Source organism: Megascapheus bottae, chromosome 10 (assembly GCF_031878675.1).
Source record: "Megascapheus bottae isolate mThoBot1 chromosome 10, mThoBot2.hap1, whole genome shotgun sequence".
Taxonomy (NCBI): Eukaryota; Metazoa; Chordata; class Mammalia; order Rodentia; family Geomyidae; genus Megascapheus; species Megascapheus bottae.
This window is the reverse complement of record NC_143518.1, coordinates 13,500,481-13,644,659: the sequence shown is the minus strand read 5'-3', so window position 1 is coordinate 13,644,659 and position 144,179 is coordinate 13,500,481. Positions and strand designations below refer to the sequence as shown.

The 144,179-nt window shown below is 33.8% G+C and overlaps 1 pseudogene; it reads left to right on the top strand.

Moving 5' to 3' along the window:
• The first annotated feature begins 34,011 nt into the window (after positions 1 to 34,011).
• On the top strand, positions 34,012 to 128,457 carry LOC150057616 (small ubiquitin-related modifier 2 pseudogene; annotated as a pseudogene).
• The last annotated feature ends 15,722 nt before the right edge of the window (positions 128,458 to 144,179 follow it).

Sequence of the window (144,179 nt, the reverse complement as noted above, 5' to 3'; positions counted from 1 at the left end):
GTTATATGTATAATTACATATATATAAACACATTATATGAACACATATATTAAAGAGTTTCCCAAAACTTTATTTTGGCAATATTATCCAATTAATATTTGTTTAATTTAAATTAATCTGGGTAGTATACCCATATACACCTACAAAATACTTGTTAATTTTCTAATACATTGTCATTGTTTTCCTTTCCTGGATGTTGAGTAGGAAAAGTTGAATTTGTCATAATTCCTACTTAAAATGTGCTATTCTTATTTATTTTGGATAAATGCTTCTGATCACTTTCTGTGCATGAATTTTCCTGCATGTTCCTTATGAAATCTCAATTTTCAATTTTTACTATGCAAATGATAATAAAATATTTCCATGTTACATTTATTTATGTTTTCTTTTGATTACTACAATGACATAGGAGTTGACATTTTGAGTTTTTATATACTAACTTTCTATTCTTGATATTTGCTCATTTCTTGTAAGTGTGGATCATAGCATAGATGATTAGGCCTGTTGGAAAATAACAACAAATTCATTTAGGGCATGTACCTCAAGTTGAGGTTTCGTTTTTTATTTTATATGTTAGAGACATTTTCACATCTTTTGGAAAGTTAAAAAGAATGTCTCACAAGATTGAAGCATTCCCTTGGTTTTTGTTCAGAAAATATTTTAACCTTTAAAAGGCAAAGTTTCACTTGTCAAAATATACACTGAGATGCTGGTGCCCTATTAACCTGGAATGAAAATAATTGCCATTGGCTGAAGAGAAACAGCAGGACATGTGAGCAACCTTCCAGCACCTCTGACTTTCTACAGCAAAGTATCCAGAGACCTCCCACATGGGCCTCAAATGTGAAAATGACTACATTATTGATGTTTCATTGCTGAATGATACAAAAAGAACTTTAAGTTCTTAAAAACATTTACCCAGTGTTGTTTCAATAGTTTTGTATTCTAACTTTTATGCCTAGGTTGCCTCTGAGCTGCTATCCTCAGATCTCAGCCTCCTGTGTAGTTAGAATTACAGGCATGAGTCTATGCCTGATAGTTTGACTTTTTAGTAGTACTAGGCTTGAACTCAGAGCCTCACATTCACAGGACCCTTTTACGCATGGCTAGCATTCTATTATGTGAGCTATACTGGCTCATTGGTGATTAGCTTTGTGGATATTTATGCTGGGGTTACCTTTGAACCCTGATTCTCTGAACTCAGCCAACAGAATAGCTAGGTTTAAAGGCTATATTCTCTAATTTATTTATTTATTTATTTATTTATTTATTTATTTATTTATTTTCAGTCCTAGGGCTGGATGCTGTTCCTGAGTCTCTTTTTACCAAAGCCTAGTGCTCTACCACTTGAGCCACAGTACCTCTTCCAGCATTTTCTGCATCTATTTAGAGGTTCATGTTCTCATGCTCTTTCTTTCAAAGTAAGAATAATTATTTTTTTCATGTCTTAAATTTACATATGAATTTTTATTTTAGAATGTTCAAAATATACTTCCAACATTTGAGAGGCTAAATTATAAGGATCATAAATTAAATTCAGGCTGTGTTACAATGTAAGGCATTATTTCAAAACAATGCAAGGAATAAATCTTAAAATCTTTACAAACCTTTAGCCAAACAGAAGTAAGAGAATGTATAGCAGACAAACTATTAGAGTAGAAAAATGTAACAATAATATGAAATAATTTGTATAATATATGAAGGATTAAAAAACATAAAACTTGTCAGATATTTAGAAAGCAGAACCATATAACAATAGATTTATTTTTTTATTTTGTTTATGGCTGTTTTGGGACTTGAATTCAGGACCTGGGCACTGTCCTTGGGCATTTAGAGGATTGTGTTATATCCAGTGCTCCTAGTGATACGTTGAATTACATTAATTCCCTTGCAAATATTTAACCTGTTTTGCATCCCTGGAAAGACTGACAGAACTCCATTCAAAAGGAAATGGGAAAGACTTGGAAAAAAAAATCATATTAAGTGAAGAAAGCCAGACCCAAAGAAACATAGGCCCTATGGTTTCCACATTTGTAGTAATTAATACATTCCTAGGATAGTCATAGTACAGGCTCACAGTAGCTCAATAAATATGCACCAATGACAGTATAAAATGATGCTAATCAAAATGATGCCCAGGATATGGAAACAAGAGGCTTTGTGTGTGTGTGTGTGTGTGTGTGTGTGTGTGTGTGTGTGTGTTAATAACTGTGTGAAGTTATTTCTATCTTCTTTAGTTTTTTTTTCCTCCCTTTGGTTTATTCCCTGTTGTTACTGAATTTTCTTTTGCTCCTCTGTTCTCTATTATAGGACTGGAAGGGGAATAAGGAAAACGTGAGACAAAGGACAAAGGGTGAACCAATGCAAATGTAATACTCCCAAGATACGACATTGAAAATTAACTTCACACTGGTGGAGGAGAGGTATTGGGGGAGGAAGGGAAAGTGAAAGAAAACTGAAGGAGGGGGGTAACAATATTCTACAAAAATGTACTCATTAACATGCTTATGTAACTCTAGTCCTTTACATTACTTTTACAATGAAATGAAATTTAAAATACATAAATATTCTATATAGCATAAACATAATATATACATTATAAATGTATATATGTGCATAATATAAAATATATGCTTATGTATGAAGATTATCATATGTAGTACATTAAAAGTGAGGTCATTTACTATTGACAATTTTAACAATGAAAATAGTTTTTAGGACACCTTACCTAAGTACTGTAGCTTAAAAATTAAATAAAATACTAAAATGAGACAATTTATATACTTTGTAGTCTTTATATGCATTGACCTTTTGTTATATTACAAAATGTGTCTTATTTCTTTAAATTATATATGAGATCATTAGATAGCAGTTGTGTTTCACTTATAAATGAATAAACATGGGAAAATAATTTGTTCTGATAAAAATGTAACTTGCTTTCACCAAAAAGCCAAGTATGCTCTTCTACAATATCTAAAGTTTAAAAACAGAGAAAAGCTAATAGTTGGGGAAAGTGTAGGAGTGCATTTTGTGCATATAAAAGGGAAATGTGATGAGTTCTGACTTCTTCAAAACTTTAATTATCAGCAGCTCAACTTCTTGTTCCAGATAGATAGATAGATAGATAGATAGATAGATAGATAGATAGATAGGTTGATAGATACTTTTTTTCTGTTCCTGGGGCTTGAATTCTAGTCACTGGTCCCTAAGCTTCCTTTTGCTCAAGGACAGTACTTGAACACTTGAACCACATCTCCATATCTGGCTGCTTGCTAATTTATTGGAAATAAGTGTCCTAAAAAGTTCCTTCCAGGAATGGGGCTGGGGCTGGCTTTGAATTGTGATCCTCCTCTATCAGCCTCCTGAGTATCTAGGATTACAGCCACTAACCACAAATGACCAGCTAAAAAGTAATATTTTTGATATAAATGATTAATACCTCTGCACAGCTCCTATTAAATGTGAAGGACTAAAAACTAAATGTTTTTAGTTAGGTTTTTTTTTATTTTTAAGTCTAGTTCAAAGTTATAGCATGGCAATGTATTATTTGACATGGAGTCTTGATATGAGATTGTGATAGACAACGTTAGCACAGATCAGTATTTTTTAAATAATTAGTGTACTATAGTATTAGCACCTCAAGAACACATATTCATTGGATGAAACATTTTCAAAATTCTGAGCTCCTTGTAAGAGAACACCCATATGAAAGGTTCCTGGCTGCAATCCATCCAAGAGCCACTAGGGGGCTGGTTGCTGAGTGGAGTCTTGCATGGAGAAGGCTAAAATGCAGTGAATAAATGCTTCAACACTTGCAGATCAGCTTGAATCTCCACCTGGAAATCTTATATATATTATACCCCAGACCAACTGGAGAAGAACTGCTGGAGCCACATATATGGGACTGAGTGATCACAGCAGTTTTGCTTGTCAGCTAATATCTATGCTAGAAACACACAGACACTAAACATCTTTATATTTCCTTATTGTTAATTTCACATTTTTATTTTGAAATGTACACAAAGACAAGGTGTAGCTGAATTCCAAATCTATTTTTCTGTCTAAAAATTATTATTTCATTTTTCCAATAAAGTAAAATAAGATGATTACATATTTAAATGTAAATTCAACTAGTGTGTGTGTGTGTGTGTGTGTGTGTGTGTGTGTGTGTGTGTGTACATGTGCCCATGCATACACAAGCTTGCATTATACCATTGTAATTGCAATCATCTGCTTTTAGGAAGAAGAATATTTGTTAAAATGATGAATGAAATGAATACTAAGTGCTTGACCCAAATCCTTGCTGGTTGAAGGCTTACAGCTGTGTTTCTTACTAGTGTATTATCCTCTGGAGTGTCAATCTTCAAAGTTCCTGTAAAATTAGCAACATCTTCTTTTACTACCACATTGGCAATCAGATTTCTTTTCTATCTAATTCCATTTTCTCATTTCCTTTGAGGTATTAATCTGGAAATCACTCCCCAATAAACCTTATTATAAAATTTCCCATGTCACTGATTTATTTTGCCAGGAAAATGCCTATCCAATGGTGACTGTCAAAAACATTGAGTTCATTATTAGTAAAAGTGTGAATACCATACTCTGACAAATAAATATTTTCAAGACTCTCTACACATGCCAAACTAAGGACTATTATCACATTATTATTACTATGAATTTCTACCTTCCTATATTCTTGTTTTATTTGAAGGGATTTCTAGTATTTTGGGCTCTGCATTTCATAAATGGATAGATAAGGTATTGCTCTATCATTTTGATAGCCAAGTCACAGGCTAGATACCAAAATTTGCTAAATTCCCTTACCTTTGACAACACTCAAGTTCACATTAAACTTCATGATAGAAAGAACAACTACTATTGGAATGTCTTCCCTTGACTGAGGTAGTAGTGGAGGCATCTAGCTGTGAATGAGTGGGAACCACAGAGGGCCACCAGTGAGGCTGGAAATCGTTCCTCCATGTCAAAAGTGTTTTCCTTTTTCCTTCCTTTCTCCTCTCTCCTTATATCCTTCCCCCTCCTTCTATTACTTTCATTCACTTATCTTCTATCTTCTCATCTGCTTCCCTGACACAGAGTTGATATGTAACTCTATTGATTGATCTATCAATCGATTACATTATCTACCTCTGTACCTTCTATTCATGTGAATCTTTTGGTAACTATAAACTTATGAAACCATCACCACCACCATGGCCATAAATATAATCATCAACTGTATCTTATTGTTACACCATATCTTCAGCATGATTTGTGGCATAGTAGCTGAGGCTTAATCCTTAACTATTTCTTCTCTTATTCCTCAAATTTGCAGATACTCTATATTTCATTAATAGGGTCACTGCCATTTTAACAACAAAGGATTTTCTAATCCTTAACTAAGAATTTATTCAGTAATATTTATTCTACAAATGTCATCTTCATGATAGGAAGGATATAGGAAGAATATTAGAATGTCCATTGTGCACACATGTTTGAAATGATTAAATTACCTTTCAAATTTTAGAAGTAGTTTACTGTGTAATAAAAACAAAATTAATCCATAATTTATACTTTACAATTCAGAAGAGAATTATTTGATTAATCATATAGCTACAACCATGTATATCATCTGTAATTTAATCTTCTTCAAATGAACAATAGCATATAAGTTCCCCCAAATTCCAAAAGGTGGAAGAGTTTATCTCTGCACTGAAGACAATTGTAAAGAATAGTTAAGGGGCTTAGTAGGACTGTATTCACATTCATGGTTATTTTACATAACAAATGATCCAGATGCTACCTCATAATAATTTACTTGGACCATATTGTAGATTACATAGAGAGACAAATCTGTTTATAAATCAAAGGTGTGAAATAATAACAAACAAAGCAGTTATCAATGACGGCCCAAATTTAACCATATATCTTGGAAGAAAAACAATACCAACCATCAGATTCTAAATCATCACTCATCTCTTTATTCAAAAATTGCATAATGAGTGACTAATGTTTACCAAGCAGCCTCTCATCATTGGTAATGCAAGAGAACCCAAGAGCTTCGAGAGTCCATAACCGAATGAGTTGAAGAAAGTGACACAACAAATATTGCTTATTAGACAATGATGAAAACATTCATGGAGGCCATATATTCCGTCTAATGACAAAAAGTACATTTTACTACAGGAATATAGAACCATGAAAGCTGCTGAAATTAAGACAGCAGAGTAGACTGAAGAAAAGTAATGGAAAGAATGGGGCTGATTAGTATGCAAGGCGTGTATGTGTAAATGCAAAAGTAAAACACCTTTTGTGTAAAATTTGCTACTAGAAAATGTATGAAAAAATGGATTCCAGAAATGTACCAGTTCTAAAGGTGAAATTGAAGGAGCTATAGAAAGATCTCAGAAATCCAGTCTTTTGAGAGCAGGCCAAAGAATTAAATCAACAGAAAATCTTTGATATTCAAAAGAGTTGAAATCAGAAAACTTGTGTGTGTCAGGAACTAGAGAACTTAACTAAAGTTGGATACTTTACCACTTGAGCCACAGCTCTACTTCAGCTTTTTGGTGGTTAATTGAAGATAAGAGTATCAGAAATCTCTTGCTTGAGCTGGTTTTCAACCTTGATCCTCACATGTACTAGAACTCCTGGGTAGCTAGGTTCACTGGAGTCAACCACTTGTATCTGGGTCATTGATTTTTAAATTGACACACTCTTGCACTGTGAGTGACATTCCTTGTAATATTTCCATCATTTTATACACAATATCATTTGATCAAGCCCATTTCCTCCACCATAGTCTCTGTGTCTTCTTCATTAAAACATACTAAGTTCAGCTTATTCCACATATTTTATGTAGAAAATATGTTTATGGCATATGTGTGTATATCTATTATTAATATTTTCCATGACGTAAGATAGAAGTTGCAGGGCATTTTTTTTGTGTGTTTATCTTCTTATGTTAAATACTTTAGTACAAACGCCTTTCTACTGTGTTGAATTGCTTCTGTACTGTTGTAAAAAATAAAGACAGTAATAATTTCACCATGAATACATTGACATTTGGGGGGGGCTACTTTTGTTTTTTTTTTGTTGTTGTTGTTACTGTTTTTGTTTTTCTTTTCTTTTCTTTTTCCAATATCTGAATTTTTATGTTTTATTTGATTTTTATTTTATTCTTGAACTCTTAACATTAATTAATATTTTTGTTCATCTCTAGCCAGTATATTATTTTGTTTACTGAAGCTTGCTGCAAAACTTGAGAAGGTAATTTCTTTTTTAAAAGAGTGTGTGTTCTGGTGTTTGTTTTATTTCGTGTCATATAAATACAAGCACCACCTTGCTAATATCTCTAAGGTAGAAGGTTTTGGGGATTTATGAGGTTTCCATTGAGTTTACCAGTAAACTTTGGCAGGAATGCCATGCTAACAGTTTTATCCTTCCAAACCATTAACTGGAAAAACCTCTCCATTTAATTAGATGTAATTGAATTTCTCTCAACGATGCTTTCTTCTATTCAGTAAAGAGGCCTTGCATGCCTTTTAAGTTTAATACCAAAGAATTGTTGTTGTTTTTTTTAACAGAAAATCAATTGCTTTCTGAAGCATTCCTGTGCATGTCCTTTTCTGCCTCACTAGAGAGATGCTACTTCAAGTTGCCACTGCAGAAACAGGACATTTTTGTTTTCCATGAATATGCCTGATGTGATCCTAAATATAATTTCTTTTCATATATAAGATTTGGGGCCGGGAGTTTGGCCTAGTGGTAGAGTGCTTACCTAGCATGCACAAAGACCCAGGTTCGATTGTTGTGGCTCATGTGGTAGAGTTCTTGCCTTGAGAAAGTCCAGGGACAGTGCTCTGGCCCTAAGTTCAAGCCCAGAACTGGCAAAAAAAAAAAGGTAAGATTCATACTCTTATATCAGTGTAATTGCTTATTTGGTCTTTTTTACTTTTTATTTTTTTATTTATTTTGTGCCATAACTGAAGGTATTGATGTGATTTTTCAAATATACCTGCAATAGTCACTTATCAAATCCAACTCTTCCCTACCTTCCCCAGAAAATCCTATACCCTTCTCTGCCCCCACCATTTCAGTTTTAAAGCAAACTCTGGGAACATGTTCAGCTTACATATGGGACAACATTTGCCAGACCTGAATTTATGTGTCTGAACTCTTGCATTTAAGATGATGTGCTCCACTCACAGCCATTTTACTGCTGATAAGATTCTACTCTCTATAGGACTAAACTTAGGTAAATATATATCACATTTTCTTTATCCATTCATCTTTGACATGGGCAATCCTATGTCTTTTTATTGTGAATAGTGCTTTCTCTTGTAAATAGACACTGGGGTGTAGACATGTCTTTAGTATGATTTAACTTCTTTTGGATGCATACACAGCAATGAAATCATTACATTGTATTCTCCTCCTTCTTCTGCATGCTTTGCTTTTTCAGGAGCCTAGGTACTCTTCCATAATGGCTGTACTAATTTTTATTCCCAACAGCACAAAATTCTTTGGCGTGTTACAAAAATTCTTTCCTTTTCTTTCTGATTTTTCTTTCCCCTCATACTTATTACTGAGTTTGTAGTAATTCAAGACTAACTCAGTTCTGCAGGGGCTTCTGATCTGGTTAGTCTTTGTTTTTACAATTCACTTGTCTGTATTTATGAGCATGTGCTTTAGTGATATTCTCTTGTAAATCTAATGTTTTTAACTATTTCCCTTCATATTATTTTACTTTTCAAGTTCAAAGATAAAACTATACATATTCAGTATGGTACAATGGTGTTGCTTTCAAACACAAATAAATTCTGAGATGACAACATTTATAATTTTGTTTATAACATAAATTTTAGAAATTAATATTGATTAAGTCATATACTATTGACCATAGCAATTACTCATAAAATAAACTAATACATGAATTGACATAAATGTTTTTGAGGAAGAGTCAAATCTGCCCATAGTTGTATATATAAAGCTGTAATAAAAATCTAAGTGAGCCTGGTAATAGCTCAGTGGAAGTCTACATGGATATAGTATATATGAATGTAGGAGCTCAATCATTAGCACTAAAACAATAACAGTAGCTCTAACAGTGAAATCAATAAAGTAAATTACAAGAAACTAAGCTAAGCTCCAAATAAAATAATCTATATTTATATTGAGTATTTATACATACTCAAAAAACATAATTTGAAAAAAATAAGAGAAAGCAAAATCGAATGCTATTCTGGTTGCTCTATCAGAATTTGCTTTCATCTTATCAAAACAGGATTGTGGGGATTTTAATTGACCTCTTGGGAATATATTTGAGAATTTGAAATTAAGTGTATAACTTTATTTGAAACCACTGAAGAAGTAGCCAATAATTTTTAAACTAGCATAATTCCATCATCTGATTCAGCATAGATAAATAATTATTGAACAATTCAGTAAATACCATCATTAGCCAGTTTTTCATGTCAATTAATTTAAAAAGGACTGCAACATATGAATAAACTCTGTTATATCTCCTTGAAATATGGGGACTCTATTGTACAGTGATGTTAGATCTTCTAAGGATAACATAAACTGCTGCACTAAAGATTTAAACTGTACAGTTTACATATCTTGATCCTTTCCTTGCTTGGATTATCAGGTCAGTATTAATATAAAGTATGAAGAAATCTTCAAATACACATTTATATAGTTTGTTTAAATATTGTCAAATAATAAATAGTTCATTGCTATTCTTGGATAATATGCCTTAAAGTTACTGGACAAAGTATATAGTGATCATGAAACATCTTAGTTTATGTTTTAAGATGGAATTTTTATTTTCCCTTCATATTCAATGGAATAGTGATTTGTATTTGCTTTAGGTCTTAAATTTATCAGCCCATATCTGTTGCTCTTTAGACTTTCTACTCAAGGAAGTATCTGCTTCGTAGGTAATTTTAAGGTAGAAGATAAAATAACAGCACCTGATGCATAAGATAATACTGATTATATATAAGTATATATATACATATATATGCACATATATAATATGTATATATACATGTATTATATATATATTAAATGCAGTAGTTCTAACACAAAGATTTGAATCCTTTGCAGAAAGGTAATTATATTAAAACTGTTCCACATACATGTAGAAATTTAATTAATTTCCAAGGCAACATTAAGAATTTCTGGGTAATTTTTGACTATTCATGAAGCATTTAATCATGCTGTTATAATCACGTATTCACTTAAAAATGTGAAGTGAATCCTCCACTATTACAAAGTCATGCTATAAATTATGTTAAAACCAGAAATTATTTTTAAAACAGGACATATAGGGGCCGGGAGTTTGGCCTACTGGTAGAGTGCTTGCCTCGTATGCACGAAGACCCGGGTTCGATTCCTCGGTGCCACATACATAGCAAAAAGCCGGAAGAGGTGCTGAGGCTCAAGTGGTAGAGATCTAGCCTTGAGAAAGTCCAAGGACAGTGCTCAGGCCCTGAGCTCAACCCCATGACTGGCAAAAAATAAATAAATAAATAAATAAATAAAAAACAGGACACACAACTTAAAGGAGAATAAAATTCCTGAGACTATCTGTTTCTGAGCTAAACCAAAGTTTCTTGAGCCTATCATAAACATTCATAGCTATTTACAAGTTAGGAGCAAGTTTGTTAATTATTTTTCTTTATAATAAGTTCTACTATAAATGAAATTAAAAATCAAAATGCCACCTCATCTGAGCTATTCTCAATTGATAACTGATTAGGAAAGATTACATAAAATGTTATAATTAATAAAAAGAATAAAATGTTTAAACCTCTAGTTGACTCAGTGGAAATGTAACATTAAACACAAACATAACTTTTTCTTTTCCTATAATTAAATAAATGGAAATAAAGTTAAAAAATTGCTATTGAAAGTATGACAATATACCATTTATTGGAATCCTGGTGCAGGAAATTCATAGGTCAAGAATAGGCTCAGCAAAATAATAAACAAATAATAGATAATTTGACAATAACAAGTAGAATAAAAAGTACACAAGTACTATTAACTACAAAAAGCACTTCTAAAACTCTAAAAATAAAAAAAAATACTGAAAACTGTGAGCTGCAGGTAAAAAACCTGATCTTTATTCTTGTGTGGTATTTCAGTGACAATAAAAAGAATACAAAGCTGGGAGCAGTGGATCACACCTGGAATCCTAGCTATTCAGGAGATTGAGATCTGAGGATCATGGTTCAAAGCCAGCCCAGGCACTAAAGACCATGAGACTCATTTCAAATTAACCACTAGAGAATGGGAAGTGGGGCTTTGACTCAAGGAGTAGGGCTGTAGCCTTGAGCTGAAGAGCTCAGGGACAGTGTCCAGGCCCAGAGTTCAAGCCCCATAACCACAAAAAAGAAATACAAGACTGATAACATAGCTATTGAACTATGTATTAAGTTTAAGGTAACATAAATTTAATATTGGATGTTACCAGTGAAAAGAAATAGAATACTGTATTAGAGAGGAGAAATGGTAGAGTTATCCAACTGACTTCAACGCCATCTAGAGGATATGATCTATTGGTTTAATAAAAGGGATGGTGGTAAGAGTTTATCAACTTGAGTTTTATAGGTGGGTTCATGTTAAAATATTGGTTAAACATGAACCAAGGGGAATAAAAAAACAACCACAGTGTTTTTATTCAACAAACAATATTGAATCTTCATTTTGTCCTACTTACATTTTAGGATATGTCCCAGTTACATTTTTAGGATTTATGAGTAACAAAACATTCAATATGACTCAGAAGGCCGGAAGTAGTGGGTGAAAGTACAGAGAAGACAGGACAAAGATGCATTGTACACACACTTGATATAAATAATTTGTAAAACTACCAATTAAGATAATTCATATAAATTTATAGTTGTAGATGCTTATATAATTGAGTTTTATATTTACATAACTGATTACTAACCATACATGTGCAATTTTATTATATATTTTATATATAGCATATTTCACATATAGCATCTTCACAATCTCTCTCACTCACATCTGAATATATGATTAAATAATCAATGATAAGAAAATATAAAACTGGAATAAGACAAAAGAATAGCTGACAAGAAATTCAGAGAAGGCATGACCTTTACATAAGAAGGTGAAAAATGAAGAAAAGACTTAGAGAAGACAAGTGTGATATAGTCAATCATAACTGCAGTGTTCTGGTAAGAGTATATCAGTATTGTTCCTGAAGCAGTGGCTCAAAGCGTGCCTATTGGCTTTAATATTACTTCACATTTCAGAACTTAAAAAAACACACAAATATATTATTAATAATCCTCACCTTTTAATTTTGGTAAAACTAAGCATTAGAAGTGGTGTTGTGTCTCAAGGATAGGGTGGTAGCCTTGAGCTGAAAAGCTCAGGGACAGTGCCAAAGCCCAGAGTCCAAGCCCCATGACCTACAAGAAACCAGAGACTTTTATTTTTGTGAAATAATTTGGTGTTTTTTCACATCTAGTAAGAATTATTTTAATATTTCACTATATTTTTATGCAATATGTAATTTTGCAATAATTAAACAAAAGTTTCCCTTTTAAACATCCATCCAAATTTTTCTATAAAATATAATTATTATGTGATGGAAACTAATGAGACTTCATCAGAAATCAGTTTCTGTGCATGTATTTTAATGAAAGAAGTGCTACTGAATTTTTATTCTGTTTTCCATGTAAATATATTCTAATTTGTACTTGTGCAGCAGAATATGAAGTGTGCTCAAAGCACTTGCAAGAGGCATTGAGAATGGGAAGGCTGATATTGAGATGTAAACAAACAGTGCTTTCTTTTGATCTTTTAAGGATACAGAGAGCTGGAAATTTGAGGCAAATCAGAGCTATAATTTAAGCATTACAAAACAAAGATGGCACACAATGAAATGGAAAATTGAAATGCTAATGGAAAGTGAAATAACAACAGAATAACATTAGACATCTCATAGATGAAACAAAATTAGTGTACCTCTAATACAGATATTATTGACTATAAATATATCCTCACTCCAAATGATTCAGAATAAGATGCCATTGAAAAGAAACAAGAGAACTGATGAAAAAAATAATTGGCATCAGTCCATCTATATTTAGTTATATAGAAAAATGGGAAGAAAGGAGAATATATATATGTCTATACATATTTCTCTATAGGTATACACATGGTGACATTTTTAAAAAAATTATTTGCACCATTCATGCATATTCTAAATTTTTGACAGATAGCTTGTGAAAATAAATATATTAGTTCAATTTAGAAATATTTAGTTGTGTGGTTATCATAGTATTATAATAGCTAGAAAGACAAATATAAACTTATGCTAAAACATCATAAATATAAATATATTTTCTTATGAAATGAGGATTTTCTTTTGAAATAAGAATCATTTTCATCCGGAATCTATTTATTCCCTCTGAAAGCTATATTGAATGATACAATATTTTTCTATCCAGATTCCATTCCCTTCTTCCTGTCTTTTACTTTTAAATGCACACTTTAAATTGTTTTCTCCAAATTATTTTTGTCTGTTGTACAATCATCTTCTTTTCATAAAATACACTTATGACTTCATAATATCTAACATTGATAATTAAGTTTATATGTAAATCTCAGGATCTTAAAAATATTTTCCCTTTATTTAGGTATATTTAAAGGTATCAAAATTAGGACAGGAAATACTTGAAGGGCTATTATTCTGTGTTCCAGAAAACCAGAAATAACTTTATAAAGTTACTTTATAAAACTACTGATAGGAATAAGACATAGGGTGAATCAATGTTTTGTGAATCCTACTCACAAAACAACACGTTGAAAATGAACTTTACAACTTGGGAAGGTGTGGGAAGATGGAAAGTGGAGAAAAAACACAGGAAGGGGTAACAATGTTCTAAAAGTAATGTACTCAGTACCTTACAAATGTAACTGCAACGCCTCTATACATCACCCCAACAACACAATCAAATAAATAAGGGCCGGGAGTTTGGCCTAGTGGTTAAAGTGCTTGCCTAGCATGCATGAAGACCCGGGTTCGATTCCTCGATACCACATACATAGAAAAAAGCCAGAAGTGGTGCTGAGGCTCAAGTGGTAGAGCTCTAGCCTTGAGAAAGTCCAAGGACAGTGCTCAGGCCCTGAGCTCAAGACCAGGACAGGCAACAACAACAACAACAACAAAAAAAATCAAATAAATAAGACAGAGTGTGCTGCAAGTTTGGCCCAGTGGTAGAGTGCTTGCCTAGCATGGAGAAATCCCTGGGTTGAATTCCTTGGTACCACATACACAGAAAAAGACAGAAGTCTTGCTGTGGATCACCTAGTAGAGATCTAGCCTTGAGAAAGTGTTAGAAGAGTGCCCAAGCCCTGAGTTCAGGGGCCAAGACTAAGGAAAATGTGTGTGTGTGTGTGTGTGTGTGTGTGTGTGTGTGTGTGTCTGTGTGTGTGTGTGTCTGTGTGTGATAGCTTTAAAAACCAAACAGGATATTTGGGAAAGGTACTTTTAAATCATGTTATGATTGTATGTTATGATTATATCTCCTATACAGGAGATGTTCCTCAGACACAGAGGCAAATGGTGTCATCACAATAATACCTACACATACACATAAGAGTGATTCTTTGAACTCTACTTTTCAGTTTGAAAAAAAAATATAGTCTACTCAGGTTCATCATCTCTTGCATCAAAAGCCATCAAACAGAAATTCAAATATTTAACGATAATTCCCAATCATCCAACAGGCATCACAATCTCCTTGGGTTACATTGGAACACAAAATCAATAAGTCAATGTAATCAGTTGTGATTAACTTAAGCATTTAGGCTTCTCTGATTAAAGGTAGGTTAATCAAACTTAAGTAACACAGCAAAGAATGAGAAAGTTTAATTTGCATCATGTCAACTGCAGTTGCTATCCTTGGGGGAAGGATATCCATAGATGCTGTTCTAACAAATCCCAAAGGAAGTGGCAGCTTTGTACCTAGGTAATTTTCAGAAGCTTTAAAAGTCATAAACTGCTTAGTTAAGCCAAAAAACCTCTGTAGAACTACAATCCTAGGGCTTGAACTCAGGGCCTGGGCACTATACTTGGGCTTTCTCAAGGCCAGTGGTCTACCACTGGAGCCATAGCACCACTTCAGGCTTTTTCTGTGTATGAGGGACCAAGGAATTGAACCCTGGCCTTCATGCATGCTAATCAAGCACTCTACCACTAGAACATGTTTCAAGCCCCAAAAGATAGCATTAAAAGAAAAAAGAACAGAGTTTGAAGACCATGATTCAGAAAGTCAATACTGCACCTTTGGGACATGTCTACCTTTACTGAGGAAGAAAGGAATTTCCTCTTGAAGAAACTGGAGCTAACCTGAGTGCAGTTTAGAAGTGCCATGACTCAGAGAATTTGATGCAGAACTGGTGATGAGAGGCAGAAGACTTGTAGGGGCAGATTGTTCCATCATCATTAGACAGCAGACCCATAACAGTATGCAAATTAAACTAAGGTCTGGGGTATCCAATGTAAACCTTCAAAACACAACAAATCTTAATATTATTTTTACTGCTTAAATCTAGCCATATACCTATCAGTAAGCTAGATCTTAGCACAACATATAATGAAAACTGTTATTTGAAAGAGAATTCAAAGAAGAAAAAGAGGAGGAGGAGGAGGAAAGGAGGAAGAGGAGTAGGAGCAGGAGGAGGAGACCACAATGATTCTAGTACAAAAATCCAAATCTACTAATCTAAATTGTAGTAAATAAAATACATGGTGAATACACGAGATATAATGAAATTATCTAAAGCATATAGTGCCCCCCAAAATATTTCTCTGACTGTACCAATCTTAGAATCAGCTTATGTATTAGCTGTAAATTTGTAGCCAGATGCACAAATTAAGACATCAAATATATACAAGTAATTATTCTTAATGAAGACTGATTATTTGCTTCACATACATTGTAGTTGAGACATAAACAGACATGTTAAATATAATTGGTGAATGTTGTAGAGGCATAATATATGTATGCATTCACTACACAATTCTCATTTACAGGAAACTTACCAAACAAACCAAATATCTGGTGATATATTAGAAGAAAAGAAAACCTGTCTTTGTTCTTCTACAGAAGCTTCTAATGTAACACATCTAAGACTTCTGTGTTCTTACAAAAAAGATTTTTAAGAAGCTCAAGTTTGTAATCCTAGATTCTTGGAAAGGGGACACCAGTGAATCATAGTTCAAAACCAGTCAGGGCCTAAGAGATTGTACAAATACTTCTCAACCTGGAATGACACTGCTGCATTTTATTCCTCTTAGAAAGAGAAAAGCAAATTGCAGGATTATTATCTATAATAGATACAATGTCAGTCTGGTCATAAAATGAAACCCTATGTGAAAAATAACCAACATGAAATGGTGATAGAATGGCCCAATTAGTAAAAGTGCTTGCCAACTAAGCTCAAGATCCTGAGATCAAATGCCAGTATCTTCAGACAAACAAACAACAACAACAACAACAAAACAATGAAACACTCTTTAAGAGTTTGCTACTGTTGTGCTAGCAGCATACCCTAGTAGTAGAGTGCTCACCTAGCATGCATGAAGCCCTTGGGTCAAGTCCATGGTATTATACACACAGGAAAAAGCCAGAAGTGGTACTGTGGCTTACATGGTAGAGTGCTACTTTTAAGTAAAAATTGTCCCAGCCCTGAGTTCAAGCCCCAGGACTGACAAAAAAAAATCTGTTACAGTAAACTACAGTGTTCCATACAATTGATAGTGAATACATTCAACCAGGAATATTTGAAATTTTGCATTTTTGTGGTCTTTTCCAATCACTTTGCAATAGATGTCAGTGTTCTGTTGAAAGGAGAACCATGTAACTAGGATGAGGATATGCCTGGTTTTGCCCTGTGGTGACAGTTCTCTGATCATTTGATGAATCTTGGCCCAGGGAGTTACAATTTAAGAAGAGAAGTAGTAAATACAGAGCATTCCTTTGAAAAGAGAAATCCCTATAGAGCAGGATTTGTAAGAATCTGAAGGAAATTTACATTTCAACACATTGTTCATTTTTCCTTCCCAGAGGGAATCTCCCAGAACAATTGTACTTTTCAGAGTTCTTTGCTGCAGTTAGAGTCAGTAGCATAAGCCCTGCTGCTAAGCCACTTTACCAGAAGGCTTTGAAAGGACAGTCACACAGAAAAGTCACTTTGTTAAATAACACTCTTTACACATTAGTGTGGGGAAAAAAATGAAAGCTTGGAGTTTAGTAAATCTAAAGTCAGCACTCTCAGAGATTTCACTTTTATTTCCATAGCTCATAGGATCATGTTGGAACATTACTTTTTGTTTGTTTGTTTTGTTTTGTTTTAATTTGTTGTGCTTGTTCTGGGGCTTGAACTCATGGCTTAGGTGTAGTCCCTGAGCTTTCTTGCTCAAGTTTTGTAGTCTATCATTTGATCCACAGCTGTATTTCTGGCGTTTTGCTGGTTAATTGAAGACAAATGTCTCACTGACTTACTTGCTGGGTTGTCTTTCAAACCTGATCCTAAGATTTCAGCCTCCTGAATTGCTAGGTTACAGATGTGAGCCACTGGCATCAGGCAAGGAATCTTTTTATTCTTTTTCCACTATTAAGTTTAAGATGTGTGTGTGTGTGTGTGTGTGTGTGTGTGTGTGTGTGTGTGTGTGTGTGTTTTAGGTCCACCAACCAAGGAGTACAGTCCCTCTCCTTTTCCTTTTTACCTGCCTGAAACCAGTAATCACCTATCAGTCACCTGTCTGTGAGTCAGCAATGGATTTCAGGCTCTGAGGTCACTTCCTCATCCTTTGAGGTCATTTCCTAAAGTGCCCTGGACGCACGTCCTGTGGACAATAAGAAGTTCCCCAAGCAAGGAAATCACTTCGGCATCTGCTGTGGTCTCCCCTCTCCCCTTTCCGGTTATAGTCTATTTCCTTACTCTCTGTCACCGAAGGCCTCCATCTTGAGAGGGCTAGCAATTTGCTCTCTTTTCTTCTTGAACCATGCGGTGGTATTCTATCGGGAGAAACATATATATGTGTACACACATATGCTGAAAATTATTTGGGAAAAAAGAAAGGTCAGGAGGAATTGAATTGCATATATATATATATATATATATATATATATATATATATATAATGTGAACCTCAATATATTTTTCAGGTTACATTTATAAAATAAAGTGACACTGTAATCTATAAAAATTATAGCACCAAACGGGTACCAAGGCATGTGAAAGGGTATCAATGTATGTGAATTAATGCACCTTCTATCTGGCAAATATCATGTAACCCTTTTAATAATTACAATAAAAAAATATATAAAAAATAAATAAAAATTATAGCACCATCTTTACTGATGTAGAGTATTTCTCATATGCAAAACCAGCAATATTTCAGCAGGTCATTCTTAATGTACTATGTGAAGTTATTTCTCTTCTTTTTTTTTCACTTAGGATCAATCTCATATGGTTACTGTTTCTATTGTATAGACAATTATATGTTTATTTAAAATATGGAAGGGAAGGAGGAAACATGATGATTGGGAGGGATGGGAGGAAGGAAAGAAGGACAAAAACACGAAAAGTGGTATCAAGGTTTGAGAAGTAGTGCACTCTTTACCTAAGGAATGTAACTGTAATCCCTCTATACATTATCCTGACAATAAAATAAAATAAGAATAAAAATAAAATGTTATTTGAGTATTGGTAAATGTATATTCTGTGAAAATTATTGTATAAATTAAATCATATATATAAAACAATAATTATTTTTCCACAAATTCAAAAATAGGAGTGTTGAGTTCTTAGGAAAGTTAACATTTTTCTTACACTCTTTACTTATATGACTCTCAGATACCTATAAAACATATGATCTGAAATTTAGAGAAGTTTTCTGAATGCAAAAAAGAAACTTGCCTAATCTTTACAAATGCAAAAATGTCTTATCTGTCTTCGGATACATTTTTAATTTCCACTTGAACATTTTAAGGGATGTAGAAATAATGGAACAGAAGATTTGAGTCAAAGTATATTTATAACATGAGGCTTTTTTATGTTTCCTTACATGCATATAGTTATACTTAGAACAAATTCACCCTCCTACAATATACCCCTTGATAATCCCCTTCTTTAATCTAAGAGTTTTATTCATACATTAACTTATATAGCTGTGCATGAGATATAAAAGTATTTTGACTTTCTTCCTATATTTGGGAGGAACTTTTCTCCCTACTACTCATTGCAACTAGATTGCAGCACTATCCAATGTCAAGGGCACCTGGGTCCACAAAATGATTTATCTTTCATAGATACATTTTCTCAGTGAAAGTCCTAAATGTCTATAAACAATAGATCCATAAATAATGTATGCAATAGGCAGTTAGATTGCTATTTAATAATTAAAGTGAAGGTACACTTCAAAGAAAAACAAAAAGAATGCATCTCAAAAAACTTTATGCTTGATAAATATAAAAAAAAGTACATTTAGTTGGCATCAGTGTACTTACATAAAGTTTGAACAGAAGTTGTGCTCCAATAAATAAGACAATGCTTTTGTCAGTACAAGGGATACTGGTAGATGAAAAATGAAAGGTCTTTCTAGGTGGTGGATGTATTATAAACTTTGACTTGAAATTTGAGTATGTGGTTTATCTTTCAAAATGCATCGAAGCAAGTATTTTATATTATTTTACTTTGTTTCATGTACATGGAAATAAATGATACTATATTAACATCATGTTATTTTTCTCTTCTCTTTTTCTAATATCAAACATTTCTGACAACCAAATAACACCATCAATAGTGTAATGTGACACCGTAAGAGTTTAAATAATACCATAAAATTAGGACAATGTACAGATGTTGGCTCTTATTACCATTGCTGGCAAACTTTGCTCCCCTTCCTAAAAACAAACATGTACACTAACTGTAATCTATTGTCTTGGAAAGTTAGCAATAGAAGCATGCCAAGTAAAACTGACCCTTGAATTTGTGGGAAATAATTAGAATGAACAATTGAGTTTATAGGCATTGATGGACTGTAATGTGAATATATCTTTTAATAGGAACTTCACTATCTACTGAAAATAGGGAAAAATAAAAATATTTCACAGAAAAAAAACAAGAGGAAAGAAAGAGTATGCAAAATATGTACAGACATACAGAGGAGGGATAAGGGCAAGAGAAAATCTCTGGGTAGGTTTCCAGTCATTCACTTTGAGTCTATATGAGAAACTCATAATCCTGACTTGGAAAAATCAATTGTTACTGCTTATATATTTTTCTTAATTGATCAAGTCTAATTTTCTTCCTATTGAGAAACTGTTCCATTACTGAATTTTGGATAGTTCTATTTGAGATAAATGTCTCATGGCTTTCTCGCTTGTTCTGGCTTCAAACAGTAATCCTCAGAGTTCAATCTCCTGAATAATTTAAGATTACAAGTGTGAGCCATAGACATCTAGTTCTATATAAACATATACATAGATATGCACATATATGTACATATCTATGTATACATATATATTGATGCATTTCAACAGAATCCATCTATATAATGCCTCTCTAAATTAAAATAGATTTTCTGTAAAATAAGTATTAAAATATTAACTAAGAATAGCTTCCCAGGGTTTTAAAGGATTAAGGTAAATCCAAAGCAATTCCCTGAAGTCATTTGTGTAGTTATTACTAAGTCATAAATGTATAAGTGATCAATTTTACTATTGTCATTATGAGTATTCTTCAGGGCAATTTCACATCCTCCAGTAAGAATACATATATAGTTTAGGAGATTTCTATAAAGTTTTAAAATGTGAATCACATTTTAGTTTATATTAATCATCAATGGAGACAAAATACACTTTATTTAATTCATCATTAATATATGCACACAAGAGAGAGATTGATGAATGTCTTAATGAAATATTAATATTCAGTAGCAATCTCTAAGAAAATCTAATGAAGAATAAACATTGAAGAAGTTCTCCTAAGTCATGGATCCTTAAGCATGCACTTATAACCGCAGTATACTTGATGACTTCGTTTATTATCACAAATCGATTTAAAAGTTAGACAAAAGATTAACATTCCAAAACCAAACTTGAGACAATCACATCTATCACTTTTAGTGTTTCTCATCACTTTAACCTACAAAGAGATTTTCATTAATATTAAAATCAAAATCTGTTTAATGGAAATTCATGTTCCTCCAAAATAACTACATTGGCCTTCACCATGTAGCTATTTATAAAATGGCTTTTGCTACTATTTTATAATTCATAAATTGATCTGAATTGGATGGGTGTAATCAAAGTGCAGCATTTTATTTTGGTGAAATCTTTCAGCTAAGTACCAGGAAAACATTGAACAACTTGGAAATATTTGTAAAGTGCTTTATTTTATATGTTTAGTATAACATTCAACATAAGCAGAGAAAGATCTTTATATGAAACTGCTTTCCCCAGCCTAATTCTGAAACAATTGTCAAACCAAACTTTATGATTCTTCAAGAAGGAATAATTTAAAATTTATGAAAACAAACTAAAGAAAATGATAGACAGTGAGCTATGTCTCCTTTTAACTGCACTGTCAGCTTCGAAAAATACAGTCTTGCAATCCCTTCTGCAGGTTTGGAGATGTTCCCTCATGGATTTGTTATCAGGATTAATGTCTTCCTGCAGATTATTAACAAGTGGTGAGTGTGCATGCATGCATGTGTGTGTGTGTTTGTGTGTGTATGTGTGTGTTTAGTTGTTTTAGCATTCAACAAACATTTCTACTACAGTGTGCTATCACTTTGTATGGGACACATGACTTTCACATATTTTTTTTCTATCCCATAGGTAGACAGTTTTCTCTTTTTTTGCTATTTATTTATTTATTCGTTTATTTATTTATTTTATCTTTTGCTGGTTCTGGGGCTTGAATCCAGAGCCTGGGTGCTGTCCCTGAGCTTCTTTGTGCTCAAGTGCTTTACCACTTGAGCCACAGAGCTAATTCTGATTTTTTGAGTAGTGTATTGCAGATAAGAGTCTTACAAGGACTTTTCTGTCTGGGTTGATTTTGAACTAGGATCCTTAGATATCAACTTTCTTAGTAGCCTAGGATTATATGGTATGAGTCACCAGAGTCCAGCATTGGGTTTTCATCCAGAAATTTCAAAGCATTATTTTATTTTACGTTAAATTTGGGATCTATTTTAGCATAAGGGTCCAATTTCATTCTTCTAAGTCTGGGTATTCATTTTTTATTGGAATGAGAGGCCAATGCTACATCAGCAGTATTGCTTCTGGTTAAAATGAGGACCTAGGCTGGGTATCAACATCATCATATTTATTATAATACTTATCACAATAGACAAGATTTAGAAACAAGGTAAGTAACAATCAAATAATAGAGAATGAAATTTGGTACAGTCTAGTTTGTTTCCTGAATGCAGAGATACAGTATGAGACCTATAAGCTATGTACCTATGTAACAAAAGCACGTTTGAGAAAAGATTTTTTAGTGTTGTACTTAGCATATCCAGATACATCAAGGCCACTTTTCTAGGTTCCTTGCTACTTTTGCTAGAATTTTCTGTCACTTACTAAAGACATTTCATAGCTAATTAGTCATAACATCAAGACACATATATTCTATGAGAGAGAAAGTTACCCACATTGTACTGACATCTAAAAACTTACCAGATGAATTGCACTTACTTGAAGTATGTTTGATTTAATTAACTAAAGAAAAATTAAATAGCAGAATATAAGTTGGTCAGATCTGGATGGTTAGAGAAATTTACATTTGCAAAGCAAGAACAGATGAAGTCAGAGAATGCATTGATTGGCTATTGATGGCCTTTTGGTATTTATAACTGCATTTTGAAGAACCAACTCAGGCTGGATAAGTTTAAAAAATTCAATATTCAAGGCTTTTAATGATCCCACACTCATCAATCTATCTTCTGCTTATTATTTGACTTCCTGGAGTTTCTCTCTTCCAAAGAATATGCTAATCATACTGTTTAGCTAGCTGGTCTGCTGAAATAATTATATTTCTCATGACAAAAAATAGAATGGTTTTATACATTAGTATTCCAAGCTTGCCTAAAAGGCAAACTCATTTACTTCTTTGGTGGTAAATTATACTTGGCATTAGGCACGTTGTAATGAAGGCAGCATAAAGTTAACACCCATGTCTGCACTTAAGCAATGGCCAGTTTGACCCTGACACAGGGTCTTTTTGTGTATTCTTGTTGTGTATTCTGCACATCAGTTAGTTAATGAAATATAAAAAATAAATCTAATTTCCTCCTTTTGTTGTCATTATAATAAACTGAAATGATATTAGCAATAATTCATTCAATAAAAAGATGTTTATTCAAGGTGCATTGTGTATGGATTGTGTGGTTCATGAAAGTGCAGTGACAAGCCAGACAACTCCTTTACTGGTAAGAATATCGAAGCATCTTTTATTACAAATCCAAATTATCCAAAGGCATTATAATTTAGGTAGTATATAAAAGAAGCTGAAAAACTGAAAAGGATTTTTATAGATTTTCTTGGGAGAGTCAGGGAGCTGAGGTACAGCTAAGGAAATATGATGATCAAGAAGACTTTTAACACCACATAATTTTTCAGGAATTGAATATTGTTTATTTCATCAACTTTGAAAATAATAAAAGGAATTTGAAAATACACCCAGGGTACAGGTAAGAAATACCCAAACTGCAAAATACAGATACGATATCATCCATTTAGGAAATTTTAATCTGCGTCATCGGTTACTGAGTGTAATGGAGAAGAGGTTCTATTTCTAGAAATGATGATAAAATCATCCCCATCACTTTTCAAGATATCCTAGCCAGCAAAATATACCTCAGTGTGAACAATTTCCTGAGCACACATTGATACTGTGGTAGTTTTCACTCAATAATAGTTTGAAATAATTGAAACAGTTCTCTCTGGTTTAAGGTATACTATTCTTGTGCAATAACCTACATTGAGAGTTAACGTATGGACTGAATACTAACTTCTCAAACAATCCAAAGCACCATTTCTGAAGTGTGCTGTGTGAATAAATAAGCTGGAAGAGAATCCATTTCAATCAGAATGGCTTTTTTTGTTGAAGTAACATTTTCCATTCTGCTGAGGTTCAATGGATGTTGACTTCATTGAATGGGCTGTTGGGAAATTGCCCTGGGAGCTTGAGGGAACTGTTACCATCTTATAATGAAATGTTGTATTGTGAAAGTCACGATCAAAGTGTTGATTCTGCTCCTAAGTGACATTGTTGGAGCATAATATACATTTAGTTACCTACCTGACAAGTTATCTATTTAACAGAGAAGAAATGAGCTGACTATGATTGATAGCACAGCTGGCCCTTCTCAGTGATGGGGAAAATAAGCTGAGTCAAAACCGATCTGGCTACAGAAGGGTGAGTTGTTCTGCAGTGTTGTTCCTCATTTCTCTTCATTTGGATAAGAAGGCTTTCCTTTAAACTTCTATACCCACAGTCTCCAATCTACCAACCACTGTGCATATTGCTTTCTTCTTTTCACTTTGAAATTGCTTTCGAAGCATCATTTAGTTCTGGTCAGCATTAGAGAAAAGCTTTGATATTTTTTATTTATTTTTAATACATTTCGTTCTACATGCTCGCTAGGTCAAAGACAACAATTAGAGTGCTAACTGAATTATTTACTTTATGGGTACAACTTTTCTTCTGGCCTCTGATCTTCCTTCCTTCCTTCCTTCCTTCCTTCCTTCCTTCCTTCCTTCCTTCCTTCCTTCCTTCCTTCCTTCCTTCTTCCCTCCCTGTTTCCCTCCTTCTCTTTCTCCTTCCCTTTCTCCCTCCCTGTCTCCCCTCTTCCTTTCCTCCCTCCTCCCTCCATCCCTCTCTTTCCTTCTTTTTCTCTTTTTAATTTCTTTCTTTATCCTTCCTTCTTTCTCCTTTGCCAATTTCTTTCTTATTGCTATACATTAGCATAAAATAGATCTATCTGTATTCATTTTGTATCAGAAACTAAAAATTAAAAAAAGCTTAGAGATCAAAACCAGTTAGATGGCAAACATGCTCTCACTTTTCATTAAAACATGTTCAAGAGATAGACATTATGGTTGTCTAGCATAGACATTTCTTATTTGTCCAGATCATCTTATTCCACAGAGGCGTGTTATTATAATTAGTAAACATTTCTCAATCGTTCTTATCACCAGGTCTATCATTGACATTTTCTTCACTTTTGATTCTATTTTTTATCTCCTGAGAATTTGAGAAAATCTATGAGACTTATTTATCATTTAAGTCAGAGGATACTTTTACTATGCTACAAATCTAAGAAAAATCATTGAAAATCTTTTGCCAATATAAAAACTCACTAAGAAGATTGAATTGTTTGAATTGGAGGTTTGCATAATATATTTCGTCTCTCTATTGCCACATTAACAGGACTCCAGGAAAATAAGACAGGATTACACTAATGTAAGACTTAATGTTTTCCAAAGAGGCATACTTAGCAAAGTATAGAGTCCTTTATCACATCATCTTATTTTTCCCTATCCCTCCCCAAATTCATATAAGCAAATATATATGCTAGGTATCAAAGTCAGATACAGGAACAACAGGAGAAGATTTTCACATAGTACATGGAAAAGCATACCGACAAGGAAATGGGTGAACCAGTATAACATTGATGCTCACAGAACAATATCTTGGAAATGAACTTTAAAACAAGAGTGGGGACGGGTGGAAGAAAAGTGGGAGAAAATCATGGGAAGGGGAAATAATGTGCAAGAAGTAATGTAAAGATAAGTTCAAAGTCAAAAGCTTAAAAGAAAATGAATCATCATCTACAGGTCATATAACACATTTTATATATTATTTTTTCATATACATGTAATCTTATAAAATGAATTTTAATGACACCTAATTAATACCAATAAATATGTCATAACTACATAAAATTTGAACAAAATCAGAATAAGAGAAAATATCTGTTAGAATTAAATATATATTTTGAAATTGCTATAGTTAACAAATTAACATAAGAAAGTATGTAACACATAAAAACAGATTTTTAATTTACAGTCATAAATTCTCTAAAAATTTAAGGAAAAATGAAACTCTAATAGCAAAAGTCCAAATTACTAGAATCCAAAATGCGCCATAATGAAAAAGTTACTATTTGGATTATTTACAGTTATGCAGAAAGTGTTAAACATCACTAGTCATTTGATAATAATCTAAGAAAACTATGATTGGGAATGTATGCATACTAAGTATTTTTTCCACTTTAAATTTGTATATTGTATGTTGTCTTGACATATACAAAATTTATAGAAATACAGGTAAACAATATACCAAGAACAGATGTGACAGTGTAAAGCTCTTCCTGTGTGAGATCCTGGATTTGGTTCCCAGAATCAGGAAACAAAATAATTCATATATGCATTTATTTGTGTATGTATCTACATACATGTATGTATAAAATGGCAGAATTATATGCAGTGAAGTACATGTGTTTGTCAAACAACATTTTTGTAATAAAAAAACAGACTTTTCAAGGTAATATGTCACAAGTAAATAATAATGTACTTTCAAATTAATTTCCACATTTCAGTGATTTGAACTCTGCTAAAGATCAAATTACTCACTTTGTTAGCTATACCACTCTTCATTTCATTGACTGAATTGCAAATGGCTTAGAAATTAAAATTATTTTTCTAAAGGTACCTACATGACAATTACCTCGTAGTATAATAGAAGCAGCAATATAAAGTGAAATTATTGAATGCCAAGGACCTGGATTTTCTTTGATACTGCTTCAGAAGATTTTCATCCTCATGCCTTGATGACATTAAAAATTATGTCATCATGGGAATGAAAATATAACTGACAGGTCTAATATATTAGCAATATTCTCTTTGCCATTCTTTTTCTCAATTTTGGCTTTGGAATTTGAATCATTCTCAAAAAACATTTTCACAGTTGAATGTAAGAAAATATGTCTAAATTTTATCTTGTTATAGAATACTTATTTAACAAATACTACTACTCATTTTTAATTCAGTCACATATTCATGAATATAAGAAAATTGAGTGGAGGGATTAGACTGGAAAGAATGGGGCAGAAATATGTAAGGGACACATGTACATATAAACTGATTTGCTGAATGGTAGCCTTTTGTACAGCTACATAAAGATAATAAAAATGTAAATTTTCTTATGGACAAACCTAAAGTATGACAACTTTTTAGTGAGACTGCTTTAAAATCTCTTCCTCTTTCTCTCTCTTTAAAATTTAATTGCAAAGGTGATGTACAAGGGGTTACAATCACATACGGTAATTAGTATATTTCTTTTTGAACAGTGTTATCCCTCCCTCATTTTGTCCTGTTTTCACCCCACACTCACCTCCACCCCAAGTTGTAAAGTTCATTTCTAACATATTGTCTAGTGAGTATCAATGTTGCTTTGGTTCAATCTTAGTCTCACCTTTTCTGTGATTCCCCTTCTCTTCCCCAAATCAGATAAACTTATATACAAGACAAAGGGTACAGGAAAAAAAAAAGACAACAGGAAAAACTAAAGTCGGGTGGGGTCGGGGGAGACAAAATGAAGCAGTAATTCAAGCACACACACACACACACACACACACACACACACACGCATTGTTTCCATTTCTTGGAGCTCATTTTGATATAGGGATATGTACATAGCTAATACTATTGGTTAAGTAAATTGCCTTTCAGATATTCAGAACTATTTGATGGTTGGAAATAGTTTCTATTAGTATTTATGTATTTCTTTCCTTCTAAAAAATGTGCAGTAAATACACTTATAAGATCCATGCTAATGGTGGAGTTGTCACATTACCTATTACTTCACATAAACAATTTCATACCAGTATTCAAATTATGACTTTTAATATCTACTTAATAAGAATGAACCAAATTTAAAAAAATTCAGGTAGAACATTCCTGTACAAAGCTGAATGAAATTCAAATCAGAATGTTTAACATGTTTATTAGAATGTCTTCTAAAATTTTATTTTTACATATAAATATATATCTACAATTAATTAATAGTTTTAGCCATAATGTTCAATATATTTCTTATTATAAGTTCATGATCCAAAGTCTGAAAAATTCTTCCTTATAAATTGTACAGTAGCTTTAGCCTGTACTTTAAATTAAATCTTAAGATCAAATATGTACCACAAATATATATTTACATATACTTATTATGCAAAATGTGCATTACCTTTTGTGAATTACCTTAAAATTCTTTACCTAATTTTGTATTTTAGGGATATCCTTTATTGTGATATTGCCAGAAAATAAGATTTTAAAATTATTACTGGATGTATGATTCCAGTATTCATATATGAGGCATTTCAAATCCCATCCTTATATTCAACATTTCAATAAACAATTTTCTTAATTCAAGAATGTAAAACAGTATCTGGAACTATCATTACTACTCCCTGAGTAATAATCCAATAATATTTAAAGTAATATTGAGTGATGCTAAACACTTTCAAAATGAATATTTTATTGTGTGAAAACATAGATTCAAAAATTTTAAAGTAAGTTACCTCAATTTAATTTACTTATATTTTCATTGATATTATTAAAAATTTACTATAGATGTATTATCTATAAGGTAGCTGATAGTTGACTAAATTTATTTTTCTAGTACTGATGTTTCAAATTCTAAACTACTGCTGTCCTGAAGTATATTAGGAGAGATATTTAAGCCAGTGGAATGAAATTAAGAATGGTCATTCAATCCTTTAATTGAATAAAACCACTTAACCAAGTGTAAATTTTAGAAAAATATACAATTTTTTTTAATTACTGAGAAAATGTGCTCAGATTCATGAAAGCATCAATATAAAAATATATAAACTTTAAAATTATAGCTCTGAAATTTAAATTTTAATTGTTCTGAGCTTCAAACAAACAGTTGTAAGAATAATTGCAGGCAAATACAACCAGTATTAGAAAGTAGAATGAAGATTAACCCAGAGACTTCAATATCTCTCTCTTCCTCTCTGTTTCAGTCTCTGTCTCTCTTTCTGTGTATATGTATATATATATATATGCATATATGTGTACATATGTATAGATTTGATATGTAACTATTTATATAGAGAGATATATGTACATATATCTATATACATGTATATATATCTACATATATCTATGTACATGTATATATCTATATTATAGATAGATACAGTCACCTATCAAATCTGTATAATTTCTAGAGGAAAGCGTTTCATAAGCACTTTTAGTATTTTTTGAGTAGAAAAATATGGATAGTATGACATTATTGGAGTTTTATGACATTATTGGAGTAATATTTGAGGTGAGATAATTGATTTCAAATATGTATAATTTTGATGAAATCAAATAATCTTCAGTGCAGGTGTACCATGTTTTTTTTTTTTTTTGCATTTTTAAGGAAAGTGTTGGAAAATAACACTTAAAAATATTTAGAGACATAAATAGCTTCTAATACCAACCATATGACATTAAAAACATCTGGACATAAAAATAGCTTCTAATACCAACCATATGACTCATTGTTAATACAGACAGAAACTAACAAAAAGTAAATTAAATCCACAAACAAGTAAACAAACAAAAATGATTAAATGTACTCCAACATGGAAAATATCAATTTGTGTTTATTTCCTTACCATTACAATCAAAATAATCACAGAAAAGGAAAAAATATATTCCTCAGATACTAATATGAGAAAAAATAAATATAAATGATAAATATATCAATATAGTATTTCTTTTTTTTTTTTTGCCAGTCCTGGGCTTGAGATCACGGAGTGAGCACTGTCCTTGGACTTTCTCAAGGCTAGAGTTCTACCACTTGAGGCTCAGCACCACTTCTGGCTTTTTTCTATATATGTGGTATGGAGGAATTGAACCTGGGTCTTTGTGCATGCTAGGCAAACACTCTACCACTAGGCCAAACTCCCAGCCCAATATCTATTTCTAATTAAATGAATGTAAAGTATTCAGCATCTTTTTGGTCCTGAGTTCAATACCTAGCCCCAATAACCCCCAAAGATTATAGTTCATTGATGTCACATTATGAAAATTTCAAATCTATTTGGCCATATAGCCTATTAGGACTACTTTGTCAATGTAAATCTGTTGAATTTGAGATCACTGAATTTTAAATGAAGTTTAGTTCAACAGGACAATTCTGAGGTCTAGGGCAATTATATGTGCCAAGTACACAAATGTTAACAGCAATTTAGAAAAAGAGTATGTTGTGAGAATGTTTCCAGTTCAATATTTTACTCTGAGATCAAATAACCAACATGAGACTATTTAAACAGAAAGCTGACAGAAAATACACTGAGGAGAAAAATAATAAACAGAGTTAATGGAGAGCTTTAGAATAATGACATTTCATTGGTGATTTGAGTAAAGAAACAATTTCTATAGACTTCTATGAATATTCTGTTTTCCTGAGGTCACATATTTGATGAGACTTTATGAGAGGAGGTCAGAATAAGGTCTTGATGATTGTTTTGTTACTCTCATAGATAATTTTGTTTGTTCTATTTTGAAACAATTTGTTTCCACTCTGTGATTGACCATTATTTGCTGGTAAGGGATTTGCCTGATAAGTGCTTTCTAGTAAAGTTACAATGTGAGAGAAGATATTTGATTTGTTTCACCCATTGATTATTTTGTCTTTTCTTTCCCTTCCCTTTCCCTTCCCTTTCCCTTCCTTTTGCCTTCCCTTCCCTTCCCTTTCCTTTCTTTTTGCCAGTCCTGGGGCTTCAACTCATGGCCTAAGCCACAGTATCACTTCTGGCTTTTCTTATGTATTTGGTACCTGGGAATTGAACCCAGGGATTCGTGATTCCTGGTCTGTACTGCTTGACCATGCTCCATGCCCTATTTCTTTTCTTTTTTCTCCTTTCTTTCTTTCTTTCTTTCTTTCTTTCTTTCTTTCTTTCTTTCTTTCTTTCTTTCTTTCTTTCTTTCTTTCTTTCTCTCTCTCTCTCTCTCTCTCTCTCTCTCTCTCTCTCTCTCTCTCTCTCTCTCTCTCTCTCTCTCTCTCTCTCTCTCCTTCCTTCCTCCCTTCCTTCTTTCTTTTTTTATTTATCAGTTGTGGGGCTTGAACTCTGGGCTTGGTTGTTGTCCCTGAGCTCTCAGCTCAAGGCTTCACCCCTACAGGTTGAGTCAAAGTGCCACTTTGCGTTTTCTTGTAGTTAATTAGAGATGAGTCTCACAGACCTTAATGCCCAGACTGGCTTTGAACCTCGGATCTCAGCCTCTTTAGTAGCTAGGATTACAGGCATGACTCAACTCACCTAGTTATATTGCATTTCTTAACATTTTGCATATATTTTTTTACTTTAAGCCTATATTTGTTAGTACATTGTATAGGTTACTTTTATGCTTTAGATTTTTACCATATTGTTTTGCAATGAGTACTCTTACACGAACACTATAGCTTCTCTCATTTATTTTTCTTCCAGTTTCCATTATGTTGATAATAGTTTTGGTTTGATTGTTCCAGATATATGTCCATCTTCCCAGCTTTGACTTATCTAGTGGAGTTTTTGGTGGGATGTGTGTGTAAGTATTAATATCATAAAGTCAACCTCATATAAAACAAAAGCAGACTCAAATAACTTGATAAAATTATGAAAATAATATATGATATAAAGCAATATAAACAAAAATGAATGCTTACTGTAGGTAAATTATTGACAGTAGTTTATCAATACATTATTTTTATTTATCAATTAACTTAGTCCTTTTTTTTCCTTTAATATTCTCAAGGTCTCATGCTTGGCTGGCAAGTGCCATTTAAGCCATATCCATTTAAGCCATGGTCCAAGCCCATTATGTTTTAGTTATTGCTGAAATAGCATTTATAATTTTTGCCTGGACTATAACCTATCTATTCATTCTTTGCATGTATCCAGGCTGATATATTAATGGTAGAGATGGGTTCCTGTTAATCTATATTCCAGACTAGCCTCAAACTTCAATTCAATCAATTTCTGTTTCTAAAGTAGTTAGGATTATTGGGCATAAGTCATTGTGCCAGGCTTCAGGATCAGTTTAAATGCAACTCAATCAATACAGTGGTTAATACCAAGTTTTTATTTCTTGGCCTAGTATGCTTAATTAATTTTAGGCAACTATAATTTAATATAATTTAAATACTATTGAATAAAATTTTAAATACCTTTTAAATTTGAATCATAGTTTGAACTTAGAGAATGCTACATAATTATTATGGTTTGATTGTAGTTATGAGTTTTCATTGGAAGAATTCTACCACTTCCCTTTATACTTCCTTTTCTGTATTCTTTCCATGTGATGTACTGAAATCATTCATAATTACTTTTCCTGTATCAATAATCCTTTTTGTGATTCCAATTTATGGCAAAATTTTCAACTGTCTGACCCAAATGAAAACCACGTCATGGACATTATCTGTTTAAGTTAAACCGATACTTCCTCAAATTCCCTGTTCATTGTTAATATAAGCTACAACTTTTCTTATGAACAAGGCTAAGAATTTAAATCAATAAAGTCAAAGGTTTTCCTAAATGTAAGAACAAATTGAATATTATACAGAATAGCAAAATGGAATTTGTTTGTGCTATAGAGAAAGATCTACTTTTTAATATTGTTAGAAATATGAATGCTAATAAATATTTTGCAGGCTACAATTAGGGAGATCAAATACAATCATAGATGCATTTTATAAAAAATGTTTCACTCTCTTCTTCTAGGAAAGCTAACAGATTATTTTATTATTCTCTTATAGGGAGTTACAACACAAATACCTTTCTACATGGATGGGGTTGAGAGAAAGTATTCTAATGTGAGAGTGCTCTGATGGAAAATAAGATTTTGATACCAATTATCTGACCTTGAATAAATCACATTATTGTTTTAAATCTTGGTTCATCACATATAAAATGTGAGTTAAATCTCAATTTTTACATAGATATGAAACAGGTTAAAATGTGGTGTTATTTTTAAAATTAATTAATTACTTACTTAATTGATTTTTTTTTTTGCCATTCCTGGGCTTGAGCTCAGGCTTTGAACACTGTCCTTGGGTTTTCTCAAGGCCAGATAGAGCCCTACCACTTGAACCACAGCACCATTTTCAGCCTTTTTTTCTATGTAGGTGTTACTGAGGAATCAAACCCCAGTCTTTGTTCATGCTAAGAATGCACTCTACAAATGGGCCAAACACCCAGCCCCAAAGTATTATTTTTGTTATTCTCAACATCCTTTTCAAGTGAAGTAAACAGTGACAAGTGTTCTAATACTAATATCTTCAAAAATGAAGCCTATGCTTTTTAGTGAATAAAGATGATTAAATATTAACTTGCTCAACATCTCCCTTGCAAGTCCATTACTTATTTAATATCATTTGGTATTTTACACACAGATATGAATATTTGTTTTTATTTGATTATATTAAACTGGGTAAGAATAAAACTCAATTCGTAAATCAATGTTTGATTTCTGTATAAACACAAGAAATAAGACTTTACCCAAAAGACTTACACCTGTAATCATTGTTATTCTAGTGGTGGAGATCTGAGATCTGAAGATAGATTTCATAGCCAAAAAATATTTTAAAAAAGCCAGACAAACATACTAAAAAAAGAAAATAGAGAAGGAAAAAAGGCAGAAACAAGCTAATAAATAGTGAAAAGATTTATTTATTTATGCTAGCTGCCACAAAATAATCCAAATATCAGTAATTAAATAATAAAAATGTTAAAATTGTGTGTACAAAAGATGCAGAAAAAGTTATGCAAATTTCAAGTACTCTACCTGAGCAATACTTATTATATGAACATATTAATGAACATGTTATAGGAATATTTAAAAATGTTATAAATTATAAGAAAATCGAATCAGGGGAAAAGCTGAGAAGATGGCGGTGGTTCAGTGTGAGTCTTTCTGAGCTCTCACCAAGATACCAGTTCTAGCACTGTAGGTGAAAGAGCAATCCTAAGTAAGCTTTAGCACCACAGAGATCTCAGTCAGAGAGGAAAAAGACAGATAACTGGTGCAAGAACACAGCGTGGAGTGGCACCAGTTGTTAGGAGCCTCTGTGGAGACAAAGCCTGCTCCTGAACCTGAGCAATAGTAAACTAATTAGGAAGCCTACAGAGTGGGAGAAGATCTTCACCAATCATACAACAGACAAAGGCCTTATATCTAAAATATATCAACAGCTCAAAAAATTGAATCATTCCAAAATTAATCTCCAAAGTAACAACCATCCCATTAAAAGATGGGCCAAAGACTTGAAGAGAGTCTTCTCTGAAGAAGAAACAAAAATGGCCTATAGACACATGAAGAAATGCTCAACCTCTCTGGTCATAAAAGAATGGCAAATCAAAACAACTCTAAAATTCCACCTCACTCCAGTTAGAATGGCCAGGATCAAGAAAAATAATAACAACAGATGCTGTAGGGGATGTGGCCAGGAGGGATCCCTACTACACCGTTGGTGGGAGTGCAAACTCATTCAACCACTGGAAAGCAGTATGGCAGTCCTCAAAAGACTAAACCTAGAGCTCCCCTATGACCCAGCAATTCCACTACTTGGCATTTACCCAATCATCCAGAAACAAAGACATACTAAATCCACCAGCACAACAATGTTCATTGCAGCACTATTTACCATAGCAAAGATATGGAACCAACCTAGATGTCCCTCAGTTGATGAGTGGATCAACAAGATGTGGTATTTGTGCACAATGCAATTCTATGCTGCTGTCAGAAAGAATGGCATTGCCTCATTTGTTAGGAAATGGAAAGACTTAGAAAAAATCATATTAAGTGAAGTAAGCCAGACTCAAAGGATCTTAGGCTCAATAGTTTCCCTCATTTGTCATAATCAGTAGAAACCTTGGGCTCTACTAGCAGAGATTTGCAATAGAGCAAAACCTTGATACAAAAGGCCATAGAGTAGGACGCTAAATGAAAGGATCTCTAGGATATAGAAACATAAGCCATATAATGAACGATTGTTGTTCTTAGGGTACTATGTTATCTCTCACTTCTTTTGCTGTCCCGTGGTTATCTCATATTGTTACAGTATCTCACTTTGTTACCTGATATATTGGATATATTTGTATTTGGTTATTTGAAATTGGATAGGGAAGGGGGGAAAACAAGATGAGGGGTGGGGTGGGGGGGAGGGAAATTGGGACCAAGACATGTGAAAGGGTATCAATGTATGGGAATTAATGTACCATCTATCTGGTAAATATCATGTAACCCTTCTATTAATTACAATAAAAAATAAATGAAAAAAAGAAAAGAAAAGCCCAGGGCCAGATGGATTCACAGCAGAATTCTATAAGGTCTTGAAAGCAGAGCTCACACAAATACTCCTCAAGCTTTTCAATGAAATTGAAAATGAAGACTCTTTGGCAAACTCATTCTACCAATCCACTCTAACCCTCATTCCAAAATCAGACAGAGATTCATCAGAGAAAGAGACCCATTTGTTTGATAAATATTAATGTATACTTCTCAACAAAATACTGGCCAACTGTTTTCACAACTCATTAAAAAATTATACACTATGGTGAAACAGAATTCATCATAGGTATGCAAAGCTGGTTCAACATATACAAATCAATTAATATAATACAACACATCGACAGGATGAAGGACAAGAATCACATGATTGTCTCAATAGATGGAGAATAGGCATTTGACAAGATACAATACCACTTTATGCTACAAGCTCTGGAGAAACTAGGAATCCATGGAGCTTTCCTCAGTATATTAAAGGCTGTGTATGACAAACCCACAGCTAGCATTATACTTACTGGCAAAAAGCTAGAACCATGTCCTCTAAAATCAGGAATGAGACAAGGATGCCCACTCTCTCCACTCCTCTTTAACACAGTATTAGAATTCCTAGCCAGAGCAATGAGGCAAGAAGCAAGCATAAAGGGGATCCAAATAGGGAAAGAGGAAGTGAAACATTCCAAGAACCCTATAGACTCCACTCCCAAGGTTCTTGAGCTTATTTAAAACTTTGGCAACATAACAGGGTATAAAATTAACCCTCAAAAATCAACTGCATTCCTATATGCCAAGTATGAGAAAAATGAGGCAACAATCAGGAAAGCAACTCCTTTTGCAATAGCCTCAAACAAGATAAAGCACCCAGGAATTAACTTAACTAAGGATGTAAAGGACCTTTTTGATGAAAACCTAAAACCCTGAAAAAGGAAATTAAAGCAGAACTGAGGAAATGAAAAAAAACCTCCTATGCTCCTGGTTTGGAGGACTTAACATTGTGAAAATGGGAATCTTGATAAGGGCTATCTACAAATTCAGCACAATACCCATCAATATCCCAATGTAATTCTTTAAAGAAATAGAAGAGGCAATCCAAAATTTCATACAGAATAATGAAAGACCTCATATAGCAAAAACAATTCTTAGGAGAAAGAACAGTGGGACAGCATTAAATTGCAGAGCTTCTGTAATGCAAAGGACATAGCTATCAAACTAAGTAGAAAGCCTACAGAGTGGGAGAAGGTGTTTACTAACCATACAACAGACAAAGGCCTCATATCTAAAGTATATCAACAGCTCAAACAATTGAATCACTCCTAAACTAATTTCTAAAGAAACAACCTTCCCATTAAAAGATGGGTCAAAGACTTAAAGAGAGTCTTCTCTGAAGAAGAAATAAGAATGGCCTATAGACACATGAAGAAATGCTCAACATCTCTGGCCATAAAGGAAATGCAAATCAAAACAACTCTGAGATTCCACCTCACTCCAGTTAGAATGGGCAGGATCAAGAAATCTAACAACAGATGCTGGGGGAAATGTGGCCAGTAGGGATCCCTACTATACTGTTGGTGGCAGTGCAAACACATTTCACCACTATGAAAAGCAGTATGGCAGTTCTTCAAAAACAAACATAGAGCTCCCCTATGACCCAGCATTCCACTTCTTGGCATTTACCCAATTGTCCACAAACAAGGACATACTAAATCCACTAGCACAATGATGTTCATTGTAGCACTAATAACCATAGCAAAGATATGGAACCAACCCTGATGCCCTTCAGTTGATGAGTAGATCAACAAGATGTGGTATTTATACACAATGGAATTCTATGCTGCTGTCAGAGTGAATGACATTGCCCCATATGTAAGGAAATGGAAAGACTATGAAAAATCATATTTAGTGAAGTAAGCCAGACTCAAAGGAACATAGGCTTAATGATTTCGCTCATTTGTCACAACCATTAGAAACCTTGGGATCTCCTAGCAGAGATTTACAATAGAACAAAACCTAGATACATAAGGCCATATAGTATGACACTAAATGAAAGGACCTCCAGGATATAGAAACAAAAGTCATATAATGAGTGATTGTTTTCCTTAATGTACTATGTTATCTCTCATCTCTGTTGCTGTCCTTTGGTTATCTCATATTGCTACAGTATTTCACCTTGGTAATTGATACATTGTATAAATGTGTATTTGGTTATTTGTAATCAGATAGGAAGGGAAGATAACAAGATGACCGGGGGAGGTGAGGGTAAGGAAATGACGACCAAGACATGAGACAGGGTATCAATGTTTGTGAAGTAATGCAACTTGTATCTTGTGAATATAATGTAACACTTCTTATGACAATAAAAAATATATGGAAAAGAAACAAAATCAAATCATACTTTATTTTTTATTATTTTAATAAATAAAATTAAATAAATACAAGTGTTTATTACTAGTGAGATCAGTTGTGTGTAAAATTAAGAGGCAATGTGTATAAAATTTGTTTAATGGTATATTTATTCATTGTTCATCAAGTTTTTTTTTTTTTCTGTTTCTGGGGATGGAACTCAGGGTCTGAGCTTTGTCCTTGTGTTTCTCAAGTCTAGATCTCTGCCAATTGAGCCACAGCACCACTCCTGGCTCTTTGTATGTATGTGAATGAGGATAATAACCAATGAGATACCACTAATGATTTTTTTCTTTTCTTGTAGATCATGGGGCTTGAACTCAGCCCGGGCTTGTCCCTGAACTGTTCAGCTTAAGGCTATCATCCTACCCTTGAGCCAAGCCCCACTTCATATTTTCTTTCAATTGTCAGGTCCATTTGTGCCTGGACTGGCTTTTAACCTTGATCCTCAGGTCTCAGCCTCCTGAGTAGCTAGGATTCCAGGCCTGAGCCACCATGCCCGGCTAAGATTTTTCTTTAAATATAGCATTAATGATACTTTTAAAACATCTAACACAAAGAATTTTGAAAGATTTTTAACTCAAACTCAAAATTTTAGGTGAGGTGCTTTGCTTATCCTGATTTCAAAATTACTCATTACAAAAATATCAAATATTATACCATATTCCATTAATGTACACAAAATTCATACATCAGCAGCTAATTATAAAATAAAACTTAGCAAACAAGATTTATCCTTTGTTTATAATAATAATGAAATCATTACATATGCCTTATATAATTATTGTAGCCACACTAATATATAAGTTACACTATTGTCTATAATAATTTGAATTTTATTTAGAACATGAATCCACAATAATCTAACAGGAATGTAGTTTATATCCACTTATATAATTCCGACTAAATATTAAACAATAGTACAATGCAGTAAACTATTTTGAAAAGTCTACTGATTATTGTTTTTATGTTGCTGGAAAAACAACTCGTATCAGCTCAAATACGTGAAAAAGAAAAAGACATTTAGAAATATATCCATATGATCAATTTGTCCTTGGACTTTCTCAAGGCTAGGGCTCTACCACTCCACTTCTGGCTTTTTGCTACGTATGTGGTACCGGGGAATCGAACCTGGGTCTTCGTGCATGCTAGGCAAGCACTCTACCACTACGCCAAACTCCCGGCCCCTAAATAGAATTTTTTAAATATGTTTCAGTCACAATATTTAAAGTGGGGAAAGCATATTAAATTGACTCAAGTCAATTCCTTTGGTCAGTATGCATGATAGATTATATTGATGTAGGTTTATCAAGATTAAACAGGAGCTCAGAGATTTTATCCACATTAACACTATGGAAGGCAGATTGCAAATAGAATAGCACATTTGATGGACATTTAGGTGAGTCACATTTCATTGCACGGCAGTTATAAGAGAATTTATGTAAAATTAAATTCTTTTTGTATGACTAATTTTATGTTATTAAGCAGAATTTTGCAAAAGCTCACTGTCTAACTAGAACATCTTCAGAATAACCTACTTTGGATCATTTGGTTCATTTCTTTTCATTCTCATACTTCTACATACATACATACATACATACATACACACACTGCAATTTGAAAATATTTTAAAAATCCATCTTGGTTACTGGCTACCACTTATATATTTTCTCTTTCGGTGCATTTCCTATATAAAGGTCAAAAAGGTATACTCTAGCTGAGTGTTAGTAGTTCACTTTTGTAATTGTAGCTACGCAGAAACCTGAGATCTGAGAGTCCAGGATTGAATAAAAGTTCCTCTGATAATCCGTGAGATTATCACCAGCAATTAATCATCAAGCCCAGAAATTGTATTGTTTCTTAGGTGGTAGAGTGCTAGCTTTGAGGGGGAAAAAAGCTAAGTGACTATGCCTAGGACCTAAGTCCAAGAACCAAACATAGCAAGGAAAAATGTACTTCTATATTTTCTTTGATGTGATCATAATTTTATCTCTTGCTTTGACATCACATGATATATTTGGAGCTAAGTTTTGAATACTCTGTAATTGGGGTCTAAATCCTTTTTTTCAAGTGACTCGTTATATTTTATCAGTAGTTGCAGATAAAGTCTTTTTTGTTATAAAATCTTGCACTCTTGTCAAAAATCTACCAATTTAATAAAATCGTAATAGAATAATATAAAAGTATCTTAATATATCTATTTCTTCATATAAAATGCAACATTGTATTGATCATTGTAGTTTTTAAAGTTGCTTTGCTATTCTTTTTCTTCTGTTTTTTTTCTTACCCATTTGGATTAGATGATAAATTTAATTTCTCCACAAATAGGTAAGAAATATTTCAAGGTACTTCATTTTATTAATGAATAACCCATTTTCTATAATTTTTGGCTCTCTTCAATTTACCTTTCTCAACAGCTTTATCAAGATGTTATTCACAAATTGTTTATTAAAGCCAATTGGCAACTCCACGTTAAGAAAGAGACCAAACTATCTATTCTTTGTTAGTTATGAAAAAAATGACCTAGAAATATAGACCCAAGGTATCTTGAATGCCATAGTTCAACACAAAAGTAATTACCTGTTCTTGCAGTTGCATCATTTACAGCCATGCAAGGAAGTCTCTTCCAGTAGCCTTTAATATAACTTTCTTAGCTTTAGTATTAGAGGTCATTAAGCTTAAGCATATATTCCCAGAAGTTTACATAATGATCATAGGATTAAATAAAATTAAGATAAATGGCTATTAAAAGACCCATGAGACTCCAGGACAACTTTGCCTCTTGACCTATGACAGTTCCTTCTTCCAAAAGCGTGGTATTCTAGTGAACACAGGGCAAAGAGTCTGTAAGACATTTAATAATGATGGAAATTGGGCTGGGAGTTTGGCCTAGTGGTTAAAGTGTTTGCCTAGCATGCACAAAGATCCGGGTTCGATTCCTCGATACCATATACATAGGGAAAAAAAAAGCCGGAAGTGGTGCTGAGGCTCAAGGGGTAGAGCTTCTAGCCTTGTGAAAGTCCAAGGACAGTGTTCAGGCCCTGAGCTCATGCCCAGGAATGGCAAAAAAAAAAAAAATAATAATAATGATGGAACTTCCTCAGAGAACTTCAATTCACACATATGTCATTCTTTTAAAGTATTCGAGTTGTTCAATAACCACCAAAATATTCTCAAAGTTTAATTACTTTTAGTAATATGTAATCATTTTAATATAAAATTCTATTTCCCTTAATTAATGTTTTAAATGTTTTGACTGTTTGTTCTAACTATAAATGCCAATATTTAGTTGTCTTATATTTTTTGTAGTAGTTTATAAAATATAAAAATAAAATTAGTTTTATACATTGATCATGACATATTACTGAATTACTGCTGTCTTTACAATATTAGCTCTGAGATGATCCTGAAAATCCTCTGGAGTTTGAAGATAGAGTGAAATTTTGTAGAAGTTACTTTACAAGGACAAGTGGTAGAACTGTCAGATAGCACTGAGTAGCCTCTTGAATTTCATGGCCATAAGTTTCTAGTGGAACTTACAGCATTGATTTTCTTTTTTCTTTCTCAGAAGCCAAGGATATTATCAGTAAGTAGCTTGTAGCTCATACTTACTCAGGGTTAGGCTTTTGTTAAGAAAAGATAAATAAGTTTGGGTTATGTAAGTCTAACCATGAACTTTGTTAAACACCTGAGAACAGGAGAGGAGAGGACCACTATATGAAGACATAAAAAATGCTACTAAGTTTGTAGCTAGGCAAAGTTCTGTTGGAGAATTCTGAAGGGCAGATTTCAAGTACAAAAAGAAAGAAGGTGATGATCAGGGCTGGCATGTGTTTGTAATGACTGGATGTAAAGCAAAACCTTGAGAAGAGGTCATGGAAGCAGAATAGACATAAGTGGTTTTGATCTTCAGCAAGCAAAGGCATTGTTAGGGAATTTTAGTGTTTTTAATTCAGATAGTGAGTAACACACACTAATAGGAAGTGCTCCCAGTGACTGCAGATGAAGGAGAAAAAAACAACAAAAATTCTAGTGCTTCAGAATAGAACAAACAAAGCAAATATGAAATGTTCTTGGTTTTGAAAGAAATAAATGACATATAAATTTTATAGATCCAGATCAATAAACCAGTTGGACAACATTCAACTATAAATTAATGGGAAAGATATTCATTTTAGATATGTCACCAAAAAAGGAAGTGTGAAGTAAGTAACTTGTGTACCTCCTTTTGAAGGTGTTTAGAATCATTGCATTGGAACACGGTAAAGTCCAATTCTAAGAAAAAAACTGCAGTAAAAGAAATAATTATTACCATTTATTTGTTTGTCATAAAGGTACATACATACACCAAGTTGGAAGCCAGTGACATCTTGTAATCCTAGCTGCTCAGGAAGCTCAGATATGAGGATCACAGCTTGAAGTTAGCCCAGACAGGAAAATCCTTGAGACTTGATTAAAAAGCTACAAGGGGACTGTGGCTCAAATGGTAGAGAGCTCCAGACTTAAGCAAAAAAGTACAAATAAAACAACAATGACAACAAAAACTTAAGGAAAATTTTCACCCCTTAGTTCAGTACTTAGGATCTACATAGAAACATAAAAATAAATAGATATCTACATTAGTGTATTCATGTCTATATTTGCTTTGAGAGTACGATCCATAAGTCTCTTAATTCAGTTATAAACTATAACAAGTAATACACACTAGCTTGAGAAGTTTTCTTTGTATTATGAAAAATAAAGTTCACAAAGAAGATGTATAATGATCAGGATATATACTCAATATTGAACCTTCTCTTCAGTCTTTAGAATAAACAGCTACACTGGACAGTCAAGCATTTTAGCTTTGGCTATGTCTAATATAGTAAAAAGAGATCTCTTAGAATTCTTAGTTAACTACATAGAATTCTAGGAATAAACTCAAAGTTTTGAAAATTGATTATTTTCATCAAAAATTCATAAAAAAACAAAGCTAGCATAGTTGCAAATGTCTGCATTTCCAGTACCAAGGAGCTGAGTCAAAAAGATTGCAAGTGTAAACCATCAAGGACTATTTAGTGACAAAGTATAGCAGAAAAATCATAGACACAGGAAAGAATATCATACTTATGTTGTGCCATATTTTCATTATGATTCTGAATTTCTTTCAGTTTTAACATACAGCAATAAATAATAAGATATGTGCTCTTAGAGTTTTACATGAAAGCATCCTATGGACTCTGGGAAGAACACACTTAGAGACCATTAGCCAAAGCCCAAGAGAATATGCTAAGTATGACAGTAAATGGGAAGTAAAGAAATAAGTCAAAGGTACTCTGATAAAGTAGTTGGAAGGAGAAAAAAAATACTATTAACACAAAAATGGTTCTGCCTCTCAGAATAAATTATGTTCAAACTTGAAAAGTGACAAGATGAGAATAATTTTTACTTTTGGCAGTATATATGGCCAAAGGAAGAGAAATTTAACATCAAAGAATCTGAGAGTCTATTCATTTATTAACTGGGTTCAAGGTTCATACATGAAGACTTGAAATAAAGCTAAAATGTTCTCATCCACGCCTGATTCTGGGAGCTCAATCCTGTAAACCTACCTACTCAGGAAGATGAGATGTGAGGATTAAAGCACATCCTCTAGGAGATGATTTCATGAAAATCTTAAGACAAAAAAATAACCAAAACGAGAAGTAGTCAAGTGCTTGAACACTAGTCTTGAGCTTATAAACTCAGGGATAGGCCCCAACTTTAAGCCCAGGAGGGAAACACACACACACACACACACACACACACACACACACACACACACACACACACACACTATGAAGGATCAGAGAAAGTTATTTGTAAATGCTAATGATGTATGTAAAATTAAGAATGGACAAAAAAGGGTCGATTTTGTCCCTCAGTTCCTTAGGCTTTTCATGTACAACAATGCTACCTGACACAAATTTTGGAATACTAGTGAAAGTACAGTAACAAAGAGTATTAATAGGATGATTCATTGGGGAAAATATTGTTCTGTATTGTATTAACTTATTTATCTAAAGAATTCTGATATTTCCTCTATATCTAAAGAATTTTGTAAATCAATAGGAAAAAAGATCCTTTTGAAACAGATTGATATGTCAGGATATTTGGATGAATTTGAAAATGCAAAATGTGATATTAAATAGAGTGAACACACTTGTGTATCCTGAAAGCTGAGGCACTGACTGCAACCACTCTTGTGTGTCCGGTGGTGTATAATACATATGTATTTTGAAGAGCCAGAAGTCCAGGGCTATTTTGTTAGAGCTCTAACCCAATTCTAGATGACAACTCCTGATGATGCTCGGCAGATTATACCCACACCACTGAGATAAACCTGTATTCCCAGATTGTGGCAGCAGCTCAAGCACCATCCTGTGCTCCATCTTCTGTAGACGCTAAGGTGATGGTGTCCATAACATCTCAGATAGAGATGAGAAAAGCCACTTCATCTACCTACCGATGCAGATTACCCTGTGAATCTGTCCAAATCAGCTGAGAAAGACCTACCCCATCCGAGGCAGCAACTGAAAGCCACCATATAGAGGAGACAATCTGATTCTTGAGGATTCCTTGTCCTTGGTGTCTACGACAGACTCCCCTGCACTTGGATCAGAGGTCCAAGAGCCAATACATGGTTTTTAACAAATCTGGATCTATCCATGGAATCTGATACACATTCCACACCACCAGAGAAGAAGCTGAAGAGCCACCAAGGGAAAATAATATGGCATCTTGATGTGTCTCTGACTTCAGCATGTAAAGAAAACTTACTTTCACCTGTGGTTATCTGAAGAGGCACAAAATATTTCAGCTGACTTTGACCTCGAATTTGCCCCTGTCACTTATAACAATTGGACAACCAATCTGTGACTGTCCTTGCTGCTCCAGAGATCTAACAGGCTCTATATCCTTGTCTGATAGTGGGCCAACTTTTCCTGCAAGGGGAACCTTAACTCCAGCAGATGTATCCAACTGGTTCTAATACAAGACAGGAAGGACAAGGTTGGGTGTGGAGAGAAAGACTCTTCACATCTTAGTCAGTCTGCTGCTTAATGCCTCTGCTTTTGCTTGAATTGTGGACATTGAGCTGATCATGTCTGCGGAGAGGGTTTTGAACTTTTCTTCCACTTCTCTTTTGAATTTGAAAAGTTCCTTGAAAATTTCTTGCTTTTGTTTTTGGAACTCCACCGTTATTTCATTGGCCATGTCCAAAATCATCTCCTTGATTAGAGTCATATTTCGTGTCTCTTCAAGTGCCATTTCTTGGGGTGGTGACATCTCTCTCCTCCCTTCGCACTTGTTTCCTTTTGGGCTTTGCATGGGACTTTGATTGTTTATGTATGTCATAATTCGTCTTTGCGCTCTTCTAGGCATTGAGAACTGTTGTAGTTCGCTCTGTTGTTGGTAGGTGATGGTCTGTACTTGGATTGGGACCGGTGGTTCTGGGAATCTGTGTATACCTGTGGTTTTCCGCCAAATTGATTCTGCTGCTGACTAGGTCAGAGTTTGCAGTTTTTGCAGGTGTTCGGCTTGTTCCCAGAGGCTGTGTGGTGCTGCACAACTAGCTCTCAGCCCAACCAGTGGCCTCACAGTGGGCCATGGGATGGATCTGTGTGCTTCAGTCTCAGCATGCTGGGTGGATGGTTGATTTTTCAACCTTGCTTCCAGGGGCGGGCCCCCAGCCAAGGGTCTGGGATTTGGGGGTTTCCAGGAGCTCTCAGCTAGACCAGCTGGTTTCCGCTCTGATCCCAGGGGCAGGGCCCAGCCGAGGCCATGGGCTCCAAGGGCAGAGCCGCGCCTTTCTGACTCTCAGAAGGTGAGTTTGGCTACTGGTCTGCCCTTCAGTTCCCTGCTGTGTTTCTGCTGCTTTGACTGAGGGTTTGTCTGTGACTGTGTGGGCCCCTTGGTGCTATCTTGCTGGGAATTCCCAGCAGGAGGGTGCCCGGCTCAAGATTTGAGTGGGACAGATGCTGGCTCCTAGACTCCCGCACACCCCATCTGCTGTTGGAAGGCAGGGTCTCAGCGCCCCCCAGTCTCCAGATCCAGTGGCCTGGGAGAGGAACCTGTTGGGTGGGTTGGAGCAGGGACACCTCTGCCCCCTTTGGTGGGGTGCTGGGTCAGTCTCCAGTCAATGCCCTTGGGGAGGGGGCTGTTGAGGGAAGGGACAGGATTCTAAATTCCTTGCCCCCCTGCACTTGCCAGTCTTTCTCCGGCGGGGTGGTGGGGTCTGAGTTAAGTTCTATAGCTTGCCACCAGCTCTGCTTTCCCGTTGGGTTTGGGGACCCCCTGGGTTACCTGCTGGGCTACTCACTCCTCTGCATTTGGCTATGAGCTGCTCTGTGGTGTTAGAGAATCATTCACTCCCCTCAGGTCTCAGCCACCGCCTGTGCTCCATGTCTGGGTTCCGCTGTTGCTGGTCTGGTCTGTGGTGGTTCCTGTGTCTGGTTTCTGCCACTTGCTGGCCCAGTCTATGCTGGTTCCTGAGGTGGTCAGGGCTTCCCCGCCCCACACCCTCCGCTGGGGCTTTCCTGGCTTGGAGCCGGCGGCGAGGGGTGAGGGAGGGGTCCTCACGTTTCGAATTCTTGGAGAAAGTTGGATATAAGCTTTATCTGGATTTATTTTCAGGTTTGAGTCCTCCGTTGCTTCTTGAGTTTGTTGGTGTGGATTTTTTAAGGTAGTTGGCTCGTGGTATTCCCTGGTTCTTTTTGTGGAAGAGTGCTAGCCTGGGTCCCTATTGTCTCGGCGCCATCTTCCAACCTCCTGATCCATGATTTTTAACTAATCTGAGTATTTAATACTACTCCAGAGATATTGTATCTTAAGCTGTGTTTGATCTATTCATTCACTTCTAAAATTAATTTAAAAAATTATCAATTAGTTCATAATTATTTCTATGATTGTTTCTGCTTAATTTATTCATACTTTTCTACAGCTCTCCTATCTAAATATATATTTTCCTCAGAGTCCTTCCAGAAAATTATTTTTAAAAATCATCATTGTTGGCAAAAGTGATTATTTATATTTCCCAATTCAAGTAACTGTATACAGAACATATTTCATAAGCTTGACATTTTTGTTTTAATTTTTCAAAATGTAAAAATTACTGTTTCAGTAAGAGAAAGTTTTAGCACTGACATGAGAAAGTGTAAATTCACAAGAATGAAGTCTTCCAGCATTTGGAATGTTGCTGAAATTTTAAGACAGTAAAGGTCAGCTTTGCTCTCCTGAGTGAAAGAAAGCACCTACACTTTAAGGTTAATTACTGACCACAAGTACTATACTCTTCACAAGATAAGAGCCATAAGATTGAAAAATAAGCCAGAAAGTCTTCGAGTTCATCAGAGTGAAAAGGCTACAGTCTTTTGTATATGCCATCTATTATTGACTTGGCTAACACTTTTATGTTAGACCTTCCAAGAGTAATAATCACATCATTGAATGGATTAAACTCTAAGTCTCTTTCTCTTAAATATATTGCTTTAAAAACTGCAAATCTCCATCTTTCTTCTCACTGGAACTATCCTTCAAATGTTTATTGTACTTCTCACACACTCACAGTAGCAAATTTTGCACAGAAATGGAGAATGCTACTATTATGGGGAAAATAAGAGTATAGATTTGAAATCAATACCGCAAACAACTTACTTTTTTTTCTTAATTTATTGTATATTTAATAAAAAATAAGTAACTATATATGAATCAGGTATGCAACCAGAAAATCTATTGACTACATTTCACTATTTTATCAGTAACTAAAATCTGTGTAGGGTACTCTGAGGCCAGGTTGTATGTAAGACTAGGAAAGGGTTAAGAGAATGGAATGTACCTCTTCAGTACTCAGACAAAGCAAACAGACAAAGCAAAAGCAAATGTGTAAATTTCTCTTAAAGGTACCTTCTCATTATTTAAGTTACAGTTCTGTGGACCCTATATAGCTTAAGATTTGGGGGATAAGATGGATGTTTGTGTTACAGTTAAACATTTATAGTTTCCCTTTGCTCCCTAACAATAATGGGGTCAATTATCACTATGCATAAAAACTATACCTCAGGTTAATAGTCCTAACCACAACATTGATTGATATCTTGTTTTGTGCACTTATAGTGACCTGCTCTGTAATGAAATAACTAAGCCACTTAAGCAACTGGAAACTTTCAGAAGCCAGTGAGTATCCCCTGGTAGGTGCACGTGCTCTCTCTCTCTTTCTCTCTCTCTCTCTGTCTTCTCTGATTTCTTCTAACACATGAGAAATAAGGGAATATAACCTATATTCAAGGCCAGACAAGGCTTCCCAGCAAGATCTTCTATCAAATAAGTAAATAATAAAAACATTGAAATTATACTAGTTTCTTAAGCTATAAAGAACACTATAGATGATATGATCCAAATATTCATTCATTGTCATTGTCATTTCTTAGTTAAATTAATAATAGTTTTATAATATACACCTGTCAGTCTTTAGGCATTTTCTATATTAGATAAAAACATAGATTTTCTCCTTGTGGATAGTACAGAACAATGGAAAATTTAGACCATGTAGCAACATTCAAAATAGAATATATATCTGCTTGTCTACAAATACTGTTTCCCCTTGTAATCAACTAATTGTAGGATGTATATAAACACGCAATTTGCACCACAATGTAATTTTTAATTTTCTAAGATAGATTCTAATGAAATATAACAGAAACATAAAAGTTTCATTTTGTTTCCATTTCTACTCTAAAGTAGGAAATAAATTTCCTACATTATTAGATTGTTTTATTATCTGAATTTTATTTTGTGAATATAGATTATTGTATGATGTGAAATTTAAGAATGAAATATTAAGTCTGTGACTTAACAGTTTCTATTGTAATTATTTATATATGTGTGTATTGACTTACTCATTTGTTTATATGAAACAATGTCTCTTTATATACTTCATGCTGACCTCAAAATCTTGATTTTCCTGTCTCAACTTCCAGAGATTTGAGATTGCAGGCTTGAACTATCACTCTAGTTTCAAAAATTATTTCATTTTACTTTTCAGTAATATGTATCAATATATTGGAGAGGAGTAAAGAAGTGATAGAGGAAATGTAACTTGTGAAAAATAATTTTATGAGAAAGGAGCAGTGTGAAAAGAAGCTATTTCTTTACTAGGTTTGTATGTTTTTTTTGAGACAGTTTCTTTATATATCCCAGGCCCGCGTGGAGCACTCTACTCAGCTGCCTAAGTGCTTGAATTAGAAATGGACTTAACTAGACCCAGGCTTGCTTGCTTGCTTGCTTGCTTTGTTTCTTTGCCTGTTTGCTTGTTTCTCTTTTTCTTTATTATTTTCTTTCTCTCTCTCTTTCTTTCTTTTTATAGAACACATGACTCTGAAAATACATATGATGCAAAATTATGTCCATGTTTATATTATCTATAGTCTTTTAATTTTAGTATAGGTGCTGTTAAAATGAGCACTGGACTTTTTAATTTGTTTCTTTTTTTGTTGTTGTTTTTGTGTCTGTGCTGTTCTTAGGGCTTGAACTCAAGAACTGAGTGATATCCCTGAACCTTTCTTCGGAGGCTAATGTTTTATTATGTGAGTCACAGGTTCACTTTCAACTATTTGGTGGTTAATCAGAGATAAGAGTCCCATACAGTTTTCTGTCCAGTCTAGCTTAAAACAGTGATCCTTACATCTCAGCAACCTGAGTACATGAGATTACAAATTTGACAAACCAATGCCTTCCTGGGATTTGCTTTTATATTAAAACACTATAATAGATGATACCTGTAAAGCTAGCTACTCAAGAGGCTGACATCTAAGGATCAAGCTTTGAAGCTAGACCTGGTAGGCAAGTTAGTGACACTATTGTCTCTGATTGAACACCAAAAAGTCTAAAGTGGATATGTGGTTCAGGTGGTTGTGTTCCAGTTTTCAGCAAAGGAGCTCAGGAATAGCAGCTAGGCCCTGAGTTCAAGTACCAAGACAGCAAGAAAAGAAATTAAAATACAACATGAGGAGATATGTTAATAAATATGTCTACATTTAAAAAGACTATTTTCAAGTTATAGAAAAATATAAAAATTAAATGAATCAAAAGTAATTAACTGTGCCCTGATGTCCTATGCCTTGTAATCCTGGATATTCAAGAGGCTGAGATCTGAGGATCCAATTTCAAAGCCAGCCAGGGCAGGAAAGTCTGTGACACTCCTATCACCAGTTAATCACCAGAAAACCATCCTTCCTATGCATATCATCTTTTATTTATGTACTCATTTATTATATAATTTAGATAAATGTCATTGGATTTTTAAAATTCAAACATGGTTTTTGTGTGGTTATGTATTTTAAAATATTCTTATTATTATCATTATTTTAGGTTATGGTGGTTGAACTCCGCATGGGCATGAACTCTTCAGCTCAAGGCTACCACACTAACTCTGGGCCTGCGTGTTGTCCCTGAGCTCTTCAGCTCAAGGCTACCATACTATCCTTGAGCCAATCTCCACTTCCCATTTTTAGAGGTTAATTGGAGATAAGAGTCTCAGGTCCTTTTGGGACCAGGCTGGCTTTGAACTTTGATCAACAGATCTCAGTAGCTAGGATTACAGGTGTGAGCCACCACACTGGGATTAAAATATTATCATCATCATTATTATTATAGTTAAGTAATCAAACTAAGGATTGTCAATTCAAAAAGTCAGAATATAACTACAACGTATTTTGATCTATACAATCTTTTTCATCATTGTAACCCATATTCCCAACCAAGTAATTTTTGTTGATCTCATTTACAAAGATAGTCTTCTGTGTTGCTCTCTAATACATTTATTGTTTGGCATACATATGCTCATTTATGTTTTATTACAAAAACATCTGCAGAGGTGTGCAGTCAGAATATGTGTCTATTTTGTTGTATAATTCTCTAGGCTTTTTGTTGAAGCCGTTCTCCTTTTCTGTTTAAAATGATCTGATAACTTAGTAAATTTTGCTGAAAATATCAGGTGAACCAATCCCTGGGCCATCTGAGTTATTTCATTGATCTACTTTTTTTTTGTGCCAGTCCTGGGCTTGAGCTCAGGGTCTGAGCACTGTCCTTGGACTTTCTCAAGGCTAGCACTCTACCACTTGAGCCTCAGCACCACTTCTGGCTTTTTTCTATGTATGTGGTACTGAGGAATTGAACCTGGGTCTTTGTCCATGATAGGCAAGCACTCTAACACTAGGCCAAACTCCCGGGCCATTGATCTACTTTTTGTCATGATGTTTTGTTATAATTTTTACTTGCACAAATTAGCATTATATGTGCTTAAAATGCAAAAGTTAATGAGATTTGCAGAGGAAGTTATAAAGGAATATGGATAGAAAACAAAGTAAGCATATTTTAGATAGTGCTAAATAAAAAGAAAAATCTCCCAACTGCAATACAACAGTATATAGTAGATTTTAATAAAACAAAATTATCCCCATTGGCCAAGAATGAGTTATGAGAGCACATTAAATATATTAAATATTAGGAAACTTAGAGCCCACTATTTACTTTTTATATGATCTCATTTACCTAAAGGGAATGTAAGCTTACTTGTGGTGAATAAACAGTTTTAAATGGGAAGAACAATACACTTCAACTTCCCCAGGGCTATAGGTTGTGCTTAAGCCATGGGAATTAATTTATAGTTGAAACTTGGGTCCTTAGGGATGAGATTTTACATTGAGAGAAAAATGTTTAATTCATGCTTACTCAGGTATTCCAAATGTATGTTCTTAAGATCACCCTTACATGCATTGTCTTAGTTAATTTTTGTTGTTCAACTTAGAACTTTGTTCATTAAAGTGAAAACTAACCATATTTATCCTTATAAAACATTTAATTACATGATTGTTATCAAAAGGAGAATAGGGAAATTGCAGTGGGTAAAAATATGTTCTTAGGAAAAGGAAATATCAGGAATAATGGATTGACATGCTGCAATAGGAAATATACTAGAAACAGTACCATTCACATCAGTATCTGTAGCCAAGGAAAGAAATAATTTCTACTAAGAAATGTTCTATAATGAAACTTTCCTGGTTGTGCATACATAAAAAAAAATCCAAACTGTAGAAATAGAAGCAGGAGAATCACTAGTTCAAGGCCAGACTGTGCTTTATATTGAAAATCTGTTTTAACAAATGGTCAAGGGCTGTGATAAGGTGGAATCATTCAGTAGTAGAAACTTTTTTTAATATCTAAAAGGTATTGAGTGTGATCCTTAGCAGTGAATGAAAAAGGAAGGATAATTAAAAGAAGAAGAGAAGAGAAGGATGGAGGTAACAATGATGCTACAATGAAGAAAAAAAAAAACTATTTGTCTTATAGAGTTGCTTCCGTATTTCATTATATACAATTGTTTCCTGAACAGTGCTAGCTAATTTGCACAAACAAGGGAATTATTTTTTTTCATGAAAATGTATGTCTTAAACATCTCTTTTGCTGATACTTTGCATTGGATAACATCTACCAAATCATAACATATACAATTTCCATGAAATAATAGACTAGCCTTTATAAAAGCAAACAAAAAAATCATGTTCTGAAAACACCTGTAAGTTATTTTGCCCACAATTCAACATATAAAATTGTTTGATTTTTAAAGGAAACAGAGACTAGAAGAAAAAGGTTCTGGTTTGGAAAAACCAAATGCAGAGAACTAAATTGAATTATTCTGGAAGGAAACCTAGTTCTAGTTTGGAGCCCGAGAGAATAATGTAGCAGATATGCCACGTTAAATACTAATTTATTTCCACCATTTGCCTATTGAATGAATCAGACCTATTTAAATTTTCTATTATAAATGTGTGTGTGTGGTGGGGTGGGTGGGTGTGTGTTTAATTGTAGATAAGAGTCTCACTAGCCCAGAGGCTGGTAGCTCACCCCTGTAATATTAGCTACTCAGGAGGCTGAGGATTTGGGGATCACAGATCAAAGCCAACCTGATCACAAAGTCCCTGAGGCTCTCATCTCCAATTAAACACCAGGAAACAGTAAGTGGAACAGCATCTCAGAGTGATAGGACTCAAGGTTTAAGTTGAAGAGCTCAGGGACCCAGAATTCAAGCCTCACAACACACACACACACACACACACACACATACACACACACACACACACACACACACACACACACACACACACACACACACAGAGGTTTCACTGACATTTTTGCCTAAGCTTACTTAGAACTACCATCCTCAGATCTCAGACCCCTTAGTGACTATGATTATCAACATGAGATGCTGGTGTCTAGCTCAAAATGAATTGTAAAAGTTTTATATCCACTACATTCAAATATTTCAACAGTTAAAAAAGTAATATTCTTTGATGATAGTGCTCACAAGTTTCTGAAGTCAAGGTACTCATTAAATGATGTATTAAAGAGCTCAGCACAAGTTAATGCATTGTTTTAGAAACCAGAAGTGAAAATATAAGAGATGTAACATTTTATACCTTGAGATTGTTGAAATGTCCACTGAAATCTTTTCTCTCCATAAGATATAGTGGATTGGACCTAATATCATGGTACTAGGACCATTAGCCAATTATCGAACCTCACTCCCTTTTTCACATCCACTTAGAGGACCATTAGTCGACATAGTGAATACTGACCATGTAACTAATGTTTGACATGTGTTCAATTTTTAATAAATTGCTCTTTATGACTTGCTTTTAGTCACATAAAAGTGCTGAATATCAAAATCCTTTTGCAGTTTTTATTCTACTTTATCAATTCACCCAAAATGTTTATAATGATGTTTTACTTAAATACTAATTGTATATTTTGAGTTTATAAGGTAAGACCATTTTCATTCATTTTATTTCCTTCTCTTAGCACTGTGGCTCTTTTTCTAACATGCCAATAAAGAAAAAGTGGAGTCGGTTTCTTTTTAGTGACAGTACCTACATAAGTAGGTAGACCTGATTTCAGCACTATTGGTGCTTTCCTCTGAAGAAGGGGAGAAGCCAGTAACTACACAGAATTTTTTCCCAATAAAATTCTGCACGAATACAAAAGCTGTTTGACATAACAATTTGAATATGTATTAAGGGGATCCTTGGAAATTATCATGCTCCTATTCTTTTTATTTTTTCTTAGCCATTTACATTCTTAATGAAAACAAGAGTATCCACATACATTTTTTTTTTTAAAAAAAGCTACAGTGATTCCATTACCTAATCAATGGCATATATATTTTGTCATGCCCACAACATTTGTACTTAATGAATTAAACTGTGATTAAGTTTACAGCATATAGCAGGAAAATATTAATGATTCTTTAATATTTCTTAGAATCATTATCAACATTAATAGTAGGCTTTCTATTGCAGTGTAAGAAAAAAGAATATGTGAACTTGAAAACCATTCCATATTATGTTAAATAATAGAGAAGTTTAACTTAATACATCCCTCTGTATTAAATGCTAACATTTTCATAAGTTTTATAAATTGACATATGTTGACTTAATTGTTAAATATATTTGCATTTTAAAATCACTATTTCTAGAAATACAATTCATTATTGATAAACCTTAAACTGAAGAAGTTATTTTATTAAACATAACACTTAACCAGATATTACAAATATTTGTTTTCATGATTTAATGTTCAAACAGTTTCTCTGAAAGAAATGTTCAAATAATGTAGAAACATTTTATTATGACAACTTTGTAGCTGAGAACGCTTTTTTCTATTTTCCTAATACCCTTACGTTGCAATCAAATAGGTGAATTTGTATTTGTTTTGATTGCTGCAAGGATATTTTCTATAGTTCCAGAAGCAATAGTTATTCTGCTTATCGGATTTGAAAGCCATTTTCATTAATACCAGTCAGAGCTTATCAAAATATGATCAAAGTTAGATGCAGGACTAGAAACATACAGAATATAATTGTAGAATATTCTGACATCCAAAATTTCTAATAAAAGGTATCATCTTGAGAAAAGGAGAGGCCAGTTTGGAAAAACTCTCAGTAGCCAGAGGTGTTAACTAATTTGAACATATAAAGGGATTTTTTTCATATATCACATTCATACATATAATTGTTTTCATGATAGTATCTCATTGGTTATGTTGGGGAATGAAGACTACGAAACTAAACCACTATTGGAAAAATGTTATCTGAATGGACACTTTAACTGGAGTGAGGTGGAATCTCAAAGTTGTTTTGATTTACATTTATTTCATGGCCAGAGATGTTGAACATTTCTTCATGTGTCTATAGACCATTCTTATTTCCTCTTCAGAGAAGTCTCTAAGGCTTTGGCCTGTCTTTCATTGGGATGTTTGTTTCTTTGAAGATTTGTATTGGAGAGACTAAATTTTATTCCATGTATTTTTATTGTAGTTAATAGAAGTGTTACAGATAGAAGGTGCATTATTTCACTAAAATTGATACCCTTTCTCATGTCATTTTCCCCATTTCCCTCCCCCTCCCCACTCATCTTGATTTCCCCTCTTCCTTATCCAATATCAAATAACCAATTAAGCATATATGAAAGATATCAGATAACAAGGTGAAATATTGTAACAATATGAGATAACCAAGGGACAGCAAAAGAGATGAGAGATAACAGTATACTAAGGATTATATGGCTTTTGTTTCATTATCCTAGAGGTCTTTACATTTAGCATCATACTATATGGCCTTATGTATCTAGATTTTGTTCTATTGTAAATCTTTGCTAGGAGAGCCCAAGGTTTCTACTGATTATGACAAATGAGGGAAACCATTTAGCCTATATTCTTTGGAGTCTGGCTTACTTCACTTAATATGATTTTTTTTCTAAGTCTTTCTATTTCCTTACAAATGGGGTGATGTGGTTCTTTCTGACAGCAGCATAGAATTCCATTCTATATAAATAACACATCTTGTTGATCCACTCATCAACTGAGGGACAACTGTGTGAGATTAATTTTTTTAGCTGTACATATATTTTAGATATGAAGCCTTTGTCTGTTGCATGGTTAGTGAAAAGATTCTTAATATACTATGTTATTTCTCTTCTCCTTTGTTTCCTTTTGGTTAATCTCATATTGTTACTGTATCTTGACTTTTCCACCTGGTATTTTGTATATACATTTATTTCTTTATTTGAAACAGGAAAGGAGAGGGGGAAAAACAAGGTGATTGGAAGGGGGTGGGGGGAGGCAAATGGGGACAAAAACATAAGAAGGGGTTTCAATGTGAGAAGTAATGCACGTACTAGCTGGTGAATTTAACTGTAAGCCCTCTATATATTACCTTGATAATAAAAAAAATTCTTCTCTGCAAATGATGTACTCCTAAGCATAACAGATATTTTAAAACAAATGGAATTTTGTCATTGTATAACAATTTGTAAAATAGTAGAATTTTTTATCTTTATTTTTCAAAACAATTATCACTAATGTCTAGTAATATCAAAACAAAAGCAAATATCCATTTGCACCACTGTAAAATGTGTAATACCATTGAGAAATAAAGTTTGCTCAATACAGAAAATCAATGTGAAGCAGGAAAGGTTTCTAATTAAATCTGGCCAAGAAAAAATTATCCATGATGGTAAATATTTCATAGTTACACTAGTCTGCATGACAGCTATCATGCATATTTTGTCTAGTGCACTCCTAATTATAGAGTTACTCGATGGTTAATGTTACCACCAAGTACATAGCCTAATTTCAGATTCTAATGGTCACATGTAGTTACTAGCAAATACATTTGACAAATTAGTTTAAAATGATAGTCTAATTTGCAATAAATACAAGTATCAAACTATATCTTAAACAAATGAGTTATGTTACCTAAAACAGCTATCCTCTGAGTCACTATACTGCATGTGACCAAAGTTACTCATTGAAAACAATTGCAAAAAAAAAAGAAAGAAATAAAACACTAAAAGGAATTTAGTGATATAGAAGATCAACACATGATGAAAAATTTCAAAGTATTTCAAAGATGATTTGTTTGTAAATAAATTTGAATTGCAGCTCCATACTGAAATACATTGGCTGAGAAATAATAACTGAGAGCAATTAATTGCATACTTTTTTTTTAAAGGATTGGCTCTTAGGAAACATTTTAAACTTTCCAAATATTTGTAACCTATGAAAGATCTACTTGAAATGAGCTAACTTGAGAGAGTTAAATAGTGAAAGTGAAGGCATTTGAATAGCAAAAATATTAATCTTTTTCGGATACAGAAACTTACGTGTACACACATACATGCACACATGCACACATACACACAACCTAGAGTGCCAATACTAAATTTGAATGAAATAGAAGGGAAGTCTTTTATAAGGAATGTTTGAAAATGCAATAGTAATATAAAATTATATTTGAATAATATATATTAATCAGTTTATACAAAGCCAAGCATATATAATTTTATAGAGCACTTAAAAAGCTGCAGTTATATCTTCTATAAATAAGAAAATATGCATATCTCCCATATCTAATTTTAACTGGGTAATCTGGTAAAACTATTTGCTTTCTGATTAAATGACTAAGTTTGATTAAAGTAAAATGTGAGACATAATTGAAATTTGAAAATAAACATTTATTTGTTATTCACAAAGTATAAATTTAATTTTTTTGCCAGTCCTGGGCTTGGGCTCAGGACCTGATCACTGTCCATGGGTTTTCTCAAGGCTAAAGCTCTACCACTTGAGCCATAGGACCACTTCTGGCTTTTATTTTTCTATGTATGTGGTATCAAGGAATCGAACCTGAGTCTTCGTGCATGCAAGGCAAGCACTCTACCACTAGGCCAAACTCCTGGCCCCAAATTTAAATTTTATATTGCCTATATATGAATAAAATATGTTAGGGTTATTTTTATATATAACTTTAAAAAAAATCTTTAGTTCTCCTATATTTGGAACACAAAGCCTGACTAGCAAACCACATTACAGCTGAGGCACTCACACTTCCATCACTTTCAGTGCATGAATAAGGAGCCTTTTTAGTATAAAAAATAATTGATCTGACAGCTAGTTGATCACTTTTATTCAGTAAAACATTTCAAACAGGTTTAGGAGAATAATGTTTGCAAAGGGCAAATTTTCTAAGAGCCTCATTTTATAGTGAGACTAAAACCTATGCATATAGTATGAAATGCTAACCTCTTATTTCTTCAAATAATTGTACATTATTTTTGTTTAGTCACTCTGTATTTTGTCCTTTCTTCTTTTTATTTATTATCTTTAAGTAGTTGTACAAAAGAGTTGTCTTTTAACAAATCAGCTTACTAATACATTTTTTCTTGTCAATATATTTATATTATTTCCATTAGGTAGCTGTAAAAAAGATTTGCTTTTTAATATACATGTTTATTGATGTATACCAGTTTTTTTAATGTATGCTTATTTTCTTGAGTTAGTTGTACAAAAGAGTTGCCCTTCAACAAAACAGTTGATGAATATAGTGCCTCGATCTTTTCATTGTCATCCCTTTTGACATTCTCATCCACTGCTCTCAACCTACCCCTTCCCTGGCATTTCTTAATTTTATTTTTCTTCTTTTCTTTGTTGTTTATCATGGGCCCTGATCTCAACACCTTGGCACTGTATTTTTGGCTCAAATCTAACACTCTACTACAATTTCAACTCCAGTTCTGGTTTTAAAATGGATAATTGGAGTAGAGTCTCACAGAATTTCCTGTCTGGCCTGACTGTGAACACTGATTTTCAGATCTCAGCCTTCTGAGTAGCTAAGAACACAAGTGTGAGCCACCAATACTCACCTATTTTCTTAATTTTTATTGAAGCATTATTTGCTGTAACCAAGATATGGAATCAGCTCAGCTGCTCCTCAATGAATAATGGATGAAGAACAGAATTCTACTCACCCATCAGAAAGAATGACATTGAACTCTACATAAGGAAATGGAAATACTGGAAGAGGATTACGTTGTCAAGTAAGCCAGACCCAGGTTGTGGGGCACATCACATCAAGGGTAACTCATGGCCCAGAGCTCACTTCCTGGTTTTGGAAATCCAACTATGCTGTCTCCTGGTTGGGAGGTTTGGCTGTGGCTACCTCGAATCCCTGGATTGGCTTCACCTCCCTCTCTGACCGCACCTACCTCCCCCTGTCCTGCCTACTTTTATGCTAATAGATTCCTGCTTCTTACTTTAGCCCCTTGTATTTTCCCAATAAACTGAGTCTGCCTTGACATTCTCCCTGGTGTGTCTGTGTCTTCCCTCTGAAGAGGGAAGGCTGGGTGAAGGCGGCCAGCCAGCCCTATCCTTTCTGGGTCTTATCTTAGTCGAGGCGTGTTCTCTTTGCCCTTCCTGCTGGTCAGGAGGCAAAGAGTACTAAAAACTCCAACACCAGGTTGCATGATTTCTTTCATTATCGGGAACTAGAATGTGACTATAAATCTAGATTTAAGTATACTGGGTGGCACTCCAATGATTATAAATTAATTAACTGATGTGTAATAGAACTATAGAGAATGCAAATAGTATAATTCTTTAGAAAGCAAAGGCAAAGCCTAACAAAATGCCTAGGTGATGGGTAATTGTAAGGAGTGGTGGTCAAGAAGAAAGGCATACAAGAATGAATGGGAGAAATGAGTAGAATGCAAGCAAGGCAAGAATACATAGCACATGCCACAGAACTGAGAAAAATAAGGAAAAGTGTGGTAAGAAGGGTGAGATGATGCTGAAGAGATGTCACAGAACAAGATGTATGTATGAATTCCTTTGCTAATTGGCAAAAAATATAATACATAATCTTTAGTTTTTTCCAGAATTAAATGAAGTTACATAATCTTTTCAGAGAGTTACTTTACATATTAAAATTAATGATGAATTTTGTGATTGGACCAAATTGGGAGGTATTATATACTTTTTTTTTTTTTCCAGTCCTGGGCTTGGGCTCAGGGCTTGAGCACTATCCTTGGACTTTCTCAAGGCTAGAGCTCTACCACTTGAGCCTCAGCACCACTTCCAGCTTCTTGCTATGTATGTGGGGTACTGAGGAATTGAACCCGGGTCTTCGTGCATGCTAGGCAAGCACTCTACCACTAGGCCAAACTCCCGGCCCCATTATATACTTATATATTAGTACAAAATCTGCAAAAACAAATTTGGATTTTAATATGTTAGTCTAAATATCTAGTAGATTGTCAAAGAGATCATCCTATATTGCCGAAATTAGTAATTATCCAATAGTAATATTTTATAAAAATGTTATATTCTTTTGACTCCTTAAGAAAATTAGTTGCTAGTGAATTGCTAAATATCGTCAGTGATCATAGGCAATGAAAGTTTTCAATTTTAAATAACTCTAAAAATATATGATTCAATAATTTTGAAAGCATGATTCTTATATATAAATTCAATCATAATTTATGGCTTTAAGAAATTCTATTACATTTAGTTCAAAAGTGATTAAAATAATTAAATTGTTAAAATTTAATTAATTAGCTAATTAAAAAGGAATTAAACTGACAAAATTATCAAGTATAGAACACTATTTGTGTGCTAATTAAGCAAAACAGAAATTAAATTAGATTTCATAGTGTGTAGAAACTTAGAAAAATATAAAGCAATTCTCAGCATTACTTGAAAGTACTAACATACATTTTGAGCCCTAGTTAAATGAGCCTACCTAAAAATAGGCACAAGTCCTATTTTCACTCCTATCTCAGAAATTCTAATAATGGAATGCCAATGTTGCCTTCTATTTAATGCATTTAATTGTATGATTGTTATTCTTTTAAAGATTCTGAAATTTCCTGAAGCAAATGAACCAATTTAAATGTTAAACTTGTTGCACAGAACTTCATAGAGCAACATATGTGCCTTTATATTACTAATTACTTTTAGTAGTTGTACCAATGGATTTCACTTCAGCATGCCAATTTATGAGTATAATACATTTTGATCAAACTTTCCCAATTATTTTATTATTTACACATTGACATTATTGATTGCCTTGATGGTGTTTCAAATTCTGATCAAGTCACATGCATTTATCCTCATTAAGGTCTGTATTATCATATAATCTTACAAAATAGAAACAAAATAGAGGAAACACAATTCAGTGTCTTCATGATTTTTTTATTGTATAAAAAATTGTATAATTTTTTTATTGTAATTAGTAAAAGGGTTACATGATATTTGCCAGATAGAAGGTGCATTAATTCACATACATTGATACCCTTTCACATGTCTTGGTACCCATTACCCTCCCCCCCACAACCCGCATCCGTCTTGGTTTTCCCCCCTTCCCTATCAAATTTCAAATAACCAAATGCAAATAAATTCAATATATCAGATAACAAAGTGAGATACTATAACAATATGAGATAACCAAGGGACAGCAAAGGAGATGAGAGACAACATAGTACATTAAGGGCAACAATCATTCATTATATGGCTTTTGTTTCAATATCCTGGAGGTCTTTTCAATTAGCTTCATACTATATGGCCTTATGTATCAAGATTTTGCTCTATTGCAGATCTCTGCTAGTAGAGTCCAAGGTTTCTACTGATTATGACGAATGAGGGAAACTTCATGATTTTTATTACAATTTTTAAATTAATTCCACAGATCCATTGCAACTACTGTCTTCCAAGCAATATTAGAAATGGACAAATATCTCAATGAAAATATTGCACTATTTTAATGTTTAAAATTTATTTATTTATTTATTTATTTATTTATTTATTGCCAGTCCTGGGCCTTGAACTCATGCCCTGAGCACTGTCCTTGGATTTTCTGGAGGCTAGAGCTCTACCACTTGAGCCACAGCACCATTTCCGGCCTTTTATTTTTCTATGTATACGTTACTGAGGAATCGAACCCTGGTCTTCATGCAGGCTAGGCAAGTACTCTACCACTGGCCAAACTCCCTGTCCTATTTATTTATTTTTTCTTGTCAGGATAATGTGTAGAGGGGTTACAGTTATGTTCAACAGGTAGTAGTTGCCTTACTTCTCACATACTGATACTCCATCTCATATTTTTTGTTGTTGTTGTTTTTTTTTTACAGTAATAACATAGGATTAACTATTAGGGGAAAAGAAAAAAAAAGAAAAGCACAGAACAGAAATAACTTCACATAATACATGAACAACAATCACAAAGAGTATTTTGTTTGGGGATAATGTGTAGAAGGGTTATAGTTACATTTGTCAGGTAATGGGCACATTATCCATCTCATGTTTTTGTTCCCATTTCCTCCCCTTATCCCTCCCAATCATCTTGTTTCCTGCACTTCACTTTCCTATTTCAAATAAACAAATAAACATATTTCTTTCATTTACTCTCATCCTATATGACCTTAATTTAAAAAAAGTTATTATCTTTATTATTAATTAGTTGCATAAAGGAGGTACCATTTAACAAAGTAGTTTATATAGAATACATCTCCATCAATGTCATCCCATTCTACATTCTCACTCTCCTTCAACCCATTATTTTATTTATTATTTTGCTTAATTTTGGATATATAAAAATATATATAGTGAATTCTTGACTGCTTTTTTTCTCAATCCCCTCATTTAGGTACCCTTCTCCCCTTATTACCATGTCCCTGTTCCAGATATCCATTTACTGGTGCTGATTTTGGTTGGCAATGACCTACTGAAATATCTACACTATTTGAGTTCTCCATAAAGTTATTATACATAAGTTAATTCACTTTTACCCACTTGCATACCACCTAGTGAATTTACTTCTAGATATATTGGTGTGTTCAGTCTACTAAAAATGAGGGTAACTATGCAACTCGTGCTTCTTTGGGTCTGTTTTACTTACTTAATATCATTTTTCCCCCAAGTCTTTCCATTTCCTTAAAACAGCACAGCATGATTTTTCTGTATGTATAGGACATGTTCTTGATCCATTTGTCCATCAAGGGACATCTGGGCTAGTTCCTTATCTTGCCCATAATGAGTAGTGCTACATTAAACATGGTTGTATGGGCACCTTTACTGTTACTTTGTTTATATTCAGTTGGATATATGTCCAGTAGTGTAGTTGTTGGATAATCAGGTATTTCTACGTCTAGTTTTATAAGGAATCTCCACATTGCTTTCCAAAATGATTAACCAAGCTTACAGTGACAGCAACAATGTATTGGAGTACCCTATTGGCTGCATTTTTGTGTATTTTCTTGGGGGTGGCCATTCCCACTGAAGTGAGGTGGAATCTCAGTGTTTGTATGATCTGAATTTTTTGTTGGTAAGAGATATTGAGACACAGCAACCTTTTATGATAAAAACTCTGGGAAAGCTAAGATCACATTGAACATTACTCAGTATAATCTAGTTAATTATATTCAATGATGAAAAGTGAAATCATCTCCCCTGTAATCAGGAACAAGATAAAGATGCCCATATTTTCCACTCTTCTTCAAAAAAGAATTGAAATTCCTAGAAGATACAGGGCAAGAGAAAAACAGAAAGTGGTTTAAAACAGGGAAGAAATAAGTAAGAAATATGCAGATCACATTATCCTGTACTTTAGGACTCAATAGACTCTTTCCCCAGACTACCAGTGGTGACTCAAAACTGTAACAAAGTAGCAATGTATAAAAATCAGCCCACAACAATGAGTAGATTTTCTGTATGCTATCAATGAGAAAATTGAGACAGTAAACAGAAAAGCAATCCCATTTATAGTAGCATAGATAGATGGATAAGGAGAGAGAGAGACAGACAGACAGAGAGACAGAGAGATAGATGAATGATAGACATCCATCCAGATATACATACATACATACATACATACATACATACATACATACATACATACATACATACATACATAAATGAATTGCCTAGGAAGTAGCGAAAGAAGTGAAGGACCTCTTTAGTAAAAACATTAAAATCTAAGATGAGGAAATAAAGAGTTAAGGAAATGGAAACGCCTTCCATACTCCTGTATTGGAAGAATTAATACTGTGGAAATGGCAACATCACCCAAAGAATTTACAAATGAATGAAATACTCATAAAAATCCTCACTGAAATTCTCCAAGGAGATAGCAATAGCAACCAAAAATTCATATGGAATAAAAAAAGACCCTGAGTTACAAAAACAATAATTACCTGCAGAACAGTGTTGAAAAAATAACAATACTAAACTTCAAACACTATTGCATAGGCATAGTAATTAAAAAAATAGCTTGATAAACTGGCAAAGGAATAGGCCTGAGCACGACTGGAATAGGACAGAAGACCCGGTATTGAACACACTGACCTATAGTGCGTCATGGACTAGCCATGGAAGTTTGAGACAGATAACTTTGGAGGAGGGTTACAAGACTGGGTCCTTGCCCTGCATGACTGGACTTCCCCGGGACTGCAGTCTCCAGTTTAAAAAGAAAAAGAGAACCAGTTATCTCTTACAAACTCCAGTTTGATTATGATTGAAATATTAATATAGATACTTTATATTTACATGTATCCATAGAAACTTTGCCTGTGTAAACTCAAATAGATATGTTCGCTTATGGGAACTCTGGATCCAAGTGCTGGCCCCTCGAGACCCCCGGTCTCCCCCCATATCTCTATCTGTCTATGCTTCTGCGTTTTATTTTTTTCTAATTTTCTTCAGTTTTCATATCCTGTTGTGCCTCATTAGGATACTGTAACAACAAACAAGCCAGTGAGAAACTCCCAGAATGAGAACATTTCTAGCAGCTATCCACCATCAGACAAGGTGCTCATATCCAGAATATATTTAGAGTTGAAAAAATTAAACTTTCAAAAATGAAACCCTTAAAGAAGCAACCTAATTAATAAATGGCCTAAATGACTTAAAGAAAGACTTCTCAGAAGATATAAAAATGGCCAATAGACACACGAGGAAATGCGATCTATTTTTAGTTACAGAAACCAAGAGAAAAAGTTTCTGGCTATTGTTCAGATAATTAAGGGCAGAAAAAAAGGGAACTTCAAAAAAGTATGTACAAAAGAACCAAAGTCCTGGGTAGAACTTATTACATACATGGAGTTTTTTTTATATTAAAACAAATGGAGTTCCACATTCTGGGATGGTTTTTAGAGCTCACTACTATCATTAGTGACATAAGGATGAAGAACTAAAGCTTTTTCAATGCATCTGTCTCCATTTCACTTCCAAGGCTTCAATAAAAATTGAATATAACTGTCATAGTCAACAAGAAAATACAGAATGAAAACTTATATAATATTGTATTGTGGTTGGCATTCTGAAACAGAAAGAGAACAGTAAATAAAAATTGCTGCAAACATATTTTATGAAGACATCCATTCATTGTAGAAATTCACAGAATAATCTAGCAGCAATAACAGTCTCTTTCCAAGATAGAGACACCAGTATTCATTAATTGTCTGGTTTTATTTTAGTATTGACACTTGAAATCATATTTGATTATTTAAAAATGAATTTGCAGTACAATTTTGTATTGTAAAAAGCTACAGCATTTGAAATAAGATTAAATTTATATCATTACTTGAAAGATCAAAGAATTAACTTCTTCAAATTTCCTCCTATATCTTCACCCATTTTCTTTACATAATTCTCTCTAGATAATTCATTAATCAAATTTTTGTTACTCATTTAAATTCCACAGTTATTTAAAATAATTGAAAATTAAAAACAGGTTTATAGCCTTTCACCATATAAGGCCAAATAACATTATTTGAAGTTCCTCATTACTTCATCCTATGTAACTTTTAATGCATAACAATCTTCATAAGAAGATTAAAATATACCAAATGGCCTTTTTCATAATAGCAATCAAAGATCTCTAAGTTTCCACATGTGTCTGTGTTCTTCAGTAGGTCTGTCCTGTCTCTACTCCCTCAGGCCGGGTTATCTGGTCATAATCATAGAATTTAATTGCACAGTTTGTTTATTTCATCTTTACTGTTGTTGTTGCTGTGGCTTTAAGTATATGTTCTATTTTAATAATTGAATAGCATCTTGTCTTGGTGAAATTCACGTATTTTTTTCAGCTGCAATGCCATCAGGTAGTTCTTCTGGTTCTAGTTAGTTCTCACAAAATATCTGGGCCCACATTGAATATTCTCCCATAAAACTAACATATTCCATTCTTCTCTTGCTGACTGTTTAATTTTCTTTATTGCCAGTCCTGGACTTGAGCTCAGGGCCTGAGCACTGTCCTTGGACTTTATCAAGGCTAGAGCTCTACCACTTGAGGCTCAGCACCACTTTCAGCCTTTTTTATGCATGTGGTACTGAGGAACCGAACCTGGGACTTCGTGCATGCTAGGCAAGCATTCTACTACTAGGCCAAACTCCTACCCTGACTACTTAATTTTTTACCTTAAAATTCTGCAATTTAAATTGAACATGTCTAAATTTCTTCTGCATTTCTGATGATTTCTCATTCATGTCATCTTTTGCTACATTTCACTATAAATTATTTCCTAAATTTATTTTCAGAAAATGCATATGTTAATGAAGAATTGTTTTGTCATTGGTAAAGTCTGTAGAAATACTAAGTATTTTTAAGTGGGATGATACTTTAATCATTATCTTTTATCTTCTTGTCATTTATATTAATGCGGTAAAAATAATCACTGGAAAATGAATGATGTAAGGCATTGGTAATCCCATATTTCTTAGGGTCAGAAGTTCAACTTTGCATAATCAAATTAACTTCTGCAGTTATAAGAAGACATATCAAAGTTTCACTTTGCTATTTTCACTAGAGGTTTTAATCAGAGAATATCCTAATTTTTGACATATTGAACTTACATATATAGGATTGAGATATCTATCTATTCATTCATCTATCAACTAGTTATTTATATGTCAACTGTTTCTCTTCTAAGTATCTTCTGTACCTGTTTATATGTATGCATCTGCCTGTCTAAGAATTAGAATCTTGGTCCATGTATCTATGTGTCTACCAGTCATCTATTGGTTTATCTTCTATTATCTTCTATGTGCATCTTTGCCTGATTTTTAGTGATTGAGGCCATACTTGGTTCATGGTGCACGTTGTTGCTGTTTTTCCTTTTAGGGAAATTGTTATATTTTATATTCAACATTGTAAAGAAAATATCCAATGACATTATCAATGCTAATTTTAACTAATTAGGAATTTTTTTTCTAGAATGCGACACTCCACATATTTAGATGTTTCTTCAGTCGATTTAAGACTATGAGGTAAATAAATGTTGAGAAAAAAAGAAGACTAGTTTAATGATTTTTTTCTGGGTCATGAGGCTTGAACTCTGGACTTGAGCACTGTTCATGAACTCTTCAGCTCAAGAGTAGTGCCCTACCAATTTCAGCTCTACATGACACTTCTGCCACTTCCTGTTTTCTGGTAGTTAATTATAGATAAGAGTCTGAAGGTCTTTTATACCCAGGCTAGATATGAAGCATGATCCTCAGACCTCAGCCTCCTGATTAGCAAGGATTATAGGCATGAGCCACCAGCACCAAGCATAGTTTATTGATTTTTTTTACACTTTGAAACTCTCTGTTTATAATTGTGCTTTCAAAATTTCTTGCGTGACTTATCATCAGACAAAGGTTATTAAATTATGAGTTCTTTAACTTCAGTTCATATGGAACATTTGCCACCTTTAGCTGCATTTTAAAATCTTTTAGCCATTGCTCCTCATTGAAAAATCACAAAAGAATATATTTTATACGCCTAGTATACTTTATTCTCAAAGTATGTATCTCAGTCAGTTAGTGTGACCTATATAATACCAATATTTAATGAAGGAGAGTAGAAAATTAAACTATCTTTCAATGAGCTTAACTATAAAAATATAAGAAAGTGAAAATTCTAAAAATTTATTCACATAAGCAATGGATCTATTGTGTATAAAAAATCATTACATATAGAAGAGAAAAACAAACCTTTTGTTTTATAATATTTTACTACTCAAATATTTGTTAGGAAAGAAAATCATAGAACTTGACAGATGGAGATGGTGGAGCACATATCATGGATGAGGTGACACAGATCAAGACATATTTCATATTGAATTGAAACACATTGTTACCACTACTTAAAGTTAATATACATAATTAAAAAGCAATACAATTATAATTAATAATATAAGTAATTTTATCTATACAAAAATACATGTTTGGAAGACAAAATTTAAAACTCATGAAAATCAGATAATCATAAGAGCATTAATTTTATTTAAAACATTGAGTCAATAACAATTTTCTAAAACAAGAATTGGCAGACCAATATGAGCTTATTCTAAAAATTTAATTCTAATGGAAAAAATTTTAAATGTGGAATTACTACAATCTCAGGCAGTAGCAGCATTTCCTTTTATTCTCTGATTTCATTACCAAATAAACCACGATGTCAGATAATATAAAGAGAAGCCAATGTCTCAGGACATGTAAAATCTTGGTTCATATAAAATCTTTCCAAAATATTTGTAAATAAATTCCAATAACTGGTACAAAAGAACCACAACCTTGATTACATATTTATTCCAGGCATGCTAGTGTGATTTAATATTTTAAATTCAACATAATACATAACATGAAGAGGTTAAGAAAGACATATATTTTTAAATTGATCATATCAATAGGTAAAGCATTGACAAATCAAAAATAATTTATTATAAAATAAAATATCAAAAAGTAAACATGCATTTTTCCTCTGTTTGATAATATCTGCAGAATTTCTGCAGCTCATTTCTTTCAGATGGAAAATAGCTACACTTTCAAGTATAGGAAAGAATCAAAAACCTCTACTCCTACCATGCCTTATCAACAGGATTGTGAATGTCGTCAAATTTAAAAATTAGAGAGATAGAGAAAAGGAGAAAGATGTGGGGGAGGAAGTGGAACAGAGGAAAGAGAGGGGGGTGATGAAGAAACGAAAGGAAGAAAGAGAAGGTAGATAGGAAAAGAGGAAGGAAGATAGGAAGGAAGATGGAAGGAAGATAGGAAAGAAGGAAAGGAGAAAGGAAGGAAGGTAGCATGAGCCGGGCACGGTGACTCATGTCAGTAAATCCTAGCTACTCAGGAGGCTGAGATCTGAGGATCGAGGTTCAAAGTCAGAGAGGGCACTAAAGACCATGAGACTCTTATCTCCAACAAATCACTAGAAAACCAGAAGTGGTGCTTTGGCTCAAGTGGTAGGGACATAGCCTTTAGCTGAAGAGTTCAGGAACATCAATTAGCTAGGCCCAGAGTCCTAGCCTCACAATCGACAAAAAAAAAAAAAAACAAAAAACCCAAACAAACAAAAAAAGAAAGGAAGATGCATTATCTCTCTCGAAAAAAGCACAGTTTAAAAAATAAAAACCAGAAATACCGTCACTGGTATTTACCTACGCAGTGTGTTCAAATATCTATAAACACAGACTTTGAGTTTAGAACTGTATTAACAGTTTTATTCAAAGTTTGTGTTCCGATTTTGATGAAATGAAATGTTAGTAAATAAGGTGTCATATCACTTAGACCTGTGAAAATATTTATTGTTTAAAAGATAGATGATATGAGAATACAAAAACCATGTAGAAAACGTGTGTGTGGGGGAGGGGAGTGTGAGGCTAGGGTGCCTATAAGAAAGGAGTTGAGGAAAGGGATCTCAGGGTTTCAGCATACATCAAGTTTCTTTTGTAGGGAGAGGGGGGCCTAAATCAAACACTCACACACATTCGCTTGGTGTTTTGATAATTATCCCTCGTTATTATTTTTAACTGGTTGCATGTTTTTAACATCAGGCTTATAGAATTTCAATCAAGGTAAATATCCTTTGAAGTCCATAAGCTGTCATGTTTGAAACCTGTTCATTCATTTGTTCTTATTTTTTGTATTGACTGACAAATGACATATTAGTATTGTGTACCAATTCTTATTTTACACTTGACTATTATCCAGTTTGCATTAAACAAAAGAAAAATTTCAACTATTAGAATTGCATGACCATTTAGTTTTGACTTTTCCTTGCACTGACAATGTCAAGATAAATGAAATATTACACACTTGTGCAAAAATGATATTTAAGAGATATAAGTTTAGTTATAAACTACACAATAGGAGATATATAGGAAAGGTTTATGTAAATAACATCTTACTTATTTCAGAGTTGCTTTTCTCTACACTTCTACTTGAAATCTAGTATATTAATAAAGTATATGGTTTATTTGAATAATAGCTGTCTTTTTTAAATTGGAATTTTTGAAGCGCTAGCTATTATTAAGTTGCTATCACTGAATTTTTTTTGCTTTTTTTCTTTTTTATTGTTGAGGTAATATATAGAGGGGTTACATTTACATTTGCCAGGTAGTAGGTGCCTTTCTTCTCACACCCCTTCTTATGTTTTTGTGCCCATTTCCCTCCCCCAACCTCCTAACAATCATCTTGTTTTCTCCCCTTCCCTTTCCTATTTCAAATAAACATATATGCAATATACCAGGTAACAAAGTCAGATACAGTAAAAATATGAGTAACCAAAGGGCAACAAAAGAGAAGAGAAATAATAGTACATTTATCCTAGAGACCCTTTCATTTAGTCTTATGTGCGTAGATTTTGAGCTATTGTAATCCTATGCTAGAAGAGTCCTAGATGTGTACTAATTATTACAAATGAGGGAAACCATTGTTTAGAGTGTAGTCTACTGAAATTCCAGTCTCTTTTTAGGTCTCCCTAACTTTCTCCCTACCATTTCCCTGTTTTCTCCATTCTCTTTCCCTTTTATCTGATTATATAAAGACTCTCTGGCACATCCTACTGCATTCCTATTTCCTATTTATTATCCTGGGCCTGATGGTATTTTTGAACAATTTGCTTTCAATCACCTCATCTTCAGATCCATGTAATAATGGTAAAGTCAGATTTTTCCCTCAATGTAGTCTGCTATACTATTCATTTATTCAATTAATATGTTAGAGAAGCAGTCATAAGCTCAAGATTTATGACAAAAATATCAACACCAGACCCCAGTTCCAAGAACCTTACAATAAAATGGTAAAGACAGAAAAGTTGTGCTGTCAATTATTATTTGAAATAGTAAACATATGAACTAAGCATAGGAAGAAATTGAAAGTTGTACTTGCTTATTATCCAAGAAAACTTGCAATGTTTCTGTGCAGAGCATTTTGCTTAGAAAGTTGCCTGTCACTTCTCTCAGTGTTTTATCTTAGCATGACAGCTCTCAGAGCAGTTCTGTATTTGTAGAAATATTATTTATTGATTTTTCACTGTTATAACTAAAGAGTGGCTTTCTTAAATAATGCAATGAGAAGCTAATTTAATTACTCAAATTAATGAATCTATAATTCTTCATTAACTTCATCAATTGAAACTGACCAGAGAAGCAGGATTAATACATATGGTATGTCTTAGGAAATATATTGTAGGAACAATTTTTTTAGAGCTGTGAGATATACTATTTTGTATTGGATACTTGAATGAAAAGCAAGAACTAGAGGAGGAAAAGGACAAATCAGAACCCAATAATAATTAGATAAAAACCCATAATTGAACATTAGATCCTATGTTTTTGTGTCATATTTGATCGTTTTGATGGTTGCAGGAACCTTTAGAAAGAAATTGGTGGTCATATTAGGAAACAGCTAATTTTTTACTTGGTCTGTCACTTAGTTGGAAAAGGAAATTATTTATTAGTAGGAAGAATGAGACAAGCATCTTTACACATCAATATGTAACCTAGACTCCAGTAATAATGCAGAAACAATCCAAAAATCTAAATTTCCTGTAAAGGCCTTCAGATTGTTAAAATGACTGCTAATTATATATAGCAAACCACACAAAGTAGTAATTCTTTGAAGTACAATACATGTTTGGGCAAGATGTCATAATGTAGAACCACGAAATAACTATTTGTAAAGGTCAGAAAAACAAGTAATGCAGGCATTGATTTTTAATTTTAATTTTATTTGTGTTGTACAGTTTAAAGAACATTTTGAATAAAATGGCATGCTATTTCATTGTACTGTAGATTAAAAGTTAAAATGCCTCTCAGTAGAAACTTAACTGAAATGAATGTAGAAAATTCATAGACTTGTCAGTTGAGGATAATAGGGATTTTATGGAATGTATAGCTGGCCGTTATTAAAAATATTATCTCAGGAGTTCTATTGAAAGAATTTGCCAATGAGGAACAATAGCCAATCTTAAAATTTTAATTTGAAACTGGGCACTGGGGGCTCAGCCTCACGCCTATGATCTTAGCAGCTTGAAAGAAACAGATCTGAGGATTTTGGTAGGAAGCCAGCTGGAGCAAAAGAAAATGTCTTCAAGACTCCTATTACAGTAAACCAAAGAAAGCTGGAACTTTAGATGTGACTCAAGTTGTAGAGAGCCAGGCTGGCCTGGTAAAGTTGAGAAAGAATAGGAGATCCTGAATTCGGACCCCAATAGTGTCATACAAAAAATGTGATGTGAGTTATTTACACATAAACCATGGTATCCATTTCTCTGTTCAACTATTTAACTGGAGAATAATTATTTCTTTCACATTGTTTATTATTTAGGAGTTGTGTATAATGCGTGTGTATATGTATATATGTCTAAAGTTGTCTTCAATTTTGGGGCCTTTACTTTAATGCATAACTAAGTCATTTGAACATACCAAAAAAAATAAAAAACAAGCAATTAAAATAGGTCACTGAAAGGTCTTAATACATGTGCATATGTCATATCTTATTATGTAAAAAGAGTAATTATGATGCATTTATGATAGTCAGTTTTGTATGTGTTTGTATGTGTGTGTGTGTGTGTGTGTGTGTGTGTGTGTGTGTGTAAGCATGTGATAAATGAAATGAGCAAGTGGAGGAAAGGGGCCCATGGAATATTAGCTTCATTTTCTCTTTATCTTTTTTTTTTTTTTTTTTCCAGTCCTGGGCTTGAGCTCAGGGCCTGAGCACTGTCCTTGGACTTTCTCAAGGCTAGAGCTCTGGTCCCCACTTGAGCCTCAGCACCATTTCTGGCTTTTTTCTATGCATGTGGTGCCGAGGAATCGAACCCGGGTCTTCATGCATGCTAGGTAAGCACTCTAACCACTAGGCCAAACTCCCCGCCCCATTTTCTCTTTATCTTTTATCAGCTTAAGTGGGCTGAGGCCCTTTGAACTCTAATTTCAAATGGAAATTTAGAGCTAAAGACAGGAATTTCAATCATGAATCTCAGATCAGGGAAACATAGTATTATATCCATCTAAATTTAGTTGTATATCTTTATTTGTTATTTTGCATAATTAAAGTTTTCTGATATGAACAGTGATTCCTTCATATTAAAATATTCTATATTGCTGTAGTAGTCAAAGTATTTACATCAATCATGTCAACCACTTCTGTCTAATGACATGTTAGGGAGGTTAAATGTGGGGTTTTGGAAGGAATAGCTATTCCCCCTTTCTTTCTTGCCTTTCTATGAACCCTTACCTAAAAGAACTCAACCTTGAAGGTTTTGAGCATTGTGCTCATTCAATGGTCTTGAGGGAACACTAAAGATTCTCATGGCTCTCCAGCTTGGACTTTGGTGTCCCTAAGTGATTTCATTTAACACCAAAAAGTCTAACTACAGTGTTTTTATTTACTTTTTTTAAGTTACAGACTTCTTGAAGTTCTAAGTCACTATTAATCTAATACTATTTTTTTTGTTGTGGTTTTGTGTCTTTTTGTTTGCAAAGAGGTTTGAGCTCAAGATTTATGAGAAAGATAAGCATTCTAGCATTTAAGTCACACCTCTAATCCTTTTGTATTTTAGCTTATTTGTTCAGAGAGGGTCTTATACTACTGCTCCAACTGGCTACAGAATAAGCTCCACACATGTGTAGCTGAGATTATAGAGGTAAACTGCCACATCTGTTTTTGTTTTTGTTTTGTTTTTGGTTGTTTGTTTATTTTTTTTATTGTCTTTTTGGCTTTTCACTGGATTGCTCCATGTCTGAATCACAAGTAGATGGGATACTAGCCATGTGATACCACATTCTACTGGTACTATATTATTTCACAAGAAACATCTTAAGACGATCTTATGAGATAAGCAATATTTACTTTATTTTATTTATTTTATTTTACGGGGTGAAAGTACACTAATTAAAAGATCAATGAGACATAATTAAAGCTTATATCTTATCTCTCTAATTATTTGAAATTATTTACTTTGTAATACTTGTATTTTAATCAGAATCACCACTTCGATTAAACAATAGTGAGTTACACTACCTTGCTTATATAACTGGGCTTAAGTAACTGGAACCCCTCTGTACATCACCTTGACAAGAAAATTAAATTAAAAAATAGTAAATTAAAAACAATAGAGTCAAATGACCTCTAATAAATTTGTGATTCATGATAGTTAGAATACACAATAATGGTCCCATAAACTTAAGAGAAAGGGCCAGGAGTGTACCCTAGTGATGAAGTGCTTGCCTAGGATGCATGAAGCCCTGGGTTCTATTTCTCAGTACCACATACATAGAAAGTGCCAGAAGTGGTGCTGTGGCTGAAGTGGTAGAACTCTAGCCTTGAGAAAGACCAAGGACAGTGCCCAGGCCCTGAGTTCAAGCCACAGAACTAACAAAAAAATGTCACGAGACAGTTAAAAACTCCCTAAAATTTTGTAGAACTATAGCGTATAGAATCATCACCACTTAACAGTGTATTTCATAATACACTGTAATATTATATCTCATGAAAGAGCACTGACAAAGTAGGTATTTCAGTGAATAGAATTATATGTAATAGGTACAATTGTATGAATCATAACAGCTGATGATAATAAACAAGCATGACACTTATTGATGTGATTGCTGTTTCTATAGATTTATCATTAGATTTGAACATATTCCTTCTGTTTATAACAAAAGTATACTGTCAAATATGTTATTACCCTCACAACAGATTCATTCATTTTAAGTATACTGTATCTCTTTATTATGTCAAGAGGCCATGTCCAGTATTAGACCAACAACATGGAGGGTTTTCTGTATATGCTGTATAATATTTCCTAAAGGCAAAATTACAAAATGGCTCATTTCTCAGAATATATCCCTGTTATAAAGAAATACCTGATTAAGTTAAAGAGTTAGGTAAAAAAGCTCAGTTGTTGATAAATAAACAAGCTCTTGAGATGTGCTTTAAAATATAGAATAAGATAGCAATAAAAAAAATATAATCTGGATGATGGTGGTTTATACCTATAAGCCTAGCTACTCAGGAGACGGAAATCTCAAGATCCCAGTTCTAAGACTGGGAAAGTAAGTCTCTGAGATTATTTCTAAAGAAACTGGATGTGGAATGTGGCTCAAGAGTTAGCATGTTGGATTTGAGCAAAGAAGCTCAGAGACAGTGCCCAGGCCCTGAGTTCAAATCACAGGACCAACACACACACACACACACACACACACACACACACACACACACACACACACACACACAAGAAAAGAAAAGAACAATCCAACAAAAACATGATATCTTAGCAGGGCACGGTGGCTCACATCTGTAATCCTAACTACTAAGGAGGCTAAGATCTAAGGATCATGGTTCAAAGTTAGACTGGGCACTAAAACATCCGGGAGACTCTTATCTCCAATTAATCACCAGAAAACGAGAAGTGGCTCTATGGCTCAAGGGGCAGGGCAGTAGGCTTGAGCTGAAGAGCATAGGGACAGCACCCAGCCCCTGAGTTCAAGTCCCATGACCTCAAAAAATAAAATAAAAAACATGGTATTGTGCACCCCTAAGTTAATGGAGCCATAGACACTATGGGAAGCATTCTTAAAAACCAGGATGCAAAAACTAAAACCAGATTAAAACAATTCTTACAAAACAAAAATTAAAAAGTAAAGCCAGATTAAAACACAAAAAAGGTGACACAGGAAATCTATGAAGGTATGATACCATTCTTGTGAGAGTGGTGATAACTTTTACAAATATTTGCAGATGTCAAAATTCACCATATCGCTCATATTAAAATGTGTCATTTCCTGTGTACAAATTGTTCCTCAATAAAATAGATACAAAGAAAAGGAAGAGGGGACAATGAGATAATGGATATCCTTTCAGAAGGGTGACAGAAAGGAAAGCCGATGCCCCCAGTAACCTTTTTCATAAGGATTTGAACTTTAAAACGATGGTGTTTTCATTTCAATTTAAAGTCATAATTGTGGTCAAGGAGAGTTTTGTGGTGATTAATCTTTAGTTGAAATTCATGGGTGAAGATAAAATTTGGGTAATATACCATAAATAAATAGTGGATATGAACACAATATTGTGTTAGTACTTCAATGTATTAATATATTGCTAGAATTGTATCTACAGGACAACAAGTAATATCATCTAATCCTTAATCTTATTAAAGGAACCTATAATGTTGAATTTATGCACCATCTCATTGTTAAAGTGAGTTTACCAAATGTTCTAACATCCTCTATAAATTGTGATGAAAATATTATTTTGCAATTCAAGAAAGAATACTAACAAGTAAAAGAAAAAATACAATGACATGATAAATCATACAGGTATATACTTGTTCATACAGTTAGACAGAGGAGGATATTCTTAGGAGAGGATCACAAATGCACAATAAGGATGTGCATCTGAAAATAAAAATAATATTTATCAAAATGAACTCCAGGGGCCAGGAGTGTAGCCTAATGATAGAGTGCTCACCTAACATGCACAAAGCCCTGGATTTGATTCCTTGGTACCACAAATATGAGAAAAGTCAGAAATGGTGCTGTGGCTCAAGTGGCAGAGCATTAGCCTTAAACAAAAAGTGTCCAAGGACAGTGCTCAGGCCCAGAGTACAAGCCACAAGACTAGTAAAAACAAACAAACAAACAAAATGCACTCCAGGAAATGGAAATAAAATGTCCTCAATATCTGACTTATGTAATTTTAATCCCTCTAAACATCAAGCTTTGCAATAACAATAAAATTAAAAAGAAAAATTTTACCATGATTTCTTTAAAATTTGCCTTCATATTTTAGATATTTGATTGTGAATGCCTGTGTATCTATCTATATAACTACATACATATGAATTCATGTATATATGTATGCATTTCCTAATATTGGATAAGGATTTTCTTTTCTTAATTTGATTTTATTAAAAATCTGTGATTTTGTATGAATATGGATCTGTTATTGCAGAAATTTTTGGGAAAGTAAATTTAAACCAATCGAAAATATTGTGGACAATTATTATTCAAATTCTCTGGATTTGTGTTGGATATGGGGCTCAAGTAAAACAACTACTTGTTCTGAGAATTACAGTATTGATATTACAATGCACATTTTATTTAAGTTTTACATATAGTAATTAACAGAGTGAGTGAAGAGATTTTTGCCTCTCCTTCCCAAGAACATCAACAGAAGATAACTTAATCCCACAATTTTGAAATAAGTTCTCTCAAACAAGTAAAGGACATAAAAAAATGACTGTGTTGAGGGCAAACATTTCTTGTTCTTTTTCCTTTTAAAGCCAGTACTCTAAGACCATATTTCTAGTTCATTTTGAAGCTGGTTATATTTGAGAAAGGATTTGGCTTCAGATGCAGGTGTGTTCCTTGGCTACAATATGCTTGCTTTAGAATTCTTGACATAAGTGTGATGACAGGTAGGCATCACTCCACAAAGCCTCTATTGAGATGGTGCCCTGTATCTATGGTGTTCAGCTTCCTGAGAAAGTAAGATTACAGTCAGGAATGAGTGGCACCCACACATAGATTTTTTTTTAAACTACATTCTTCAGAACATGTATAAAAGAGATACTGAGGGTTTTTTTTTGAAATTGTAATGTGTCAAAACATATTGTTTTAGTTTGTTTTTCATCTGTTATTATAAGAAATGAAAAATAGAATGCTACTCATTTGTAAGTGAAGATGTAAAAATGTTTTAACACAGAAAAAAATGTGCAGGCTAGGATGTAGCTCAACGGCAAAGCACTTGTCTAGCAATGTGGCATTCTGGTTTGATAACCTGTATTAAAAAATCAGAAAGGATTCTGTGTGTGTGTGTGTGTGTGTGTGTGGTGTGTAAATATATATGTGTGCATATGTATAAATATGTGTTTATAAAATGGTGAATAACTTTTAGAGTTAATTTTAGCCTGGTGCTGGTGGATCATGCCTGTAATAGTTAATAGGAGGCAGACACCTGAAAATGGAAGTTTGAGGCCAACCAGGCAAGAATGTCCACAAAACTAGTATCTCCAATTAATCACCAGAAAACCTAGAAATGGAACTGTGGTCAAAGTGGTAGAGGAAAAAAGCTCAGAGCTCAGACTCTGAGTTCAAGCCCAACAATACAAAGATCCACACAAATAAAAACACACAATGTATCATTCTATTTATCCATCTATTATCTGTCTTATGTACACACACACACACACACATATATATATATGTATACAAGGCATAGGCAAAATTTCAAGACAAAATTTTCTTTAAGCCAATAATATAGACATTTACAATCAGACTGAAACAGTTGGAATGTTTCTCACACATCATTTTAATGCATGATTATTACTATTTTTTATTGTAATTAATAGAAGGGCTACAGTTATATTCACCAGATAGAAGGTGCATTACTTCACACACATTGATAACCCTTCTCATAATTTTGTCCGCATTTCCCTCCCCCCACCACCTCCCCTTATCTTGTTTCCCCCTTCCCTTTCCTATTTCAAATAAACAAATAATCATATATACAATATACCAGCTAACAAGGTAAGATACTGTAATATGAGAATAACCAAGGAAAAACAGAAGAGATGAGAAATAACATACTGCATTAAGAACAACAATCACACATTATATGGCTCTTGTTCCATATCCTAGAGGTCCTTTCATTTAGCCTCATCCTATATGGCCTTGTGTATCTAGGTTTTGAGCTATTGTAATCCTCTGCTACGAGAGTCCAAGTTTTGTACTAATTATTACAAATGAGGGAAACCATTAAGCCTATGTTCCTTTGTGTCCGGCTTACTTCACTTAATATGACTTTTCCCAAGTCTTTCTATTTCCTTACAAATGGGGCGATGTCGTTCAAAGCCATACTTTTCAAGCAATGAGCCCAAAGCAGGAGATTAAAAGCTAAACTCAATTTAAAATCTAAATATTTCTCCAGAGAGAGAAAGTAGAGTCTAGGAGTTTGGCCTAGTCATAGAGTGCTTGCCTAGCATGCACGAAGACCAGGAGACCCGGGTTTGATTCCTTGGTACCACATTCATATAAAAAAGCCAGAAGTGGTACTGTGGCTCAAGTGGTAGAGCTCTAGCCTTGAGAAAGCCCAAGGACAGTGCTCAGGCCCTGAGTATAAGCCCCAGGACTGACAGAGAGAGAGAGAGAGAGAGAGAGAGAGAGAGAGAGAGAGAGAGAGAGAGAGGGAGGGAGGGAGGGAGGGGAGGGAGAGGGAGAGGGAGAGGGAGAGGGAGAGGGAGAGGGAGAGAGAGAGAGAGAGAGAGAGAGGGGGGGGGGAGGGGGAGAGGGGGAGGGGGAGGGGAGGGGGAGGGGGAGAGGGAGGGGGAGGGGGAGAGGGAGGGGGGGGAGAGGGAGAGGGAGGGAGGGAGAGAGAGAGAGAGAGCACTATTACAGGCGAAAAATCAGACAGTGAAAATATAATAATTGAAGCAAAAAGATAGAAATACACAGAAAAAAAGATATAAATAGAGCAAACTAAACACCCATATTTGAAAACCATTTAATAACTAACTATAATGAAACAGTTGAAAAAAGTGCAGGAGAAAATGAAGAATCAGTGGAGTAAAAATTTTGTCTACCTGAAGATTTGAATATGTAAAAGGCAGTATTTTTCTAACTTTTTAGTTTATTTTCTATGAAAATAGTCATAACTTACATAAATCAGAAGAGATTAAAAATTATTCCCAGATGCCAAACACACACACATATATATAGTATATATAAACACGTATTGATACATTCACATATGCATATATGTATTGATATACATATGAATGTATGTATGCATATGTGTACATATATGTGTGGATATATATATATATATATATATATATATATATATATATGTATCCAGGATTGGCTAGAAAAGTAATAGAGTATATACAATGAGGTCATTATTTGCTGCTACCAGACTAAAACTCAGAGGGCAAGGATTCTAGTAAAGAAAGGACATAAATGAATCATCCCTCCAAAAATTAACATTTCCAACAAAATTTCAGTATCTTATTATTCTAAACCATGTTAAGTGACCAAACTTTTATCTCAGCAGTATTCATCTGAAAGACAAACAAATAAATACTAACAGCAGGAGACTATTAGCTTGTGCTTTACTCTTGTAATTTTAGCTACTAAGGAGGCTGAGATTGGAGGATCACCTTTCTAAGCCAGCTTAGGCAGGAAAATCTAAGTCTTTTACTTCCATTGAACTACCAAAATGCCTGAAGTAATAAGGCTCAAGTGCAAAAATGCCACCTTTGAGTAAAAAAGCTAAAGGAGCGTGCCCAGGTCCTGAGTTCCATCCAGAGAACTGGCAAGAGCTCTCTCACCTATCTCTCATGCTTTCCTCCCCCCCCACACAAACACACTTGCACATGCACACACAAGTACAATGTTGAACACAGGGCCAATACGATTATTTGAAATTATAACATGGTCTCAATTCACTCCCCTAGCCCAAATTTTGTGGTATTTCTCTAGGAGCCTTGTCAGCTCAGAAGCTGTAGCACTTAGGAGTGCTGGAGTCAAGTTCTCACTTATTCTAAGGGCCTTGTCTCTAGAGAAATGTTTGGTACACTTTGCAGCTCTCTAGTAAAATAACATTTTAACAGAGTTTTTGTTCTTGGATTTATGGAGCCGTTCAAACTATAATGAAAGAGAAAGATGCAAGTTGGAGGAAAGAAAATGATAAAATATTTATATGGATTAGTGGAAGGTTTAAGGAAATTAATAAGATTGGTCTTCATCTTTACTGATTCACTTCATATTAGAAAACTTAAAGTAATTACTTAAAACTAGTTAATGTGATTACAAATCATATTTTAAAGCCATGTCCAGCTGCAGGGAGACAAGCCTACAGAAAATGGAGGAATTAACCTAAATTGTGATTTAACTGAGTTTACATTATTACATTTAAAAGGAAAGAGAAGTTAAAGTTAGTAAGTATTAATATGATGAATGTGGCTTTTAAATTATTTTTAAATTGATATTCAATATTTATGACCATGTAGATAGATCTTTGGCAAAATAGCTCTTCTGTTTTTCTATCTTCCTCTTTTTTTGGCTGAATACATTTAATTATTTTAAGGTTATAATTAAATCTGGCACAGGTAGTTCAACTTACAATTCTAACAATTCATGAAGCTGAAATCTGAATGATGGGAAGTTGAAGCCAGCCTGGGCAGAAATAAAAGCTAAATGTCTTGCAAAATACTGAACTGTAGACAAGTTTCCAGTGGTAGAACACCAGCCAACCAGCCAAGTAAGTGATCCAAATAAATACGGAGTCCTTGACTTTGAACCCTACACTAGTGAAAAATAAACAAAGAAGATTAAAAACAGGCACAACTCTATATAATTATAATTAGTCAACAGAGATTTAAAATAAAATAAGGAGCTAGAAAAATACAGGGGACAGATTCTCTCCATAGTTCTAATTACATTCTTTCAAAGTTTTCTTTGAACTAATGTCCAGAAATCTGAACATCTCTTAGTATTCTTTTTTTATTTAAACTTAACATTTTTCTAAATATAGTAGTCATGGGTTTTAAATTTATGACCACCTACACTTACTCTCTTTCTTATTTATGTGACTTTTTTGAGGGTATATATTTTCTCCACTAAATATTTTTAAATTTTGAGGGTAAATATTATGGGGAGATGAACAAGGATCTTATTTCTAAGATATTGGATATTACCAATGAAATAAAATGAGTTAAATGTCTGTAATATGACTTTGGTACAGAACTCTGCCAGAGATTATACATCCAGAATGCTGACTAGTGAAAAGGATGGCCAATATAATAACTTCATGTGGAAGGATTCCAAAAGACTCAAAAATGTACACTTAGGAAAGTTGGATAATGGTGACTATAAAAATAAATTAAAATAATAAAAAAACTTTGTCCCTCCTGCTAGACTTCTACTAACATGTGAGGTGTTAATTTCAAATAAGAAAAACAGATCTTCACAGAGCTGTGACAAACATTCTACAAAAATATAAATGTAGAAGGAGCTCATTAAATGTAACATCACCATAAGAATCTCAGTATTGGATTTGTAAGGAGTCAGTCACTTTAGGGTAGGTCAAATATAAACCATTAGAATGTTTCCCTCATGTGAAAAGGTGTTTCATGCTTAAACAATCACAAACTCTATACTGCTTCAGGCCTCAGAAAATATCAATTTTGCTACCACATAAAGATTTAATGAACACCAGATGGGAAAAGGAATCAACGCTAGATTATTCTTAACACTGCTACACTTAAGACTAGTATTATTGTTATGATTTTACCTATAATGAGGAAATATGTGAACATGTATGAATGCTATTTTACAGCTTAGTGGTGGTAGAATTGATGGCTACAGCTCTTGAATTTGGATAGTTTCATTCCAAAATACTTGCTTAAACTTTTATGTTTGCTTTTCAGCTTGCTAAGTATATTTCCATCTAAAAGGAGGAACATTAACAACCACACATTATATAGCTCTTGTTTTCATACCCTGGAGGTCCTTTCATTTAGCCTCATCCTATATGGTCTTATGTATCAAGGTTTTTATTTTTTTTCATATATTTTTATTGTAATTAATAGAAAGGTTACATGATATTTGCCAGATAGATGGTGCAATAATTCCCATACATTGATACCCTTTCACAGGCCTTGGTCCCCATTTCCCTCCCCCCACCCCCCCATCTTGTTTTTCCCCCGTTCCCTATCCAATTTCAAATAACCAAATACAAATATATCCAATATATCAGGTAACAAAGTGAGATATTGTAACAATATGAGATAACCAAGGGACAGCAAAAGAGATGAGAGGTAACATAGTACCTTAAGAACAACAATCATTCATTATATGGCTTATGTTTCTATATCCTAGAGATCCTTTCATTTAGAGTCCTCCTATATGGCCTTTTGTATCAAGGTTTTGTTCTATTGCAAATCTCTGCTAGGAGAGCCCAAGGTTTCTACTGGTTATGACAGATGTTGGAAACCACTGAGCCTAAGTTCCTTTGAGTCTGGCTTACTTCACTCAATATGATCTTTTCTAAGATTTTCCATTTCCTAACAAGAATCAATCCAAAACTAATCTCAAAAGTAACAACCATTCCATTAAAAGATGGGCCAAAGACTTAAGAGTCTTCTCTGAAGAAGAAACAAAAATGGCCTATAGTCACATGAAGAAATGCTCAACATCTCTGGTCATAAAAGAAATGCAAATCAAAACAACGCTAAGATTCCACCTCACTCCAGTTAGAATGGCCAGGATCAAGAAAAATAATAACAGATGCCGGAGGGGATGTGGCCAGGCGAGATCACTACTACACTTTTGGTGGGAGTGCAAACTCATTCAACCACTGGAAAGCAGTATGGCAGTTCCTCAAAAGACTAAACATAGAGCTCCCCTATGACCCAGCAATTCCACTACTTGGCATTTACCCAATCATCCAGAAACAAAGACATACTAAATCCACCAGTACAACAATGTTCATTGCAGCACTATTTACCATAACAAAGATATGGAACCAACCTAGATGTCTCTCAGTTGATGAGTGGATCAACAAAATGTGGTATTTGTACACAGTGGAATTCTATGCTGCTGTCAGAAAGAATGACATTTTATCAAGGTTTTGAGCTAATGGAATCCTCTGCTAGGAGAGCCCAAGGTGTACTAATTATTACAAATGAAGGAAACCATTGAGTTTATGTCCCTTTAAAGGAGGAATATGTAAAAGAAAAGTTAAAAGTCTCCATTTCCTTTTGAATGATGTATGTGCTTCATTTGTTACTTGTGAGCAAATAAAATAATCTCATATATAAATATTTCTTTTTCTGATTCAAGTATATAAATCATATCTTCTAATCTAATTTCAAATGAGCTTTAGATATATCAGTTTGTCAAACATAGGAATTTTTAAATCCTCTTAAAAATTTGGAAGGAAATAAGAGCATTTGTTAAAATTTGTTAGACAATCTATCATCAATCTATTTACCTCTTACATTTTAATATATATTAAACTAAAATAAAAAGTAAACAATTAAAATAAATTAAAATTTAAAACAGAGTAATTTATCACTCATAGCCACCAATCTGTATAGAATTTACAGGGTGAACTTATATTGCATCATTGTATATTAACACAATTATAGAGACTAATTACGAATGTTTTTGGAATAATTACCTTTTGTCATGTCTTCTGGTGGATCATTAGTGGTTGCTTTGTGTTACACGTTTGTGTGAATATATATAATACACATTTTGTACAGGTACATGTATGTATATTTGGCTGTATACATCAACACATATGTCTCTTTTTATGTAATAGTTGGTATAGTTTTTGTCTTGAATGGCCTCCAAAGGCCTCCATGTGAAGTTTGTTCTCGAGGATGAGACAAAGGGTGGTGGAAGTTCTACCAGTAGAGCTTACAAGGCGGTAGGCTCACTGGACACATACTAGGAAGAATATTATAGGGCCTCAGCCTCTTCCTCATTCCCTTCTTAGCAAGGACAGGGATAGCTTTTGTTCTCCCACACATTCCTCACAATGGAGGAACCATTTTTTTTTTTCATATACTCCTGCCCAAGTGTGCTCTTTCCCAAAAGTACCTAACAACCATGGAGGAAAACCTTCTAAAACTTCCTAAAATATTTCTCTTTAAAAGTTGCTCATTTTATTAATTCTGTTTCAATACAGACAGACAGACAGACATAAGCAGAGTACACATATGTAAACTGGCTTACATTAGCTTCTTATTCAGAACAGTTATTGTTCAATCAAACATAGCTTCTAGTTGTTTAAATGTCTACTCAATATGAATCTGCCTTAAGATCTTCAGGAATACATTCATCTTAAATTGAAGATTATTGTTTCTCAAGCTCAGTTTTGATTTGGGATGAATGATGAGAAATGATTTTTATGCTATTAGTTGAAAAATGAAGAGGAACAAATATCACACATTATGTAATATCCTTTACAATATACATTTGCAGTTGAATGAACAAATGTAAGTGCTGTATTTCACATTAAAATTGTTCAAAGCGCTAAATAGAAAAGTATTATTCAATGACCCATTTATTTATGAAAATTTAAAAGTGAATCTACATTTTATCATTAGTTCCTAAACATTACAAGTATATATAAATTTTTGAAATATTTTACTTTTATTAGGCCTTGTGATCAATTATTGTCAATTCAAAGAATACATAGACAGCAAAAAAACCAATAAATTATATTTTCCAAGATTATTGCTATTTATTTATTAATATATTTATTTTTGTCAGCTGTGGGAATTGACCTTAAGGCTTGGTTGCTGTCCTGGAGGTTTTTAGCTCAAAACTAGCTAATTCTCTATCATTTTGAGCCACAGTGCCACTTCTGGTTTTCTGCTGGTTAATTGGAGACAAGAGTCCTGCACACATTCCTCCTAAGGCTGGCTTTGAACCAGGTACCACAGACCTCAATCTCCTGCACAGATAGGATTACAGGACTGAGCCACCAATAACCAGCCAAGATTATTAATATGCACTAGGTTTAGCTGTTTGTTTTTCTAGGAAAATTTAAAGATTTGTAAATACATGTCAATGTTAACATTTTTCTTTTTTTTGCCAGTCCCTGGCCTTGAACTCAGGGCCTGAGAACTGTCTCAAGGCTAGAGCTCTACCACTTGAGCCTCAGCACCACTTCCAACTTTTTTCTATGTATGTGGTACTAAGGAATCAAACCCGGGTCTTCATGCATGCTAGGCGAGCACTTTACCACTAGGCCAAACTCCCAGTCTCAATGTTAATGTTTCTTTTCGCATATTCTGCATTATGAGTGATGGGATCTTATTTGTGGCTACTTCAATGAGAAGAGGTTAACAATGATTATGTAAAACTAGTTTTGCTTTATCATAAAGTTTTTAAACAATCTTTTTAAAAGCTTTTAAATATTCTTTAATAACATTCTTAAAGAATATTTAAAGTTGCTTGCAAAAAATCACTCATTAGCTAGATAGCAAAGATATGATTGGAATATATTCAAGTATCTACTCAAGATCCAATCAAGCTACCAGACAGAGAAAGTAATAGAGATAAGTACCATCTGTGATCATGAGGGAGTAGGTGATCTTTTAATTAAAACTAACTCTTCAGTCTTCATTATCTTGAAAGCTCTTTTGTTGAACGGTCTTAAAATAACTTGTTATTTTCCATATAAAGGAGTTTTCAAAAACATTGATCCCTTTAGAATAGTGTGGACAAACATTCAGTAGTACATCAAAAATAAAAGTGAAAATATTACTTCTTAAGTAATCAAATTTTATATTTTTATTTGTTTGAAAATCATTACCTTCTTAAAAGTATTTGTTCATTTTTCTAACTTATTTTTGTTTCTATTTTCATTATGATGGTCTTCAAGTCTACTCTGGATACTTGAAGTGTTTCTGAAAAAGGTTTTAGTTGTACATTTAGTTCTCTCACATATTACTGCCAACTCTTGGTTTCCTAATGGAAAACTGGTACTCTGATATGATAGTAGTTTTATTGACCATCAGTGAGACTATATATGTAAATATAGTGCTCTGGAAAAATCAGTGGAGTTTTTCACCTGTTAATGTCAATGATAGTCAGGGGCAATATTAGCTTAATTCATATAATTCTCTCCCTACAGCTTTATGCATTAATGAATAGTAATCCATATTTTGGTAGCAGTGTTTGGTGAATAGACATTAAATACATAAATTAGGAGTATTTTAATGTATTATGATTCATATAAGTAATAATTTCTACTTCTCAAATGTGACTTCAATATTATATACTATAAGGAATATTACTAGGGACACTGGGAGATCTCATTTCTTTCAGTGTGTTTTCTACTAGTGTTTTTATGTCTTAAGCACAGGTGTTTAAGCCTATTGACAGAAGTCCTGGTCTGGTCCTGTACTGATGACTCACAGCTATATAGCTAGCACCTCATCAAGGTAAGTTTGGAGAAGAGGATTTTGAAGCTAGCTTGGGCAGAAAATCCCTGAGACTATTCTCTCAAAAAGATTTGTTTTTGAAAATGTGCAGTGGCTCAAGTGGTAAATGATACAGAATGAATGATAACTTTGAACAGAAAATATCAAGAACAGAGCTTAGACCCTAAATTCCAGCTCTGGGACAGAGAGGAAATTAATTATTAGATAATTAATTTTAAAAAGTGTACATCAATATTCTTGAAATAGTCTAGCTGTTTTAAAAATCATATTATTTTTGAAGATTTAACACAACTACTTTCATGTCTTGTTCAATTAGCTATTGATATGTATGTTATAATATTATTTAATTATATTTAATTCAGATAAGTTTTTCTTTTTTTATTGTCAAAATAATGTATGGAGGGGTTACAGTGATATTTGTCAGGTAGTAGGTTCATTACTTCTCACACATTGATACTCCTCATGTTTTTGTCCCCATTTCCCTTTGCCTATCCCCTCCCACTCATCTTATTTTCCTCACTTCCCTTATAGGATATTTTTTTCTTTAAGCTCAAGAGGAATGAAGACCAGCCAATATTCCCAAATATTAACTTGCTTAGTGGTCAGTACAGCCCTGGGAAATTCATTTAACATCTGTTAACAAATTTTCTTTTTTTCATATATTTTTTATTGTAATTAATAGAAGGATTACATGATATTTGCCAGATAGATGGTGCATTAATTCCCATACATTGATACCCTTTCACATGTCTTGGTCCCCATTTCCCTCCTCCCTACCCCCACCCCTCATCTTGTTTTCCCTCCTCCCCTATCCAATTTCAGATAGCCAAATACAAATATATCCGATATATCTGGTAACAAAGTGAGATACTGTAACAATATGAGATAACCAAGGGACAGCAAAAGAGATGAGAGATAACATAGTACCTTAAGAACAACAATCATTCATTATATGGCTTATGTTTCTATATCCTAGAGATCCTTTCATTTAGTGTCCTACTATATGGCCTTTTGTATCAAGGTTATGCTCTATTGCAAATCTCTGCTAGGAAAGCCCAAGATTTCTACTGATTATGACAAATGAGGGAAACCATTGGGCCTAAGTTCCTTTGAGTCTGGCTTACTTCACTTAATATGATCTTTTCTAAGTCTTTCCATTTCCAAACAAATGGGGCAATGTCATTCTTTCTGACAGCAGCATAGAATTCCATTGTGGACAAGTACCACATCTTGTTGATCCACTCATCAACTGAGGGACATTTAGGTTGGTTCCATTTTCTATATAGGAGATGGAATATAGATATGATAGATTAAGAATGAGGAAACTATGGACAAAACTCTTCTTGACTATTTCTGTTGTAATAAATCACAAGTATAATGGTCTATAACAAGTTGTTTATTATCTTAAAGTATGGTAGGCTGCAGTTCTATGTAATTCTTCCTGGGCTAAAAACAAGCTGTAGCTGGATGGATACCAATGACTCATGCCTGTAATCCTAGCTACTGTCTGGGTAGAACGTTCTGACATAACAGCATTTTCAACCTTATTTTCATCATTATTTTAGTTCCAAAGTACTATTTGTATTTTTTTTTGCCAGTCCTGGGCTTGAGCTCAGGGCCTGAGCACTGTCAAGGCTAGAGCTCTACCACTTGAGCTTCAACACCACTTCCAGCTTTTTTCTATGTATGTGGTACCGAAGAATCGAACCCGGGTCTTCATGCATGCTAGGCAAGCACTCAACCACTAGGCCAAACTCCCAGCCCAGTAGTATTTGTATTTTAAAGTTAGATGATGATCAACCTCATTTCTCTCTACAAACATATTCTCCCTTTTCTTTCTTTCTTTTTTTCTTTCAATGTACTTTATTGTTGTTTTAGGGGTGATATACATCAGGAAATAATTTCCTTTCCCATAGTGTCATCTGTTCCCCCTTTTTCTCCCATTCTCTCCCTCCCATCTCCACACTTGAGTTGCATAGTTCACTTTCATTAATGTCCAGAGCAGCCAGTGAGCTCCCCTGAGGATTTCCTATCCCTTTTTTCTCTGATTCTGTGCCGGCCCCCACCCTCCCACAGAAGTGGATGTGAATCCATATATATATATATATATATATATATATATATATATATACACACATATATATATACATATATATATATATATATATGGTAAAGAATACATAGCTAACCAAAAAGAAAAAAAATGAAGAAAAAGTCCTTTGGTTCCATATTTTGGAGTATATTTCAGTATGTATATTGTTTTATTCACATATGAGGAGACACTTAGGCATTTTCCTTTTTCCGAGCACTATTATGTGCAACAATTTGTCATGTTTACTAAAACCCCATTAGTAAAAGTTATTTGTACAAATATTGTCTTTAACCAAGAGAAATATTTTATTTTGGGACAAAAGGTTTATCTTTTTGGCTAGATGTCCCACTTCCTTTTATTCTTATTTTGCTCTTAGGTATCATCTTATTAATTTACCCTGTGCCCGCATTGCATTTTTGCCATTCTGCTGTGTAAGCCTTCCAAAAATCAGGGTTTACAGATGTATACTGCTGTTAGTACTAGGAAACATCATTCCTTGAGCATCGTATCCTGACAGATTGTTATCATTAATTCCTTTTACTAACACATTCTTTCTTTCATATGTAAGCATAATGAGAAGACATTACCTTCCCTGGGAAATTTATCATGACAAAATTATAAATTGTGTTTCTCTTTTGCTTAACTCTTGAGATTTTCACCATTAAGATTTAGTCATTCACAACTTGACAGCAGATTTAGGAGGGAAGCAATGTTTAGCCTTTCTACTGAAGAAATTCTACAAAGTGACCTCATTGATGGGAACTTTGGGTAGTTTGGACTTTAGGCATGTATGTTCTACATTTCCTCTTTAATTCTGATGTTTGTTTTCATTTTTTGTTTTCTTCCTTTTTTTTTCTTTTCTTTTTCTTTTTTCTCCACCATGGGGCTTGAGGTCTGGGCCTGGCATTGTCCCTGAGGTCTTTAGCTCAATGATGCCACTGTACCCCTGAGCCACAGCACCACTTCCAGTTTTCTGGTGGTTAATTGGAGATAAGAGTTTCATGGACTTTAGTGCCGGGCTGGCTTTGAACCATGATCCTCACATCTCAGCCTCTTGAGTAGCTAGGATTAAACATGTGAGCCACTGGTGCTCAGCTGGTTTGTTTTCTGTATTCTTTGTATTAATAGTTACTGTTTTAATTATTTTTTCAGATACTAGGGTTTTGAGGTAAGTCTTTATGTACTGTCAGCTTGTTTGGTTGACACTATACCACTTGAGGCATGCATCTAGACCAACCTTTTATTGTTACGTTAGGATGGACTCATATGGATTTCTCTTTTCTGGTTGATGGCTAACCACCATCCTCTATATCTTAGTATTGCAGTTGTGAGCCATTGCTGCTGGTCTTCAATAATTTTCTTAGTAAGGCCCTCATTAAATAGTCCCAAGTCATTTTGAGTACTTGAATGTCTCTGTTTCTACATGTATAAAAATTTTCTTTTAGGTTCATAATTGAACATTCTTAATCAAAAAATTTCAAGTACTTAATTTATTTAGTGCAAAATATTATAAACATAAGATCTATAATATTTTATTTTGATGATTTAAGCTTAAACCTATTCCTAAATAATTTATTTTTCTTTTACTGTTTATAAAAAATACACTCATTAAGTCTGGTTAACTGAGATTCTGTGCATTTTATTACAGAAAATAGTCAGTGGGATACAAGTAACAATAACCAATATTTATTTTGTAAATATTAGGAATTATGATACATTTTTCACATCAGTTATCTCATTAAGTGAATTAATGCACCATGTAAAGTCTGTCTTTTTATATATGTGTACTTAGGATAGAGGAAATTAATTTAACTCAGGCTATAAGGCCATTAACTTATGGCTTAATGTAAGAAATATTTTCTAAACCAGGAAAACTGAATATATGACTTCTAGAGTAAGCTCTGGTGATTTCTGTATACATTTCTCTGGGCACAGAATTATCATTACTCTAAATAAATTGTGATATATATATATATTCAGAGAGAGAGAGAGAGAGGAGAGAGAGAGAGGAGAGAGAGAGAGAGAGAGAGAGAGAGAGAGAGAGAGAGAGAGAGAGAGAGAGAGAGAGAGAGAGAGAGAGAGAGAGAGAGAGAGAGAGAGAGAGAGAGGAGAGAGAGAGAGAGAGAGAGGAGAGGGAGAGAGAATCATGGGGCTTGTACTCGGCTTGGGTGTTGTCCCTGAGCTCTTCAGCTCTAGGCTACAACCCTTTCCTTGAGCCAAGCCCCACTTCCTGTTTTCTAGAGGTTAATTGGAGATAAGGGTTTCATGTCCTTTTGTGCCCAGGATGGTTTTGAACCTTGATCCTCAGATCTCAGCCTCCTGAGTAGCTAGGATTACAGGCATGAGGCACCGCATCTGGCTATAAATTGTGATATTTTTCTAAGTGATTTCTAGGAGTATATTCTATTATCAATAAAAACAGTGACTTCTATGCAGAGATTTTATTGATATGACAATTTTTCTTTTATATTTTATGGTCCACTGGCAAACTATAATAATATAACTAATTTAAAAATCACAACAGTTCTTTCAACAATTTTCATTTTGTATCAGTATAATGACCTACAACTTATTATTTATATGCATTCTTGTACAATAAAAATAAATTGCTTTGTCTTTTCTAGCACTTAATATTATAATTTGATTTTTTTTCTCTTGTGATGCCTTGAGGTGTTTACACTTTAGGATAGCTAGATTCAATTCTTTTAAAAGTACAATCAATTTCTTAAGCATGGAAGCTAATCTATGTCCATATCTCTATGAATACTGATGAATATCCAGTGTATATGCATACATGTAATGTTACATGTAATTATTAAGTTACTGACTCATTAACTTATGTTAACTTTTTAAATGGCTGTGTATTTTGGTGCTGAAACTAATATTTATTTAAGGGTTTATGGAATGTCAAATTTATAGTGCTTGCGATGTACGTCTTCTTTGAGTTAATGTTTTTATTTTTCAGATTATCTTAAATTGCACAAAAGAATTTGAATTAAAATTTGTACTCAGTTTGTGAGTAAATGCACTTAATCAGGGTCGCTCCTTTCATCGTTCTCCCCATCTCCTGCGTTTTAGAGACTCTTTTGTACTCTAAATGGGATGCAGTGAGAGCCAGATTTTGAGGAGAGGGTAGGTCATGAGAAGGAAGACCATAACAAAAAGTTGTTGGATAACATCAGAAGAGGGCATTCCAATAACAAGGAACAAGAATGTGTCATGCTACAGATAGTGAAAAAAATGTAAATGACAGGGAATGAAGAGAAATAATATGAAACAGGAGAAACAAACAATAGACAGATTTGATGGTTGTAAAATTGGGGTGTGATCAGATCAAAACTGCAGTGTAAATAATGATTTTAAGACGTGATTGGAAGAGGGACAGAGATTAATGCAAGAGAAAAGCTAGAAAGTCTGCCTACTCAGGCTATCTAGAGGAAAGGCATTGCTAACTGTCCCCCCAAACCCTCCTAGTTAGATTAATTTGGGTTATGTAATGTGTGTGTGTGTGTGTGTGTGTGTGTATTTGTGTGTATGTATGTTTGTAATTGTGTGATACTAAAATGTATTTTTCACTTTATAGATCCTAAGTCTACTTGAGTTGAAATTATACTGTATTTTATGCTTTAATGCGTATGTCCTCTCCCTAATGCAGATTCATATATTTCAGAAATTGAATATGTTCTGAGAGGCAGTTAAAGCACTAATCAGGAATGCTCAAGAGACATATTCTAGCTTTATCGACATACTGTGATAGCAGAAGTTTATTGACCCAGCAAAGTGTAAATAGAGAAAAATGTTCTCTATACAATAATTAAATGATAGAATATAATGTAAAATAGGAATGTCAAAAAAATCCCTATCTGTTAGGTTAAAGGGTATCGAAAAGGCATAATGAATCATGGTTATCACGTGTTTTAATGGATAAGACAGATGTGAAGTGAACAGAACTCACTGAAAAATCTGATATTAGGGAATAAGTCCCTAACAGGAGCAATGCCCTTTGCTGAACAATGACCACTTCTAAATCTGTGCCATGAAGGAGGGACCCGGGAAATGAACAAGCAATGTTTTCTCCTTCCTTCTATCCTCCTGCCAGTTCCCATATCAGAAGAAAGTAAAGAGAATGAGCGAGGTCAATATTTTTGACAAGAGTTTAAAGAGCATGTAATGAATGAATAAAACACTATGATGCTCAGTTAGTGGAAATGTATTACTTCTTACTGCTCTAAACATCACAAAACCACCAGGCAGTGCCCCATAGACATTGGGCTTAGGGCAGGATAACCACAAATTAGGCAAGGGATGATCTTGACTATTTTCCCAGGTTGCATAGAAGCTGGCTAATCTTTGATATCAAAGCAATTAGAGCAAGTGCTTAGAAGCCTAGAGAGTGAGACTTCAGAAGAGAAGTGGCAGGTCTCAAGATAGGGCCTAAAATCTGGGTAAAGAAAACAAACAAAATCCCTGTCTTACACAAATATTTTCTTTAAACAATCTTTAAAGATCAGTTTTGAAGGGTAAAGAACAATGTTAAAAAATAAAAACTAGTGAGTGAAGTAGGAACTGTGAAATAAAAATAGCAAAATTTGAGGCTGGCTGTATTGGAAACTATTTGTTGGTATGCTGAATGTGAAATATAAAAGGAATTAAATGATGACCTCAGTATTTTTGATCTATAGAAAGGGCAGCATTGCCATTAAACTAGGGTGCTGTATATGTACATTTGTGAGTGTGTGAGTGTGTTTGTGTGTATGTGTGTGTTCTGGCAATAGTTGGTTTAGCGTATTATTTCTAGGATAGATGTAAACATTACCTTTGAAATATTAATCTATGGTATTACTAAATATATACTGTCAACCAGACATTGAATATATTTCCCTGCCAGCACTGTAAATTACATATAGACATTGCCTCAAGTTATAGACTTACATGAAATTCCCAGAGCTGTGAGTATAGCTAGGGAGGAAAGAGATGCTAGAGCGAGGCTTGCATTTGTTATCTGGCTGAATGGAGCATTGGGAAGTTTTCACATTAGGGGGGTCCAGAAAACTAATGAAAAATTTGGAAGATTGAGATGTTATAGGAGAAAAAGAAAGCATGAACATCATATCTAAAAAAAACAAACAGAAGAAAAAGCACTTTGAAGTTATGATTACATATAAGCTAAATTAATTTAATTTTAATTATCAGCCATTGGAATAAATTACATGGAAGGAAACACTGAGGGTTATGGAAACAATTATATAAAAGCTTATCCAGCCTTACTTAGAATAAAATCAAGAGGATGGAAGAGATGGAGTGGGGGGAGGGTGTTGACACATTTTTCTTGTTCTCTTTTGATAATTGAAATAAAGGCTAGCTGATTAGTATCGGCATGTGTATACATTTATGAAAGTGATCCATCAAAGTGAAAACTTGACACAAGAAATAAGAAATGGTAGAAACCTTGTCTTTGATTGGTGAAATGAGTAGTAAATAAATAGAATGAGCCTTTAGAAAGCATCTGACAAAGATACCTGTACTCACAGCCTTGAATGCTGTGTGCACAGAATCTGGTAGGAAAATTTAAACGTTATTTGGAATAAGACTAATGTTTTAGACATTATAGGAATTGTCCCAATGACAATGGATTACAAAACATATGAAGAATGAAGCAAATGGCAAAGAGATTGGCACATAATTGATCACCAATGTTATATACCTCAATGAAATAGGAACAAACTAAACCCAAGAGCTTATGAAGAAGCAACTCCGCAAGAATAATGTAGGTTCACCTCAGAAAGGCACAGATGTTTTCACATATGCAAAACACCAAGTGTGATATATCACTAAAATCCTTAACAACCAAGTAAAAGGATCATTTCAGGAGATCCACAAAGGATATTTGATAAAATTCCAGAGCAATTATGTATCTCTCAACTAATTGGATATTGAAGGAGCATATCAATGTAAAAAAGTCCACATGCCAAACCTTTAACATTACATTAAATACATGAAAATTTAACTTTTCCTCTAAACTAGGGACCAAGATCACAATGGATCCTTTCCCCTCATTTCTTCCACAGAGTGTCAGAATTCTTAGCTGAGTGATTAAATAAGAGGAAAAAAGAAGTGTATCTAAACAGAAAAAAATGATAGCAAATATCCACTATTTCAAGCTTCATTTTCTCATATAGAGAAAACCCTAAAATCTTACACAAAAATTATTGGAACCTATTTAAAAATTTAGCAAATTTCCATAATATAAAATCAGCAAGCAACCATCAAGCCATGCAAAGGGTGGTTTATCTGGTGTGTGAAACTGACAATACACTTATCTAGGAAAAGAGGAAACAAAGCCGGTAACATGAATGTAAGAGAGCAAAACATTCTCCCTAAGTGCATGCTACATTGGGACTCAGACAGCTTATAAAGCAATTATTCAAAAGGCTTTCCATTCAGTAAAACCATTACTTTGAAGAAGATGTTTTTTCAAAAGGGCACAGTGTGCTCTATGTAAGCCCTCTCACTGATTAGTGTACTAATGAGGAAGACATAGAAGTCACAAGAACAATTAAAATTTCCATGAAGTTTGCAATTGCCTTGCAAAGACCATTAGCTGCTTGTTCTTTAATAATTCATATCAATTTATAAATGTGCACATCCTGAGGCATCTAATTCATTTAAATAGTCAAAAAGCACAAGTAGAAAGTTGAGTATCCAAATATGAAGCATGCTAGCTAAAAGCTACTCTATTTTTTTGTTTTTTGTTGTTTTTTTGCAGTCCCTGGGGCTTTAAGTCAGGGCCTGAGCAATGTCCTTGGGCTTTCTCAAGGCTAGAGCTTTACCACTTGGGTCACAGAACCATTTCTGGATTCGTTTTTCTATCTATGTGGTACCTAGGAATCAAACCTGGATCTTTGTGCATGCTAGGCAAGCATTTTACCACTATGCCTAATTCCCAGCCCTAAACTTAATATTTTTTCAGAATATTTTTTGCCAGTCCTGGATCTTGAATTCAGGGCCTTAGCACTGTCCTTGGACTTTCTCAAGGCTAGCACTCTACCACTTGAGCCACAGCACTATTTCTGTTTTTTTCTATGTATGTAGTACCGAGGACTTAAACCAGGATATTTGTGCATGCTAGGCAAACACTCTGCCACTAAGTCAAACTCCCAGCTGAATTTTCTTTAAAAAAACAAAAAACAAAAAACAAACAACTCAAGACAATGTCTTGATTGTGCCTAGCTTCAAGATTGAGGAATTCTTTAAAATATTATAAAATGAAACTGTTGTTTATGATTGATTTTGATTGAATATATATGATTGAACATATATTCTCATCTCATAAATGAGATGAGAAATGAGAGACATATTGTTTATCTGAAAGACTTCAGTTTTATACAAAGGGTTTAGTCATTACTTTTGTTCCTACAAGGCAAGGCAGCCATCTCTGTAATGGTAAACTGGTAAATACTGTGTATCTGACATGTCAAACTGAAAAGCTTGTCAACAGAAACAAACACTCCCCAACTCTCAAGCTGTTCCAGTTCACTGATGGAATCTATGGACTAAGCAATCTGAGCATAGGTCAAAGTACTGCTGTCATTTTTTTTATAGCAAGTTCTACCACTGTGCTTACTCAATAGTAATGCCTAAAAGAGATGGCAAGAGCTGACTGGATAGAAAGTGCATGCTGAAGAAAATGAGAAGTTTTATGTAACTGAGAGTTGAATAGTATGTGTCAATCTCTCTGTTGCTACAAATAAAATAATTTCTATGTAGTGGATGATCTACTAAGTATTTCAGAAAATGTGTGCCCTCGGAATAGCAGCAGGGGCACTCACAGGTATCAAGAAGAGAAATTGAAAAATAAATTTTAGAGTACATCCTAACCTTCTATAAGTAACTCCACAGGAAAGTGGAATATATCAAATCATATAGATGCACATACATCACAACCCTTGTGAAAGAGATTTTTTGCTTTTTCTTATGTTTTACTATCATTTATAAATATAAGTATGACTTTAAATTATTACATGGATATTTATTATTTTATCCTTTAAAAGAATGAAAAAATATAATAAATATAGCACCGGTTACAGTTTTGTGTAGCCTATAAGATATCTGAGATCAGATGCTATAAACATTAACTTATGTTAGGTAGCTATGGAGTTTAGAATTCTGTGCTTTGCAGTAGCATTAATGAATGCGAGAATACTAGCTATAATAAAACTGTACTGAGTAAATGTTACTTACTTCTTACGTTTTTTGTTTTTGTATGGTCTTGAGTTTGTAAGACATGGAAGAAAACATGTATTTATCCTTTATGGGCTACTAACTGATACATTTTTCTACCTCATATTGTGTTAGAACATTGTTTTGGTACATCTAAGTACTGGACAGGAACATGGAACTTTCTCTCGAATCAGAACTCCTGTAGATCCATCATTTGACAACATAAAGCTTTCCTAATGAGGTTTTCTGTCCTATTTTATGACAGAAGATTATGACATATCCAATGTGTTTCTAAGCAATTTTTTGCACTGTGTTTTTGGTAACTAAGATGGACATGATCTAATTTTCCTCATTGTTTTCTCCCATGTAAAAGTACAGTAACAGGACCTATAAAAATACTGATAGATATTTGCATAATAATTCAATGACTGATTGAAAAAACAAGTAAATAAGCAACCTTAATATAAACTACTAAGGGAATCTTTCAACAACAACAAAACCAAGCAAGTTCTTCAGAAGTTAAAATAGAGGAAAGTTCAACTCAATTTCCAAAAGAAAAACAAAAACTGGTGTTCTATATTTAAGAAGTAACCCTGATTGCACAATTTAGGAGACAGCTTGATGGGGAGTTCAGTGGCTTGTTATTTAGAGTAAAAATCACCAATGCTTTTGAAAAATAGAAGTTCAATCAATAGCATGTCAACACTAGTGTTACTGTATTTTCCATGTGAAAGTTAATGAAATATTTACCTCATTTAGGCTATTTTCATTCTTTCTCTGGCATTTTAGAAAGGAGGGCTGTACTTTAAGTAGGTATTAAGTTAAATATCGTACTAATTCTCTAAATAATAATTTGTTTCCATTGACAGTTCTTTTTCTGATTAAAGAATGATCATATTTTCTTGATTTGTCGATCACCTCAAGAAGATTATGTTGATATATTTTTAACATTGACAAAGGTGAACTTTGCTGTAGGGCTCAATTTTGAGTCCTTTCTTCCCCAAACTGCCCACATTGAAGCCCCCTAAATGTCAGAGGGAAATGTGAAAGATAATCACTTGCAAAGACAGAATACATCTGTAACTTTTCTTTTTCTGCTTGGAGGTATTATTCTGACTGTGTTCTGACTTATGCCAAGTAATTGGAATCATTCATGCTGACAACACGCTAATTTCCATTTCCTTTCTCTTCTCAACTAACAACATCCATATTCTTCTAAGGGAAGTGGAACAATGTGTGTGTCACTAAAAATGAATCACCAGATGGATTTACAAAAATAGCGAAAGAGAAATAAGAAATAAACATCAGGATAATACAGGTTAATATATCTATCCAACTCTGTGTTTTCGCCAGATAATCCTTTAGTTTCAGTTAATTCGTTTCATAGAAAAAATGATAAATAGCACATTGGTATCAAACATAAACCATTATTGTCAAATATTGATTTGAATAACTAGACATAGACCTTAAACCAATTTTAAAAAACCAAAAACAAGTATCTTTAAAATGAATATGTGGTTCCTGTTGGCTCCATTTATAACAGTCTAAAATAACTTCCCGTATTGGTTAATACATGAAGTTATAAAATTTATAACTGATGCAATAATATTTAAATCATCAAAAAGTATTTGCCATCAAAAATGAAGTGAAAAGGAATGTACATCTATGGATATCACTGGCATGCAGTAGGTCCCACTTTCTAATCCCACAACTGGAAGCAAACCAAAGCAAAACATAAAAACGTCTCAGTAGAAGAGAGGAGGCCAGACTAACTAATGTACACAGCAAGGAGGGTGAATCTGCAGAATGCAACTGTGAAATATGGAAACCAGAGCAATATTGTGCTGTGTATGTGGTAGAAAACCTCATAGCAAATGGCAAAAAGGTAACCTTAGACTTGGCATGCCTGTACTCCCTATTCAAACATCTGAAAACTAAGGGTCATGTTTGGAAACCACAGAGGCAGGAAAAGTCTGTGTCCCTCATCTCTAATCAAGCACTAAAAACAAAGAAAAACAACAATTGTGCTTCACGTGGTAAAGCACTAGCCTTGAACAAAAAATGCTCTGAGAAAGGCATCCAGACCCAGGGCTTAAGTAGCAGGACTGGTGCACTGGCTCTCACACAAAGACACACACACACACACACACACACACACACACACACAACTGGGACATATTCAGTTTAAAAGAATATTTTTAGATGAGGAACACAAAAGTGCAAAACCAATGTGTATCTGATCATATAAACTAATATTTATCATTATGTACTCCAGGGAATGAAAACAACAGGCTTTTCTTTGTTACTGTTGTGTTTTCTTTTCCTTTTCTTTTGTTTATTCATTTATACTTTGAAGGGCAAGGGGGACACAAAGAAGGGGAAAAGAATGAACAAATGCATCACGGTTATTCACTGGATATTATTTTGAAAATGAACTACATAACTTGTGGGTGGGATGGAAGGGAAAAACTGGGAGAGAGTGAGGAAAGAGGTGACATTGTTCCAAAAAGAATGCATTCCTTATCTGACTTATCTGACTATAACCCCTCTGTATATAAACTTTATAATAATAAAATGCATGAAGATAAATAAAGATAAAAGCACAGAGAGCAAATCAAAATAAAATGAATTAAATTTGACATTTATCCATGTAATGAGATATATGCTTTATACCACGCATTAGAGAAGTCTCAATAAAGACATGATTTTATGTTAATAATGTCAAGAATTTTCATTTGACTTTGGGTTGTTTACCAAAATTTTATTGAAGCACATTATTTAGTTTCACTCAAAGTGAAAAATCTTTTCATCTGCATGAAACAATTTGAACTACCTATTGAGCAAACTGAATACATTTCTACATTTAACATTGCTTTGGACAAATTGAGAATTCTTTTGAACTATATGTGCAAGTGTGATTTTACATGTCATTTTCTTATTGGATATAAAACTTACATAAATTACTTTTTCTCTCTTGCTCTTTCCTTTTTTTTTCTTTCTTTTTTTTTTTTTTGCCAGTCCTGGGCTTGAGCTCAGGGCCTGAGCACTCACCTTGGACTTTCTCAAGGCTAGAGCTCTACCACTTGAGCCTCAGCACCACTTCCAGCTTTTTTCTATGTATGTGGTACGGAGGAATCGAACCCGGGTCTTCATGTATGCTAGGCAATCACCTTAACCAGTAGGCCAAACTCCCGGCCCCAAGTAGGCCAAACTCCCGCCCCACTCTTTCCTTTTAATGTGGAAAATTTTTCTTTTACAGGTTTATCTTTATGATTGTTGTTCTTTGTGGGGACTCCTAGCTAGTGGTGTAGGAGCCTGGCTGCTTGCCACCTGTGCTTCAGCATGTACACACTCATTGACCCAAGCAGTCCAGAGCCAGAGGGTGCCTGGCCCCTCCCTGGAGTAGGAGTTCCCAGATACTCCAGGGAGGGAGGTGTGTCTCAGGACACCATTGGCTGACGGTTGCATGCAGGGAGGTCCCTATTTGCTGACCTTCGGCCACTGCTCAATCTGTATTTAGCAAGCGCCTTTTCTAAAATAAAGATAAATATGCACTGAGAGTCTGGTCTCCAGAGTCTGTGTTCCTGGGATTATTCGTGGGCTCCGTGGCCATCTTTTCCCCCTTCCTAGACGTCCGAGAAGGGCCCCAACAGTTCTTAATGTACTACGTGAAACTATTTTCTCTCTTTTTCCACTTATGGTTAATCTCATGTGGTTATTGTATCTGACTTTTTAATCTGGTATACTGTATATATACTTACTTATTTGAGATAGGGAAGAGAAGGGGGAAAACAAGATGATTTAGAAAGGATGGGGGGAGGGAAAGAGAGACAAAATCATGAGAAGGTATATCAAGGTTCAAGATGTAATGTACCCATTACCTAACAAATGTAACTGTAACCACTCTACACATTATTTCATCAATAAAATTCAGTAAAAATGAATATTTTAAAAAAAGAGAAAAAGAAAACAGTGATTGAAAGGACACACTAGCAATAAATCAACTTGATTCAGGGTAACACACTTATAAACCCTCTTTTTAAGTGGTGGAGGCATAAAGATAAAAGGCTGAAGCAGATCTAATGTATATAATACTATGATATTTCAGAGAAAAAGAATTTTAAAAACTTCAACCCAACAAAAGAAAAAAGAGAAAAATGATGATATGTAATATTTTCTCTTTTTAAGCTTATTTGCAAGTATACTTTTTCTTTTTTCCTTGAATTAGAGATTAGAGAAATATTTTCATTACAAGTCAATATATAACAAGGTGCTTTATAACTATTTAAATATATGGGAGGTGGAGAAGGGAGGATCAGAATTTGAGTCTTGTCCAAGTGAAAAAGTTATTAAGATTGCATCACTTGACATGTTACATACAAGCAGACTTAAGCAAAAGACACGGACATCTACCAAAAAAAAAAAAAAAAAACATGAATCTAACTAAAAAGAACAAGGGTTATGGCTCAAGTCATGGTTCACATGCCTTGCAAGCACAGGCACTGAGTTTAAGCCTCAGGAAAAAAAATATTAAATAAAAATATCACCACAGAGGATGAAATATAGCATAGGACTTTTTTCCCCCCACAACATACAAAGGACAATTTTCCTTTATGTTATGCAATGTTCAAGTGTTAGAACTTTGTTCTCCATGTTCCTTAATTCTCCTATCAAGAAAGTTCTATTTGTATAACTACTCAAGTTAAAACCAGTGCATGGTACATTGAACAATACTTTAATTCAAATGATAGAGTGCATTAATAAATTAAAACAAAAGTATCTTCACACTTGCCAAAGGATTGTGGTTTAAGCCTTGTAATCATAGCTACTTGAAGGTTTAAGAATAAAAGAGTTGTGGGTTCGCAAACAACTCCAAAAGAAAATATTCAAAGTTTAGTGTGTCTCTTAAATGTAATCCTGGTGTTTGAGAAAGGCTTAGAGGGAAAGAATCAAGTTAAGACAAGCACAGGTAGAATAGTCCACAAGACTTCATCTCCATGAGGGAATTTGAACATACTGGGTATGCTTGTGGTTACCAGAAATTTAAAATGGATGAATCAAGGCTCAAATAAACTCAGAGCAGGAAGTAAGAATGCTTCTAAAAAATAGCCAGCCTAAAATAGAGCTGGTGGCATGGCTCAGATATGTTGTGCTAGTCTAGTGAAAAAATCTGGATGTAGCATAAATGATAATGCATTGAAATATGATACTTTTGTTTTGGCTAGTTCTGGGGCTTGAACTCTAGGCATTTTACTTGGGCTTTCTCAAGGCTAGTGCTCTACCAGTTGAGACACAGCACAACTCCCAGCTTTTTCTGTGTGTGGTACCAAGGAATCAAATCCTTGCTAGGCAAGCACCTGCTACTAAGCCACAATCCCAGCCCAATATTCTACTTTTATTAAGAAGAAAATTGACATTAAATTGCCATTTTATCATACATTTGCAGATATTTTCCTAAATGAAAATACTCATTTCTGGAAGTAGATATGTGTATTTCTGGAGTGGAGCATAAGCCTTGAGTAAACAAGCCAAGACAATGAGAAATCCTGAGTTACAAATATTCTACACACACACACACACACACACACACACACACACACACACTTACCCATACATGCACAAAGGTAGAAATTTATAGCATTGAAGTTAGTTTTATATTAGAGTCCATTATGTTCATTATTTACTAATGAACATGCAGTTACCTATTACTTCTAACATTCTATCTTCCAGAATACCAGCTTTTGCTTTTCAACAAGTCAAGATTTCATTGGGGAAAAAAAGCATGAATTTCAGATATGCAGTGTCTCTCTAATCATCTACCTTTGATTATCAACTTTCAGGCTTTATAACTGAGTGTGTTTGGGCAATTTATTTTACTTCTCTAAATTCCTTGATTCTGTCATATATCAGTTAATACATTATATACACTTTCCCTGAAACCTTTACTTATTTTTATTTTGTATCTCACAAATGAGAGTTCTTTTGGCTATTATATACAGAGTTGGAATCATTGAATCATATGGGAATTGTATTTTTAGATTTTTTTTAGGAACTTCCATACTGTTTTCTATAGCAGTGTTATCATTTTACATTCCCTCCAGTCATTTACGAGAATTCCAGTTTTTCTAGATCCTCACCAACTTGTTTTCTGTTTCTTCATGGTTGCCATCCTAAAAGTTGTGAGGAAATAATTTGCCATCATTTTGAATTGTAGTTTCCTAATGACCACTGACATAATACATCTTTCCATGTGCTTTTTTATTACTATTATTTTTATTAAAGAATTTATTAACATTGATTTTACATCATATTTCAAATGACATGTTTAACAAAACAAGTGTTCAAGAAGAGAATCTCTATATAAAATCATTGGCACTTAGTTTTTAGAATATAATCAAAATTAGGCTAAGGGTTTGTATATCATATATACATATTAATTTATGTAATAAAACATTATGTCTATAGAGTCATAAAAAAGAAGCATGTCCAGGGATTTGGCATATGTTCTTAAAACATAAGCAGTAAATTTCTTAGAATTATATTAGTACTTAGTAAACAATTATCAGTACATACTGATTATAGTTGTTAGCATTGTGTAATGCATACCATGGTCTGAACAACAGCTTTTCAAGAGAAGCTGAAAGGTAATATTTTAGATATGAAATCTCATGATTTTTAGAGATAATTATTTACAAAACTCCTCAAAGAGGAAAGTTGCACATATTTCTAGACAAGGCTTACTCACATTTGCGTAATTTGAACTCTTTACAAACCTGACTACTCCTTTTAAAATTATGTGGACTGAAATTAGTCCCAATTTCAAAGATCTGTTATATGCATATATTTTTATGTTCCTAATTTGTTTCTTTAAAAAATAATATGATCACTGCAGTAACTATTTTGGATTTATTTTGGGTATGCAAGCCTGGCTAGAAATTTGACAATCAAATAATATCATCACATTGAGCAGGTAAAGCACAGAAATATTTAACTATCAACTAATGCTGAAGAGCACTTAACAAATCTACCATTTTCTATGAATAAAGGGAATCTCAGATAAATAGCAGAGGAGAACTTTCTCAAGTGGATGAAAGCTAAAATTTTCCTACTAATTTTATTCTTGGACTTAAAGAATTGTGAATGAAATCAGAAGGAAGTTGCTATGGAGTACTTTACAGGGGCTCTCAAAATGCATAGCAATGTTCCCACAACTGTTAAGGTTGCATTGGGAAGTGAAGTGAAATTTAGTTGAACTTCAACGTAATGGAGTCATCATGGTGGATATTGAACACTATGAAATAAGTGAGAGAAAAGTGAGAACAGTGAAGGAGGAATATCAACATCAAACTTTAGACTCTATTACAAAGCTATAGTCAACAAAATAGCATGGTAGTGGCATAAGAATAGGCCTGAGGACCAATGGTCTAGAACTGAAGACAAAGAAATCAACCCACAGATCTATGGCCACCTAATCTTTGATAAGGGAGCCAAAAAAAATTGGATGGAAGAAAGAGAGCCTCTTCAACAAGTGGTGCTGGCAGAACTGATTAAGTACCTGCAGAAAGCTAAAATTTGATCCTTCACTGTCACCCTGCACAAGGATTAACTCTAAATGGTTAAAAGACCTGAAGGCAAAAGAAGATGCACTGAAAACTGTACAAGAAGGGATAAGATATACTAGGTCTCTTTGGCACAGGTTGAAACTTTCTTAATGAAGACCCAGAAACACAACAAATTAAAGAAAGTTTGGATAAATGGGACTGCATTAAACTGTGGAGCTTTTGAATGGCAAAGGACATAGCTGGTAAGTTAAATAGAAAGCCCACAGACTGGGTGAAGATCTTCACTAAACACACACAGATAAAGGCCTCATATCTAAAATATATCCAGCCAAAATATTGAATCACTCCAAAACTAATCTCCAAAGAAACAACCATCCCATTAAAAGATGGGCCAAAAGACTTAAAAAGAGTCTTCTCTGAAGAAGAAATAAGAATGACCTACAGACAAATAAAGAAATGCTCAATATCTCTGGCCATAAAAGAAATGCAAATCAGGAAGGGGGGAAAACCAAGATGGGTGGGGGGTGGGGTGGGGGAGGGAAATGGGTACTAAGACATGTGAAAGGGTATCAATGTATGTGAATTAATGCACCTTCTATCTGGCAAATATCATGTAACCCTTTTACTAATTACAATAAAAAATGCAAAAAAAAAGAAATGCAAATCAAAACAACTCTGAGATTCCACCTCACTCCAGTTAGAATGGCCATTGTCAAGAAAACCAATAACAGATGCTGGCGGGGATGTGGCCAGGAGGGATCACTGTTACACTGTTTGTGGGAGTGTAAACTCTTTCAACCACTCTGGAAAGCAGTATGTCAGTTCCTCAAATGTCTCTCGTGTGACTCAGCAATCCCACTCCTTGGCATTTACCCAACCATCCAGAAACAAGGACATACTAAAGCCACTAGCATAATGATGTTCATTGCAGCACTATTTACCACAGCAAAGAGATGGAACCAACCCAGATACCCCTCAATAGCTGATTGAATCAAGAAAATGAGTACTTATACACCATGGAATTCAATGCTGCCACCCGAAAGAATGACATCACCCCATTGGTAAAGAAATGGAAAGACTTGGAAAAAATTATTTTAAGTGAAGTTAGCCAGACCCAAAGGAACATAGACTCATTGGTTTCCCTCATTTGTAGTAATTAGTACACACCTAGGACTCTCCTAGCGGAGGATTACAATAGTGCAAAACCTTATGTATCTACATAAGATCACACAGGATGAGACTAAATGAAAGGATCTCTAGGATATGGTAACAAGCTTTATCTTGAATGATTGTTGTTCTCAATGTACTGTGTTATTTGTCTTCTCTTCATTGCCCTTTGGTCAATCTCATATTGTTACAATATCTGACTTTGTTACCTGGTGTATTGTATATATATATACAAGGAAAGGGGGTAAACAAGATGATCGGGAGGGGGAAGGGGGAAGGAAATGGGGACAAAAACATGAGAAGCCATGCACCTACTCTTTGGTGAATGTAACTGTAAACCCTCTACATATTACTTGGATAATAAAAAATAAAATGAATAAAAGAATAGAACAGATGCAAAGTGTATAAATTCTATTATGCTTGCAAGTTTTATGTAGGTTTAAAATATTTTCTAGAAAAAAAGTCTGTGACAGGAAGAGCAGCCATCACTGGGGAATCAAGTCCAGTGGACGTCTGCTGGGATAGCATCTGTCAGGTTCTCTTAGCGTTGTCTTTATTTTCTCATTTCAGATCAGTTACATAGTCCAAGCGAGATACTTCACTCGCCTGCCATGACTTTCTAAAGTCATTTGCTTAAAATACTGTACCTCTGCTCAATGAAATTTGCCTGGACTATGCTTTTGTGTATTTATAAATGGTGGACTCAGTTTCTGAAGTTAAACTTTTTATTTGCAGTTTTCCCAAAAAAAGGTCACTTTTTTACCCTGTAACAATTTATTTTCTTCACAGATTTATATCTTTATCTCCCTTGTTAGGACATTTTACTTTCAAATCACTTAGTATGGGCCAGGGGTGTAGCCTACTGGTAGCCTGCACACCTAGCATGAATGAAGTCCTTGGTTCCATTTCCCAAAACCACATATACAGAAAAGTCAGAAGTGGCACTCTGGTTCAAGTTGCAGAGTGCTAGCCTTGAGCAAAATGTGTCCAAGAACAGTGCCCAGGCCCTGAATTCAAGCCCCAAGACTGGGAGAAAAAAAAGAAAAGAAAAGAAAAGCACTATTAGTATAATTCATTATATATATGCAAAAAGGCAAAAAGAGAAGAAAGGTCAAGTCATAGTGACATATATTGCAATAAAATGAATTGCCTTAAGAATCATCATAGCAAGTATCTTTTTTCTACACTATAACAACCATGCAAATCATGTGACACTCATATTTGAATTTATTTCTTTGAAATATTTGATATTTAGATGTCAATACATGTATATATACAATCGTATATATTCCTAAAGGTCTTATTCTAAAAACTTAAAATAGCATCTAGATAAATATTTATTAAAATATGTGTATGTGTGTATGTATGCATATGTTAGATACAGAAAGAGACAAACTAGTGACAAATACAGGCAAAGAGACAGTGAATGTACAAATTCTAGATATTTGTTTTATAAATATGAATGCTTAAAATAATCATAATTTTCTTCATCACAATTGATTCACAATTCAGTAATTATCTCAATAAGAACCAATATGTGCACAAAATATTCAAAGCACTTAAGATTCTTCTAGCAAAACACTTGCTAAGGACGTCATCAATATGAAAAGACATACTTTCCAATCTGTTACCAGATATTCTATCAAGATTCCAAGGTTATTTTCTCAAGAGGAGGCAAATGCTTTTATCTTTCTAGTGACTACTTGATATTTTCACAGAGAGTTATTATAACGATCATAGGTAATGTATCACCAGGCTCTTGTATGTTGTAAAATTTATGACAGAGATGTATTTGTCAAACTCTGTGAAGACACTCTGTGGTTGCTTTTGTGGGATTAGTTTTGCTTGAAGCCCAGCAGACAGAGGCCATTTAATAAACTCTTTCCTGCAAGTCAAAATGATATCCTACTGATACCATCTGTATAGCTGTTGGAATCAACATTAGCGTGACTGGGTAGGAGCCAGAATTGAGCCAGTGAATAAGCTTCCCAAACAGAAGTGTATATTTTAGCAAAAGTGTTTAATCAGCCTGCTGGTTGGCTGGTTGTATTTTTGTCCCAGCATTTGATGAGATTGAGGACATTAATAATAGAGAAGAATTTTTTTTTGATCCTAATTCATTTTTAAAACTCCTGGAAAGTAAAGTAAGCATTTTAAACTTTTCCATTTTTACCCAATAGCCATACTAACAATTACCTTTCTTGGCCTGCATAGATTGTAGTCCCATATAATTTCATGAATCTAAATCTGCAGCCATAGGGTCATTGTTATAATCATCCAGTCTTTGTTTCCTAGGAAACAGACTAGCTCCAAGGATGAAAAAGGGCTACTTTCACTTGCTCTACTACTTCATCCTGCACTAATCTATGCAATTCAGAGGATTTCCCCCATGTCTTTTCTCATTGCTCACGTTCAGTTGTGGTTTCAGACTGTTTTAGAATCTGATTTTCATGTAACATATAACATTAAGTACTAAAAAATAGAATTGGTGACATTCAAGTAGTAAAATTCTTCATTGATGTAATTCACATTGAAATCCTAAATTATATTGTAGCAGAAAAGCCCAGTAATATCAGTTATTTGGTGATAGTTTGTGATTTTTTTAATAAACGATTATTTGAAGAGATATAATTCAGAGTATACTGTTGGGCCTAAAAGCACAAATACTCTTATCTAATATTAAATTTTATTTATTTGGATGCATACCTTTATAATTATGATAACTGAGATATTTTAGTTTTAAATTCTTGATTTCAATATTTGAAATAAGATTTACTAGAATTCCATAGAACACTAATTCATGCACAAATAAACCATTGGTAAGTATGCATGAATTGATGGTACCAGAAAATGTATTTTTGAAAAACACCTTCAGATTGCACTAGCATATTTAGCCTATACATGTGGACACTATTCACCAGTTTCAAAATTCTGCAAAGAAAAATGTGGTCTCATGTGATTAGTCATCTGAAGGCTAGTCAATAATCACATGGAAAGATATATTGATTTCTGAATATGTCTGCACTCATTTTTGTTGTCTGTCTTAGGATAAACTCCTATTAGTATTCCATTAGCAAAAAGACAATCAGATGAAGACACAAAAGAAAACAACCTTAATAAATGTGTCTCATTTTCAGAGACTCCAAAAATAATTGTAAAGTTCAACTACCTCAGTACACCGTGTTTTTGTATCAGCTTCTTAATACATAGTTCAGGCCACATTTAGCTAAAAGCTTCCTGCTTCCTCTAGCTTTGACTATAGTTATATACCACTGTATCTTATATACAGTTCATTGTGCTTAACTTCAGAGGCTATTTATTAGTTACATACTCTAGATCATTTGTAAACTGACTTACATTACATGATTTTCATTAAATGACAAATAATGTCATAAATTAAGTCTTTATTTGCTTTTGTAGCAACTCATCAATGTTTGAACTATGTGAATTGTGAGCTTTGCTTTATGGGGTAAATATATGTCATGATGTAGGGTATAATGTAGTTTCCCTGCAGAGATACTGAAAAAAATAAGAAATGTAAAATAAAGGGTTGTTGATTTCTTAGGGTATACTCTCTGAGGAGTAAGTGTTCATTACTTATTTCCTGTTCTAACTTGGAAGTTGTACTTAATCTCTCTATTTCAAGTTATATGTGCTGATATGTGAGGTGCTGTGTATTATAATCAAAGAAAGATTGTTAGAATTATAGGAGCTGCTGCTCCTATCCAGTTTTGAAAATCTGTTTGGTATAATGTGTTAGTTATTATATCACTATTATAAACATTACCAAGTATTGATTAAAATAAAACCAGTGATGCTTTCCTATAGGACAATCTATCATCCATGATTACATATCAGAATGTAGCATAAATATAAGCATACAGTATGGTCTAGTAGTAGAGTGTTTATCTAGTATGCAGCAAGCCCTGGGCTCGATTCTGTGGTACCACATACACAGGAAAAACAAAAGCCAGAAATGGTGCTTACATTAGCCTGGAGAATACTCAAGGAGAATGCCCAGGCTCTGATTTCAAGCCCCAGGACTGGCAAAATTTAAATAAATGAAGGTACATGTAACATAAAAGTTAAAAAAATGAAGGTAAATTTTAAAAGATGAATTTAACATTTGAAGTTAGTTTGTTATGGACTCATTGGTAAGGCATTATAGTCCTTTTGCTAAGAGAACCATTCAAAAACCAAATTTGAAGGAAATGTGTTCAAAGGGGATATAAGGTTTACGAATAATCCTTTCCATCAGTAAAAAATAAAGGAATTAATGTGTCTTCGCCATTCGACACATCTCATTACTTCTTTAAACTCTGAGATTACATGCCTTCCATTTAGTTAAAACTCTCAAAGAAAATCTCACACAGATGCTTAGGAAATCAAACATTCCTAAAATAGCCAAAAGTTTTACTCATTTTGCCTGTCAATGACAGAAATAAGAAATAACAATGATTCAAAAGAGGGAGAACTTTTAGCTCTTTCTTTTGCAACAAGAAATTAGTTTCATGAAAAGCAGCCTGGGGCCAGCTGCTAGATTCATTCCATGTTACTCTCCTTTCATAGCAACTGATTCACACTTAAAAATAATTTCATTACTTCAGAAATCTGCTAAACTTCTTTTCAACAAGCCAAAAGTGTATATGGATAGCACAGAGAATTAGAGGGAAAGGAGTCTGTCACAATGTGTAGATTTTAATATGAAGCTGTTCACAAACTCCCAGATGAAGTGGCTTATGAATTTTATAGGCCTCTGCCAATGAAAGAGGAGTTTGAAGGAGTCACCAATTGAATATGTCTATTTCCATTCATACAAAGATCATTGCAAGTCTTGCAGGGGCTGGGTCTCCTGCTTGCTGGGTTTCTTTGCTTGGCTGATATTCTACCCCTTATGACACACTTCCAACCCAACATTGATGGATATTTTGGAAATGGACATTCTTAAGGACTTGGACTTTGCTTGGGTTGGCTTTGCATTATCATTCTCTGTATCTCAGACTCCTGAATAATACAGATGAATGGCCATAGTCCACCCATGTAAAAACTTAACCTTCTCCCTTCTAATTGTAGTCACACACATCTGGCTGCATGCCTTTTACTTGTCTTAACAAATGCTGATTTGAAAGAAACACTGCAAAAGGAAAAGAAAATGAGAAAGAAAGGAAAGAAGAAAAAAAGAAGGGAGGAAAGAAAGGAGAAGAAAGGAAAACTTATCTTTTATTTTTTGGGAGCATATCTCAAGAATAGCTCCTGAAACTATGAACACTAGTAAAAATAACTTTAACTTGCTGAGGGCAATTGGATGGTGTTATCTTTCTTTCCCATCTTTGCTTTCATTCTGTTTAAATATTTTAGTTAATACAATAGAGAAAGAAGATCTTCACCAGCAAAACATAATTAGTAATCATTCAAGATGTTAGTCTTTACCAGCAAAACATAATTAGTAATCATTCAAGATGTTAGACATGTGTTGTGTTATATATATTGGATTTAAATTAGTAGTTTGGTATTACTGCTTTTCATCAAAAACAATGATTTTTATTTTTTTTTAAGAATGTGATTCTTAACATTAGGTTAACAGCTCCTTTGATGGGGGTCTGAGAGAGGATTCTGAGCTGTGATTAAGGTGACACTTTTTTAGTTCCTATTTTGGGTACCAATTTGGTGATTCTAATGGTTTGCAAAAATTCAGTAAACTGCCCATGCCCGTGGGCCTTTTTCTTTTATTCTAATGTACAGGGGGTTATAATTACATTCAAATAGTAAATAGCTACATTACTTCTCACACATTGTTACCCCTTCTCATATTTTTGTCCACATTTCCCTTCCCCCAACCCACTCAATCATCTTGCTTTTCTTTCTTCCCTTTCCTATTTTAAATAAGCAAATAAATGTATATAAAATATGCCAGGTAACAAAATCAGATACTGTAACAATATGAGACTGATCAAAGGGCAATGAAGAGAAGAAAAATAACATAGTACATTGAGACCAATCACTCAAGATAAAGCTCTTGTTTCCATATCTTAGAGATCCTTTCATTTAGTCTCATCCTGTGTGATCTTGTGTAGATACATAAGGTTTTGCACTATTGTAATCCTCTGCTAGGAGAGTCCTAGGTGTGTACTAATTATTACAAATGAGGGAAACCATTGAGTTTATGTTCCTTTGGGTCTGGCTAACTTCACTGAAAAAAATTTTTTCCAAGTCTTTCCATTTCTTTACCAATGGGGTGATGTCATTCTTTCAGGTGGCAGCATTGAATTCCATTGTGTATAAGTACCTCATCTTCTTGATTCAATCAGCTACTGAGGGGCATCTAGGTTGGTTCCATCTCTTTGCTATGGTAAATAGTGCTGCAATGAACATCATTGTGCTAGTGGATTTAGTATATCCTTGTTTTGGGAAGGTTGGGTAAATGCCAACGAGTGGGATTTCTGGGTCACAGTGGAGCTAGCTCCATGTTTAGTCTTTTGAAGCACTATCATACTGCTTTCCAGAGTAGTTGAATAAGTTTACACTCCCACAAACAGTGTAATAGTGATCCCTCCTGGCCACATCCCCTCCAGCATCTGTTATTAGATTCTTTGATAATGGCCATTCTAACTGGAGTGAGGTAGAATCTCAGAGTTGTTTTGATTTGCATTTCTTGTATGGCCAGGGATGGTGAGCAGTTCTTCATTTGTCTGTAGGCCATTCTTATTTCTTCTTCAGAGAAGTCTCTCTGGGCCTTGGCCCATCTTTTAATGTGATGGTTAGTAATTTTTCATCAGAAAGCTTTGGAAATTCTCTCTCTCTCTCTCTTCCTTCCCACTCTTCCTCCTCCATATCCTTCTCCTCCTCAGCCTCCTCTTCTTCCTCTCTCTGTTCTTTCTTCTCCTCTCTCTGCCCCTCCTCCTCCACCTATTCCAATTTGGGCCTCTTCCTTGCCTTTAGGGCATATGTGATGAGCTCTCCTCTCTCCCGGTAACTTTGTGATTTGCAGTCATCTATCTACCTGAAAATAAGGAGTGAGCACATTCCAGAAACTGAGTTGATCATTTTAATGTCAGTTTTCACCTGGATCTGAAAACTTCTAGATGAAAAGCAAGGAGAATGGTTTTGATTTACACATAAATGTTGGATGCTGGGTTTTTTTTTTCCTATGGGGAAAGCTCCTACTGGCTATTTCACTTTTAAATTCATGGCACAAAACCACTTGCTCATTGTTCTCCCCACTCATACTATGGCTGCCTGGACATAGTTTGTTTTCTGCTGTGTGCTCATAGAACCTGCAATTAATCTGCAGGTTCTGAATAAAGAAGTGTGCTCATCTAGAACATAGAAAAAAAAAACAGAAACTGCTTTGATGGCTCAAGATAACTTCAAACAGGTAGATAGCGTTATGGGATTGAAGAAAGAATGCTAGAGTTGCCTGATATCAGTAATGGAAGGTGGGAGCTCTATTATCAAAGCCAATGAGATCTTGAGCCTCCAGCATCAATGAGACATGGAAAACTGTCCAACTGAAAAGAAACTGTGGTTATCCATGGTGGTAATCCTTCCAGGAAAGTGGATAAAACAATGGAAAGACTGTAGATTATTAAATCAATTCCTGTTACAATTCTCCAAAATTTTCTCATTAAACTGAAATGGAATTCAGCTGGCAGAATACTAGATGAATTTAGGGGAAAAATTCCAATATCTAAGCAAGAAAAAGAAGGGCAAAGATAGGTCTGGGTGTGACACACTAGTTTTCTCAAAATTTGTCATTATTAGAATCATTTCAGATTTTGAATTTTCAGGTTAGGAATCGAAATCAAACAAAATCAATGCAAATATTCCAAAATCTTAAAATCTTCTACATGTGAAACACTTTTGGTCTGAAGCCTTTTAGAAAATGGATATCCAATACAAACTAGGCAATCACTTCTGCCCAGAAAAATGGAAAGGAATGAAAAAGGATCATGAGTAAATTAGTAGATCTTTTCTTCAAAAATGTTGTTGGGAGCCAGAGTGGAATCAAACTGTACCTTGATTTGCATCAGACAATGGCTTTATTGTTTTATTGTTTTCTGGCCTTATTCTGTTTAAATGACCTGAGATTTACCATATGAATGTAACACCTGGAAGTTCCCTGGGTCTCAAGGAGGGAAGAGGCTGGAGTGGAAAATAAACGGAGCAGTCTCGGCAGTCTTTTCCTGGACTGCAGACATCCCGGACCTGGTGTGTCTGTCTCTCTTCTATTTCTTCCTAGTCCTTGCCCCCTATTTCAGGAACTCCAATCTGCAAACCCTGGTTTGCTGCCGGCTGGCCCCAGCAAAATGTAATTGAGGAAGTGGCACTGTGGCTTCAGGGGTAGAGAGTAGCCTTGAGCTGAAGAGCTCAGGGACAGTGCCCAGGTGCAGAGTTCAAGCCCTACAACTGACCGGGAAAAAAAAAAATAGCCATGTGTTGATGGCTCACACTTGTAATCCTCGCTACTCAGGAGACTGGCGTCTAAGCCAGTCCAGTCAAGAATCTGCTTCTAAATTGGTAATAAATATATGGATCAGTGTACCATCTTGACAGACTTCCAAGTATATATTAACTAATTAAGAATTATTATTACTCTAATCTCTTTATGATTGAGTTTGTTTTAATAGAGTTTTGAACTTCCTCTGGATGTGATTGAAGTAAGAAATTTAAATCTCAGTATAGAGCTTTCTTGAAAACAAGGACACATTTAGTATGTCCTTTATACTGATGAATACCTTTTATGAAACATTTGTCATAAGTGGGCTAAATTATTGTATTCCATCTCAGAGAAATGTCATGCTGAGGTGATGTTTTAAAAATGAAATCATTCTTTAACTATCTGTGCTGAACTTATTTCAATGACTAAAACTTTAAAAGTATTCATTCCAGGAATGAGCAAAATCCCTTCAAATAAAATTACTGAACTCTCACTAGATGGGGACATGCATTTATTTCAAAATTGATCATAAATGTGTGAGATATTATTTTTTTACCTGACAAGACATGGAAATGGAATAGTGAGCAGGAAACAAATTGTGTAGGGCATTGCAAGAAATACTGGGCATTTATTTTTATTTCACCCAAGAGAGATACAGAACTTTTTGAAGACCTTAATAAAGGGAAATGACATAATTAGATATTCATTTTATAATTAAAATTCAGGCTAAATTTTTATGTTTTTACTTTTTATTTTTCCATAGCCAGAGTTTTTGGAAGCCATTGTTTCCAATAAATAAAGAAAGTATTTTTTTTATCTTCTTTTTTCTAAGTGTTCTGCTTCAGAGTATTATAATAGCAAATTCCAGTCTGTATCACAATTGTGTAATAAACAAGTTAATAGAGTAACATGAATAGTAACCAAATGGATAATACAATGTAGATTGTTGTCTTAGAGAAATAACATAGAGAAAAGTCAGCAAAGGAAAAACAAATCACTTAAAAATTCCATTATATAAGCTTCAAGATGTAGAATACTAGCCAATGGTAGCTTAAGTTTGTCATCCTAGGTACTCAGTAGCAGAAGATCTAAGCAACACGTTCAAAGTCAGACTGGGCAAAATGTTCACGGGATTCATCTCTTGTTATATGACCCAAATCATAAGCTGAATTAGAAGAATTAGAAGTATGGTCCAATGCTAGAGAGCCAGCACTCAACCCACCCCCCCCCCCAAAAAAAAGACAAATAAATGTGAAAGCCCATGATTTCAAGCACCAGGACTGTTAAAAGAGAAAAAAGAAACAATGTGAACTAATGTGAATTTCCTCAGATTTAAGACAGATCCCACCACTACAAATCCAGAGACTCAGAAACAAATGATGCAGAGTAAAATCTAGAATTATCCTTTATAAAGCCAGAAAAATCAAAGACAAAACACTCTTGGAAGAAGCTAGATTAAAAAAAAAAAAAAAAAAAAAACTTATGAAGTAACAGAAATAAGAATTACATTCATCCGGGCAGGGTGGCTCATGCCTGTAATCCTAGCTACTCAGGAGGCTGAGACCCAAGGATCAAGGTTCAAAACCAGCCTGGGAATAAAAGAACCTAGAACTCTTATCTACAATCTACAATTAACCACCAGAAAACAGGAAGTGGGGCTTGGCTAGAGGGTAGGGTGGTAACCTCAAGTTGTAGAGCTCAGGGACAGCGCTGAGGCTGAGTTCAAGCTCCATGACTCACACACACACACACACACACACACACACACACACACACACACACAAAATGCATTCAGAAAACTCTGAGAAATTATGCCTGCAAGAGATACTTGAAAGAAAAATTGTACCATTGTATCTCATATTGTTACAGTATCTCACTTTGTTATCTGATATATTGAATATATTTGTATTTGGTTACTTGAAATTGGACAGGGAAGGGGGAAAACCAAGCTGGGGGGTGGGGTGAAGGGTAATGGGGACCAAGACATGTGAAAGGGTATCAATGTATGTGAATTAATGCACCTTCTATCTGGCAAATATCATGTAACTCTTTTATTAATTACAATAAAAATATAAAAAAAAGAAAAATTTGTACCACTGAGAAAGAAAATCTACCAATCTAGACTGGTAGGAAATGATTCTTCAAAACTGAAAAATTCCTTCTCAAAGAAACAAGCAATGAGGATGTTTGGGAACCAAAAAAAAAGTCATATAAGAAATATAAAGCTCAATAAATTAAGTCTTACAAAAACAAACGCTCAACCATCCCAATAAAAGGTGGGCTAAAGATTTAAAGAGAGACTTCTCCAAAGAAATGCAAATGGCCTATAGACACATGAAGAAATCCTCAACATCTCTGTCCATAAAAGAAATGCAAATTAAAACAACTTTGAGATTTTTACCTCACTCCAATTGGAATGGCCATGATCAAGAAATCTTAAAACAACAGATGCTGGCAAGCATGTGGCCAGTAGGGATGGCTACTGCACTGTTGGTGGGCATGTAAACTTGTCCAACCACTTTGGAAAACAGTAGAGGTTCCTCAATAAACTAAACATACAGCAATCCCACTTCTGTGCATCTACCCAAATATCCAAAGCCATACTAAATCTACCATCACAACTATGTTTATTGCAACATTATTCACCATAGCTAAGATATGGAGCCAAACCTGATGCTCCTCAGTAGATCGTGAAGATGTGGTATATTTACATGATGGAATTTTGTGCTGCCATCGGAAAGAATGACATTGTCTCCATTGTAAGGAAATGGAAAGACCTGGAAAAACATCATATTAAGTAAGCCAGACCCAAAGGACCATAGGCTCTGTGGTTTCTCTTACTTGTAACCATTAGTACACATTTAGGATCATAATATTTAAAAGGTATGTACATATGTCCATATAGGATGAAGCTAAGAAAAATGAACTCCAGGATATGAAAAAAAAGAGGTATATCTGCGTGATTGTTGTTCTTAATGTACTATGTGAAGCTATTTCTTTTTTCTTCTTTTCCCCTTATGGTTTATCTCATGTTACTGTTGCAGATGTTGGTACTTGGTACATTGTATATACATTTATTTGTGTATTCAAAAAACGGTAAGATAGGAAAAAAACAAGATGAGTGGGGGGGAGGGAGAGCTGCAAGTAGGAGAAAACATGGAAGAGTAACAATGTTCAAGTCATGTATCCACTACCTGATGAATGTAACTACAACCCCCTATACATCATCCCAACAATAAAATGAAATTACAAAGAAAAAGAAGATATATAAATGTTATTTTTAAGGACAAGGAAAATAACACACAGTAGAAAATTGAATATCCATGGAGAAAATAACATCAAAGGTAAAATAAATTTTTTGTTTGTTTCTTTGTTTACTTACTTATTGCCAGTCCTGGGCTTGAGCTCAGGATCTGAGCACTGTCCTTGGATTTTCTCAAGGCTAGAGCTCTACTACTTGAGCCTCAACATCACTTTCAGCTTTTTTGTATGTATGTGGTACCAAGGAATCGAACCCAGGTCATCATGCATGCTAGGCAAGCACTCTACAACTAGGCTAATCTGCTGGCCCTCTTTTATTTATTTTTAATTTAAACGTCAGAAAATAAAACTCTACTCAAGTAAGTATTCTTGTTCATTTATCATATATGTCATATATGATATATATGGTATATTTTATATGATGTCATAGATGTGTACATTTATCTATGCAATATTTGGTTAACAATAATGCTTATAGTGCTGAGGGCAAAGTTTCCATTTTTCTCTGTTATCAATGGGCATACATCAAGATATATATAATGCCTAGAAAACAGTTGTCGCCCAAAGTAGCCTTGATGATATATTAACATATGGGGCACATTAAGCTTTTATGTGAAACAACTCTTCTCACACATGCTTCGGGAGCCCTCTATTGTTTTCACAAAGTGTGGACACACCTGAGAACCTTATCTTTTATAAGGTAGGAACACCAAAACATTTTTGTAGGGGACATAGTTCAAGTAACATATGTACAAGTGGTAAGGTTATTATATTTTATTTAAAAATATAAAGCATTATAAGCTAACTGAAAAATGTAATTTCAAAATCAAAGCCAAACCTTTGTGAAAGTGTCACCCAAGAAGGATGAGATATAAATTGTAACATCATGCAGAGTGAACTGTATACCTTAGGCATGTGGAAATCATCAAGGATATTCAAAACTGCCCCAGAACCTAAAAATCAACTCAGGGTTTACTTTTGCATTTATCAAACATTGTTCTAACATAGTATACCTGTTTCATTGTCAGCCATTCCTATGGGCATACATATGTGTTTGTGTGTATGTAAATTACTAACGTGTATAGAGACAGATTTTATTTGGAAAAAATATGGTAAATAAGTAATCATTGAAATAATTGTAAGTCTAGAAGAAAAAAAGAAATATGAAAGAGGTAAGGAATTTTGAATAAAGCCTAGTTGTTCTTTTCCTTATATTTTGACATTCAAATACTTTTAAAGCACATCATATTAAAACAAAATGTTTATTATATATTATGCTTACCAGAAAGAAATTTTAGTTATGTGTTTGGAATAAAGTGATAATAATTTTCATCCTGTTTTTCTGTACTTTTCATTTGCAATCTGCAATCTTTATTAAAATTTTATTCATGAACTCTTAATTCTTTCTGGGTAATGTTTAAAATTAAAAGTCAAGGTACATTTTTATATTACAAATCTGCAATGTACTAAGAAATTATTTTCCATCCACTTTTAGCCCATCAGATAAAAGCCTTTGATTTCTGTTAAGTATCCTTAATTAGCATTTTAATGTCATTAAACTATTGTAAACCACTTTACATGTTCTAGAGGCATGAAAATCATATAAAATTTGTCCTTTAGAGAGCATTAACAAAATTTAAATATATGCAAGGATTTGTGAGTGCCTTTATTGCACATTGTTGCACTTTTGTAGATTAATTAATTGAAAAGATAATATTTTTTTACTAATTATCCCTGTGTGGTAACTTGTGAATACTTTACAAATAATAATTATGCAGAAAATATAAAAGGACAATTTATCTCCTATGCTTCTAGGAAAATAAACCAAAGAAACAACAAAACAACAAATGGTCTCACAGGTTTTATTTCCCAATATCTGTTGACTCACATATTTACAAAGATAAGCTGTGTTTAAGTTGTTTGAGAAATAGCAGTCCTTTTAATTAAACCTCAAAAGAAAAACAAATGCTTGGAATTACTTTACAGATTATGTAATCATAGAAAGACTATAGGAATCAGCTCTGAGGCTTCTTGGAAATCCTTAGTGTCTTCTGAAGTATGCTTGGAATACAGTGTAAGACTTTGTTTCAGATACAAAAGACACCAATAATTATAAATGATTGAATGAAAACTATAGCTTTGAGAGCAAACCTAAATAGAATTGAACTGTCATTAGACTTGTATTCAAGATACTAAATTTCTGGTATAAATTAATTTTCTAATTCAGCCAATCATTATTTATAGCATGCTTGCTTGTTTGTTTGTTTATTTGTTTATGGGGCCTGAATTCTGGGCCTGGGCACTGTCCCTGAACTCTTCAGCTGAAGGATAGTGCTCTACCATTTTCAACCACAGTTTCACTTCCCATTGTTCTGTGATTAATTGCAGATAAGAATCATGGATTTTGTGCCATGGGGGGCTTTGAATTGTTACCCTCAGATTTCAATTTCCAAAGTAGCTAAGATTACAGGCATGAGCCAAAGAGGCCTGACTATTTATAGCTTTATTTATAATTTAAGTTATATTCAGAAATATCTGATGAGATAAGACAAAGCTAGACTGGATGGTTCACCCCTGGACTACTGCTTATCCAAAAATAATCTTAAATACAAAAAATAAATTATACATATCAAGTGCTATAATGTTTATTTGAGAAGCTCAAGTCCTTGATTCCACTTTCATCTGAAAAAAAGAAAAGAAAAGGATAAGAAATCAACACTATACCTTCATAACCATAACACATAATTGGAAAGTTCAGATAGTAAAAAAAAAGTCGTGTATGTGTGTGTGTGTGTGTGTGTGTGTGTGTATGTATAAGATAAAACTATACAACAAAAAAAACTAAGTAAACTCTTTGTGAAAAATATATTTATGAAGAAATATGAAACAAAAGAAGAAAATAGTTCAAACATGTCACAAATTTCAGAAGTTGCAACAAATGCAAGAGTTTAGTGAAAGAAATCCATCTGTCTTAGTTTACGAGTAGTAGAAATACACATGTGAGCACGGTGAAGTAGGCCATTTAGAGATACTGACAAAAACAAAAAAAGAAAAAAAAAACTTAAGGTACTTGGAGGCCAAAGAATAACATTTTATTATACTGGCAATGATGAAATTGAATTGAAATAAAATAGTAAAGAATAAAATGAATTTGAATGTTCTCATATGAAGAACAGAGGATCTAAAGATAAAATCTTAAGCAAAAATAATTTAAACATAAATTTTGTACTTTGTACATTTCTAATATGGTGCTATCTAACCAGTGGGGGAAATCTATCCATTTATTAAGATTTTGTTTTGGCAGTATTGGAATTGGAAAGCAGGACCTATTGCTTGCTAGTCAAAGCTACATTGACAGCCCAGCAAGCTGAAGCTTTTATTCTGTGAGATCCTTAGTGATATCATTGAATATGAAAAGAAGTGGCCATATTTGCTACAGAACAGGTGGAAATTTAAGTTGGTATTAAAGTGAAAATCAATATATAAATTATTATTAATAATTATTATTATTTTGTGGGCCATGGGGCTTGAACTCCACCTGGATGCTGTCCCTGAGCTCTTCAGCTCAAAGCTACTGCCGCACCTTTGAGCCAAGCCCTGGTTCCCATTTTCTAGAAGTTAATTGAAGATAAGAGTCTCAGGTCCTTTTGTGTCAGGGCTGGCTTTTAACCTCGATCCTCCAATCTCAGACTCCTGAATAGCTAGGATTACAGTCATGAGCCACCATACCCGGCTCAATTATATAAATTTTTGACAACTTTACAGTTCAAAAAATGAATATCAGGAAGCTCAAATATGTTTTGAAAAGGGGAGGAGGAATGGGCAGGGAATAGTTGAATAGAAAAAGGGGCACTGGAAACAGAATAGCCATAAACCAGTCACCAGGAGCTCATACCTGTAACTCTGGATACTTAGATCTGAGAATTAAAGTTCAAAGTCAGCTAGGACAACAGGGTAAAAAAGCCTGTGAGATGTTTATTTCCTTTAAACTATAAGAAAAAAAAAGCCATGGGTCACATGGTAGAGTGGTAGCTAAATGCCTGAGCAGTAGAATCAAAGTTTCATCACTCTCCATACAAAAATATAAACAAAAAGAAACAACTAGTGGGAATATTCAGTTGCTACTTGATGTGGCTAGTGGGATATTGAGATTTGAGAAGAGACAACAGGTAGAAATAGTTACTCATACACTGTATATATGAAAAGGTTAAATAGTAACCCCTTCTAAAGATATTTGAATATACAAATAAAATAAAATATTTGAAAATAGTGTAGTTTTTCATACATAGTAAACATCTAATTTCTCAGCAAAGAGATGCTGTGAGGAAACAAATCTGTTCTCAGAATAAATTTATTTGATTCCAATGTGAACATTTGTAAGTTAACAATAGAGTCATAGTGCTGTAAGACCTGAGCAAATATGTACTGTAGTATTTTGAGGGGAAAAATGGAATTTTTTCTTCATACATGATTTATATGAGTAAAGAGCTTTTATTATTGAAACACTGAAGGTTTTATCATTTGTGTTTTTCAAAAGTATAGGGAGAGGAATAAAAAATTATATTTCTATTGATCTGAAAATTGAATATATTTAAAATTATTTTTTGCTATATATCAGACTTTTAAACAGTGATATCATAATGTTATGATATCACCTTAGTTATTAAATATCATTTGGTTGAAATACTAAACATTTCAGAACCATTTATGAATAGATCAATTAGTTGAAAGTTAGTATTGAGCTTTTTATATCTAGAAATTATTGAGTTGAAAAACAAAAATATTACTCTAAATAAGTTAGGTAAATAAAATACCTCAACATTGCTTGCATAATTTAAAAATAATTCAGAAAAATAAATATTTATTAGAATGCTGCAAAATTTTGTGTTGTTTTTAAGAGAATGATTATTATTAGGCAAGATTAATTCCACAGCAAAAATTCAAGTGGTGGAGTTGTTAAAGGAAGCAACAGCAAATTGTATCCAAAACTTAACAGAATATCAGCAATAATTTTCATTTTTCTTTATCTAAATATATTGCAATGAAGAAAAACCTATGCATACTTGAATTTAAATATTTCATGATTTTTACATTGAACATGACCTTTCAGTTTGTGTTTTGTGTGTTTGTAAGACTTGTTAGGTATATGAGGACCATTGATTATCATATTATTTTAATACAAAAATATGTTAATTATTTTCATTAAAGCCAGTGATTAAGAACTGTGTGATGACAATTACGACTCTCCAACAGAAATTTAAGCAAAAAGATGAGCCTATGAAGATTGTGCCAAGTCATTTAAAAGAGGAAGTTTGTTCAATTTACTTTTGATTTTTTTGTGAAACATGAATGAGTTTGCTTACATATAAGCATCAACTTTTAAAATATATTTGTGCTAGTCCTTGGGCTTAAACTCAGGTCCTGGGTGTTGTCCCTGAGCTATTTTGCTCCAAGATAGTACCCTACTACTTGAGCCACAACTCTACTTCTGACTCTTTTGGTGCTTAATATGAGATATGAGATACAAGTCTTAGGGAATTTCTTGCCTCAACTGGTTTCAACCCATGATCATCAGATCTGAACCCTCTGAGTAAGTAGAATTACAGCACAAACCCCAGACAAAGGCATTAGTCCAAACAGCAATTGTGCAATATATGTTTTTGTAATCTTTAAGGAGATGTACAAAGGAGTTGCTAATCATCACATAGGTTTTAGAATGTAGTGCTTCTTGAACAGTGTGATCCCTTTCAATAATTTTACCCACTCCTGTCAACCCTTACTATTCCTTTCTTATCTTGATTTTAGTTTAGGCACCATAATTATAGGTTGGCAATTTAACGAAGCATAAGTGTACAGTGCATCTTGGTCAGTGTCATCACTTCCATGTCTTCACACCCATTGACTTTCCTTTTCCCTATATTTTGGAATTCTGATGTGTATACAATGAACGACGGCTTGCATGTTCCTCCTTAACATTGTTTACTTGACCCCTCTTTCCTTGGCTCCACCTTCCCCTCCTGCAAGGACCAATTTCTTCCTGTTTCTGGTGTTGGGCTTCGCCCCTCCCCCTCTTTTTAAAAATCTTTTTAGACTTACACTATTGGCACTCTATCCATAGAGTCTATTATACTTCAGTTAATTCATTTGAAGCCCCTGTTTACCATCTGATATGTTTGCTGATAGATTTATAGGTACATTTTAGCTTCCACAAACGAGAAAAAACCTACAATCTATGGTCTCTGTGGGTCTGACTTACATTATGGAAGATTATTTTTTTCAAAATATTTCTATTTCTTTTCTAATGGTACAATATAGTTCTTTGTGATGGATGAATAGATTTAAACTGTATATCACCTTTTCTCTATCCATTCATCCACCAATCATGTGGGTTGAGTCCACATTTTGGTTATCATTAATAATTTTGCAATAAACATGATTGTGGTGGTAGCTTTAGAGCTTTCCTGCTCTATTAGATAAATTTTCAAGAGTGGGATCACTTCTATGGTGACTGAACAACTTTACAAGCCCACCAATAATATAATAAAATTACCAACTTTTAAGATACTAATTAAGTTAGCCAATAATAAAGCTACTTTAAAGGTGAAAATTATATTCAACTGGGATCAATTATCCTACATTGTAGATGTGTAATCTGTAACTGTACTTCTTGAAAAAAGAAAATCATTTCATATTAATGGGATGAGAGACCAGGGTTGTATTTGAGGATTATAATGTCATGTGTCTTAATTGTTCTTGTTGTCTTTTCTCTATTTGTCATTACTCTAATGCTATAATTAATGCTCATTTTGCAAGAGAGTAAAATAATTACCTTGTATCAGACAGTAAAATTTCTCTTTCACACAGAATTATAACCAGGAAAATTTGTAAGGTGAATGGTTGTGGTAGTATGATTTATTATTATAAGCCATCAGGACTCTAATTAGTCTATGGTGTATTCTAGTCATTATTAAAATCATAACCACTTGGAGACTTTATCAGTTTTTGAGAAATTAGCCTTTTTCCCAATGGAACTTAAAAGTTATGTGCAATAATTGATTGATTTTCTTTATGACTAAGTACAAGTCAATGTACATCCCCAAGACATATATGTAGTTATTACTTGTTTTTATTATCAATATTACAAGTACCAACATCCATATATTTCTTAAGGTAGTACTTTTATGTACAAAAATAACATCTGCTAAATATTACATTTTATAAGAATAAAATATTTTATAATTTTCAATTGCTTGCCAGTCTCTTAGGTCTCATCTTCCAGGTTAAACAAAATATCATGAGAAAGCTAATAATTCTGTCTGCAAACTTCCAACATTTACATCAGCTATTCTACATATATCTACAAAGAGGAAATAACAGTTCTGGTTCACAAAGGATGTGTTTGTTTTTTTCGAGAATGCAAATGGTGAGATATTTGCTTTGAGCATTAAAAACAATATCAACAGCTACATATTTCATTTATTACTTATATATTTTTATATGTGCTTAATTTATTAAATTTATGTTTAGTTTTTATCAGATGTTTTAAACTTGTCAAATATTGCTTGAAGAAATTTAAGTCACAGTAATTATTTCCATAGAATTGATTAACAAGTTTCATCTGCCCAAACTACCTAATTTTTCCATTTTGTTTTTCTAAATATTCAGACAGACAGATAGGTAGGTAGATTGGTTGATATAGGTTATAGGTATATATACGTGTATGTATATATATCCTTAATATATTATAAAATGTAACATATATTTACATTGAAAACAGCTTATCTATATGAAAGTAGCATGAGATTTTATGATATGTGGCATAAAGAAATTTTAAAATTCTTTACTGGGCTTTATCACTATCAAACTATTTAATTTGAACATTGAATCCTCATCATCTACTGTGCTTCTCTTGGAATCAATCGTTTACTTAGGAAGCTGAGCTCTCCAAGTCCTGGTTCCAAACCATCTTTTACAGGGAAATTCTTGTGACTCTTATCTCCAATTAATCACCAGATTATCACCAATTACTCAGGAGTGTGGTTCAAAGGGTACAATACTAGCCTTTAGCAAACCAATCTTAGAAACTGAATACAAGCCCCAAGGAAGGTGCATGTACAAGAAGAAAAAACACACATAACACAGACTTTTAAGGTTACAATTGGCTAAAATCTCAGTTTAAACATGGATAAGAATAATACTACACTCATGCACACTTATTTTCAAGTTTTGAATCATAGTATCATTATGTAGGGAAACATGATCTACAATTGCTAGTTAGCCCAGTTTGGCTTAAAACTATCTTCTTTCTCTGCCACCTGCTGGATCTTTAGTGTGCACTATCATTCCAGGCTACATTATTTAATTTTTAAAGGTAATTTTAACTATGATTATTACACAGTATCTCAAAAGGCAAAGCAATATTCGTATTCTCAAAATAATTTAATGTGCTATTAACTAAAGAATGTATTAAAATTTGATGCTATAACAAATCATATTTGTTATATTTAAAGAAAATTATAGGAATGCATATATTTATTCCAGACATTTAAAATGTTGTTTTGCCAGAAATTATGACAATTATATATCTTTAATATTACAGAATGTAAACTATTTGTAATACAAATGTTGTCTTTTTGAAAGATACCACAATTATTTATATATACACATATATAGAGATACAAATGCATACATGTATGTGAAATACATATTTTTATGTATGTGCATAGACACATATATACTACACATATGTTTTTATATTCAGTATATATACATATATTCCACACAAACAGCTACATAAACACATATGTGTATACTACAAAGGAACATTGCTATTCAATATTAACATATATTAAATAGTATATTAATGTAATAATATTCACTGTTTGGGTTTATTAATTAGTGCTTGTTAGATTGGTAATTTTTCTATGATTATTGAATAATTAGATTAATTAGAAATATTTTAGAGGTTTTTTCACTTTTGCATGTATACTGATCAGAGATTTTTGTGAAGTCCTCATTCAAGTGTATTTCCTAGTGATTCAGAATTTTTGCAATGTGAGAGAAAGCCTGAATCTAATCACATTGAAATTAAAGACATGAATATTTTGAACTGGTGGGTCAGATAAAGCGTAGGTTATAGCAATTCCACTACTTGGCATTTATCCAATTGTCCAGAAACAAGGACATATGAAAGTCATTAGCACAGTGATGTTCACTGCAGCACTATTTACCATAGCAAAGATATGGAACCAATCCAGATGCCCCTAAGTGGATGAGTGGATCAACAAAATGTGGTATTTATACACAATGGAATTCTATGCTGCTGTCAGAAAGAACGACATCTCCCCATTTGTAAGGAAATGGAAAGTCTTAGAAAAAAATCATATTAAGTGAAGTAAGCCAGACTCAAAGGAACATAGGCTCAATGGTTTCCCTCATTTGTCATATTCAGTAGAAACCTTAGGCTCTCCTAGCAGAGATTTACAATAGAACAAAACCTAGATACATAAGGCCATATAGTATGATGCTAAATGAAAGGACCTCCAGGATATAGAAACAAAAGCCATATAATGAATGATTGTACTATGTTATCTCTCATCTCTTTTTCTGTCCCTTTGTTATCTCATATTGTCATAGTATTTCACCTTGCTATCTGATATATTGCATAGATGTTTATTTGGTTATTTGAAATTGGATAGGGAAGAGGGGAAAACAAGATCAGGGGTGGGGCTTGGGGGAGGGAAATGGGGACCAAGACCCGAGAAAGGGTATCAATGTATGTGAAGTAATGCACCTTCTATCTGGTGAATATAATATAACCCTTCTATTAATTACAATAAAATATATGGAAAAAAGGGTGGGTTATTTATTGTTATAAGAATTTTTCTGTTTAGTAACCAGAAGTTTGGAAAGTCTGGTTCCTACTCTGTGAAAGGACTGGCATATAAGGACTTGTTTCACTTAATTATACTTCACAGAAGTGACTATCTGCTGAGGCTGATTCAGGTAATCTTATTGCTAAGGGCACAGAGATCTGAGGATCTTCTTTCAAAACCAACCCAGCTGAAAAGGTTTTGAAACCCTTACCTCTGCTTAATTCAGTACAAAACTTAAATGGTTGATTGCTAGCCTTGAGGGGAAAAAGCTAAGGGACAACACACACACACACACACACACACACACACACACAATGATGACTATCAGACAACTAAGAAATTAATTCCTGAGCTACACAACTTACTAGAGCAAGGAGTACTCACATCTCAAAGGGGGAGATAAAAATTGGAGATATCAAAGTGCTTGCAAATCAAATGCTAGAGCACCAGGCTTGAGTAAATAGTTCTACAAGAACATAAAGCTCACGGGTGCTTGCCTGTGTGCTCCTTAGGTGTGGGTCAGGGACCTCTTTTGTGAAGCAATATCTGAGGAGACTCGGTGCTGAGATGAAAAGCCTAGGGAAGGAGTCAAGATTGAGAACAATAATTATATTAATTTAAAGGTGGTGGGGCAGGATGGTTATGTGATGCAATTTAAGATTAAGAGGCACACAGCACTTAGCAAACAAATGAAAGTCTATTGTGAAAGACTAGGTTTTTCGAAGAGGCAGATCAGATTCCAATTTGATGGGCAGCTAATCAATGAAACAGACACACCTGCACAGTTGGAAATGGAGGATGAAGATACAATTGATGTGTTCCAGCAGCAGACAAGAGGTGTCTACTAAAATTGGGAACCTGCTACTTTGCTCCAGAACTTTGTTTTTTTTCATATATTTTTATTTTAATTAATAGAAGGGTTACATTATATTCACCAGATAGAAGGTGCATTACTTCACAAACATTGATACCCTTTTTCATGTCTTGGTCCCCATTTCCCTCACCCCACCCCCACCGCTCATCTTGTTTTCCCCCTTCCCTACCCTATTTCAAATAACTAATTAAGCACATATAAAACATATCAGATAACAAAGTAAAATACTGCAACAATATGAGATAACCAAGGGACAGCAAAAGAGATGAGAGATAACATAGTACATTAAGGACAAAATTCTTTGTTCTTATAGACCAAGAATACATTCTTAATTTAAAAACTGCTCATCCTGACCACTGCAGGATAGTTTTCTCTACTCTTTCATTTTCCCCTTCACCATTCCTTTATAAAGTTACTGGTGTATGTGCACAAACATATTGCTTTTATTGTTTCTTTTTTTTACTAAATGGCTAATGGTAAATTTTGATTGTCATCGAATGGAGATGGGATGGGGAAAAATACTGGTTCTGTGAAAATATCCCCCTTCGCCATTAGAGGCATGCTCATTCAGCTTTTATTTTTTATATTTCGGTAAGTTATTTCACTCTCACTGTTTTAACAAAGAAAAAATGAAAAAAAAACAAGAAAAATCCTTGCATATTTTGTTTCATTGGAGAATTTTAATGTTTTCATTTATCATTGTAAAACCAAGACAATTTTATGACATTTTTGTACATAGCTGTTATATGTAGGGCAAATCTGTCTTTAAGCAGAGAGTTTTCCCTTTAAGTCAAGCATCTTGTTGTTTAAATAAACTTCTTATTTAAAATGAAAAAAAAGAACATAAGACCCTAAATTCAAGCCTGCATTCAATACCTAAAAAATAAAATAACATAAAAATAGTAGAGTTTTAGATTACATGGCTTACAGATGAGTGAGGTCTACTTTTCACTGACTGCAAATTTGCTCTTACTTTGATCTTCAGAAAATAATGATTCATATTACTTTCAAAGGACAGTTTTATGGTATTATCCTTGAATTCAGTAGTAAAATAATTTTTTTGTAGTACTGTGGGTTAAATTCAGGGTCTAGGTACTGTCCCTTAACTTTTTAACACAAGGCTGGTGGTATACCACTTAAGTCCCATCTCTACTCCTGCAATTTTATTGGTCAATTTGAGAATAGAGTCTCAAGATCTTTCCCACATGGGTTGGTTTTAAACTTTGATTCCCAGTTCTTAGCCTTCTGAGAAACTAGTTATCCTGTTTGCATGTAGCAGTGTGGTCATTATATCGTTTCTATTACTTTTCTTAAATGCTAGCCTATTGCCCAATCATTTCAGGGGATAATGCCTCATAACTTTACACAATACATCTAGTGATCCATTGTGTGTAATAGAAAAATCTATCGGTATGTTACAGAATTAATCTCCTTTACTTAATACGAACACTAATATCAAGATCAAGAAAAGAAAGCAATTCCTGTACAATCAAAATAAGCTAATAATATCTCTTTGTGTGAGTGAATGATCATACATAAAGTGTTTTGACAATGCTATTTTCCTTCTTTAGCTGTCCTGAGCTTTTCACTCAGAGCCTCATGTTTGCTGGGCAGATGGTTCACACTAGAGCTATTCAACCATCTATTTTTATGTTCTTTATATTTAAGATTGGTTCTTGCTTTATGATTGGCCTCCCTGCACTTCAGTATTCCTATTTATGCTTCTTCATGTGTCTAGGATGACAAAGAAGGCTCCAACACATGCAAATATATATTTTCCCCGTATCTTGGAAGATACATACACACCAACATCCACCACCATGCTTCTTCTTGTCACTGGTAAAAAAGACACATGCAACATGTCTAGTTACTGATGAAGGTAGAACCATAGCAATATATATATATATATTTTTTTTTTTTTCAAATCTGTCTTGCCCTCAAACCAAGATCACCCAATTTTTACCTTTTCACCTCAATTAGCTAGAATTACAGCAGTGACCACTGTTCCATCTTACAATGTTCCTTTGTAAACAATTTATGCAGCATAAATAAGTTAATGCCATTTAAATTTTACTGGTAATTGGTTATTTTAAAATAGTTGTACAAAGGTTAACAATTCTATAAGACAATTTATGAGTACAATGCTTCTTTGTCAATGTCATCCTCTCTTTTCTTCTCCCTCATTTTCATCCTCCCTTCCCTGACCTCAAATTCATATCATTTATATTCTCAACGAAGTTTACTAATACATATTGACTAGAAACGTAGACACAACTATTTTAACACAGATACATAGCTATTTTTTCCAATTCTTCAAAAATTCATTGAGCCCTAAAATATTAACTTCTTTGAGAGACTATAGTATTAATTCATTATACTAATACTGTTATTTCTGTTCCGCAGAGGAAAATTCAGTGTAAATTTTTTATATTACTTTACTACTTTTAGTAAACACCAGGTGTAGCTTTCAATAGAAGAGTTCTCAGAGCCAGGAGCAGAACACTTTATGTTGTGATTAAAGGTTCTTTAAATGCATTTCCTGTAATACCACTTCCTCAAAGCTACACCTATAACTTCAACCAGATGCTAATTCTTTGAACTGTAATTAACAGTGTGACACTTATGAAGCAATTTTTAGAATCATTACAGTGACTATACTTTTTATTCTCCAGAAGTGCTAAATACTGTAATCATCACCTGCTCACAGTGAGTCTTATTGCACTACAGGCTATTAACAACGGATGGCTCCATTTAACCAAAGCTTCATTCCTAATGAATTATCAGTGACTGAATTTTTATGTCCAAAAAGTGAGTTAGAAGATACTTCTTTTTTTCCTATGGTATGAAATTTATTTTCATACATAAAATCAGATAGAAACTCTAAGAACTTTTCCTGTATATTTTTTTCTTTAAAGCTATTTTGGACTTGTACAAATAGTAATTTCAAAAATCTCACATTATCTTAGAAATGATCTTAATTCTACAAAGAATACATGGTGTGGATTAGGTCAGTAACTGAGAGGTAAGTTGCTGACAGTATTCTCAAATCTCTGGTTTTAATCCTCAATTATGTAAATATCAATAATAATAAGAAGAAGAATCAAGTAGATTTTGGAAACACTAAAAGCTAACATGGCACATAATCTAATAGACCAACGATAAATAAAAGTTTACAGGTTATATAATACTTCTCAACTTCTCAACAAAATATTGACTTTCGGCTTCAAAATTTCATCAAAAAATTATACACTGTGATCAAATAGTATGGAGTTTCCTCAAAAGGCTAAACAAAGAAGTCCCCTAAGACCCAGCTATCCCACTTCTTGGCATTTACCCAAATGTCCAAAAACAGGGCCATACTAAAGCTACTCGTAAGAAGATACAGAACCAACTCAGATGTTCCTCAGTAGGTGACTGGATCAAGAAGACATGATATTTATACACAATGGAATTCCATGTTGCCATAAAAAGACTGACAATGCCCCATTTGTAAGGGTTTGGGAAGATTTGGAAAAAGTTATATTAAGTGAAGTAAGCCAGACCCAAGGGAGCGTAGGGTCCATGGTTTCCCTTATTTGTAATGATTAGTATACATCTAAGATTCTTCTGGCAGAGGATCACAATAGCTCAAAAGATACATACACATGGTCATACAGGATGATCATAAACAAAATGAACTCTAGGTTATGGAAACAAGAGGTTTATCTTTGTGATTGCTGTTCTTAATGCACTATGTGAAGTTATTTCTCTTCTCTTATGTCCTTTAGTTAACCTTATATTTTTACTGCATCTGACTTTGTTATCTGGTATACTGTATATACATGTATTTATTTGAAATAATGAAGGGAAGGGGAAAAACAAGATGACTGAGGGTGGAGGAAGATAAAGGGGAACAAGAACATGAGAAGGGGTATCAATATGCAAGAAATAATACATGCACTTACCTGATGAATGTAAGTGTAATCCTCTGTACTTAACCCAGACAATAAAAATGGAAATAAAATAATAAATGATAATGTAAGAATAAATATTTACAAACAAAATATGTAAATATTTGCAAATAGTATAACTATAGCATGAAAGCAGACACAACATAAATTGTATATAATCAAATATGTGCATGTATGTGTACGCATATTATAAATTTTTATTATTAAGACCATTTAAGGAAAGATATGTTTTCTTTTGCTATTTTATTTTTTTTAATTTTTCATATAATTTTTACTGTAATTAATAGAAGGGTTATATTACATTCACCAGATAGAGGGTGCATTGCTTCACAAACATTGGCACCCTTTCTCATGTTCTGGTCACAACTTCCCTCCGCTTACCCCCACACCTCATTTTGTCTTCCCCCCTTCTCTTTCTGATTTCAAATAACCAAATACAGATTTATGCAATATATCAGATAGCAAGATGAAATACTGTAACAATATGAGATAACCAAGGGATAGCAAAAGAGATGAGCGATAACATTTGTCAGGTAGTTGGTGCATTACTTCTGGAACATTGATATCCCTTAAGATTTTTTTCTTGTGCTTCATTTCTACTTTCAAATTTTAGCAATGACACTGAATATTTAACAAATTATGTGTAAAGGATACTGGGACAATTTAATCATCATGAGTACAGATGATTCTATAATTCAGAAATATCTATTATCAAAAATTTATAAAGTTTTCAATGAGAATTTAAACATTTCAGTGGATTCTAATGATATTTGTAAGTTGAAAAACTTCCCATTTATCTACACATTACTATTTTTTACTATTGTAGGTTAAAAATATCCTTTGAGATATAGTCTGAAATATAGGTTTAGTAATTAATCACTTCAAAGATGTTACCTGAAGTAGTTCTAGGAGATTTTAATGTTAGATATCAGGATAAAGACAAATAAGATTCACAGTCAGTGAGCATAATACTTACCTGGTAATAGTATTACTACAGTTATAAAGGAGAGCCAATGAGACATACACAGGTACCATATATATTTCAAAGACAATTATTCTGAAAAGTTTTGTGCTCATGTTTATACAATGTATATCTAACTAGCCAAGGCAGTAGAATATAAAATTCCTTGCTTTGGGAAACCAAAAAAATGAATGGTTAGTTACTATTTGTTTTAATATTTCTACCAAGTAAGTAGTTGTACCAAGAAATTGCCATTCAACAAAGCAGTCTGTGAATACAGCACTTAGTGACCAATGTCACTAAATTCCTTTACAGCAAAAGATAATTGAAATGATTCTTGAATTGAATATATACATATAAATATATATTTCTGCCATATTGCCTTTAACTACCATAATAATGCATACATATTATAACATTATTCACCTATGCGGGTTTTGGTTATTTTATACAAGAATTTATGTCTTCTATGAATAATGGCAGCTTTTGTCTCAATTAATTCTAAATTTTTCTTTCTTCCTTCATTACTTTGGATAGATACAACATATAAATCAAGTAATTACTCAAGTCTTAAAGTCCATTCTCTCACTTTTTCTGACAAACACACACACACAAACATACACACACATGCACAAACACATATTAACCTTTAGGCTGACTATATTTTCTTTGTAAACATTAAAAATTATCTGTTGACTTGAGGAATAATATGAAATATATTTGATTGAAGAAATATCATATTTATTTACACAATAATAATTGTAAAATATTTTCCCTGCCAAAATATCCAAGGCCCTGTAAGTGAACCTATGTTGGCTTTAGCTATTTTTGTTCATTAGTGCTTTCACATATAAAAATAACAGCTATTAAACAACTGTCCCTATGCATAGCTTTCTATTAGGTAAAAATAAAATATACTTATTAGAATGAATTAAGTAAAATATCATATATATGTATGTTTACATAGAGTTATACATGTATTGTTATATAATGCTCAATCTATTCTACAATTCATTTGTTATTTCATTCTGGATTCAGATTTATAGCAAATTCACAAGATAATAACAGAGAATTAAAAAAAACAGGATTGATTTTGCTATTAAAAAAAGAAACACAAAATCCATTGTCATATCAATAACGATAACTTAATTTTTAAGTCTACATTCCAGTATTCATTGTATCATACCCCTGGATGAGTTAAAAGATTTGATAATGAGGTATGTTAGATACTTCAGCCCAATGAAATGAAGGCTAGTTTTATAACATGTTTCTTCTTTAATCTAACTGACTATGAATATATTTAAATATCATTCTCCTCCTGAATTCTTTCTCATGAATACCTGTTGTTACTCTATAAAAACAAGGAAATTTCATGACATGCACATGGCCATTGCATATTGTTGGCTAGATACCCATTCGCTTCTAGGAGGCAATAGTTCGAGACTGATTCTAAATACACCTTTGAGTTAATGATTATTTCAATAGAGCTGCGTCAAACCACTCTTAATTGGATGGTTTAAAAGTGACAAATGATTATCTCATTTCTTGAGGAGAAAATGTGGAAATCAACACTTCACCAGGGTTAATTCCTTCTGAAGGCTTCCAGAGAATCTATGTCATTTCAGTTTCTGTTGGCCAACATGGAGCTGTGGTGTCCCTTAGCTTGCAGAAGAATTATAAACTCTGAACATACATTCCCTTAGCCTTTATTCAGTGTATGCTTCTTTTCATAGACGTGACAGTAGATGCAGAATTTAAAGGACTAATAGTTTTTTAATCTCATTTTTTGTTGCTGTTATTGTTTTAGGTGAGTCTACTGGGACTTGAACTCATGTCCTCTGATTTTTACTAAGCTTTTTTCACCCAACTCTGAAAGTCACCCACTTAAGCTACACCTCCACTTTTGCCTTTTTTTTTTGCTGGTTAATTGTATATAAAGGGTTCTTTTAAAAATGTTTTTCCTGAAGTTATCTTCATTTTATTTAAAGTTTTGAGATCTGTAATTGATGTTCAATAAAGGCCAACGATGTGGAATAAGATGTGACATTCTACTTTCAGAGAAATAGTTTTATCATTGTAGGATGCTTTATGGTTCTTTCTGTAATTAAAAAAATACAATAGTTATTGAAGGTAACTTCACTGACAATTTTCAAAGTTTAGATTAGCAAGAACATGTTTAGACAAAACTGTTAGTTTGTCCTAGCAATAACTGTATTTCTCATGATCTATTTCTACTTCTTTTAATTTTGAGATGATGTACCATCAAGATATGAATCTTGTCTACAACTTAAAAAATATATTTACCCCAATGTACTATGCTTCTTTGGTAATAAATCTTTTTTTCCCCCCTTAGGACTTCCAAAGCTCAACACTGAGTTCCTATGACTATGAAGAACAACTATTCACTTAAAATATAGAAGATGGGTTGTGATGTACAAAGTGGTAAGGAGGAATCTAACTGCTGTGTAGTTATTACAGAGTTATGTGATTTATGATGATTCCTAACCATCATTTTACCACCCTGCTGTCTTCTTTATTGTTAGAGTGAATGCTTTCAATGACATCTTATAAATCTTGGCTTTGGCCAATATTTTTGCAGTGTTTTAACATAGAAGAGATATGCCTAGCTTTCACTACTTCTAAGATTTAGAGGTATAATTTCAATTTAATGTGAAAAGTTTTAGTTGGGTAAGTTCCATTAGCCTCTTTTGTCAAGAAGGGAATATACCTATTCATTTCCATGTTAGGTTTATATATTGAGTGCCATCAACACATGAAAGACGTTATGTGGTTTTTGAAAGATGGCAGATTATTGACTTTAACTGAATTTCCCACATGCACAAAAGTCTTCTAATAATAATATTGATCTATATTTCTCATTGTAAGCAAATGTCATATTTATAAAAGTTTATGAAATAAGACGGGTATTTATTTATTCCCATCTTAAAACTCCTGATGGCTGAGTAATGATGAATCTTACACTTGCCAAATGCAGATGTTATCTGACCTAGATTTCAGTATACCAATACCCTTCAGGATATAACTCCATGCTTCTCATCAACATTAAAGCCCATGGTTGCACATAACCAATAAAGTAGAAAAGGTGGTTATTCAAGGATTTGCAGAATTATAGAATCATGTAGAACATTTCAATAGGAAAACATTTAAATAGTAAAATGTCCCCAAATTATTTTCAGGTATAATAATTCCTCTCAGGTACTGGAGATCAAGCCTTGTCTTCGCTCATGCTAATGATGTACTATACCGCAGAATTATACCCATAACTCCAAGAATAATTCTTTAGATCTCAGCTGCATTATTTTAATTGTTTTGGTTTTTCTTTTGTATTTCTGGAAGTTAAAACCTCGGATTTCCCTTGAAAGATCTTCCTGAGAAATTGGTTAGACTATGAAATTGGTTATATGAGAATCGGTTATACAGGAAGCATTTAAACCATCAATAACTGGTAAGGAATCCATGCATGTACACTTAATTTCAATGAAAGAAACTTCTGTGGGGAAATTGTAAACTTGTATATCTGAAACTTTCATTCAGTTATGCAAAAATCTAAAGATTGCAACACTTCTCAAGTAGAATAGGGACTGCAACATGAATTGGTGAATCCTCTGCATATGATGCTTATAGAAACAGAACTTGTTACTTTTGCATGGGCATATGCTCCTGTATCAAAGTAAAACACATATTCCAGAGCTCTAATTACCATCAGTACAGGCAACAGAGTTTGAACAGACATCAGAGTATCATTCTGTGGTACACAATTCAAGAGAAACACTATTTTGTAACAGCTATTTCCATCTTCTCACCACTATACTAACTTATTTTTCATTATCTGTTATATATCAAATATTGTTCCCTGGTTCTTTTTTGCCAGTCCTGGGCTTGAGCTCAGGGTCTGAGCACTGTCCTTGGACTTTCTCAAGGCTAGCACTCTCCCACTTGAGCCTCAGCACTACTTCTGGCTTTTTTTCTATGTATGTGGTACCGAGGAATCGAACCCGGGTCTTCATGCATTCTAGGCAAGCACTCTACCACTAGGCCAAACTCCCCGTCCATGTTCTCTGGTTCTTATTTCCTTAGCTCGTATTTATTTTTCTTAAAGTATAAATGTATTATTTTTAATAGCATAAGTTTCAACTTGATTTAATAATAATTTCTACCTGGTAATCACACACAAATATATAAATGTCTTTAGTTAGGTTACATTGCTTATAGTTCATGAGTCCAGATTCAGAATACTTTACTTAAGCAAATGGGTATATACTATGTACTAAGCAGTTCTGTGGCCTGCAATATGCTCCCTAGATATGTGAGCTATATTTGCCCAAGAATGTGGAAAACATCTTTTATTGATACTTGTGTACATTTATTTAACATGTTATTCACTAAGAAGTATATATAAGCATTAAAAATTAAAAAGCAGGGGAAATTATCATCCAAGTGCTAAACTTAATATTTTACCATTTGATTAATGCACAACCCCCAATTTTGCATATACTTTGATAAAAATGCTTAATTCAATCAATAATGAAGGATCAACATTGCATACTACTTGGACAGTTTCATTTGTAATTGTAAAAATCCAATCAAGTTTGAATTTTTATACAGTGATATTCAGCAATATAGAGGTAACGATGAAATTGAATGGAAAACTCCAAATGAAACATCTCAGAGGAAAGCATTCCATAAAGTAAATGACTGTAACTCTGACAGTTGAAATGTTTTTTTTTTCCTTAAAGAGAATATGAACAGTGAGCACCATACTGCTTTGAAACTTTATTTAAAACTTTCCATTTAGTTTCAAGTTTCTAGATGTTTCTTTCAAAACATAAGATGTCTAAGTTAAACATACATTTTGTATATTATTTTTGCTGGTGGAGAAGTTCATTATTAATCTAAATTCATCCATGAAGATTTTATTTCTTTCCTGAATATATGAAGTTTTAGAATTTATGGATCGAAGCTTCAGAAGACATTTAAAATGAGCTGCTCTTAGAATAAGATATTATACTGCTTATGCAGACATTATCAGAAAGGTCAACCTCTGAAGTATAATTGTGCTAAGTTACTGCTAAAATTTTATCTTCTACTCACCCTGAACTTTCTCTTTTAAAAAATCATTGAAGTCAAAGTATGCTTAGTACTTCTCATCTATACTTTCCTCTTCATGATCAACTGGGATACTATCTTAATGAATAAAGTAATAATGAGCTTTCTTGCCTAAATATTCTTTTCATTGTTTTCACAAAGTAAAATTTCACATTATATATATATATATATATACACATATATATATGTCCTTGTCGAAATTGAAGTCTTAAATCTAAAGCTCATATTCAATAATAATTTACATCTAGTAGTTCAATTTAAAATACTAATTAATAGTTCTGCAAGACATTTTCCTTTGAAGTTTACATATTCCCTAGTCCTCTAACTTTTCTTTAATCTTTGAATTAATATTTCTCACTGATAGCACATAGTTTTTAATTATTGTGATGAATGATAATAATCATTTTAAAAATATGATCAAACACTAAATCACCAAGTTTGATTTCTTAATTTCTGGAGCCTTCTAGTTGCAGACTGCAGGGATTTAATTTCCTTGAGATACAAAGAAAGAAAAAAAGGCTCAAGGTGAAGAAAGCTATTTGTCATAAGTTATTGTGTCATTCATTAGAGAGAGATTAAACTTTACCTTAGTAGCAAGAATGATAATCATAAACCCACTGGAAAATACCCTGCCCTCAAAAATATATTGCCATTTTAAAGACATTTATTCTAGAGACAAAAAAGTACCACATCTTTGTCAATAAAGTGTGGGTATCTCCTCTAAAAAACTTCCTGTTTCAGTTTTGACCTTCTCAGACCACTGGATGATTATAAATACCCAGAGGAAAAGATTATTGAACAGATTTCTTGCTTTGGAGAAAGAAATGTTAAGTCCTAACAAAGTTCTTAGATCCCTTTAGGCACTTCCTAGTCAACTGAGAAAATGTTTTGTTATGTTTGTGTAACTTCCTGATAATTTTCAGAAATTAGGTCCTGAGCTTTTACTCCAGAAAATGCCAGTTATCATACTGTGGCTGAGTTCATGTTATTTGTTATAGAAAAATGTGGCCATGGAAATGTGGCTATGTGAAGCTGTGTTGATGGTGTATATTTGTATAGACTTCCTTGGTTCTCCGATGAGATTTTGTTTCAGTATATGGAGGGTTAAGCCCTAGTGATTGTAGCCCACATCACATCAAGTGCAATCAGTACAATGTGAGTAATATGATTATGATACATATGAATAATAATTTGCCAAAATGAAAAAATGAGTTAAAATATCCATCTACTGTATTGCTTTTCATTGAAACGTAAAGAAAACAGGCAGAGAAATACAAATGACATTTTCAAACTTGTCTTTCCAGAAGTTTCCTGTTATTTTCCCCCTCATGTGCTTCTTGATGGTGTTGTCCTTATCGTAGTGACAGTACATAAATCTTTTGCTCCTGAAATGGAAAAGGAGTTCCAGGAATGGGTGATCTTTCTTCAGACTGCAATTTGTATGTAGCATCACTATAGGAGTAGAAAAACGAGACTCAAGACTATGTGCTTTATTTTCTGTTTAAATAATTAGAAAATGTAGTGAGACTAACAAAAATCACTTTGCATCTCTTTCTGAAGAAAGTCTGTCTTGCATCTCCATTTATATCAAGGCACCCTTCATCTCTGCTTATTTAGCTATCACTCCAGGCTGTGCACCTGTGGTTTCTTTGTCTTCTCTAAAATTAGAAGTGAATCTATGGAAATAGAACTTTTAAAGCTATTCTCAAAAATCAAAGAGGAGCTCTTCTAAAAGAGATTTTTGTAAATAATTTGCTTACTCTCTATGCTCATAAAGTCACAAAGGCTAATTTTGCTTTGGTGCTGAATATATACTGTAGGGGTTGCTATAATTGTGTCTTGAATGTCACAGAACTGTTTCAGAACTCGATGGAAATTTAGTGGTGCTGGTGGAAACTGATGGAACATTCCTAAGGGAAGTCCTAATAATAGATCCTTTTTAGAGGCCCTTCCCTCCCTTCCTTTCTTCCTTCCTTCCTTCCTTCCTTCCTTCTTTCCTTCTTTCCTCTCTCCCTTCCTCCCTCCTTCCTTCTTCCCTCCCTCTCCCTCTCCCTCTCCTTCTGCCCCTCCCCCTCCCCCTGCCCCCCCTCCCCTCTCTTTCTCTTCCCATTAGTTGTGGGTCTTGAACTATAATTTTATAAATGAATATGCTTGTTTTTACTCAATCTAAATTAAATTGAGTCTTTTAAGTGAAATGTTATTGATCAGAACATATCTATATTATTTTTGTGAGATGGTGATTGCTTGCACAGATATATTGATAATTTGCATAGCTATAAGCCAGATCATATAATTGATATTTGAATCATGTTTATCAAATGCAATTTTCTTGTTCTGGTGAAAAAGAAAATCAAAAGCAAGTGCTTTTCATCATACCCATCATACCTATGGGGCTTATTCTGGAAAACTTTTTAGTGACTAGGTATTATGTATTGCTTTGACAGTAGAAATGGTACAACCATTAATATGAGAAGCATACAATAATTTTGGATTTTGATAAATACTGACACTTTGCAAAGTACTGTTTTACAGAAAATCATAAAGAATTTGCTATTCCTCCTACCACTGTCTTCTATTGCTTCTTATTTCCTAAATTAGGTGTGAGACCTTCAGGCATCCTCTAGATGTCATATCCTCTCTAATACATTTCATGTGTCTTACTGTATTTCAAAACCCATTTTTTGTACTCAACTTTAAAAGAATTGATTTTCAGCTTCATGTTATCTTTTATTTCAGACTTTATTTTTTAAATAATCAACTGAGAATCCAATTTTAGCTAAACATGTCAGATATTTATATATATATATATATGCACTAATTTTAGGTAGAATTAACTTTAATCAGCCTATAGTTAATCTTTAATTTGTCTCCTATTTCTTTTTTTGGGGGGGGGGTGGGCCATGGGGCATGAACTCTGGGCCTATATGCTGTCCCTGAACTCTTCAGCTCAATGCTATCACCCTACCTCTAGAGTCTCATCAGCCCCACTTGATAAAGAGTCTCACCGTCTTTAGTGCAAGGCATAGCTTTGAACTGCATTCCTCACATCCCAGCCTCCTGAGTAGCTAGGATCATAGGTGTGAGCCACCACGCCTGGCTTGTCTCTTCTTTTCTCGAATGACTTCATTGTACTTTGCTCTTGTGGCACAAACTTCTAAAATGTGCAGCATCTAGGTTTTTTCAAGTAAATAAAGAGATATTTAAAAAGTTGAACACTGGTGGGCTGGGAGTTTGGCCTAGTGGTAGAGTGCTTGCCTAGCATGCACGAAGACCTGGGTTCAATTCCTCAGTACCACATACATAGAAAAAAAAAGCCAGAAGTGGCGCTGAGGCTCAGGTGGTGTAGCTCTAGCCTTGAGAAAGTCCAAGGACAGCGCTCAGACCCTGAGCTCAAGCCCAGGACTGGCAAAAAAAAAAATGTTGAACACAGGTACCCCAGACAGACTCCGACTCCTGCAAATTCTGTTATCTACTTTACACTTTACTGCTGTCTCTGATTCATATATGTGAGACACATACTCTCAGGATGAAAGGAACAAGAATTGTACCTCTTTTAATTAGTGTTATAAGGGTAATTCCACTAACATGTTACAAAAACCAAATTGTTAATACTCTTTATTGACACAGTTCACATTTTTCTTTGACATAAAGCTTTTTTATTTTTGTTAATATTCTTTTCTAATTGCAATTAATAGAAGGGTTACATTATATTCTCCCGATAGAAGATAAATTACTTCAAAAAATATTGATACCCTTTCTCATGTTTTGTCCCCATTTCCCTCCCCCCACCCCTCATCTTGTTTTCCCCCTTCCCTATCCTATTTCAAATAAACAAACATATGTACAATATACCAGATAACATGGTAGGATACTGTAACAATATGAGATAACCAAGGGACAACAAAAGAGATGAGAAATAACATAGTACATTAAGAACAATAATCACACATCATATGGCTCTTGTTTCCATATCCTGGAGGTCCTTTTATTTAACCTCATCCTATATGGCCTTATGTACCTAGGTTTTGCTCTATTGTAAAGCTCTTCTAGGAGAGTCAAAGGTTTATACTATTTATGACAAATGAGGGAAACCATTAAGCCGATGTTCCTTTCAGTCTGTCTTATTTCACTTTATATGATTTTTTCTAAGTCTTTCCATTTCCTTACAAACTGGGGGATGCCATTCTTTCTGACAGCAGCAGAGAATTCCATTGTGTATAAATACCACATCTTGTTGATCCACTCATAAACTGAGGGGCATCTGGGTTGGTTCATATCTTTGCTATGGTAAATAGTGCTGCAATGAACATCGTTGTACTAGTGGGTTTAGTATGTCCTTGTTTCTATACGAATTGGTAAACGGTTTGGAATTCTGGGTCCTAGGGGAGCTCTGACATAACGCTACTGATAATACGCTCTTTTGTCACATGACATCTTATGCCACCTTGAGACAGTCAGTAAAAAGACCGTTACCAGAATTTAGCCAATGCCATAGCCATGCTAACTTCCATAATCCGACCTGCATATGCCTCTATTTTATTTTTTAAATTATCACTAGTCATTGGTAGCTCAAGCCTATAATCCTAGATCCTCAGGAGGCTGAGGTCTGGGGATCCCAGGTCAAAGCCAGTCCAGGCAGAAAAGTCTATGGAACTCTCAATCCAATTAAAGAAGACTATCTCCAATTAATCACAGAAAAAGCCAGAAATGACACTGTGGTTCAAGTGGTAGAGCATTATCCTTGGGCAAAATGGATCTCAGGGACAGTATCCAAGGCCAGAGTTCATGCCCTAAGGACTGGCCCCCCAAAATCTAGATACGTAAGTCCATATAAGATGAAGCTATAAAAATGTAAAGTAATGCACTTTCTATCTGGTGAATATAATGGAACCGTTCTATTAATTACAATAAAAAAAACAAAAAAGAAAGAAAAGCTTTTTTTTAAATAATTAATGGGCAATGTTTCTCTTTGGCTACTTCTTGTTGGCAAGGGATGTCATCATTAGAGGCCTTCTGGGAGAAAGCAGTAGGTGGCAATTATTCCATGGTGGTAAACATATAGGTATCTGCATGAAATCTGAAAGAAGTCTTAAAAGGCAGAGACTGAGCAACAAGAAAAAAAAATAGTAGAGGGAACACATGTGGTAGACAGAAGGGTTCAGGGCAGAAAATGAGATTGTATGACTTGGTTAGTTCAGTTATTTTCCTATCTCCTCTGTTCCAGTGGGTCCCGCTGTTGGTTTCAAAGGCTCCTAGCTATTTCTGACTTTTAGCAGTCGGGTAGGGGAGAGTATGGTAGATTGGCTAAGAAGCTGGGGCTAGATTGGAGTGGAGAAAGGGAGAATACAAGGGAGGGGGTAAAAATATATGACAAGAATCATCCTCATTTTCTCACTTATATAACTGTAACATCACCTCTATACATCACCGTTCAACCAATATAAAAAGAGAAAATGAAGAGTGAATTTTTTTTCAAATGCGTTATCTCGATAACCATATTTATTTTCCACTATTAAACAGTTAAATCGAATATAGGTATTCAATTTCAAGTGTGTTCCATAGAAATATACCCCTTTGAAAAACAAAAACTATTGTTACATACCATGGCCTATAGTTCCATTAGCTACTTTTCTATTTATTTATACTCATATCAACTGTCTTCAAAAATTGGGCACTTTACTGTGCCTTTTGCCATGTTTATAGATAAGTTAAATATATTTTG